Genomic DNA, 144,179 nt, shown 5'->3' with positions numbered 1-144,179 from the left:
CCAAAGAGACTTACAGGATTTGGACCTGGATAGGATTTACAAGTGGAAACAGAAGTCTGAACCACGTAGTAGAAGTGCTTCAGTATCTTCCCTTTTCTCAACAGATAATGAGGGGAATAATTCAGATAGCAATACAAGACCATATGCTACGTGGTATGGGAGGAAACGAAAGGAGGCAGCAAGGAATCGCACTCCAACAAGAATATTCCAGGGCACAGGTGATCCCAATAGCCAACGCCTACAGGCAATTAACTTATCAAATCAGATTTTGAGCGATGAACAATGTGAGGTGTTAAGTCCGGGCATTAATTTTATCCCCAAAACTGGTTTCAATCTCTTCACAGCGGTAAAGGATTTACAGATGTTTGCACAAAGTTACATTTTTAAGAAGTTATATCACAGGGGTGGCACGGAGGACACTATGTTCACAGAGGAAGCTGAAAGGGATTTTCATAATCGTACTTTTGATACATCACAGATTAAACATAGATATTATATAAACCTCATCCCTTGTGGAATACAGTACCTTGCATTAACATAGCTCACACACTATGCCAGTCCTGGACACAATAGCAGCCTGCCTGAACAAAAGGCTATTTAACATCTCACCTCACATACAATGACAGCAACTTATTCAACTTATTAGCATGTAGAGAAAACCTGTTCAATGTAAAATAACCCTTTTCATGTATTGTATATAGCAGATACCAGTATTGTTTAGCAAAGTTTCAACTGTATCTTGACAAAACATGTTTCCCAAGGCCAGCTAGGAACTACCAGGATTGTTCCAATTGGATCTTGAGAGACAATATGCTCCCACCCCCAATAAGCCCTATAAATATGTGCTGGGAAATAAAGATTTCAGATATTTGACAACCTAAGTTGAGTCTGGGCTGTCGTATCTCTCTGATCAGAAGCAAATGGGATATTCGTTGCACAGGGAAATATTCCCGGGTTGGAGGTCTGATGCCTCATCATATAACCATCATAAACCTGCCTGAGAAAAAACGCTAACAGAAGCAGTCCGTACTTTGAATCAACTGCAGGATGAACAAATAGATGATGTACGGTGAGTAGATTACCAAAAGTATTGGTACCGAAATCTAAGGAATTTCTCCTAACATCATTGTTTTCATTGACATTTTTGCTAAGGTTGTGACAGATAAACTGAGGTCAGTCCGGAAATTTACATCAGGGGACAACCTCAACAGACGACGTCTGGCACTGAAACAACTTAACAAAATGGAGACCGTAGTAATCAAATCCTCAGACAAAGGAGGTAATGTGGTCCTCTGGCCAACTCATATGTATGAGCGGGAGGCTTTCAGACAGTTAAGGGATTCAAACTTCTACCGGAAATTGACTTTCAATCCATTAATTGCGTTCCAGGATGATTTGGGTGTAATTTTGCAAAAAGCAGTTGACGTGGGAATAATCAACATGAAGGAACAGAAATGTTTGTTTATCAATGATCCAACTATAGCGACATTCTATATGTTGCCTAAGATACATTAAAATGCAAAAATCCCACAAGGACGTCTCAGGTAACAACAATATGTGTGAAGCCGTCAGTAACCATGTCCTGAGACCACTGGTTGAAAGCCTCCCCTCATATCGCAAAGATACAGGTGATCTGTTACGGAAAAAAGTGGATGAATTACAACTAGATTACAACTAGAAGACGTGTGACGTTGAAGCACTCTACACATCCATTCGTCATGAGGATGGCATCTTAGCTGCAACACATTTTTTTATGACTTCTAACACACGAAGTGAGTATGCCTCGTTTATTCTTGATTTGCTTGAATTCACATTGCGGCATAATTTTTTCATTTTCAAGGGGTCGGTCTACCTACAGCTCCAGGGAACCGCAATGGGGCGCCTTGTGCGCCCTCGTATGCAAATCTTTTCCTGGGGCTGTGGGAGAGGAACATTTTTCTAGCTGACCCGATTGCGCATATTGAAAAGGTCTATCTGTGGTGTCATTATATTTATGGCGTCCTTATGATATGGCAGGGTAGCGCTGAGGATCTGAAGGAGTCCATGTCATCTCTCAATGAGAATAACATAAATATCCATCTTACATATAAGATGGGGAGAACCAAGATGGACTTTCTGGATGTGGCTTTACATGTCGATAATGATGGCTTTATACATACAGATTTGTTTCGGAAGCCCACCGCTGTGAACAATCTCCTCCGTGCCGACTACTATCACCCCAAGAAACTGCTCGATGGTATACCTATCGGACAGTTCTGAAGACTGAGAAGAATATGTTCCAGAGAGGATGATTTTGAGAAGCGGGCTGATTATCTAACCAAGAGATTTAAAGACCGCGGATATAGTGATAGCTCGGTAAGGAAAGCATACATACGTGCTAAACATTCTAAAAGAGAGAAATTGTTGGAAGATCGAGTTAGACACAAGGATGGGGGAAAAATTGTGAGATTCATCACATCATACAACTCTGGTCATGAGGAGGTTGTTTCAATACTTGAGAAACATTGGAATATATTACGGATGGATCATACCCTGCGGAGCTATTTAACTCAGCATCCCTCTCTTTCTTTCAGACGGGAAAGGAACTTGAAAGATATGCTAGTCCATAGCCACTATGAAGGCAAAACTACAGACAATACGTTTGGTTTTAAAGGTCCGAAATGGGGCTGTCGCCCCTGTGGAAAATGTGTGGCATTTCCCAACATTCTACAAACAAACACCTTCACAGATTGTACTGGGCAGAAAATCTATGAAATCACGCACACAATATCGTGCACAACAATGGGGGTGATTTATGTAGCCATCTGCCCTTTTAATCTCTCTTATGTAGGGATGACCTCAAGACAATTGAGACGACGGACAAGAGAACATGTCCTCGGTATCACGGGGGCTATGGAAGAGGACCCTTTGAACCTGAAAACTATTCCCCAGCATTTCAAGATCTATCATAACAGCGACGCCTCACTCCTCAAGGTAAGGGGGATTGATAGGGTCTTGATAGGAGGGAGGGGAGGTAATTGGAAGAAGGTCCTGGCTCAGAAAGAAGTGAAGTGGATCTTTGAACTAAATACTGTTATGTCATCTGGTCTGAATAAGGCCCTAAGTTTTTCACCATACTTGGGGTAGTTCTTCAATCATTACTTATTTCTTGAGTTTACTATGTCCTCTTTAGGTCTAAGTGGTGTTTACCTTTTTTAATGTATGATTTTTATTTTATTTTTTGTGATTTTAACACGATCTTCTGTATTATTAGGTTATTTCGGCTGTCAAATGTGCATGGACACATATTTATTGTACTATCTCCAAACATTTGGATTGACAAAACAGCTTCTATTATCACTAGGGTAATATCGAATATATTTATTGTAATTGTGAGACTATATTTATATAACTGTGTCTGATTTGCATGTATCACTTATCACCTCTCACCCTCTATCACTTTTTATTTTTCACTTTTTTACTTTTTATTTTATTTTTTCACTTTAATCACACACTTTTATTATAATTTTTCACTCTATTGTGATTTTCTTTATTTTTCACATTTATGAAATTTATATTATTATATATGTGTCTTTATTTATTTAGTATTGAATATTGTGATATATGATGTATTCTATAATCATGGGTTTAAATGTAACTGATTATTACATAACTATTTATTTTGTTTTATTTATATTGCATATACACTTTTTAATAGTAACCTTGTATATAATGGGCTGTGATATATGTCCTAATTGACCCTCCCCCCTCCCCCCTTTGATGCTGGTATATGTGTGATGTACAGGTATTCTGTGACGCATCAATAATATATATATAATCATGTATACGGGGTAGGGTAATGAACAAATAGCCACAGAGTTCTTCCTGCGTTCCAATGTGGAACGCATTGAGTGATCATGTTCCGCTAGTCTCGCGGGATTTGTAGCACATAATCCTGGATGTAGGATGTTGTGTGGGGCTGGTCTGGAGGCGATGCGTTCCACGGTGGACCGCATGCTGAATATCCGGTCCGGCGAGTGCGGTCTGCCGTGGAGCTCTTTGCTTCCATCAACCCTTGAGGGTGGCTATACTGGACTCTGCGGTAAATACCTTCCCCATGTGCTTGCTTCACCCTGTCTTCGCCCCACATGTATGTATGAATAATGCAAGTGTTTTGGTGTCCGGACACTGGTGGAATCGGAAGTGATTTGGTGCGTTCCAAGTTGGAACACACCGTACTTCTGGTTCTCGTTTTTGTGTGTTTGGTCTAATGTGTCTCCAATTGACCTAATTCTCAGACTATATATGATCAGTGTACAGTCGTGGCCAAAAGTTTTGAGAATTACATAAATATTGGAAAAGTTGCTTACGTTTTTATAATAGCAATTTGCATATACTCCAGAATGTTAGATGAATTGCATAGTCCTTCTTTGCCATGAAAATTAACTTAATCCCAAAAAAACCTTTCCACTGCATTGCATTGCTGTAATTAAAGGACCTGCTGAGATCATTTCAGTAATCGTCTTGTTAACTCAGGTGAGAATGTTGACGAGCACAAGGCTGGAGATCATTATGTCAGGCTGATTGGGTTAAAATGGCAGACTTGACCTGTTAAAAGGAGGGTGATGCTTGAAATCATTGTTCTTCCATTGTTAACCATGGTGACCTGCAAAGAAAAGCGTGCAGCCATCATTGCGTTGCATAAAAATGGCTTCACAGGCAAGGATATTGTGGCTACTAAGATTGCACCTCAATCAACAATTTATAGGATCATTAAGAACTTCAAGGAAAGAGGTTAAATTCTTGTTAAGAAGGCTTCAGGGCGTCCAAGAAAGTTCAGCAAGCTCCAGGATCGTCTCCTAAAGAGGATTCAGCTGCGGGATCGGAGTGCCACCAGTGCAGAGCTTGCTCAGGAATGGCAGCAGGCAGGTGTGAGCGCATCTGCACGCACAGAGAGGCAAAGACTTTTGGAAGATGGCCTGGTGTCAAGAAGGACAGCTAAGAAGCCACTTCTTTCTAAAAAAAAACATCAGGGACAGATTGATCTTCTGCAGAAAATATGGTGAATGGACTGCTGAGGACTGGGGCAAAGTCATATTCTCCGATGAAGCCTCTTTCCGATTGTTTGGGGCATCAGGAAAAAGGCTTGTCCGGAGAAGAAAAGGTGAGCGCTACCATCAGTGCTGTGTCATGCCAACAGTAAAGCATCCTGAGACCATTCATGTGTGGGGTTGCTTCTCATCCAATGGAGTGGGCTCACTCACAATTTTGCCCAAAAACACAGCCATGAATAAAGAACGGTACCAAAACACCCTCCAACAGCAACTTCTTCCAACAATCCAACAACAGTTTGATGAAGAACAATGCATTTTCCAGCACGATGGAGCACCGTGCCATAAGGCAAAAGTGGTAACTAAGTGGCTTGGGGACCAAAACGTTGAAATTTTGCGTCCATGGCCTGGAAACTCCCCAGATCTTAATCCCATTGAGAACTTGTATTCAATCCTCAAGAGGCGGGTGGACAAACAAAAACCCACTAATTCTGACAAACTCCAAGAAGTGATTATGAAAGAATGGGTTGCTATCAGTCAGGAATTGGCCCAGAAGTTGATTGAGAGCATGCCCAGTCGAATTGCAGAGGTCCTGAAAAAGAAGGGCCTACACTGCAAATACTGACTCTCTGCATAAATGTCATGTAATTGTCGATAAAAGCCTTTGAAGCGTATGAAGTGCGTGTAATTATATTTTACTACATCACAGAAACAACTGAAACAAAGATCTAAAAGCAGTTTAGCAGCAAACTTTGTGAAAACTAATATTTGTGTCATTCTCAAAACTTTTGGCCATGACTATACACACACCACTAGTATCTCTTGACAAAGCGACCGCGAAACACGTGTCGGGATCCAGGACTGTCTTGGTCTGTATATTTTTTTACTGCATTTCTCTCCTGTATGTGATTTGTATTCTGTGGCACTATGCACTTTATATATTGATTGAGGGCTGTGATTTATTTCTACTCATAGCCTGGGAGACGTATTGCCAGTTATATGTATTATAAGTGACAGATCTGTGGATATTTGTCCTGTGTGACTAATGCTGCTAATGTATATGGATTTCTATGTTTTAAACAAGTGTATGTCCAATAAAAATTTGCGATTCTATATTACACACTGTTCTGATCTGTCCGTTTTGGGTATCCCATAGGAATGAATGGGTCCGCAATTCCGTTCCGCAAAATGTGGAACTAAATTGTGGATGTGTGAATGGGGCCTAAGACCAACAAATGTAACACTATATATGGGCCAAATGATACCACCATTTTATGATCACATACAACCACCGCATAGTGGCTGAATACCATCATACTGTAATAAAACACAAAGAGAAATACAAATAGCAATATAACCAATATACTATGACGATACAGCGCTGTGCAGACTGTATAAGTGAGTACAGTACAGTTACATCCTGTGACTTACTCTCTGATCTGGCCAAGACTTCTCCCGACCATGACTTGCCTCTGCAGAATGGGACACACAGACATCTTTGGCTCCTTTCTTTTCCAGCACACCCCCTTCAATTATCCACCCTCTAGACAAACTCCCTATTGATTAGCCTTAGATGGTAATAATGCAAGCTTTGCAGACCCCTTTTGTGCAGTCTATAGGCTCCGCCTTAAACTCCCTGTGAACAGTAACACCCTATTATGCCCCATACCATATTAGCGCTCCTATGTTCCATTTAGTGCCCAAAAACTGTAATTGTACCGCTTTGAGTGTCTTCTTGGGAATAATGACTCCTTTGTGCCCCACTTAATAATAACCCTAATACCCCTTTTATGTCCCAGTTCAGTAATAATTTCCCCTTTCATGCCTCTCATACTGTTGGGGTCCCCTTTTATACCCCCACTTAATAATAATGCCCCCTTTATACTATTTTTTGTAATTAAAATAAAAACAAAAAACTTTATTGCCTTCACTCAGTAATAGGGCCACTGTCACGGTAGGTAAGATAAGGGAAGGAAACAGAACATGACAAGGCAAACAAAACAATGGACTAGGCCCCAAATGCTAAGGAACAAAGGGGTCACTTCCTAGCAATCCCTAAAACACTTTTCCTAAGCTGCTATGTCCATTTGCATATCTCGATGGTAGATATGCACATGCCCACGTACCTAAGACTATAACACACTGAACCAAACCCTCAGCTGTAGGGAAGAGGGAAAGAGACACCAAGCTCCTTCAACAACCAAAGGAGCTAGCATCACCCTAGAGGCCTAGTAAAAACAGACACAGAAGGAAAAAGGGAAAAGGACTTATCTAGAGATGTGTTGGAGCAGACGATCCACCAAACTGCCAGAGCTCACACAATGCAGAACTTTAACCCTCAAAGGCTAAAGAGAGAGGTAGGAATAAATAGCCTCACTAATTACCTAAATAACAACACCTGGGAGGAGGTATGATTCAGTTCAAACCCACAACAAAACAAACTGTCAGATCGAGTCACGTGCAGCAACTCTGACAGATCTCCACAGAACACCCACAGGGCAGGGCGTGACAGCCCCCTTTAAGCCCCTCTCAGTAATAATTCCCACTTTATTGTCTGCACTCGCTAATAATGCCTTTTTAAGGCCTTTTCTCATTAATATGGGCCCCTTTATGTCCCTCTCAGTAATAATTCCCACTTTATTGCCTCCACTAAGTAATACTGCCCCCATTATGCTTCTCTCAGTAATAATTTCCACTTTATTGCCTCTACTAAGTAATAGGGCCCCCTTTATGCCTCTCTCATTAATAATTCCCACTGTAATGCCTCCACTCAGTAATAGTGCCCTCTTTAATGCCTCTGTTAAAATATAAATAAAAAATAAATAAACATTTATTCTCATAACACTGATCCCACAATAGGCTGCTGATTTCATTAGTATATGTCTGGTGTCTCATAGGCTGTAGACTGCTTTAGGCCTATTGCTTATGAGACTCTGGATGCATAGTGATGACATCAGTAGCCTGGCGCATGTGGCAAAATGCAGTGCAATGCCTGCACTGGGCTGTTTACAGATGTTTTAAACACAAGGGGGGTCATTTATCAAACAGAAATACGACTAAATTAGGCGCATTTCTGGAGCAGATTGGAGTGCAATCTGCGACTTCTCTCCGCTCATGGCAGGTCTAAAAAAGGGGCCTGTCTCATTTACCATTTTCTATGTCTGTTTTAGACGTTGAAAATGGTCTAAATGTACGACAGCTAGGAAGCTGTCTTATATTTAGAAGTAACAACTTAAAGTAATATGCCAATAACCTCATGGAATAAGATACTCAATATAATAAAAGTATAAAAGCCCCACAGAAATGCTACAGAAACATATACCCATGATGGAGATGGTCTAATCTACCGTGAATAGCAGACACCCTCAATGCGCATTTCGCGTGAGGCCTCCTGACGAAGCTAACCTTGTGGCAAACCGCGCGTTGAGGTTGTCTGCTATACAGAGTAGATTGGACCATTGTCATCATGGGTATATGCATGTATTTATGATATTTATGTCCTGCCATTTTTTTTTTTCATTGTTTACTCAAGCAGCTGCATTGTATTATGTTCCATGAGCACTACTTTTATATTGTACTGCTATATGGCTCATGGTTATTGGACCTCCAGTCTGGATACATGTAAGGTAATGCAATTGTAATGCAATTGTATAGGTAATGCAATTGTATAGACTGCTGCCTTCTAATAAACATAGAAACATAGAATGTGTCGGCAGATAAGAACCATTTGGCCCATCTAGTCTGCCCAATATACTGAATACTATGAATAACCCCTGGCCCTATGTTATATGAAGGATGGCCTTATGCCTATCCCATGCATTCTTAAACTCCTCCACTGTATTTGCAGCTACCACTTCTGCAGGAAGGCTATTCCATGCATCCACTACTATCTCAGTAAAGTAATACTTCCTGGTATTACTTTTAAACCTTTGCCCCTCTAATTTTAAACTATATCCTCTTGTAGCAGTTTTTCTTCTTTAAAATATTCTGTCCTCTTTTACCTTGTTGATTGCCTTTATGTATTTAAAGGTTTCTATCATATCCCCTCTGTCTCGTCTTTCTTCCAAGCTGAACATGTTAAGGTCCTTTAATCTTTCCTGGTAAGTTTTGTCCTGCAATCCATGTACCAGTTTAGTAGCTCTTCTCTGAACTCTCTTCAAAGTATCAATATCCTTCTGGAGATATGGTCTCCAGTACTGCGCACAATACTCCAAGTGAGGTCTCAATAGTGATCTGTAGAGCGGCATGAGCACCTCCCTCTTTCTACTGGTAATTCCTCTTGCTATACACCCAAGCATTCTGCTAGCATTTCCTGCTGCTCTGTGACATTGTTTGCCTACCTTTAAGTCTTCTGAAATAATGATCCCTAAATCCCTTTCCTCAGATACTGAGGTTAGGACTGTATCACTGATTTTATATTCTGCTCTTGGGTTTTTACGCCCCAGGTGCATTATCTTGCACTTATCAACATTAAATTTTAGTTGCCAGATTTTTGACCATTCCTCTAGTTTTCCTAAATCCTTTTCCATTTGGTATTACAAGGGTATTACACTCTACTGTATATTGATTATATGCTCCCATACGGATTTTCTTTCTGGGTTTGCTTATTTATTATATATGTTTGGTAGCTGCTTGATTTATTATGCTATTTTGGGATATATACCGATATATTTGACCAGATATACCTATGTTGATATATTGACCTAGTATATTTACCTTGTATTGGCTCTGTTTCTGTAGCAGTTCTATGGGGCTTTGCTGGCCTCAATTTTTAGTTGTGATGTATTGTTATATGTCATATTTAATATATCATATACTTTTATTATATTGAATATCTCTTATTCCATGGAGTTATTGGCATTTCTCTACACATTGTTAGTCTAGTCAGGCTAGAACTCTTTTTACAATGTATGGTCACAGGTGTTATTGGTAATCTTGTTATATTTAGAAGTGACAGAGGATGCGCCAAAGTTATGTAGAGGCCTGCATCTCTTCATAACTCCGGGATCCACCGCCAGGTACAGTATAGGGGTTATTAAGACCGGTGTCTAAAAGATGTGCAAATGGTGGGGTGGGGAGCCAATGGCTCTCTTCTCTATCATACAAAGACAGGTCCATGATGCACCTGGCCTGTAGCATGGACCCCGAGACGCACAGGGCCCTGCTACTTTTCTGGGTTTGCATTGTGCTGGTGCCTAGTACATATAATCAATGAGCCTGAAAAATGGGAATGTGGAATACATTTTAACTCGGATATAGGAGATAAGGCATGTCATAGCATGTGCAAAAATATTTGAATGCATTATCTTGTCCATGATGGACAGCCAGGGGAATCACCTAAGGCCTGATCCAGACGACTGTCTTTCCCATCCATCTGCTATCTGGACTGCACCTGCATAGCACACAGACCCATTAAAGTAAGGCCTCTTGCACATGACGTATGTATTTTGCGGAACGGAAAAGCTGGCCCCTAATAGAACAGTACTATCCTTGTCCGTGATTTGGACAATAATAGGACATGTTCTATTTTTTTGCGGAACAGAAATACGGACATACGGAAACGGAATGTACACGGAGTAACTTCCATTTTTTTTGCAGACCCATTGAAATGAATGGTTCCTCATACGGTCCGCAAAAAAACCTAAAAAAAAATATGTTTGTGTGCAAGAGGCCTAAATGGTGCAATTCACACATCCGTTTTTCTTGTAGCATGAATCATTCTTGTTTGTTTTCTATCTAAGACTCATTTCTTCAAGTGAATAGGTCCAGGAAAAAGCAGATGCACCTGACTACCATGTGTGTACATTCACCTATGTTTTGCGGCTGGTAATTGAAATTAATCTTAATCTGGCCTAAGACAAGGAAAATGCCTAAAGATACTCAGGAAAAGAAACAAGAGAGAAGAAAGAGAAGAACATTAGGGATACACTTGACCTCCTCACCACATCTGTCTGTCGTTGCAACTGCCAGCCGTTCACCCATTCACGTGGCTTTATTGAGTGCTTCATCAAAAGTTATTGATGTATTCTTAGGTGAAAAACAGCTAAAGATAACATTAAAAAATCCTTCAGTTCTACCTTATTATGAGATAACTATCAGAGTTTCTCATCATGTGCTAGACAATCAATCTAACACAAAATCCTATAATGATAAGCCAGTTGTATAAAATAACAACTTTATATATTTTTTATTCTGTATAATTTATTAATTTTCCAAAAGTCAAACATAGAAAGTGAACACAAACAGAAAATCCTCTAACATAATCATAACTAAATATGACTATCCAAATGGTATCAACTCCCCAAAATAAAAAAGAATATAAAAAAAATCCTAATGAAATATTTTGATAATCTCTCTCACTCCTCTCGTCAATTACATTGGAACCTAAACCTATCTATTAATCATAAATATGTCTCACATTCTCCATATTTCTTCAAATCTTGCAAATTTATCCTATCTAACTGCATCTAATCATTCCTCACATTTAATAAGTGTATCCTCTCTATCAAATCCTCTAATTTAAGAACAGAACTCTTCCAATTCTGAGCCAGCTATGTTTTACTAGTGGCCAGTATATGCTGAATTAAATTATTAATTTCTTGGGAACCATATCAAAGCCCATTCCCAACTGACAGACTTCAGGGGACAAGGTCACTTGCATTCCTACTAACTTGTCCACCTACCATTCCTACTACCGGTGTTAGTCTACTTTCTCACTTGCGTTGTTAATTCCGGTATTGAGATCCGGCAGAGGATCTCAATATCAGATTTAAAAACAGATCCATTTTGATTTTACAAATCAGGATGCATCCGTTCCGTTAGGATGCTGTTGTGTGAAATCAAAACTGCAAAAAATGGATTCCTAAAAAAAAACGACCTGTCCCTATTGACTTGCATTGTTTTCAGTGCCAAATCAGTTTTTTTCCGTTTTTATGACCGGACACGAAACCGCAGCTTGCAGAATGTTGCCGGAATGGAAGACATACTGATGCATCCTGAATGGCTCTCTTTCCATTCAAAATGCATGAGGACTAAATGGAGAGTTTTATTTCCTGCATTGAGATCCTCTGCCGGATCTTAATACCGGAAAACAACAACGCAAGTGTGAAAGGAGCCTTCCAACAGCCCTGTGCATGAATGTGCTTGAAGTCAATGGATATATATAGTCAATGGATATATATAGTCAATGGATATATAGTATTTTATGACCAAATTACGGTAAGTATGCCATGCCAAGGGTACAGATGTGTCCAGCCTTACGTCAGCTTGAATTTGATTAAGGACTCCAAGTTCTCAGGAATAAAGTAAATACAATACGGCAGATTTACTACATGTATATGACATAAGCTTAGGCTGTCTAGACCTGAACCAGACTTATCACAAAGGCTCGGGCTGCATGATAAATGTGGTGCAGGGATAGACACTTTTCTCTGATTCTATACCAACTGTTGTTTAGCATACTTTGAGACAGAATTTTTTGCCATGAATCGTAGCTCAGTTTTGGCGTGACCCATTTTCTGTAAAGCCACACCCCTTTTCTGTTAATCCATGCCCTTTTAGGACTAGTTACAGAAATTTTTTCAAAATCTAGATGTGCCCAATTGCACTACTTTTTGGTACAGTTTCCGCCAAAATATAGGTGCACTCGCATTAGTAAATGTGGGTCAATGATGTGACATGCTAGAAAAACCCTTGACAGATAATAACTTACAGCACAACCACTAGGTGGTCGCACATAGACTCGCATAAGATAGACCTTTCATAACACCATATCACAAAATCATGTATTTTCTATAAAGCTGGTTATTTCATGTCAAGAGGAAAGGTTATGGACACACCTTCAGCCAGGGGTGTAGCTATAGGGCAAGCAGTGGAAGCAACTGGTTTGGGGTCCGAACTCTGAATGATTTTGTTGCCAGGCCCCCCTCAACAGTATTATAAAATGAGAGCATATACAGCGACATTGTAGGAAATGGACTGAGCGGCCGCTGTGCCTCACCTGAGAGAGCAATCTTGACTAACCAAAGGAGGAAGGGTTGCAAAGAATTTTCTGGGGTGGGGAGCCCTGTTCGAAAATTTGCTGTGGGGCCCAGTCATTTCTAGTTACGCCACTGCCTACAGCAAACATTCTGCTAAAGCATAATCAAATTTGAGTTACTTATTTCAGTAATAATTTAAAGAGGTTGTGTCACCACTCCTGACTAGAGACGAGCAAATTTCATGTTATGGAATTTATTCATGCTTCATTTGGTGGTAAAAGCAGAATTGCGTTATGGAATCCGTTACTACGGACCATAACGCAATTCTATGACGGAATGCATAACAGAATGCCTTTAGATGCATTCCGTTATTCATTTTGTCATAATATAAATTTATGGTCTGCATAATGGATCCGTCCCGTTTCTGTTATGCAGGAGAAGACTCCACTGCATAATGGAAATGGGACAGATCCGTTTTGCAGCCCATAGACTTCTATTATGACTAAATTAATAACGGAATGCTTTTACCACCAAACAAATCGTGAACGAATTTCAAAGTATGAAATTTGCTCATCTCTTCTCCTGACATGCCTGTTTTAGTACATACTGGTATTCCCCATAAAATAACAATTCTGGGGCATCTTTTCTAAAAACTCTACATTAGTAACTCTTCGTTGTGCCATTTCTGTTATTCTTCCTGGGAATGTATGAATAAATTAACAAAATGCTGTTTTCCTAGACAATGTTGGTATGTATTCATATATTTTCAGTAGAAATGATAGAGAAAGGACACAACACAGAATCCAGTGAAAAGATGCACTAGTTTTATTATTTTATGAAGAACACAAGTATTTACTGAAACAGACATGTCAGTAGAGGGGACAACTACCCCTCAATGATCCCCATGTAAATTCTTTTCATCCTCTAAATAAAGTGTTAATCCTCCAGTGTTTCAGCTCTCACGTATGAAACTCTTCCTGTTACAAGATTTCAAGCACCAATTCAGATTTTTCTCTTTCACTTTGCTTCAAACGTTTATGTTGAATTCATGTCGACCATAATTGCTTGTTATAGTGGAAATAAATTGATCATTCTAGACCATGTTGAGCTCTAAGTGATTTAAATAGCTGTGCCCTAGGGAAGCTGTACTTTGCTTTTGGACAAGGTTTCACATTTTTGCTCAATATAATGGTGTTTTTCTGCTGCAATCTCTGTCCTTGCTTGAAAAATTGCCCCTCTTGGCATGGACTGTGCATAACTGTGATATATATTTTTTTTAATTCAGTTTTGTCACTGTTAACAACAAGAACAATTAATAAGAAATAGTCCAGGCATTACTGTTTGGGCTCATGCATGCTGACTCAGAACCTGTATGGCTCCTATAGAACAGAGCACCACAGCCTCAGTGCATTACCATATAGGCTCCACTGGACTCTGTGGCTATATTTTCCCCTAGAAGCAATGTTTCTAGGGAAGAATACCTGCATACATGACACATGTGGCATTTCATAAAGCATGCCACCCCTTTTATCGTCGGTTTTGTATGAAGTCACACAGATAAAATATCTCTATGCCGCCAAATGAGATTAGAGATTTACGGTCCATTAGGGGTCTTATGGTCCTCTGTGAAAGCCCCATTACAGCTCTGTACACGAGGAAGTCATAATAGAGCCATGCGAATAATTTTAGGGGTAGATTGTTGTGTTAAGTTAAAATTGGAATGAAATTCTTATTCTTATTCTACCTATCATTCCCTCTCTAAGGTCTCATGCACACAGCCATATGTATTTTATGGTTTGCAAACTGTAGACATGAAAAATACAGATACCGTCTGTGTCACATCCACATTTTTTCTGGACCCATTAGGGGAGATTTATTAAAACTGGTATAAATAAAAACTGGCTTAGTTGCCCAGAGCAACAAATCAGATTACACCTTTCATTTTCCAAGGCAGCTCTGAAAAAAAAAAAGGTGAAATCTGATTGGTTGCTATGGGCCAATATAAGACGTAACAATCTTGAGCCTGGAGACGGAGGTCACAGTGGAGGAGGGGGCGGATATGGCGGTGCCGACGGAGGAGGCAGACGAGGTAATGCGGGCTGAAGATGCGGACGTGGCGGTGCAGGCGGAGGAGGTCACCAACCTAATATATATATATTTTTTTTTTGTTTGTTTGTGGAAGCCCCAAAACATTGGGAAATAGCAAAGAGAATGCACAAACTGCTCCATAGTACAACAAGGGCTAGGTGCGCACGATATACTTCTCTACTCTGCTAATATAAGACATAACAATCTTGAGACTGGAGGCGGAGGTCCCAGTGGAGGAGGAGGAGGCGGACATAACGGTGCAGAAGAAGGAGGCGGAGGTGGCAGTGCGGGCGGAGGAGGTCACCAACCTTATTTTTACATTTAGTTTTTTATAATTTTTTATTTATTTATTTACTTGTTTTGTTTGTGGAAGCCCCAAAACATTGGGAAATAGCAAAGAGAACGCACAAACTGCGCCGTAGTACAACAATGGCTAGGTGCGCATGGTACACTTCTCTACTCTGCCAATATAAGGGCTGTTTCACATGAGCGGATGCCGTGCGTGACATCCGCTGTGTGAATGACAGCCAAGACCCGATGCGGACAGCAGAAGCACGGAGCATTGACATGATTGATAATGCTCCGTGCCTCTCTGTGACCTCTTTACTATGAAATCACAGTGACAACTTTATCTCACTGTGATTTCGTAGTAAAGAGATCACAGAGAGGCACGGAGCATTGTCAATCATGTTAATGCTCCGTGCTTCTGCTGTCCGCATCGGGTCTTGGCTATCATTCACGCAGCGGATGTCACGCACGGCATCCGCTCATGTGAAACAGCCCTAAGACAACATTGCTACTTCCCAAAACATTGGGAAGTGGCAAAGAGAACGCATAAACTGCGGAGGAGTACAACAATGGCTAGGTGCACCTGGTATACCTCTCTACTCTGGCCAAGGTACAGACAAGTCCTGTGGGATTCATGCCTGGTTCCTTTCCCACCGTGCTAAACATACTGTTCCACCATGTTGCTGAAATGTTGCCTCCTGCTAAGACAGTCCGTATGAGAAGATTGTGCCATATATTGTGGCGTACAGACGAAGCTTTTCCACATTTTGGCCATGCTAACCCTCCCTTCTCAAGTGCTGACAGTGCACCTGCTGCATTGGCGACTTCCTCCTCCTCCGCCCGTCTCTGCCTCGTGCTTGCACTGAGCCCCCACTGTTAGGTGGGGATGCCATCAGCAGAACTTCTAACAGCGTTTGCTTATACTCATGCATCTTCCGTTCACGCATCAGTGACGGAAGTAAGGACTGAACGTTGTCCTTGTAGCGGGGATCCAGCAGGGTGGCTACCCAGTAATCAGCACCGGTTACAATGTGGGCAACTCGGCTGTCATTGCACAGGCACTGATGCATGTAGTCGCTCATGTGTGCCAGGCTGCCCGGAGACAACAACAAACTGTCCTCAGTAGCAGAGGTATCTCCTGTGTCCTCTGTATCCCCCCCAGCCACTCTCCAATGATGCCTATGAGCTGATTTAGGTGCCTTCCTGCTTTGAACATGGATCCTCCTCCTCCTCATCTTCCAAAACTGTGCCCTGGCTGCACAGTTGGGTACCTGGCTGCTGTTGGTGCAGGAACCCACCCTGGGAGCCACCTGTGGACGACTGGCCTGATAACTGTTGGAATGATCCATGTTCCTCCTCCTCTTCCTCTTGTGCAACATCCTCATCCATCAGTGCCTGAAGCGTTTTTTCAAGGAGACATAGAAGTGGGATAGTAAGGCTGATGATAGCGTCATCACCACTGGCCATGATGGTGGAGTAGTCGAAGCAGCGCAGCACGGCACACAAGTCCCTCATGGGGGCCCACTCGATGGTGGTGAAATGTTGCTGTTCTGCAGAGCAACTAACCCGTGCGTGCTGCAGCTGAAATTCCACAATCGCCTCCTGCTGCTCGCACAGTCTCTCCAGCATGTGCAAGGTGGAGTTCATCCTTGTGGGTATGTCACATATGGGGCAGTGAGCAGGAAGGCCTAAGGTACGCTGCATTGCAGACAGGCGAGCAGCAGCAGGGTGACAACGCCGAAAGTGCCCACAGACAGACCTCACTTTCTGCAGCAGCTCTGACTTATCTGGGTAATTCTTGAAGAACCTCTGCACCACCAAGTTCAGCACATACTCCAGGCAAGGGATGTGCGTCAAACCGGCTAGCCTCAGAGCTGCTACGAGATTTCGCCCATTTTCGCATACCACCAGGCCTGGCTTGAGGCTTAGTGGCACCAACCACTCATCGTTCATCGGCACCTGTGCGGAGTGGGTTCTTTCAAACATATGAGTTTCAGAACAGCCTGCTGCCGTTTCCCCCTGGCTGTGCTAAAGTTGGTGGTGCAGGTGTTGCGCTGACGTAATGAGAAGGAGGAACAGGAGGAACAGGAGGAGGAAGCGGAGAAGGAGGAGGCAACAGGAGGCACCAAGAAATGTCCAGCAATCATCTTTGTGCAGGGCAGGGATTGCCCACTTAGAAAAGTAGTGGTGGCTGGGAACTATGTACCGTGGGACAGCTGCCGTCATTACATTTTTAAAACTGTCTGTCTTCACCAGACAGAATGGCAGCATTTCAAAGGCCAGCAGTTTTGAAATGCTGGCATTCAGCATCAGGGCTTGCGGGTGGGTAGGGGGGGTACTTCCTCTTTCTCTCTAGTGTTTGTGGGATGACAACTGAACGCTTCTATGGCACAGTGTGGACATGCTGGGTGACGGTGGTGGTGGCGTGGCTGCCACATCGTCTGTTTGCGGGGTGACAGGTACCCCTGTCACTCCAGAGGGGGAGGAAGAGGCCGAGACTGCAGCAGAAGAGGGAGCAAGAGGAGCCTCTGATCTTTCGTGGTTCTTGAGGTTAGATGCCGAATCATGCAGGTGGTGCTCAGGTTGAGAACATTTATGGCTCGGTTCAGGCTCTGACTACACAGTGTGCAAACCACCCGTGTCCGGTCGTCAGCACATTGCCTAAAATATTGTCCTGCCAGGGAACTCCTTTGCACCAGGTTTGGTGTGTTATGTCTCTAGGCATGTTGGGCAGTAGCAGGCATACTGTCTGGGAGCCGACCGCTCTGCTTTTGCACCCTGCTCTCTCTTTTGCTGTGCGGCTGGAGCTGCATGACCTCCTCCTCTTCCTCCGAACTGCACACGTCACTGGCATGACCTGGATGCCATGTGAGGTCTAAGACTTCATCTTCCTCTGCATTATCTTCCACCTACTCCTCACCTCTGCCCTTCTGGCTGGTCTGCACACTCCAGATATCCCCAGCGGTTGACACCTGTGTTTCGTCATCAGAGACATGCTGCGGTGGTTCTCCCACGTCCTCATCCTCAAACATGCACTCAAACAAGGAACTGGAGGCACTCTCAGCCATCCAATCTACTACCGCCTCTACTTGTTCTTGCCTCACCATTCTTAGAGCAATATTCGGGCCTACAAAATGCTTCAAAATGTCATGTTGCCTGCGTGCACCAGAGGAAGGTGTTTCATTTGAACGCGTAGCTGGCACAGATCAACAACGTCCTCTCCCTGCAGCAAGAGTTCCACCACCACCAAATCCAGCTACACCACGACCATGGCCATGTTCCCTAGTTGATGCTCTCCTCATTTTGTTATAGTCACCCTCAAAATTGCCTGACAGACAAATGATTGTGAATTCGTGTCTCGGATGCAAAAGAGTTTTTTTTTTATAAAAAAATGGTATCATTTTGGTGCATTTTTGCAGTGATTTTTGTATGCATATTTTTTCATCTGCAGAATGTATCATTTTGTGTAAGATGTTCTTGTGGTGCATGCGGTCTGTCCCGTCATCCTCCATTGTATGGGGACCGTATGCAGAGGAATTGCTCCCCCGGTCATAGACACGCCACAGTGTCTGGGTTTGGAGCATTTTCACCCGTTTAGGCCACTTTTTTCAGTGAGTTTTTGTCTTTATGTGTATGGAATGTGCCACTTTATTTTGTTGGTAACGTTCTTTTGCACCTGGTAGCTTCTGTGTCACATGGTCTGTTGTGGGTGCGGCTCACAGCTTTATCCTACCTCACAATGCATTGGTGATACCACTATGGAGGCATGTGAGAGTCTGGCTGTGAGTTGGTTTCTAGCACTGATTCAGACCCTGTTCACACACCACGGGCAGTTGAGTGGTAGGACCCCATGTGTGCTCAGACACCGTGACCTGGTGCATGAGGGGCTTCGATATGTTCCTGACTGGATGATATTGGCAAAGTTCTCAGCTTTTAACATCGGCCTGAGGAATTAGCTAGTATTGTCAGTTGCGTATCATTTTGGTGCATTTTTTGCAGTGATTTGTGTTCCATATTCTCCTTATTCCTGAGACAAGAAACGGACTCTTATCAAGCCATTCGCTAAGTATAAAACCTTTCTTTCTTGTTTTATTTTTATAACTGTTTCTGCAAGGTTATGTCTGTTATTTTTTGTCCTTTTTTGTAAAAAAAAAAGTACTGTGTATTTTATTACATTGAAGCTACATCTTTAATGGTTTACCTTACACTCACCTAAAGAATTATTAGGAACACATGTTCTATTTCTCATTAATGCGATTATCTAGTCAACCAATCACATGGCAGTTGCTTCAATGCATGTAGGGTTGTGGTCCTGGTCAAGACAATCTCCTGAACTCCAAACTGAATGTCAGAATGGGAAAGAAAGGTGGGCCACAACAGCAGAAGACCCCACCGGGTACCACTCATCTCAACTACAAATAGGAAATAGAGGCTACAATTTGCACAAGCTCACCAAAATTGGACTGTTGAAGACTGGAAAAATGTTGCCTGGTCTGATGAGTCTCGATTTCTGTTGAGACATTAAAATGGTAGAGTCCGAATTTGGCGTAAACAGAATGAGAACATGTATCCATCATGCCTTGTTACCAATGTGCAGGGTGGTGGTGGTGGTGTAATGGTGTGGGGGATGTTTTCTGGGCACACTTTAGGCCCCTTAGTGCCAATTGGCTATCGTTTAAATGCCACGGGCTACCTGAGCATTGTTTCTGACCATGTCCATCTCTTTATGACCACCATGTACCCATCCTCTGATGGATACTTCCAGCAGTATAATGCACCATGTCGCAAAGCTTGATTCATTTCAAATTGGTTTCTTGAACATGACAATGAGTTCACTGTACTAAAATGGCCCCCACAGTCACCAGATCTCAACCCAATAGAGCATCTTTGGGATGTGGTGGAACGGGACCTTCGTGCCTTGGATGTGCATCCCTCAAATCTCCATCAACTGCAAGATGCTATCCTATCAATATGGGCCAATATTTCTAAAGAATGCCATCAGCACCTTGTTGAATCAATGCCACGTAGAATTATGGCAGTTCTGAAGGCAAAAGTGGGTCCAACACTGTATTAGTATGGTGTTCCTAATAATTATTTAGGTGAGTGTATGTCCTGAACAAGCCCATTACCTCTATTTTAAGTGTATGGGTGTGGTTTGTGTTGCTGTGTGTGTGTTCTATAAGTGTGGCTAGTGGGATTCTCTATAAGCCCCTAATGAACTTGTATATTAATTTAAATAGCATAGATGGTGGCAGCGTGTTGGGGTGCATGAAACACCATGTTGGGATGTGATTTATGTTCAATCTGTGGCCTGCTTTGTGACAGAGTGGCAATCTTTCTACATGTGCTGTGTAAAAGACAAACTTTGACCACTGAGGAAGGAGTCACTGCCAACTCCAAAACGCGTCTGGTGTACACAAGTCTCGAGTAAAGAAAGAAACCGCAGCTTACAATCTGCGCACCACCTTTGAATTTCTGGAAGCGCTTCTGCACAGCTGGTAGGAAGAAACGTAAGTCTCGCTGTATCTGCATTAAAAAGACACAAAGCAACACCAAACATCTAACAGGGTCTAAACCACCTATTGACCCCGGCGTCTAAACAGACTGTTTCTACCTGCCTTGGCATTCTACTCACCCACATGAAAGAACGGATCGGAGTTCAGACCATCGATGCTGTAACACGTGGGACGCCACGCCAAGCACGAGTGAACGGTCACTCCAACGCTTCAAAACAGTGAGTAGTGTGTTTAAACACAGTACGGTTTAGCAGCAGACCGACCTGATATAGCTGTGAAGATAACCAAACATAAAAGGACTGTATATGTATTTGTAAACTGCTGGCCACAGTTACTACTTTCATATTAAACACCCACAGTTACATTGCGCATCATACTCTGCGCATCATACTCTGCGCATCAGATCTTGTATAATAGACTATACAAGGACAAACAGTTACGATCCAGTCACTACAAAGTAACAACTAATCAGTGATTGGTTACATATTACAGCAATATTTACCCTCTAGATCGGTTACATTCACTGTATTTGTGTGTTATTCTATGTCACGCATTTTTAGTTAAATTTTTCATGTTCAATGTGATTATATTGAGGTACCTCACCTGATTTTATTCTTATTCTTAATATTAATAAATCGTTTGTATAACGTATTGGCTGGTGCTCCATGTGATTTTCAAATGTAGGTGTGCCCCTCTTATCTACCAAATTTATTTATTTTTCCTAAAAGATTGGGGTTATCTTTTTCAGGGGGAGCACCCACTCCTTGTTTTTTGGAGGGTGAGCCATTCCAAATCATCAAAGCTCAAAAGACAAACTTTGTTGCCCATAAAAACCAATGATGCAGCATGCATTTTATAAATTGTCGTAGAAGATCATAAATGCATTTTATAAATTGGTGTAGAAAATCATAAATACGGCAGGGCCTCTGGCACCACCCCTCCCTACACTTGCCATGCCCCTTTTTGCTAAAATTGCAAGGCTGGCGTAGTAACGACACTCACATTTTTGCGCAAGTGCCTATGAAAAAGTGGTAAACATGCAGTTTACGACTTTGTCAAGCCACAAAAACTTTACATAGTTTACAAAAATTTTTGTCCAAACTGTTTGTTGCCCATAATAAACAATCACAGCACAGCTTTAATTTTTCTACAGCACTACTTACTCTACTGCAGATCTATGTTTACCAACCTCTGGCTCTCCAGCTGTTAAAAAACTACAACTTCCTTCTAATGGCTGCTAACAATCTGTCTTTTAGATAGCACATGCAGGGGAATGAAAGGCAGATTGAAATGCAGAGATTTAAGATCCAACAGACTTTATGCAATGGGGTACTACCAATACACATGCAAACATGTTTCCTCCATGTATGGGCACCTGGGGCAGTAGTAGGTTTTGCAATGTTTGCAGGCGGCCATGCACATTCAATAACTTTTGGCAGAACAATCAGCTATCTCTCCCAACTCCGTCTCAGCTCCCCCATTACATACACATTTGCCCTAGCCAAATATGTATATGTACAGTATGTATATGGGGAACTTTAAAGAAAAAAACACATACATTAATAAAAAAATGGTGGATGTTTTCTTTAACCCTGTTGACAAAGACAACAATGAGTATTTCTAAGTAAGCATTTGACAATCTTTATATAGATAGAGGTACACCCAGACAACTCCGAGTCTTTATGCTAGTAAGTAATATATGTACGGTCACGTACACACAAACACACAGGGGGGAGGGAAGTGACCACTGCGCTCTACCCTCACCCCTGGCCCTGCCTACTTGCCTCGCAAGTGCTAATGACAGGGGACAACTGGACGGCAGTCCCTAACTTGCAATAAGTGCAGGGAGGACAGACCAGACATGCAACAGAATCTGAACGGACCGAGTTAAATACCAGGAGAGCAACAAAGTACAAATGGAGCAAGCAAAGAATAGTCAGGAGAAGCCAGGATTAGAAATACCAGGAGAGTCGCGAGGTACCAAAGGAGTCAGGAGAGGAGCATCAGGAGGAAGCCAGGTCAGAATACCAGGAGAGCAGCAAAAGTACACAAGGTGCAGGCAGAGGATTGTCGGATATCTGTGAGCTCTGTGTGCATGTGTCCCTTGTGTGGATGATTTGTGCTCTATGTGTCCACTGTATGAGCTGCATGTGTGCCATGTGTCCCCTATGTGTACTCCATGTATTCACTGTGTGAACTGTGTGTGCATGCTACTGTACATGTTCCATATGTGAGCTGTGTATACTCCATGTGTCCACTGTGTAAGCTACTGTATGTGTTCATGTGCTCCCTGTGTGAGTAGTGTGTTCACTCTGTTAGCTGTATGTGCCCCATGTGTGAGTTGTGTATTCACCATGTATCCTCAGGGTAAGCTGTGTATGTGCAATGTGTCCCCTGTGAGAAGTCTGTGTACATGTGTCACCTGTGTGAGCTGTTTATGGGCAATGTGTTCCTTGTGTGCAGTGTATGTATGTGTTACCTGTGTGACCTGTGTATGCACCATGTGTCCCGTGTGTAAATTTGTGTATATACAGTATGTCTCCTATGTTTGCTGTGTATGCACCATGTGTTTGCCATATATTCCCTGTGTGAGCTGTGTATGCACCATGTGTCCCATGTGTAAATTTGTGTATATATGTCTCCTATGTTTGCTGTGTATGCACCATGTGTTTGCCATATATTCCCTGTGTGAGCTGTGTATATGTCATGTGTTCCCTGTCTGAGATGTATGCGTATGTGTTAAACTACAAAATACGTTAAACATTATAAAACTGGTCGCCACCTTGATGTATTATTTCATTACTGTTTGGCATTATGATTTGTGAAATATATATTGGGTTTAAGTATACTACATTAGCACTTTTAGGTTATTTAGAGTGGGTCCTTTTTGAGTATGCTTATTCATATATCACAATCAAACTGAATGGAACATGTAACACATCCCAACAGTACATAATCCTATTTGCATTTTTATTAAAGGTACAGTTCCTTATAACAGCGCTTGGTAAACCGAGCTGCTGCTGAAAAGTACACTGACATGCGAGTTGGCCTGGTTTTCAAATGGATTTGTAAAAATAGATGGTTTAATGATTGTTGATAGTAACAAAGTATTGCAGGTTTACTCAATGGCTGCTACATGGGACTGTACTTTTATTAACAGATTGCCCACCATATTTTCTCTTCCTGTATTTCCCTAACACTGGATATCCAAGCATGTTGCACCAGAATGCTTATCTTTTTATCATAAAACAAAGTTCAAAATGTCAGGGTGATTCAGGTTAATTAGAAAGTTATTTATTTCATGCACTTATATAGCACTACTATATTCCGCAGCACTTTACAGACATTAGCATCACCCTGTCCCTATTGGGGCTCCCAATCTAAGTTCCCTATCAGTATGTCCTTGGAGTGTGGGAGGAAACCGGTGTATGCTGAGGAAACCCATGCAAACACGGGGAGAACATACAAACTCCATGCAGATGTCCTTGGTCGGATTTGAAAATAGGACCCCAGCACTGGCAAAGGCACCAGTGCTAACCACTGAGCCACCGTATTATTATTATTATTAGCAGTAGTGGTATCTATTATTATTATGCAGTTAAAAATTAATGCCGTTTTTTTGATATTTTGAATTTAACCCTGAACATAATGGTAAAAGAAATATAAAAACTGATCTAGTTTGGATTCTAGAAGGCTGACACCTATACAACAAACTAGGTAGGAGTCTCTGCAGTTATCACTTTAGGAGGCATTTCTGGTATAAATTCTGGTATAAAAATGTTTTCTTTTGCTTTCAAGCTAAACTCTACAAAACAGATATAACAGTAAATCTTATGAGAAAGCTATGGCACTCGTAAAAAAAAAAAAGCTAAAAATAAAAATCACACTTAGTGCTAGTGATAATTATACAGGATTTCAAGCAGCAAAGAGTGAGATTAGACTTAGCAGTGTGAGCTTCTCAAACAATTCAACTAGGTGTTATAAACAGTGTCTCTGCTAGGACGTTACACTTTGTGGTGTGCCTACATGCTTGCCACTTAGTTTTACATTTTATTCATGTGTCAGTTATGTTAATTACAGTTCCATTGATTTCAATGGGAGACCCATCCACACATATAAAGAAGACCTGTCACCTCTCCTGACATGCCTGTTTTAATAGCTACATACATTCCCTATGTAATAACAATTCTGGAGCATCTATTCTTAGGTCTGTATGTAGTGCCATTTCTTTATTATTTGCGCTAGAAGTTATGAATGAATTGCTATTAGCCTTCAGAAAGAGTACAGAGGTGAGGTAACAAGTTGGGGTGTGTGTACCTGCTCAGTCTCCCTCTATCCATTCAGTGCTGCCATTTTCAGACTGGGCAGGTACACCCCCCCCCCCCAACTGGTTACCTCCCCTCTGTACCTTTACAAATTCATAGGGTTCATGTATGAAACAAAACTAAGTGGCTAATATGCAATTGAAACGCTAGGAGTCAGGGCCCTGCTTGCAAGAGCTTACAATCTATGAGGAATTGGGGGTGACACATAAGGTAGTTGATTGTGATAAGTAGGATTTGAGCCATTATTGAACTGACAGGAGTGGTGCCGGACGATCTGCTTCAGGTTTGGGACTACTAGAGGATCGAGTTTAGGCCATAGGATTTGTTTGGAGAAAGGTTTACTTTTATAACACAACCAATTAAAGTAGGTCAGACTACAGTTCCTGCTAGTGGGCTAAACCCTTTAAATCCAATATATATTCACAACTAATGGATAGCTTATTAAAACTTAACATTTATTAATGTCCAAGAGTAAAATAATAGGCCCTTCTATAATAAACACTTAAAGAATGTAACCACTGGCTACACTAATCTCCTGTGAAAGCAATGTTTACTAGGAGATGGGAGAGGACCAAGACAGGGATAGCAAATTAAAACACAGATAGGATAAGAGGTACCAAAGCACCAAGACAGAAAGACACAGTGCTGGGTCGTTACCCTAGGTGTCCCTATCTCTACCTCTCCTCCCCCCCTATCTAGTGTGATAACCCTGTCGTCACCCTCCCTAAACGTGGACTGCCCAGCTTTGCCCGACAGACAGAATATGGTCCTCAGGATCACATAAAAATCCACCGGTTGTAAGGAGAGCACTTGAACTGGAAAAAAATTGTATGTTTGATTAAGGTGTGTCGCAATGTAGCTATTGATAGCCCGCGGCACCTAATCCAATCAACACACGTACATAGATAGTACCTTTATAGATATCAGATAAACACAGAATCCCACAGACTCTGATACACTGAAGAAGCAGCCAGAGAGATAGGAAGAGAACCAAGAGAGAACCTTGTGTGTCCTTAAGGCCAATTGAGTAGAGCATGGTGAGGAGGAGTTTATGTAATGACCGGTGTCACGCACAGGGAGGAAAACAGGGAAAGCCCTGCCCAAGGGAGAGGGAAAGGTGGTGACCCCTAACTCTCCTTGCGGCTGGCACCTGACTGCCCTGACGTCCCTAGACGGGTTCCTCACCCGTGCGGCGATCACGTGCCTTAACCCTGGCTTTCCCTGAAATGAACCCTAGATAATGAACAGGCCGGTGGGATCGCTAGTCCTCACCACTGCACTAAGAGGGAAACACCAGGGAGAGGACAGACAAACACAGACAAACATAAACACCCAGGTGGACAGGTGGACGACAACAACTGTCCACAAAGGTCCAACAGGGATCCGGAGGGTAGCGTTCTAAAGCAACAATCAGAGAACGCAGCAACACAGCTCCAGTGGGTCAGAATAGATGTCCAGGCAGGAAGCTCTATATCTGGCAACCAGAGAAGCGTGAGAGGGGAATATAAGGAGGATGGGAGTGCTGGACAAGGAACAGCTGAGGAGAAGGAGCTACGGATCCCTGAGTGAGCCAAAAGGATTTGCAAAGCAAACCCAGAAAGCTACAATAAGGAAACATCCCTACCTTACATAGAGTGTGCAGCCAACCGCTGCGACCTCCTGACCCCGGGTACAACGGAGTCAGGCTTGGCTCTTGACACCCTCGTGACAGTTTATGGTCTACGGTATCAAACGCTGCAGAGAGATCCAGCAGAATCAGTAGCGAATAGTTACCATTTATTTTTAGCTGTTAGGAGATTGTTAGACACTTTAGTAAGGGCAGTTTCTGTAGAGTGAAGAGGGCGAAAGGCAGATTGTAAGGGGTCAAGAAGAGAGTTTGCAGAGAGATAGCTTATTAAGCGAGGGTAGATAAGACGTTCAAGAAGTTTAGAGATGAAGGGGAGGTTAGAAACAGGTCTGTCGTTAGCAGCACAAGAGATGGTTTCTTTAGTAGTGGGGTGATAATAGAGTGTTTGAAAGAGGAGGGAAAGATACCAGAAGAGAGAGAGAGGTTAAAAATTGTAGTTAGGTGAGTGATGACAGCCGGGGAGAGGGACTGGCGGAGGTGTGATGGAATAGGATCACTGCTACAGGTTGTGGGTTGAGAAGAAGAGAGAAGCCTGGAGACTTCTTCCTCTGTTATAGGGCCAAATGAGGAGAGAGAGCATGTGGAGGAATTGGAGGGAGGAGGATTGAAATTATTTGGGACTGGAAGATTATTACCTGCCGGATATTGCCAATCTTGTCTCTGAAGTAAGTCACCATGCCATCAGCACAGAGGTCAGTGACAGGTTCTGGAACTTTAGGGCTTAGAAGGGAATTAAAAGTGTCAAAGAGTCATTTTGGGTTGAGCGTGAGATGACAGAGGTGAAGTACTTTTGTCTGGCAATGTTGAATTATATGTTTTGAGCATAAATTTATAATGGAGGAAGTTTGCTGATATTTGCGATTTTCTCCATAAGCGTTCTGCACATCTGGAGCAGCGCTGTAGAAAACGTGTTTCAGGTGTGTTCCAGGGTTGCCGTGTTCTGTGTTGAGAGGGTCGGATTGATATTGGAGCAACATCATCTAGGGTGGTTTTGAGGGTCTGGTTGTAATGATTGGCAGCCAAGTCTGGACAGGGGAGGGAAGTGATTGGGTAAGAGCTAATTGTAGGGTGTTAATAAGTTGCTGGCAGTTAATGGTGTATAGGTTTCTGTAAGTGTGAAAAGTAGGATTGCCATGAGAAAAGTGAGAGGTCTTTATGGTAAATGAAAGAAGATTGTGGTCAGAAAGTGGGAAGGATAAGTTACTAAAGTTTGAGACTGAGCAATGACGGAAGAAGACTAGATCAAGTATATTGCCCTGTTTATGCGTGGCAGAGGAAGTAAGTTGTGATAGGTCAAGAGAGGAGGTTAAAGAAATAAATTATTACATGGGGATTGGGACTGCATGGCGTCAGGAGAGATGAAAGGTCCTCTTTAAAGCTTTTAAATAGACCAGATACAATATAAGAGGTCAGGTTTGGTGCCATACATTTAGAGCGTTGAGCTAGGGAAAAGTATGCTTTGCATGCTTTGCATGCTTAGAAGCTATGCCAGACTATTGGCAAGACTGTCAGCAAAAAGGTTGACTAAGAAGAATGTTAGATCTATAGCATATATAGATCAAAATGGTTTGTGGCCAAATAAATCTACAACTGATAATAATCCAACACAGAAGAAAAGAAATGTTTAGCATTGAGAAAAATGTTATAAAAAATTGTCACAAGAACATGACGATGGGGAACGGCAATTGGTGTTTAATGAGGTGAATGATGATGAGACACAGTTGCAAATGAGTCAACCCCAATTATGTCTTAAGAGGATGATGAAGAGGATGAGACACAGTTGGCAATCACTGAGGTTGTGGTTAGCTCAACAAATCAGGAGGATGATCAGAGTGAGGAAGTGGAAGAGGAGGTGGTGGATGATGAGGTCACTGACCCAAACTGGAAAGGTAGAAAGCCGAGCGAGGACAGCAGTACAGAGGGTAAGGGAACTTCAGCACCACAACAGGCTGGAAAAGGCAATGGGGTGGCAAAAGGGTGAAGACATGCCACACCACACAGGCCTGCAACTGTTCAACGAAGCAACCCCTTGTGGAAATATCCCTTGCCGAGGGGTATATGGAGCTTTTTTGAGGAAAGTGCGGATGACAAAAGAATAGCAGTTTTCAACCTGTGCCATAAGAAAATGAGAATGAGCACTAGAAACCATAATCTGCCATGTGGCATCCAAGCACCGTAATAAGTGGGACAAACGCCTGGGTCCACAATCTGTGTCTGCGGGTCACATCACTGCCTCCTCTTCCCCTGTGTTAATTGCTGGCCAATCCCCTGTCGAAGGCGCAGGGCCAGATGCATCCCGCCCTGCACCTGGACCTTCGCAAGCACCATCAGCGACCTCATCTACTTCCGTGTCCCAGCGCAGCATACAAATGTCCTTACTCCAGGCATTTGGGTATATAAGCGCAAATACCCAGCCACCCACCCACAGGTCATAGGACTAAATGCGCAACTTTCCAAACTACTGGCCCTGGAAATGTTGCCATTTAGGCTTGTGGACACTGAGGCCTTCTGCAGCCTGATGTTGGCGGCTATCCCTCGTTATGCAGTCCCCAACCGCCGCTATTTTTCACGGTGTGCCATTCCCGCCTTACACCAACATGTGTCCTGTAGCATCACACGTGCCCTGACCAACACAGGTACTGGGAAGGTCCACTTAACCACGGACACATGGACAAGTGCATTTGGCCAGGGACGCTACATTTCCCTGACGACACACTGGGTGAACATTGTGGAGGACGGAAGCGAGTCATACCCTGGGATGGCACAGGCGCTACCGACGCCAAGGATTGCGGGCCCGACGTCGATCATGGTTTCCGCCAGTACCTACAGGTGACGGATCCCCAGTACTCAGGAAGAGTATGTCCGCATCTGTATTCTTCCTTCCTCAGAAGATATTGCAAACCGCTGATCTGTAACTCCCAGTTTCCCCAGTCACTGGATGAGACTCAGTGTAGGTGAAACAAATTCTGATTTATTGAACAACTGCACAGACTTATATACCGAAAGCAAACAGATGACACTGTAATCTCATCACATCCCCCTTTCCCTCCCCAAACATTCTGTCTGCCCCCACACCATAGGGGTCCACTTGGTAAAAAAACTCAAGACAGCCCTAGCAGGAGCCTGGCCAAAATGCAAAATGTGATTGTCCTGAGCTCTTTCAGAGTACAATGGAAGATATCGAAGTGGGGGGGGGGGGGGGGGTGCTGAGAGTCTTTTGAAACAAGTTACACAATTTGCATGATTACACATTTAACTCAAACTGATGACCATGTCGTCACATAGCTCCCCCAAGTTAAACGATGGCAGACCCGGTGAGACCATCTAGGGGTCCACTTGGGGATGTCCATGAGGTTACAGTCACCCTCTTCAGTTCCGTTTGCAGAGATAGTCCATGGTCATTGGCCGTGGGTTTCCAGAGTCTGTGTTGAATTGGGAAATTGGATGGCTGTAGGGCCAGGCTTCCCTGCAACATTCATCCCTGGGCCCCGGACCCCCGTTTCAACCAAACAAGGGGGGCTCCAAATTCCGAGGCCCGTAGTCGCTAGGAAGGAGGCTGGCCATCAGCTCCCACTAGGAGCCCAGGTCAAGGTGGGTTCCGTGACATTTCTCCCCCCCCCCCCAAAGGTAGACTAACCAGGTATCTGACATCCTGTCAGTCAGTGCCTGAGTTAGTCGAGTAGCCCACCCATTAACAAACACTGGTCCTGTTGAACACTGGGGCCTGGCTCTGTTCTGTATGTCTCAAGCTGTTGAGTGGGCGTCTGCTACTCCTTGCTGTATTGTTTCTCTTTAGCTTGGAGCTGTGGGTACTTGGTGGGCAGAGGCCAATTGCTCTCTGCCCGGATGCCAGCTTTTCCACTAGAATGAGGTCACTGGGTATTGCTGCTGCTGGGGAGAGAGGTTGGCTACCTCTTCTCCCTGAGTCTCCATCTGCCGCTGGGGAGAGAGGTTGGCTACCTCTTCTCCCAAGGTCTCCATCTGCCGCTGGGGAGAGAGGTCGGCTACCTCTTCTCCCTGGAACGCCCTCTGCTGCTGGGGAGAGAGGTCGGCTAGCTCTTCTGCCTGGAACGCCCTCTGCCGCTGGGGAGAGATGTCGGCTACCTCTTCTCCCTGGGTCTCCATCTGCCGCTGGGGGAAGAGGTCAGCTACCTCTTCTCCCTGGGTCTCCATCTGCCGCTGAGGAGAGAGGTCAGCTACCTCTTCTCCCAGGGTCTCCATTTGCAGCTGGGGAGAGAGGTCAGCTACCTCTTCTCCTTGGAACGTCCTCTGTTGCTGGGGAGAGAGGTCAGTTACCTCTTCTCCCTGGGTCTCCATCTGCCGCTGGGGAGAGAGGTTGGCTACCTCTTCTCCCTGGGTCTCCATCTGCAGTTGGGGAGAAAGGTTGGCTACCTCTTCTCCCTGGAACTTACCAGTCTGCTGGGCAGGGAAGCCGTCTGCCTCCTTTTCCTGTAACCCCAGGGCTGTAACAGGTGCTGGAAAGAGTCTTGTGGCACTCTGCCCTGTTGTCAGCGCCTCACCTGGGGACTCAGTGAGCTTTACAACCTCCACAGAAAAGTCATTTCAATTCCCACAGAAAAGTCATTTAAATTCACAGTCTCTGGGTACGTGGCTTACACTGAGTCTGAGACACTCTGCTGGACGTGTCCTAGCAGCTCCTTGTATGCCTTTCCCAGTAGCCATTTTTGTTTTACCACGTACTCCAAATCAGCTCTCAGCTCTGAAATGCTCTCCAAACCAAGCCAGTCTTCCCGGTATGCAAAAAGGTCCTCCAGGGCAGAGTTCCCCTCATCCCCAACCTCAAACATATCCATCAGGGTATCCCACAACAGTCTAGGGTCAACAAAGTTGTAGCCCTCTGGATATTCAACTGTAAATCCCGGCTGTGTTTGTTCTGCATACCAACGCAGGGCACAATACCATTCATCCAGCTTTACCTCTCGCTGAACCAACTTGTGCAAATCAGCCACCCAATGCTCCTGAGACTGCTCTCCCAGGATACCCATTCGCAGGCCCATCTGATCCCGGACCATTTCTTCTGGAAATTAATGAAACCGGCCCCGGTGGGCCTTGGCAATATTCCATAAAGCTGTCCGTGCTGTCTGCCTGAGGGTGAAGTAGTCAGACCCTTTTCTTCCTTTGGACAGATGATCCCCAACAATTCGGAGTACTCCACTGCCAGGGTCATGGCTGCTTAAGTCAGTTCTCCTCAGCCGGCTGAAAAATAAATCCCGGTGGTGGTTTGAATGTCTCCTCAGGCATAGAAGAGCATCCAACTGCTGCCACCAATGTGACGGACCCCCAGTACTCAGGAAGAGTATGTCCGCCTTTGTATTCTTCCTTTCTCAGGAGATATTGCAAACCGCTGATCTATAACTCCCAGTTTCACCAGTCACTGGACTGGACTCAGTGTAGGTGAAATAAATTCTGATTTATTGAACAACTGCACAGACTTATATTCAGAAAGCGAACAGATGACACTGTAATCTCATCACATTCCCCTTCCCCTCCGCAGATAGGGGTCCACCTGCTAAAATAGCTCAAGACAGCCCTAGCAGGAGCCTGGTCAAAATGTGATTGTCCTGAGCTCTTTCAGAGTACAATGGAAGATAACGAAGGGGGTGGGACGTGCTGATAGTCTTTTAAAACAAATTACTCAATTTACATAATTACACATATCCAACACCAGTACACATTTAACTCAAACTGATGACCATGTCGTCACATAGCTACATAGCCAAGTTAAAGGATGGCAGACCCGGTGAGACCATCTATGGGTCCACTTGGGGATGTCCATGAGGTTACAGTCACCCTCTTCAGTTCCGTTTGCCAAGGTAGCCCATGGTCATTGGCCTTGGGTTTCCAGAGCCTGTGTTGAATTGGGAAATTGGATGGCTGTAGGGCCAGGCTCCCCCGCAACATCCATCCCTGGGCCCCGGACACCCGGTTCAACCAAACAAGGGGGGTCTCCAAATTCCTTGGCCCGTAGTCGCTAGAAAGGAGGCTGGCCATCATCTCCCTCTAGGAGCCCAGGTCACGGTGGGTTCCGCGACACTACGTTAGTGGCTCCAACCCCCACTTCTCCTCCTCCACTTCCACCTCCAAATTATCCGCGTGCAGCAACGGTCAGTCATCAGTCGGTAGCTGGAAGCAGTGTAGCACTGTAGAGGGGAAGTGGCAACAGGCCGAGCTGGAGCTGATATGCTTAGGGGACAAACAGCACACCGCCGCAGAGCTGTGGCATGGGATAAGAGACCAGACTGAGCTGTGGCTCTCGCCACTCGACCTAGAACCAGGCATGGTTGTGTCTGATAATTGCCGTAACTTGGTGGCGGCTTTGGAGCTCGGCAAGCTCAGACACATCCTCTGCCTGGCCCACATGTTCAACCTTGTGATTCAGCGGTTTCTCAAAACCTACCCCAATTTTCCCGAGCTACTGATGAAGGTGCGCTGGTCTGTCAATGCTGCAGTGCTTGACATTGCCAGCTCACCGGCTGTTGTGCGACGTGAGCACGCGCTGGAACTCGACGTTTCACATGTTGGCCAGGCTTTGTGAGCTGCAGAGGGCAGTAGTGAAAAACCAGCTGCAATATGGTCGTCCCCTCTTAGTCAGCTTCCACTATTCACAAGCGAGGAGTGAGCATGGATGCATGGATGTCTGACCTCTGTGAGGTTTTAAGAAACTTTAAGGAATCAACACAGATGGTGAGCGGTGATAACGCTATTATCAGCGTAACCATCCCACTTCTGTGTCTACTCAAACGCTCGAAGACACTTTGCATGTGGAAGAGGTGGAAATGGGGGAAGATATTACACAGGGTGATCGCCAGACCACCCTCAGTTCGTCTTCTCAGCGCGACTTGGACGATGAAGAGGAGCAGGAGACGGTTGCCTCTGCTACAGAGGGCGTCATGTACTGGGGACCAGACCGGCCCGCCAACAAGGGTTGCCCAAACTCTTCAGGCCGATTCACTTCACGCTCTCACATGCTGTTACGCCCTGCACCAGGCCGTAACTCGAGCATAAAGCGCCACTTGAAGCCTGTAAGCACACCCACGCAATAACACAAAACTTTTGCCACAAACACCAGCCTGTTATAAGGTCACCCCTGAGTGTTCCACTCGCAAGCAGACACGCACACACACTATAGTAGGCCTTTACGGAAAAAAAAACATACAGCCTCAGACTGTACAAACACTCTTCATGGAGCTAACAGGTTCTTAAGGTTACAAGACAAACCATCAAACTTTTAGGTTTAATGTAAAGAAAATAGACAGTAGTTGGTTACTAAAAATTATTAACAAGAGACATACATAAGTGGCAAACAATTGTAAAATCAAAAGGAGAAAATAAAGAAAGTTCTAATACTTAACATGTGTGTGGTAAAAGTCCTTTCCTTCCAGGAGATTTGGGCAGAGTAATGGTGTACAAACCAATTCGATTGGATCTCCCACTTTGTGACACCCAAATATCCAGGGATTCCATTTTTATGCTTTTCATCCAGGGGCAGGCCTGAGGGGGATTCTCACTCCCACCTCTGGCTCAGCCCTTCTGGGCCAACCTACATTACCCATGCAGCCAGCCCCCTGGCCAACTAGGGAATAGGTATGAAAATATCAAAAAGATAGTTTCCCAGTTGCCCTGGTGAAGATGCAGACCCCAGCCCTTCTTCATAATTCATATCTCATCGTTCTGAGTCCTAGCATATCAAACGCTACACGTTCAGGACGCTCGGAAGATAAGATCCTAATTTTAAGAAGATGAAGACGAGTTGATATGCCATGTCTGGTGTCCATGCGATGCCCCCATCATACCAGAGATGATAAGCTAGATTTTGGGGACATCCGATCCCTCCTGAACAACTCCTGAAGGATTACGGATTATGGTTCATTCTCTGGTTAGGAAGCCACCAGGCTGACATAAGGCGCTGGAGAGTCTGCTGTCCCCTGTCCCGAGTGTGATCAGCAAAGGGGCCCATCCTCGTTAGCATCTCTGTGCAGGCTGCTATTTTCCCAGGTATGAGGCAGACATCTCGGCCTATATGCAGTCTTAAACCAATTAATCAATGGCTGCTGGCCTGGCAACACAAATACATAAATACATACTGTATATACACACTCACCTAAAGAATTATTAGGATCACCATACTAATACAGTGTTAGACCCCCTTTTGCCTTCAGAACTGCCTTAATTCTACGTGGCATTGATTCAACAAGGTGCTGATGGCATTCTTTAGAAATGTTGGTCCATATTGATAGGATAGCATCTTGCAGTTGATGGAGATTTGAGGGATGCACATCCAGGGCACGAAGCTCCCGTTCCACCACAACCCAAAGATGCTCTATTGGGTTGAGATCTGGTGACTGTGGGGGCCATTTTAGTACAGTGAACTCATTGTCATGTTCAAGAAACCAATTTGAAATGATTCGAGCTTTGTGACATGGTGCATTATCCTGCTGGAAGTAGCCATCAGAGGATGGGTACATGGTGGTCATGAAGGGATGGACATGGTCAGAAACAATGCTCAGGTAGCCCGTGGCATTTAAACGATGGCCAATTGGCACTAAGGGGCCTAAAGTGTGCCCAGAAAACATCCCCCACACCATTACACCACCACCACCAGCCTGCACATTGGTAACAAGGCATGATGGATACATGTTCTCATTCTGTTTACGCCAAATTCGGACTCTACCTCAACAGAAATCGAGACTCATCAGACCAAGCAACATTTTTCCAGTCTTCAACAGTCCAATTTTGGTGAGCTCGTGCAAATTGTAGCCTCTTTTTCCTATTTGTAGTGGAGATGAGTGGTACCCGGTAGGGTCTTCTGCTGTTGTAGCCCATCCGCCTCAAGGTTGTGCGTGTTGTGGCTTCACAAATGCTTTGCTGTATAGCTCGGTTGTAACGGTTATTTCAGTCAACGTTGCTCTTCTATCAGCTTGAATCAGTCGGCCCATTCTCCTCTGACCTCTAGCTTCAACAAGGCATTTTCGCCCACAGGACTGCCGCATACTGGATGTTTTTCCCTTTTCACACCATTCTTTGTAAACCCTAGAAATGGTTGTGCGTGAAAATCCCAGTAACTGAGCAGATTGTGAAATACTCTTTCTTTCCCATTCTGACATTCAGTTTGGAGTTCAGGAGATTGTCTTGACCAGGACCACAACCCTACATGCATTGAAGCAACTGCCATGTGATTGGTTGACTAGATAATCGCATTAATGAGAAATAGAACAGGTGTTCCTAATAATTCTTTAGGTGAGTGTATATATGTGAATCACACCAGAACATGTTACACCACAACACATAACCATAAAACATATATTATTACAGCAAACATTATAATAACTAGGAATAAGGCGGTCCTTATTCCTGACAGAGGGTACTACCCATGGAAGTTTAATTCCATATGTTCAGCATGGGTGGGAAGAAGAGGAGGAAGAGGATGAAGAGATTGAGAGTGATCCTCCTGATGACGACAGCGAAGTCTTGCCTGTTGGTACTCTGGCACACATAGCTGACTTCATGTTAGGCTGTCTTTCCTGCGACCCGCGTATTATACGCATTTTAGACAACACGAATTATTGGTTGTTCACCCTTCTCGACGCCCCGCTACAAAGAGAACTTCTCACCTCTCATTCCTCTGGTGGAGAGGATGAGAAAAATGGTGCAATACAAGAAGATCCTTATTGAAAAATTGTTCCAAAAATTTCCATCTGATAACACTGGCGGCAGAGTCCGTAGTTCCTTGGCCAACCGAGGAAAGGAGACAAGGGGAACACACAGCAGTTCCAACAGAGGCAGGGCAACACTCTCCAAAGCCTGGGACAGTTTCATGACACCCCGCCAGCATCTTCACCCTGATGCGCGGCCTAGTGTCACAAGGAGGGAAACATTTTGGAAGATGGTGAAGGAGTACAAAGCAGACTGTGTCAGCATCCTCAATGATCCCTCAGTGCCTTACAACTACTGGGTGTCCAAGCTTGTAGCTGGCCAGCTAAGGCCTGTCCTAATATAGCTTGTGTGTTTATACAGCTAGACCTGCCAATAACCTTAATACAGTTCCTATGTTTGTGTGTTAAAGACAAAAGCAGATTTATTTTCAGTGACTTCATGTTTGGATGTCATATAAATCTTATATATTGTGTTCATAGAAGCAGAAAAAATAATATGCCTTTAAGATTCATTATATAATGTAGGGTAAGCTCAATGACACAGCAAAAACAACAGAAAGCATGTTAAACTGTTGTTACTGGGCAGGAGTCTTGACCAATCACAGCCAGCCTCTTGCACAGCAAGAGTTTTGACCAATCACAGCTAGCCTTACACACAGCCTGTTTGGGAAATTCCCCTAGCAGGAGCTGCTAGAATCATTACACCAGAGGAGAGGAGCTGAACAGACATTAACTCTACTAAGAGCTGTGTTTTATGGAAGCAAGAGGCCAAAATAGGTATTTAGAACAGTTATATAATGTTCCTATTGTTAATATAGTGATTAGAACTGTATACTGAACCAGTTATATATGTGTTTACTTACAGTTCCACAAATTACAAATTGCAACCATACAATCTGCAAATAGTTACTGCCTACTGCATACTGCAAACCAAGTTGAGCAAGTAGAACTATACCTCTCAGATATACCTCTCAAAGAGATCATAAAGTGCTTAAATAACTCAAAGTGAGAGTACAGATACTGAGGAGAGAAATATATCCACCATCTTATGTTGAACAGAAGATTGAACAGCTAAACCAACATCTTATGCATGCCGCCATTTTATGAATCTTTATGCAACACGTGTTTTGTACATGGACTATCTGCTGCGGAGGCGGCAGTGTTATATAGGAAGAAAAGTTGAAGTTAATAAAGAAGTTAATTCAAGCATTTGGTGTGCTCTTTAAACCTACTGTTTCCATAGAACTGCGCTAGAAAAATTACAGAGTCATACACTGTCTGGTTAGACTAAAAAGTCAGAGATATCAGAATTCTTCTAATGCCACAGCGCAAAAGGTACTTCATAGTGCTGTGCCTGCCACAAAGCTGGACACATGACACGAACTGGCGCTCTACGCCTTGGAGGTGCTTGCCTGCCCTGCCACCAGCGTTTTGTCTAAGCGGGTATTTAGAGCTGCTGGTGTCATTATAACAGATAAGTGTATCCGCCTGTCTACTGAAAATGCTGACAGGTTGACTCTAATAAAAATGAACAAGGCTTGGATTGACCATGACTTCTCGACTCCACCAGAGGAAAGTGACTGAACATAAAGGCACTTTAAATGTGTTGTTTATAATGCACTGAATACACTGTATTCCCATCACTACTTCCACCACAAACAAGGGTATATGGTTGAATCTTCATTTTCTCATCTTCCTCCTCCTCTTCCATCATATCAGCATGCTTATTCGTCACATATAGTGCACTCGCATATATGCCCTTTGCATATAATGTTTTACAGGGTCAGCTCACATGCAGGCCCTCGAATATAATTCTTTAGAGGGTCAGCTCAGCTGCAGGCCCTCGCATATACAGTACAGACCAAAAGTTTGGACACACCTTCTCATTCAAAGAGTTTTCTTTATTTTCATGACTATGAAGGCATCAAAACTATGAATTAACACATGTGGAATTATATACCTAACAAAAAAAGTGTGAAACAACTAAAAATATGTCATATTCTAGGTTCTTCAAAGTAGCCACCTTTTGCTTTGATTACTGCTTTGTTCACTCTTGGCATTCTCTTGATAAGCTTCAAGAGATAGTCACCTGAAATGGTTTTCACTTCACAGGTGTGCCCTGTCAGGTTTAATAAGTGGGATTTCTTGCCTTATAAATGGGGTTGGGACCATCAGTTCCGTTGTGGAGAAGTCAGGTGGATACACAGCTGATAGTCCTACTGAATAGACTGTTATAATTTGTATTATGGCAAGAAAAAAGCAGCTAAGTAAAGAAAAACGAGTGGCCATCTTTACTTTAAGAAATAAACGTCAGTCAGTCCCAAAAATTGGGAAAACTTTGAAAGTGTCCCCAAGTACAGTCACAAAAACCATCAAGTGCTACAAAGAAACTGGCTCACATGCGGACCGCCCCAGGAAAGGAAGACCAAGAGTCACCTCTGCTGCGGAGGATAAGTTCATCTGAGTCACCAGCCTCAGAAATCACAGGTTAACAGCAGCTCAGATTAGAGACCAGGTCAATGCCACACAGAGTTCTAGCAACAGACACATCTCTAGAACAACTGTTAAGAGGAGACTGTGTGAATCAGGCCTTCATGATAGAATATCTGCTAGGAAACCACTGCTAAGGACAGGCAACAAGCAGAAGAGACTTGTTTGGGCTAAAGAACACAAGGAATGAACATTAGACCAGTGGAAATCTGTGCTTTGGTCTGATGAGTCCAGATTTGAGATCTTTGGTTCCAACCACCGTGTCTTTGTGCGATGCAGAAAAGGTGAACGGATGGACTCTACATGCCTGGTTCCCACCTTGAAGCATGGAGGAGGAGGTGTGATGGTGTGGGGGTGCTTTGCTGGTGACACTGTTGGGGATTTATTCAAAATTGAAGGCATACCGAACCAACATGGCTACCACAGCATCTTGCAGCGGCATGCTATTCCATCCGGTTTGCGTTTAGTTGGACCATCATTTATTTTTCAACAGGACAATGACCCCAAACACACCTCCAGGCTGTGTAAGGGCTATTTGACCATGAAGGAGAGTGATGGCTTGCTGCGCCAGATGACCTGGCCTCCACAGTCACCGGAACTGAACCCAATTGAGATGGTTTAGGGTGAGCTGGACCGCAGAGTAAAGGCAAAAGGGCCAACAAGTGCTTAGCATCTCTGGGAACTCCTTCAAGACTGTTGGAAGACCATTTCAGGTGACTACCTCTTGAAGCTCATCAAGAGAATGCCAAGAGCGTGCAAAGCAGTAATCAAAGCAAAAGGTGGCTACTTTGAAGAACCTAGAATATGACATACAGTCATGTGAAAAAATTAGGACACCCTTTGAAAGCATGTGGTTTTTTGTAACATTTTTAATAAAAGGTTATTTCATCTCCGTTTCAACAATACAGAGAGATTAAAGTAATCCAACTAAACAAAGAAAACTGAAGAAAAGTCTTTTCAAGATCTTCTGTAAATGTCATTCTACAAAAATGCCTATTCTAACTGAGGAAAAAGATAGGACACCCTCACATGTATTCCCTCTTAAATTGGCTCAGATCTCACACAGGTATATCACACCAGGTGCACATAATTAGTAGATCGTTACTCTGCATGTTGAATGAGGCTTGCCCTATTTAAACCTCAGACATTTAGTTTGGTGTGCTCCTGACTGTTGAAGTGAGAGTGAGCACCATGGTGAGAGCAAAAGAGCTGTCAGAGGACTTCAGAAAAAAGATTGTAGCAGCCTATGAGTCTGGGAAGGGATTTAAAAAGATCTCAAAAGATTTTGAAATCAGCCATTCCACTGTCCGGAAGATAGTCTACAAGTGGAGGGCTTTCAAAACAACTGCCAACATGCCCAGGACTGGTCGCCCCAGCAAGTTCACCCCAAGAGCAGACCGCAAGATGCTAAAAGAGGTCTCCAAAAACCCTAAAGTGTCATCTCGAGAACTACAGCAGGCTCTGGCTACTGTTGATGTAGAAGTACATGCCTCTACAATCAGAAAGAGACTGTACAAGTTTAACTTGCATGGGAGGTGTGCAAGGAGGAAACCTTTGCTTTCCAAGAGAAACATCGAGGCCAGACTGACATTTGCCAGAGATAAAGTTGACAAAGACCAGGACTTCTGGAATAATGTTCTTTGGACAGATGAGTCCAAAATTGAATTATTTGGACACAACAGCAGAGGACATGTTTGGCGTAAACCAAACACAGCATTCCAAGAAAAGAACCTCATACCAACTGTGAAGCATGGAGGTGGAAGTGTCATGGTTTGGGGCTGCTTTGCTGCAGCAGGACCTGGTCAGCTCACCATCATAGAATCCACGATGAATTCTACTGTGTATCAGAAGGTGCTTGAAGAACATGTGAGACCATCAGTTAGAAAATTAAAGCTGAAGCGGAACTGGACCATGCAACATGACAATGACCCAAAACATACTAGTAAATCAACCAAAGATTGGCTGAAAAAGAAGAAATGGAGAGTCCTGGAATGGCCAAGTCAAAGTCCAGATTTGAATCCCATTGAGATGCTGTGGGGTGACTTGAAAAGGGCTGTACGTGCAAGAAACCCCTCAAACATCTCACAGCTGAAAAAGTTCTGCATTGAGGAGTGGGGTAAAATTTCCTCAGACCGATGTCGAAGACTGGTAGATGGCTACAAGAACCGTCTCACTGCAGTTATTTCAGCCAAAGGAGGTAACACTCGCTATTAGGGGCAAGGGTGTCCTATCTTTTTCCTCAGTTAGAATAGGCATTTTTGTAGAATGACATTTACAGAAGATCTTGAAAAGACTTTTCTTCAGTTTTCTTTGTTTAGTCGGATTACTTTAATCTCTCTGTATTGTTGAAACGGAGATGAAATAACCTTTTATTAAAAATGTTACAAAAAACCACATGCTTTCAAAGGGTGTCCTAATTTTTTCACATGACTGTATTTTCAGTTGTTTCACACTTTTTTGTTATGTATATGATTCCACATGTGTTAATTCATAGTTTTGATGCCTTCATTGTGAATCTACAATTTTCATAGTCATGAAAATAAAGAAAACTCTTTGAATGAGAAGGTGTGTCCAAACTTTTGGTCCGTACTGTACATTTTTAGAGGGTCAGCTCACCTGCATGCACTCGCATATAATGTTTTACAGGGTCAGCTCAGCTGCAGGCCCTCGCATATAATTTTTGAGAGGGTCAGCTCACCTGCATGCCCTCGTATATAATCACCAAAAAATGAAACTGACTTTCGTATATATGAAAATCCAAAAGACTTTATTATAAATATATATAAACAATACATACAGGCATGATAAAAGAAGGCAGCACAAGGCAGGACACACAGATGAGGAGCAGGACCCAAGGAGAGGCCGGGAGATCAGTGCACGAAAATAACAACAGGGAAAAAAGAATGCTAGCTAAAAAAGCATACCTCAAAACCTCATGACAGCAACGCCCCAAACAAAGTGCAAAGGAGGCAATTGTAGAGATTGAGGTTAAAGTACAAGGACAAGATTAAACATACCCTGAGTGGTGCAAAGATCTCTCGGCCGACTCCTGACCCAACGCCGTTTCGCCAGTAAACCTGGCTTCTTCCGGGGATGTTTTACAGGGTCAGCTCACCTGAAGGCCCTCGCATATATTGTTTTAGAGGGTCAGCTCCCCAGCAGGCCCGCACCTAAAATCTTTTACAGGGTCAGCTCACCAGCAGGCCTGCACCTAAACTCTTTTACAGGGTCAGCTCACCAGCAGGCCCTTGCATATAATAAGGCCCTTGTAATTTTTGGCAGCCCTTTCACTTAGTGCATAGGCTTTATGAGTGTAGGAGTCCCACTCCCTGAACAATTATACCACAATGTGAATAAAGGCCTCCTTTATGTGATATACAAGTTGTATCGAAGTGCCTCTTCCTTGTAATTTTTGGCAGCACTTGCACTTTATATACTAGTAAATATACAGGAAAGAATGTTTCCTATCTATTTTTCCTCTAAAATCGATTTTCTTTTTCGGTTTTGTGCGTATTATTGTTAGTGGCGTACTATTCGGACAACATTGTTCCCAGCAGCGACTTGCGAGTACAAGATGCATCCAGACATCCTCCCCTTGCGGTTCCAGAACCATTTCGGTGGTGTTTCCATCAATTTCTGACATTTTCCTATGAACCAGGCACCCTCCCTTCTTCAGAGCAGGAGGTATCTGGTTTAATGCTCGGGTTCTCCAATTGACTTCCTGATGTGCTCGGCCTGAGCATTCGAGCACTATGGTGATCGATCAACACTAAAACGGATAATTGAGGCCCGACCCTTAATATAACATTAACACTCACGAGTAAATTGTTGCCCTAGTCTGTGTATTGCTGTACAGATACCTATAATCTATATTAATTATATTGACCCCCCAAAACAAATTAAACTCCAACAGTGTGGATATAAAATAAAATAAAATGATTGAAGGCCAGGCCTGGTGCTCAATTTAAGGTTAGCGCTTATAGGTAAATTGCTGCCCTAGTCTTTGTACCGATCACCTATATACTGGTTTCATTAAATTGAACAATCCCCCCAAAAATAAAATTTCAACCATGTGGATATAAAATAATTGAAAACGGATAATTGAGGGCCAGGCCGGATGTTCAATTTCACAATTACACTCACAGGTAAATTGCTACCCTAGCCTGTGTATTGGTGTACTGATCATCTATATGCTGGTTTCATTAAATTGAACAATCCCCCCCCAAAAAAAAATCCAACCGTGTGGATATCAAATAAACAAAAATAGATGATTGAGTGCCAGGCCTAACGATCAATTTTACGTTATCACTCACAGGTATATTGCTGCCATAGCCGGTATATTGGTGTAATTATCATCTATATGCTGGTTTCATCAAATTGAACAATCCCCCAAAATATTAAATTCAAACCGTGTGGAAATAGAATAAACAGAAAGGAAGATTGATGCCTGCAACTCAATTTCAAATGAACACTCACAAGTAAATTGCTGGCCTATCCTGTGTATTGGTGTACTGATCACCTATATGCTGGATTAATTACATTCAATGACCCACTACCACAAAAAAAATTGGAATTGTGTGTGTGTAGAGACAATAAATGGTTTTAGCCCTAGTATTTTGTTCTCTATCACTGATGTATATGGTTTTCCAAACTAAAAACAAAAACATCCCAAAAAATATGTGAGATAATCTGACACAGAGTTCTAACTAGTATTCTATATGCTATGCTAGATTATGCTATATGCTATGCTATACAGTTTTTACTTAGTCCATCACCCACACCCCCAAAAAAGTTTTCTGTAAAAATGGAAAAAAAATAAAAGGATATCCTTGCAGGTAGCTGGTTTTGAGGTTTGCTATTCTGTTAGGAGGCACAGCCAGCCTCAGCTCCTCTACTCTGAGTCCCTGGCTGACCACTTACCTGCTTGTCCCTATTACAAACAATTCTTATTCTTTGTAATTCTAGCTTTTCCCTTCACTGTTCCTGGCAGTAGAATACAAGCTTGACTTTTTGGCAGACACTGCAAGACCCAACCACACTCATCACAGCCCAACTGGCTCATCCAGGGCAAGCCCGCCCCACACACACTTTCTCTAAGGGTCATTTAAGAACCCTTCTTCTTCCACCCTAGTGTTTTTCCCACCAACATGTCAACATGTGCACTAAAACAGCAAAGTTCGGACCGAACTGGTTCGCTCATCCTTAACGTGGGGCATAGCATTACTAACCCTTGAGTGTCCCTACAGCTCTCACTGTCTGGATCAGAGATCAATGACAGATGTCCCGGTCCAGGTTTCGCCTCGTTTTATGGTCCTTACAATGCCCTTGGTCGGGCATGCCAGGATATCTGGCTTTTATGATATGCGTGATTTTATACATCTTTTGTGAGTAAAATAAATTACCTTGGCTTAATTCATCTGCTGCAGTGCTTCACTATTTTGATCCCCTCTGTTGTGTCTCTGGGAAGGAACACAGGAGGAGATTGGGAGTGAGGAAAACATTAGTCTCCAACTATTAGAGAAAAGCGAAGTTCTCTAAAATTCAGTTTACCTAAGTTTACAAGGTCATGAAGCGCATTTCTTTGTAAATAGCAGGTGTAATCACCCTCCACCACCTCCTTGAACCCCTCAGATGCTGCATTCATCGCTGATCATGGCATTTGAGATCCATATTGTTGTGGAAATTTTATTATGCTGACATTTTTCTTTAGGATGTGTGTGTGTTTTTATAGATTGTCATCTGTCTCCCTGTGTCGGATTTAGCCAAAGAGCGTTCTAGCAGAGGGTACTTTGGCTGAATCAGACCAGTGGTCATCCTTCCTTATACAGGGATGGGGTGTGTGCATTCTAGCCACATTGATTGCCCCTCCCTGTCCTTTGACATGTCATCACTTCCTGTATGTCATATCCTTGTCTTGGGCCAGCCCCTTTTACACCTTTTGTTAGTAAATAAAAGACTCAGACTAAGCAGGGTGGGAGGAGTGCTCAGCAAGAATTCAATGGATCTGTCTCTGACTGCGGCTGAGGGAAAAGGGATTTACCTTTTTCTTTACACAAAATTTGATGCAAGCTGATTACAACTATTAATATTTCTACAACAATATTAAAGCATTTTAGTGTTTGCAAATGTTTAAAAAATCCAACATGACAATGACCCGAAGCACACAGCCAGGAAAACCAAGGAGTGGCTCCGTAAGAAGCATAGCCTAGCCAGTCTCCAGACCTAAATCCAATAGAACATCTTTGGAGGGAGCTGAAACTCCGTGTTGTTCAGCGACAGCCCCGAAACCGGACAGAACTAGAGGAGATCTGTGTGGAGGAGTGGGCCGAAATCCCTCTTGCAGTGTGTGCAAACCCGGTTAAGAACTACAGGAAACGTTTGACCTCTGTAATTGCAAACAAAGGCTTCTGTACCAAATATTAACACAGATTTTCTCATACAATGTGATTTCCAGATTTTTTTTATTTTTATTCTGGCTCTCAGAGTGGGAATGCACCTACAATGTGAATCAGACCCCACTATGATTTCTAAGTTGGATAACTTGCAAAATCGCAGGGTGTTCAAATACTTCTGTTCCTCACTGTATATGGTCACTACAAAGAACTGGCACAAGATCTATTTGTTCTAAGGACTTTGTAAAGGACCAGGGGACCAATGTGTTGTTCCTCTAAAAAAATGGAAGAAAAGTTAATATTAGACTGTTCAAAAAAATAGCAGTGTTTGTATTCTTCTTTACAAACTCAAACATTCACTATATAAAGTGAAATATGTTTGAAGATTTAGCTTTCCTTTGAATCATTTAACTAATATTTAGTTGTATAACCACTGTTTCTGAGAACTGCTGTACATCTGTGTTGCATAGAGTCAACCAACTTCTGGCACCTGTGAACAGGTATTCCAGCCCAGGATGATTGGACTACATTCCACAGTTCTTCTCTATTTCTTAGTTTTGCCTCAGAAACTGCATTTTTGATGTCACCCCACAAGTTTTTTATTGGATTAAGATCCGGGGATTGGGCTGGCCACTCCATAAGGTCAATCTTGTTGGTCTGGAACCAAGATGTTGCACGTTTACTCGTGTGTTTGGGGTCGTTGTCTTGTTGGCATACCCATTTCAAGGGAATTTTCTCTTCAGCATAAGGCAGCATGCCCTCTTCAAGTATTCTGATGTATTCAAACTGATCCATGATCCTTGGTATGAGATAAATAGGCCCAACACCATAGTATGAAAAACATCCCCATATTATGATGCTTGTGCCACCAACTGTGACTTGAATTCAGTGTTTGGGGGGTCGTCTGACAAACTGTTTCCGGCCACTAGACCCAAAATGAACAATCTGACTTTCGTCAGTCCACAAAATGTCTCTTTAGGCCAGTCAATGTGCTCTTTGGCAAATTGTAACCTCTTCAGCACATGTCTCTTTTTCAACAGTAGGACTTTGTGGGAGATTCTTGCAGATAGCGTGGCTTCACATAGGTGTCTTCTAATTGCAACAGTACTCACAGGTAACTTTAGACCTTCTTTGATCTTCCTGGAGCTGATTGTTGGCTGAGTCCTTGCCATTTTGGCTATTCTTCTATCTATTCGGATGGTAGTTTTTCGCTTTCTTCCACGTCCTTCAGGTTTTGGTTGCCATTTTAAAGCATTTGCGATCATTTGAGCTGAGCAGCCTATCATTTTCTGCACTTTATTATATGCTTTCCCCTCTCCAATCAACTTTTTAATCAAGGTACGCTGTTCTTCTGAACAATGTCTGGAACGACCCATTACCTCAGAATTTTAGAGAGAAATGCACTGTAACCAGCATGTACAACATTTGCTGCCTTCTTTTCTTAAATATGGGCAATAATTGCCACTTTTTTTTTTTTCAAAGAATAAATGACCTCCCTCATTGAACTCCACACTGCTATTATTTTGAACATGCATTACACAGAATAAGCAGCATGCATGTCATGACTGTTGGGTCTGTTGGATTTCTATTACGCTACTACACCTGCTAGTCAATTATTTGCCATGTAGAAATATAATTTCTAACAAAAACAGTGATTGATCAGGTTAGTGATGTCAGTCTGCTATTATTTTGAACACAACTGTACACTCATTGAGTACAAAATAATGCACCCAGGTAGAAATATCTGATTGCTGCAACTCAGGATGCAGTTATGTCTCCGGCAGATATGTAAATGATTTACAGGTATGGTCTGGTTAGATCATGGGTCTAGCCACAAAAGTGTGTAAAAGTGTGTAAAAGTGCTTCTTACGCTGTCCTAGAAAAAAGGCTCTCAAGGCTCTCTCTTTGTTGAATAACTTCGGTAGTTGATCTTTAAAGTGGAAAACCACTTTAAAACTTGAAACCGAACTCGACTTGGTCATTGAGGAATTGCTCGCCATTTAGGCCATTCTGACCTAGCTGTTAGTAGGTGTTGGGAGTAGTGGTTACCTGAGGGTATGAAAACTTGGCAAACAGGCTCAGACAGACATCTAGTAGAGAGGATTGTTTGATACGCCAAACTGCAAGGGCAACTCCCACCGTTTTGTTGTTCACCATCCAGACACAGGTGGCATCTTCATTACACACTTTTGTCTTTGCCCAGACCATTTCCGGGCGCTTAGCAGAAGGAAATTTGGTGTCCTAGCACCCATCACATGTCCTGCCATTGACAGCCAGCTACCATTGCCTTTATTTGCAGCCACATGTGTTGTGTCTCATGGCAGGGCTTCCAACTGGCATTTTTCAGAAGGAAAATGCTTGCCCATACATAGCAAGGGTTTCCCAGAAATGTCTCTGCCAAATTTAAACACTTCCTTAGCCTGCCCGATCACTAAATTTATCACCAGTCAAGCATTTATCGGACCAGCTGAAACTCCAGCTTCAGCAAACTACGAGTGTGCAGGATCTATAGGCCCAGCTGCAACATTTATTGGCAAATGCACTACATGATACCATACAAACCCTGTATGCCTCCATGCTCAACGTATTTCATCTTGTATCCAGGGTAAAGGCACTCCAACAGGATACTTAAGTATCCTTATGCTTTCGCTCCAGTATTGTAATTACATATATCATTATTACTTTCACACATATAAAGTTTAATTCAATTTCCTTGATGCATTATTTTTTTCCCAATGAGTATACAAGCAAGTCTTAATTGTGGGCCAATACCTCAATTTCTGTAAACAATGAATCTATTTTATATATGTCAAATGTACTTTAGAAATTTTATTTTTCATGCAAACCTAATCTCTGTCAATGATATACTTGTATTTGTTGATATGATCTAATAATATACAAGATAAAATAAATCCAATAAAACATTAATTGTTATAAATTCTTCTCTATTGCACCTTATAATCTAAATCCCAAATTGAACTCTTGCCAGCAGTAAATGATACAGATGGTGACTCCTGATGGCGGACCAATTGATAAGGCTCTAACTGCTGAGTAGCCTTCTGTGGAAATGTAACTTCACGCAAACATTTCCTGTGCAAAGCAGGATGCCTGACTAGAAGGTGAATGAATCATACCAGTTTGTGAATGTTGATGATGCATTTAGCATCTCAAGTGACATACTGAACACGAGTGTGTATGCTAACAAAAGCGATTCAAATATTTCTTTATAATCATATTTGCCTTGGTATGCTTCATGATATATTAGTATGTACACTCTATAGCCAACAGCATATGGTCACCTGAGCATTCTTTTACTCATTTACAGTGTCTCACAAAAGTGAGTACCACCCCTCACATTTTTGTAAATATATTATTATAACTTTTCATGGGACAACACTGAAGATAGGACACTTTCAAATAGTCAGTGTACAGCTTGTATAAGGCTACTTTCACATTAGTGGCAGCCTTCTCCGGCAGGCTGTTCCTGCGGGTGAATGTTGTAGTTTTATTTAGGTCCCCTCTCGGCACGTTTGCCGTGCTGCGGCCGGACCTCCTGCCCACTCCCATTATAGTGAATGGGGTCAGAGCGGACTTCCAGCGGCACGCGTGCACTATCGGCAGCGCGGATACGGCAGGCTGTTCACCCACCAGAACAGCCTATCAGAGAAGGCTGCTGTTAGTGTGAAAGTAGCTTAACACTGTAAATTTGATGTGCCCTCAAAATAACTCACAAGGCCATTAATGTCTACACTGCTGGCAACAAAATTGAGTACACTCCTAAGTGAAAATGGCCAAATTGTGCCTAAGTGAAAATGGCCAAATTGTGTCCAATTAGCTATTTTCCCTCCGGTGTCATGTGACTCGCTAATGTTACATGGTCTCAGGTGTGAATGGGGAGCAGGTGTTTTAAATTTGGCGTAAATACTCTAACACTCTCTCATACTGGTCACTGGAAGTTCAACATGGCACCTCATGGCAAAGAACTCTCTAAGGATCTTGAAAAAAGAATTGGTGCTCTACATAAAGATGGCCTAGGCCAGTCAACCTCAAACTGCAGCCCGCCAGCTGTAAAACTACAATACCACTATTGCCATGCTGAAGGCTGATACCTGTAGGCTGTTCGGGCATGCTGGGAGTTGTAGTTTTGCAACAGCTGGAGGGCCGCAGTTTGAGGATGCCTGGCCTAGGCTATAAGAAGATTGCCAGCACCCTGAATCTAGGCTGCAGCATGGTGGCCAAAACCATACAGCGATTTAACAAAACAGGTTCCACTCAGTACAAGCCTCACCTTGATCAACCAAAGAAGTTGAGCGCACGTGCCGTTTGCCGGGGGCATGAGTGCAGCTACAGTTCATTGAGAAAACCATAAATGCCAACATGTACTGTGACATACTGAAGCACAGCATGATCCCCTCCTTTTGGAAACTTGGCCGCAGGACAGTATTCCAACATGAAAACAACCCCAAACACACCTCCAAGATGACCACTGCCTTGCTAAAGACACTGAGGTTAAAGGTGCTGGAGTGGCCAAGCATGTCTCCCGACCTAAATCCTATTGAGCATCTGTGGGGCATACTCAAATGGAATGTGGAGGAGCACAAGATCTCTAACATCCACCAGCTCCATGATGTCATCATGGAGGAGTGGAAGAGGGTTCCAATGGCAACCTATGAAGCTCTAGTGAACTCTATGCCCAAGAGAGTAAAGGCAGTGCTGGAAAATAATGGTGGCTGCACAAAATATTGACACTTTGGGTACAATTTGGCCATTTTCCCTTGGGATGTACTCACTTTTGTTGCCAGTGGTTTAGATATTAATGGCTGTATGTTAAATTATTTTGAGGGCACACCAAGTTTACACTGTTATACAAGCTGTACACTGACTACTTTTCATTGTATCAAAGTGTTATATCTTCATTGTTGTCCCATGAAAATATATAATAAAATATCTACAAAAATGTGAGGGGTGTACTCACATATGTGAGATACTGTATATGACACCAACATACAGTAGTTGATAAAACCTACATATAGGAGCTTGCTTGGCATACTGTTCTATGGCGTTAATATGGGGTTAGTGGAACCATGTTTTTATGGACCTTACTTTGTGCACAGGGAACAAGAAATGGCCTTCCCCAAATGATGGCCAGTGTAAAATTGTTTAAAATTACCCTCCACTTGAGATAGTGTCTAGCCCATTGAAGAACAGCCCCATTCCTTAAGCAAATATTACAGTATGTACTATGTATTCTTGGGGGTAGTACTCTGGGCTTCTGTCAAACCAAGATTTATCCATCAGACTGTCAGACAGTGAAACATGATTCACAAATGCAGAGAACAAGATTCTAATGTTCCGGCATTGCCAGCATGCTTTACACCACTTCATGCAATGCTTGGCATTGTGCATGAACCGTTTAGCATAAAAAAAAAATGGAATCAATAACTGGATTTTCTATTACATGGTATATTGCCAAGCATCCACTATAGAAACACGGCTCCTACGTATGTAAGGAAGAAAATGCACATGTAGCTTATATGCAGATTTCTAAGCCAAACATAAAAGTCATGTAATGTATGTATTTCACACTTCTCACACTTCTGAATCCATTTCTGGCTCCAAAATAGGTTATTTGGTGACTACCATGCCCCTACAATGCTATTATTATTTTATTTTATATATATATATATATATATATATATATTCTAAGAAGGTACCTGGCATCATTGTGGATGGAAGGTATGTGTCACCGAGGTTCCTGGCCTCGGTGAAGTAAGAGCCAGTATTTTATGTGTCAGCAGCAGCTATTGCTAATTGACACCTTGAGATTTAGCATGGCTGTCATAGCTGATCCGGGACGGCTCTTACTGGGAGTAGTCAAAGTGCTGGGTGGGTGACTACACAAAGTTTTTTTTTTTTCTGTCTACGTTCCGTTTTTTGCGTTCCGTATAGGGAACCATTCATTTAAATGGGTCCGCAAAAAACAATTGAATGTACTCCGTATGCATTCCATTTCCGTATTTCCGTTCCATTCAAAGATACAGAATGTTATAATATTGTCCACATAATGGACATGGATAGTACTGTTCTATTAGGGGACAGATGTTCCGTAAAAAAACGGAATGCACACGGATGTCATTTGTATTTTTTGCGGACCGCAAAACACTGAAAAAGCCATACGGTCGTTTGCAATAGGCCTTAGTAATGTCTGACCTGAGCCATGCGCTGTAGGTCAGCTCAGTATACAGTGAACAAATTGATCATAAACGGTAATAATGTAATAATGTAACACGGGACCTGTTTTTTTTTCAGTGTATTAGGCTGCCAAAAACATATATTTTTATGATAAATAATATTTTCTTATTTTCTATCCTGCCCCATTATTATGAGAACAGTATTGCTAAATTATTTCTTTTATGGCAAGAGTAGACATTATCCCCTGTGACTCCTGCATTATTAGCTTTGGCTCCATCTTGGAGAATAATTAAATGTGCCTGTGTATTAACTCATGTCCCAGCAGTCACCCAGATCTGACAGTGGCTATGCTCTCAACAACTTCCCTTTTTTTTCTATTAGTAGTTGTGCTCTTCTAAAACTTCTTTCCCAAATGCCTCATAATAGTTGTACTTGCTGTCTCTGAAACCACGCTAAAGTGTCTCAGGCATCTCAGTGACCCTGCAGGTTTAATGGCGGTCATTAAAATAAAGTGCCCATGAATGCTTTATATGTGTGTGAAGAGGTAGAGGCTGGGAGCACATGGACATTGTTATGTGTCTTAGATGTCTACAGGGGCCATAACACAATTATAGAACAGCATAAACTTTATCCGCTTCTTTCACATAATACAGATATGGAAACATCACGTTGCACTTTTATTACACCTTAAAATAATAGGGTACAGGAGTCTATTAGTGGCAACTGTTAAAGGTCATATTTCGGACAATTCTCTCTACATAAATCCTTTACCTACAGCATTCAAAAACACCTGGGGACAATTTATCAAAACTGGTGTAAGGAAAACTTACTTTATGTATATTATTTCTCCAGGTACTTGTCACCAATATTTTCTATTCAATCCTATTAAAATGTATCTAAATGTTCCAAATGACTTATTAAAACCTGTTCTAAATGTGCTGACAATTTTTGTAATACACTTGATTTTTTTCTTTTCCTAGCAAAATAGGCAGGTGCCTATAGTGCTTTAGAATTGGTGCAGAGTTCTGTACACTGCTGTGTATGGGAGTACGGATTCCCCTGCGGCTGCACTGAGCGCTGTACAGGCTTTCTTGCTTGTACTAGTGCTGCTTCGCTACGGCCTGGCATAGATGTTCTATGTCAGGCTTTAGAACAGCGGGCATAAGCAGGAGTGTGATGCCTTATGTGAGCTCCTGCCCCGCTCTAATAGCTTGTCAACTTAATGGGGGAGATTTAGCAGCAGTTTTATAATCAATGGATCTTGGAAATATAATGCATTTCTCACTACAAGCGTTTTGCTCTGCTACCTTCAGTTTATGCCATTTTATTAGAAATTTCTGTTTATTAGGGGCCAGACGCCTAAAGTCAGTTAGACAGCTGGTCTTTAGAAACTCAAGTGATATATGACAAGAAAACAGTCTGTCAGTTTAGACCACAGATTATTTTTCCATGTGAAAAAAAAAAGAAATAAGGAACGTGTTGCCTATGACAGATATGATTTTTATTGTATCCATCAATAGACCACACTACTCAATACTGTGAAAACAAGGTAAAAACACACCAGTCTGAAATAATACTAAAAGGGCACATTTTAGGCAAAGTGGAATAGTTCATCCTATAGTATTCACAGTATATAACTCACCTGTATATTGGTTTTTAAACTATACCAACTTATAAAATGTAACAAAAACCAGGATTAGGTTAGAAAAGTGCCTATACTGAATCTGAACTGTGTAAGCAAGGCCTTAGAGATTCCTTTTAGAGATACAAAAGAATGTGTTTTTTCCTGAGGGTTACATAAAAGACACGTTTTAATGTTCTGTACTTTTTATTTTATTTTATAAAATTATTCTCAGTACAGAGATTTACCAGACATAAGGTATTTTCTAAGCATAAAGAGTGCTTCATTTAAATGGAACAATTAGCATCTTGCAGCAGAGACAGTCATAATATTTTTCATTAGGATTGATTATTTTAATGGACTCTATACAGAAGGGCAAGATTTATGTGATTATCTTGTGCACATATGCCCTCCCTATGTGTCTGGGCATTGTGCTGAGGATGCTCTGCAGGTCAGTCATAAATCCTTCTGCAGTTTTGTTTCTCCAGTCTGCTAGCAGACAGCTTAAAAGTGACAGCGAACCCTGTTATCTGCCGGAAAAGGTGTCAAACTGCATCTCTGCTCAAACTGCTCTGTGCACAATGTCACTCACAGACGTCATCCACAGCTATAGCCTCCTGTGATACTCCTTCAGGGTGAGGAATGCTGTGACAAGGACACACAAGCACAATGACCAATGTCAGTTAGAGGTAAATACAAACACAATGTATATTTTCTTAATACACTTTAATACGTTATTTCCAAATAACATTATAATCATATATACATTAATGATGTGTAAGGACTGCTAGCCAGTGTATAGGACCAGGACATGCCTCAAGCCTTAAAACGGTTGTCCAGGATTTCCTTAGGATAGGCCATGAATACCTGATCGTCGGGGTCCAGCACCCCCACCCCCGCCAGTCAGCTGCTTCAGAATAAGGGCTAATGCACACGACCGTTGTTGGCCGGTGCCCGTATTGGGCCCACAATATATAGGCACCAGCCATTTGTATACCACATCACGGATGCGGACCAATTCACTTCTGTGGGTTTTCTGTCCGTGCCTCCGCACTGCAAACAAATAGAACTATGAACCCATACACATGAACCCTAAATGTTAGAAGTCTGTGCCAGAACTACACAGCTTTATCTACTGTATAGTGAACTAGTCACTGCACTGAAGCTCCCATTCACTTAAAAATGAAAACTTTGTGTGCTCTAATAGAGTAGGATAACCCAGTTACATAACATTCAGACTGACTGCAGTTGCCCCTTAGTGGAGTTTACTGCATACAGTTGAATGAAAAAGAAGTTGACCAGTATAACTGAAACTCCAGGGGCAGGCAGGACTGTGTTACAACATCTTTAAAACACCCTCCGATCTAGTACAATGGTTCCTGGTAATTCAAACAGAGAGTGGTGGGACCCATTTTAGGTCACATGACTGTTGCAGCCACTCACTGGTCTCAGTGGGTATGTGTGTAAGAAGAGCGTGTCACCGCTGAGCCTCAGCACAGTTCTGCCTGTCTCTGGAGTTTAATGCTTAACCAACGCCTTTATGGGGTGAATGTATAAGCAGTATGATAGTGGCAGGTTCAGGCAGTCTGAATGTTATCATTATGCAGGAGATTTGGTGCTATGTTTCAAAAAAAATAGAGCTTTGATTGCTATAAAGATCTAAAGAGATCAGAAAATTAATCAGCAAAAAATTTCACCCAAAAACAGACATGGTGTTCAAAATATGTGTGTACCTCTAGCTATGGTTTAGCATGTCATTGAGACATTTCTAAAGACCGTGGAGCAAGAACATGAAGTTGGAACCTCATAGATTGCAGACATGCTGTGGCTAAGATCTATGTCCCAAACCAATGTTATGCGGCCAGGAGACTTTGGAAGTACCTTATTGTTTATGCCCTTCCAGCCACAGCCAATTATCATTTTCTTCCCTCCCCACCTTCCGCAAACAATTTTTTTTATTATTACTCCATTGACATCAATGGTGGATTATAATAGGGGTGTTTGGGTCGGCAGCCCCAGGCCTGACATTTCTGGGGGGGGGGGGGGGGGAGGGGCGATTGACATTCCATTACAAGGAACGAGATCTGTGATAAGAAAAAGGACATTTGATGACATCATTGCCATGTGACCAATAACATCTCAATGAAAAATCTGCATAAAAATGTTTCCTTTAATTCTTGTGGAACACCTAAAGGGTTAACAAAGTTTATACCATCAGCTTTGACAAAAATGACGGGCGTAGTTTCAAAAATTGGGTCATTTATGGGGGGTTTCCATTATGTAAGCCCCTCAAAATCACTTTATAACTGAACTGGTGCTTAAAAAAATGTTTTGGGAAATTCTGTTGAAAATGTGAAAAATGGCTTGTAAACTAAGCCTTCTAACATCCTAAAAAAATAAAATGACATTTACAAAATGATGCCAACATAAAGCAGACATATGGGGAATGATGACTGATTTTATGAGGCATTACTATCTGTCTTAGAAGTTGAGAAATTGTGAATTTTTCAAAATTTCTGGTAAATTTGTGATTTTTTTTTTATAAATGAAAGAAGCACTGCCGTGAAGTGAGAAAACAGTCTCAGAATGGCCTGGAAAAGTAAAAGTGTTCCAAAGTTATTACCACATAAAGTGACACATATCGGATTTGCAAAAAATGGCCTAGGCAGGAAGGTGAGAACTGGCCCGGGGTAGAAAGGGTTAATATTAACCAGAAAAAAATAAACATGGGACCGCGCGTTAAAGAAGGGATGGGCAAACAGACAGAGGGAGCCCAAAATGGGTAAACAGCCCCAGGCCTATGATACACTTAATCCGCCCCCCACCTAAGGGTTTTATTTTTTGCAGGACTAATTGTACTCTTTTTTTGGTACTATTTAGGCTACTTTCACACTTGCGTTCGGGGCTCCACTTGTGAGTTCCGTTTGAAGGCTCTCACAAGCAGCCCCGAACGGATCCGTCCAGCCCTAATGCATTCTGAGTGGATGCGGATCGGCTCAGAATGCATCAGTCTGGCACCGTTTGTCCTCTGCTCCGCTCAGCAAGCGGACACCCGAGCGCTGCTTGCAGCGTTCGGGTGTCCGCCTGGCCGTGCGGAGGCAAACGGATCCGTCCAGACTTACAATGTAAGTCAATGGGGAGGGATCCGTTTGAAGTTGACACAATATGGCTCAATTTTCAAACGGGTCCGTCCCCCATTGACTTTCAATGTAAAGTCAAAACTGATCCGTTTGCACTATCATGAACAAAAAAAAAAAAATTTTTTTTTTTTTTTGTTCATGGTAATGCAAACGGATCCGTTCTGAATGGATCTAAGCGTTTGCATTATAGGTGCGGATCCGTCTGTGCAGATGCCAGACGGATCCGCACCTGAACGCAGGTGTGAAAGTAGCCTTACTCTTCCATACAATGTAATGGGAATCTGGAAAAAATTATTGATGTCGTGAAATTTGGTTAAAAAAACATGTTTTATGGGTTTCATTTTTACAGCTTTAGGCCTCATGCACATGACCGTATGTGGTTTGCAATCCACAAACCGTGGATTGAAAAAACGTGGATACTGGCCATATACATGCCCCTTTATTCTTTTTCCCTTCTATAGAAATGGACTATCCTTGTCTGCAAAATGGAGTATAGGACATGTTTTATATTTTTTGTGGGACTGCGGCATGGACACAATGATATGGTCAGCACATGGTGTGTTGTCCGCATTTTCTTGTGGTCATTGAAATGAATGGCTTAGCATCCGATCCGCAAAAAATGCGGAACAAAAATTAAGATAGATTTGAAAATGTTTTATTACTTTAAATACACTATGAAATGTTATTCTTTGCATTTGCAGTGTGTATGACTTTTTGGGGATATTGATTATTTTTTTCCGTTACAGCGTTCACAATAGAAGATAAGTACCATACTTTTTTTTACTAATAGCTTTGATATTTTTTGAAATGGCTATACAAATTTTTTATTTTATTTTAGGTGGCAGTTTTAATTTCTTTCTTAATTTGTCTTAAATATATATATATATATATATATATATTTATATTATTTTTTATTTTAGTCACCCTAGGGCAGAGATGGCTAACCTTGGCCTTGGAACTCCAGCTGTGGTAAAACTACAACTCCCAAGATGCCGCACTTGCTTGGCTGCTCTCAGAACTCTATAGAAATAAATGGAGCATGCTGGGAGTCGTAGTTTCACCACAGCTGGAGTGCCAAGGTTAGCCATCACTGCCCTAGGGGGTTTGAACATGCTCCTCTTGCCTATTTCAATCAGCCATGGTCTTCTAGAGCACGTTTACATGGCGGCTTTTTAAGTGGACAGCTGCGAAGAAATTTCGTCAAAAAGAAAATGCTGATGGCCATGTCCTCTCTGCCTCCCATATATTTTAATGGGAGGCAGCGATGAGGATAGCTGAGTGGCGGCTTAAAGCTGTGGTAGTGCCAGTATAGGTTTATTTTTTTTCTAAGGGGTGGGGATTTGTTAATGAAATATATTTAGAAAAATGATCACTGTTAAATCATTATCAGATTTAACAGTGATCATTAAGATGATAATACCCCTTTAAGCTGCTGTTCTGCGTTTCTCAGCACTGCCTCCCATTGAGATGTATGGGAGGCAGAAGACGCAGCCACAGGCTTGTTTCACACTATCAGTACACTTATTTTTACATTCACATTGCCTTAAAAGTTGCACTTTTTAATAGCACCCCTCAATATTCCATATGTTGTAATGGGAAGCTAGGAACAAGAATTCATGGGGTCATATGGGAAAAAAAAGCAATTGTGCAAGCCTCACATTCACAGTTTTGCAAGCTTCATGTTCACAGTGTTCATTTGCACACACATTTATTCAGCAGGCCAGTACGATTATAGTGATGCCAAATATTTTGCTATGTTTTAATCCGTTTACAAAAATAAACAGTGAAAAAACTTCTTGTAAGGCAAACCGGGGATCCGCAAAAAACGGAAGCCGCCCGTGTTGCCTTCCACAATTTGCGGAACGGGCACCGGCAATATAAATGCCCATTAGGACATGTTATATTTTTTGGGCGGGGCCGCGGAATGGAGCCACGGATGCTTACAGCACACGGAGTGCTGTCCGCATCTTTTGCGGCCCCATTGAAGTGAATAGGTCCGCAACGGTCGTATGCATGAGGCCTAAGGGCTCTTTTTTGCAGGGCAATCTGCAGTTTATATTAAAATGTACAACTTTTTGCTCTCTTTTTATTAAATTTTCGATTCACTGTGAAGCCGAATTTCTTTGTGCTTCGTGGTAACAAATCGATTTTCCATCAAATGAGATAAAAAAATCAGGTAGGGGTTACAACAGAGTCGTAGGTAGGTTCTCCTTCACCTGGAGTGAAGATTCAGTTCACTGCCCAAGTCCTTTATCTAAATATCAAGGGAAACTCCACACCAATGGATATACATTAATTTTTAGGCAAAGTAACCACAGCAACCAGATTATCTAAAATGACAGCTGAAGTGGTAGCGGAATGGGGGGACTAACATGAACCCTTATTTAGGTCCACGTTACAGCCATGTATAGAATAGGCCTACATTTACCATCACAGATAGATATTAGTGTTATGTGTTATATTAGAACTATCTGTTTTATTTTCTGGTTTCCTAGTTGTGTGAATTAATCTAATATGAAGTGCACACATAAGGCTACTTTCACACTAGCGTTCGGGCGGATCCGTTCTGAACGGATCCGCTCATAATAATGCAGACGGAGGCTCCGTTCAGAACGGATCCGTCTGCATTATTTTTAGCATAGAACAGCTAAGTGTGAAAATAGCCTAGTACGGATCCGTCCAGACTTTCAATGTAAAGTCAATGGGGGACGGATCCGCTTGAAGATTGAGCCACATTGTGGCATCTTCAAACGGATCCGTCCCCATTGACTTACATTGAAAGTCTGGACGGATCCGCACGGATCCGCACGGCCAGGCGGACACCCGAACGCTGCAAGCAGCGTTCAGCTGTCCGCCTGTAAGTGCGGAAGCGAGCGGAGCGGAGGCTGAACGCCGCCAGACTGATGCAGTCTGAGCGGATCCGCCTCCATTCAGACTGCATCAGGGCTGGACGGCTGCGTTCGGGTCCGCTCGTGAGCCCCTTCAAACGGAGCTCACGAGCGGACACCCGAACGCTAGTGTGAAAGCAGCCTAACAACGACATAAAACAATATATTTATTTCAAATTGGAACTATAAAGACCTAGATTATATTTCATTTGAGGCTAAGTGTATATGTAGCAGTGGTGACCTCTTCTGGTCTAAAAGTGATGATTGCTGTCACGGTCTGGTTTTAAGAAATTAATATAAATATGAGCAAACACAAACTAGGACACTTGAAATCCGTGCTCTGCCATTCAGGAAGAGTTTTTCTTTAGACTCCAATTAGAAAAGCACTAAAACAGCAGCACAGAAGAAGGTAACAGTCAAGGACAAACAGGACGTAGACGACGTGAAGGTGAGTTTTGTGCCTGTTGTACTTGATCAGGTAAAAGCGTCTTCCAAACTGAAGTGGAAATTGGTTTAGTCTTTTTTTCGGACTTTTGATTTTGGTGCTACAAGCGAAAAAAAGAAGAGATATTATTTTTCAATCATCTTTGTTAATATGTACAGTATAAATACCAAAATGTGGGCGATACCGACCATTAGGGTTTTCTTGCTTGTAAAAGGTCTTCAACAGCTCCACGGCTTTCTCAGCTTTGTATCCTGGTATGCACTAGACAATACATAAAGTCACAGGACTAAACACCCGGTTCCACTTTATTTTACTAAGGCTACTTTCATTGTTAATTCCAGTATTGAGATCCGGCAGAGGATCTTAATAGCAGAATTAAACGGATGCGTTTTGATTTTGCATATCAGGATGCCTCTGTTCTGTTAGGACGTGGTGATGTGAAATCAAAACGGATATAAACAGATCAGTCACTAACTATATTGAAAATCAATGGGCGACGGATCTGTTTTTTTAGGCTCCATAAAATACGGATCCATAATGATTGACATTGTTTTCAGTGCCAGAATGCTGACAGAACAGATCTCTTTCCATTCAGAATGCATGAGGACTAAACGGAACAGGTTTTTCTGGTATTGAGATCTGCCGGATCTCAATACCAGAGAACAAACAACGTAAGGGCTTATTCACACGACTGTTGCCCCTCCGTGCCCGTGCTGTGGACCGCAAATTGCGGTCCGCAACGCACGGGCACCAGCCATGGGGTTGCCGCATGCAGATCGCAATCCCATTCACTTGGTGATCCGTACGTTTCGCAAAAAGATAGAACTTGCTCTATCTTTTTGCAGTGCGGATGCACGGAACGGAACCTATGAAAGCAATCTGTAGTGCTTCTGTAGGGTTCTGTTCTGTGGTTCCGTATCTCGGGATTTGCGGACCCATTCAAGTGAATGGGTCCGCATACGTGATGCAGAAAGCACACGGCCGGTGCCCAATGTATTGCGGACTTGCCGTATGCGGGCCGCAATACGGCTACGGAGGGGCAACTGTCGTGTGAACAAGCCCTAAGTGTGAAAGTAGTCTAACAGTGTTTCCAATAAGTAAAGTACCCCAATACGTAATTCATCTTCACTGATGTCCACACTGAACAATAATTACTAGTACGTAGTCCTCTGTAGTCCTACCCACATGACATGAGAAATATTTTGTGGTTAGCAGAAATAGCTCACCTCTCAAGGAGCACGGGCCAGAAGAACGGAAAACTAAATGGTGATGTGAACCAAGCCTCACTCTGACGTCTGTCACTCTATATGCATACAATGGTATACATCGCTCATAGGCTCCCGCTCAGTGGTGTATCTACCAGGGAAGCGGCTGCTTCGGGGCCCCAGCTCAGAAGGGGCCTGGGAGCAGAGGGCTGGGGACAAACAGTAGGCAAATGACAGCAGCACCATTCAGTTTATTTTGCAAGGCTGCCTCCTCTCCCTGGTCCGTGTGGCAATCTCAGCCCCAGCTGTGCTCCTATTCCCCATTGCTGAGAGGAAAATGAGCATCAGGATAAAAAGGGGTGCGCTGATTGGCTGGTGTGATCCAAGGGGAAGAGACCTGTGCACTCTTAAACAGAATCTAGCAGGAGTCCTCCCTCCTCAGGTTAGTGGACCATCCTTCCACTCCCTGCACTAGTTGTTTCCTCATGCCCCTTATACTCCCCTCTGCTTCCAGGTGCCTCACTGCTCCCCTCTGCTCGTCTCACTGCTCTCAGGTGCCTCACTGCTTGCCTCTGCTTCCTCCTGCCCCTAGATGCCTCCCTGCCCATTGGGTCCTAACTTCTTCTCTCCTCCCAGGTTCCTCGATGCTCCCCTCTGCTTGTCTCACTGCTCCCTTCTGCTCACAGGTGCCTCACTGCTCCCCTCTGCTCCCAGGTGCCTCACTGCTCCCCTCTGCCCCCAGGTGCCTCACTGCTCCCCTCTGCTTGTCTCACTGCTCCCCGATGCCTCACTGCTTGCCCCTGCTCTCTCCTGCCCCAGGTTCCTCACTGCCCCTGATGCTCCTTCCTGCCCACAGGTGCCTCGCTGCCCCCCTGATGCGCCTTCCTTCCCCTGATGCTCCTTGCTGCCCCTGATGCTCCGTCCAGCCACCAGGTGCCTCGCTGCCCCTGATGCTCCGTCCAGCCACCAGGTGCCTCGCTGCCCCTGATGCTCCGTCCTGCCCCCAGGTGCCTCGCTGCCCCTGATGCTCTGTCCTGCCCCCAGGTGCCTCGCTGCCCCTGATGCTCCGTCCTGCCCCCAGGTGCCTCGCTGCCCCTGATGCTCCGTCCTGCCCCCAGGTGCCTCGCTGCCCCTGATGCTCCGTCCTGCCCCCAGGTGCCTCGCTGCCCCTGATGCTCCGTCCTGCCCCCAGGTGCCTCGCTGCCCCTGATGCTCTGTCCTGCCCCCAGGTGCCTCGCTGCCCCTGATGCTCCGTCCTGCCCTCAGGTGCCTCGCTGCCCCTGATGCTCCGTCCTGCCCTCAGGTGCCTCGCTGCCCCTGATGCTCCGTCCTGCCCCCAGGTGCCTCGCTGCCCCTGATGCTCCGTCCTGCCCCCAGGTGCCTCGCTGCCCCTGATGCTCCTTCCTGCCCCCAGGTGCCTCGCTGCCCCTGATGCTCCTTACTGTCCCCAGGTGCCTCACTGCCCCTAATGCTTCTTACTGCCCCCAGGTGCCTCGCTGCCCCTAATGCCTTGCTGCTCCTTCCTGCCCCCAGGTGCCTCACTGTACATACTTTTAAATTTTCACATAGGGGCCGGCTCACCATACCCAGCCACTCTGCATCACATTCATTAAAAGGGTGCCCGTGCTGCCCAGCATCTGCCCGCCACCATACATTATGATGAGTTGAGCTGCCTCTTCTGCCTGCCTGCATAGCGCACTGCATGAGGAAGGAGGAGGGCAGAGTCCAAGTGGTTCACCCTTTCCTCCTGAACTTCACAGACTGGGAGTGGAGAGGAGGAAAGGCCAGGTACAGCAGCAGGCAAAGTCCTGAGTGTGCAGCCACAGGCTGCCATCCCAGTCCCACCAGCCTCCTATATAATAAAAGGCATGCATCTGTTATAGTATAGGAGGCTGACAGAGGCTGGGATGGCCACCTGGCAGCTGCATGCTGAGGCCTTTAGCATGCAGCTGCCAGGTAGCCAGATCACAACCTCTGCCCAATCCTTTCTCTGCCAGCCTCCTGTACTATAGCATGCGGTACAAGGCAGCCTCCCCTTTCTGCTCGCTGTTTCGCCATCTACTAGTGCTTATTATGGCACTAGTAGATGCCATGGGTGCCATGTACAGCATGCTATAGTACTGGAGGCTGGCAGAGGAAAGAGTGGGTACAGGTTGGGATGACAATTCCTAACACCCCACTTTCACAATGTTTTAAATAAAGATAAATAAACATAAAAAAAAGTGTCTTCACTATTAAAAAGTAAAAATAATTTTCATGCACGGTGTATCCCGTGACTGAAAACTATCAAAACACGATTCAAAATTTTTGGGGTTACCCCATTAGTCTGGGTTCAGACCTGAGCGTTTTACAGCGCGTTCCTACACACTGTAAAACGCTCAACAAGGAGAAACCAATGCTTCCCTATCGGCATGGTTCTCACCTGGGCGTTTTACAGCGCGTACGATCGCACTGTAAAATGCCCGACGCCCCAAGAAGTTCAGGAGCTTTTTTGGGGCGTCTTGTCGCGCGTTCCCGTACATAGACTTCCGGGAACGCGTGACAATGGGTGTTCGCATACTACCGGAGCCGCGTATGTGAGACGCCGGAGAATCGCACATACACAGCGCTCAGGTCGGGACGCTCAGGTCTGAACCCAGCCTTAGTGATCAAAAATTGGACCAATAAAAACTGCAGTTCATCGACCAAAAAAAAAAAACTTCAGCTCTTTAGGCAGAAAATGGCCATACAAAGACAAAATAGTTTTTTCAAAGGTTTTATTTTAAGTAAGTGAGGGGGGGCCCTGTAAAAATTTTGCTGTGGGGCCCAGTCAGTTCTAGCTACGCCCTTGGTCCCACTACTGGCTCCCGTCAGGTGAATGGAGCCCTATAGATAGATTTTGGATGCAGGTTTTTGACTTGAAGCTAGAAGTGGATCCAGCAGGAAGGAGAAGTCCTTCCTTTATATTTCTCATTCCAGTCCAACATACTTCTGGCTCTGGCTTAAAAAAACTGCATCAAAATCTGCCACAAAAAGCTGTATGTGACATCGCCCTAAATAAACAAACACCGAAGCCACCTTCTCCCCTGAACACCAGGAGGACCATTTTATCACTCCTTATAATGTCCCACTACTCTTAGAGTTATCCTATGTCTTTATGTGGCTGTACAATGCATTCAAATGTATATAATTATATTAGGTTCTAGTTCCTGGTTTTCAGGAGGTACAGAAGGTACTTTACTATGTCATGAAAATGGATCATCATACCTTGAATGGAGCTCCTGTGTTTGGTATACTATTTTCAGCAACATTCAAAATGGATCCACATCCGCCAAATCGTTCATTACAGCAACCATATACCACTAAAGGAATTCCTGAGTCAGTGTTAAGGATACATTCAAGAAAATTTTAGCAAAGGTAAAGGCCTTGAAAAGCTCCTGGGATAAGGTCTCTATCCAGTGAACACTGTGCAGGTTCCAACAGCCCAACAACTGCATCCATATTTTACCAAGTGTACTTGTAGCGATGTTGCCCAACGATTTACTAAATTACACTGGAATGACTGTTGGTATAAAATGTCTTTCTTCATGCATATTATCACACTCCAGTTACAATTCTGTTTGGCAGAAAATGGCTCACCTCTCAAGGAGCACAGGTATATTCACAAGCTCCAGGGTTAAAGCAGAAACTCATATGAATGGGGTTTGGAGAAATCCATGCCCATGCTGCAGAAACCTATGTACAGCTGTGGAGTGGAACTGTTCTTATGTTCATTATGTAGGAACAGTGATTTTAATTATTATTTTTTTTGTAACACAGCAGCAGAACTAGGTACATTTATCCTCTGCTGTGGTGTTACTACTTCTTTGCTACTTTAACACTAAGCACCCTGGAGACTGGGAGATCTGGATTGTTTGGGCCACACAAACTGGGATTGCTGATGTACATCTGCTGCTATTATTTTTTGTAATATACTTTAAGGGAAATGTGTTTATTTTGACTAGAAAACAGCCTGTAAAGTGTCTTCCTATCAACACTCTGAGCGTTACTAAGGAGAGCCTGTCATCGGCATATACTGTATGCTCAAGGCGGCCATGTTTAATTGCAGAGGCAGGCTTCTCAGCCTGCCTTTTATGTCCCTACATGTGCCCTGTGCTATTTGTGACTTGTCCCTGCTCAAGTTGCTGGCAGTTCTGCTAATTGCTATCTTCCCAGCAGTTCTACTCTAACATATTTCTGAACTGTAGCGCTCTACGCTGGCAAAAAGTATACAGGTACATAGCAAACTAACTGTCAGTGGATCGCTGCCTATCTGCCCTTGTACTGTTGGGAGTTTAGTGTTGGTGCAGTATGTTAGAATGGAGAGGGCTGAGTGATTTGCCTGGTCACATGAACCTCCATCAGCAGCCATCTTGTGGACAGGATCCCTATGCGGACAGCAGAGAAAATTTGCCTAACAAGGGGGCAATGCTGGTTTATGAAATATGGCAAATGGCACAGAATAAGAACAAAGGGGGTCATTTATTATACTGAAATATGCCTATGTTAGGCGTATTTCAGGCACAGATGATAATCTGCGACTTTTCCCCACTCACCCCAGGTCTAAAATTGTGGGCGGGAAAGTGAACGGGCCAGTAGGAGTAGAAAATGGTCTAAATGTAAGCCAGCTAGGAAGCTGGCTTACATTTAGACTGGCGCCGGATGCACCAAAGTTATGGAGAGGCCGGCAACTCTTCATAACTTTGCCGAATCTACCGCCAGCTATGGGGCTTTATTACTACCGACGTCTAAAACGCCGGTCTTAATAAATTACCCCCAAAGACTATATTAGTAAGTGTCATATAGTCATCTTACCTTTACATTAGTCACAAGTAGCCTGAAAGTGGCTAACCCCTTTAAGAGTTGCTAGCAATCAGCATTGCTAGCAAGTCAGAAAGGCAGGGGCAAGACACACATATGGCACATGCAGGGAGGCAGGGGCTGTGGTAGGGTGATAAGAGGCAGGCTGAGAAGCCTGCCTATGTATTTACATATAGCTGTCTTCAGCATACAGTAGACGCTGAAGATGGCCTCTCCTAAGCATTACTCAAAGTATTAGTAATAAGACACTTTACAGGCTGTTTTCTAGTAAAAAATATATTTACCTTATAAAGTATATTAAATAATAATTAAAATTATTGTTCCTACACAATATAAAAAAATAAGAATAAACAGTTATGATGTATTTACACAAGGCAATTATCCGGCAGATTATCGGAAACGTACGTTCCTGCGAACGCTCGATCCCATCAATCTGCCCTTCTAAATGTGCCACAAATCACCCGATGAACGAGCAAACCTGTTGTTTGTGCAGGTACCACCAATTATCGTTTCTGGGCAGCAGATCGTGCTGTCTAAACAGTGATCTGCTGCACAGAAGCCATGAATCTATATGAGGACAAGGGATCACAATAGCAATCCCTTATCCTCATACAATGAAAGAGATCATTACATGTAATTCATGTTTTTGTGTTGCCATTTGCTTAGAGCCATAATTTTTCATTTTTCAGGCTATAGTCTTGTGTTGGACGAGGTGATGTTTTTATTGCTACCATTTTGGGGTACATAAGAGTTTTTGATTGATTGATATTATGTTTTTGGGGAGGTTGAGCTCACAAAAAAATCAGTTTTGGCGTAATATATATTTTTTTTTACTGACATAGTAGCCCCAGCTACAGGGGAAACACAATCCCCACAGAGGCTGTACAACATAATACAGCGCTGTACAGCCATAGTGCAGGGCTGATCGAGGTCTATGGAAGACCCGACAGCGCCTGCATTCTCCCGGCCAAGGCGGTCACATGACCACTGGACCGGGACAGGAAGCAGCATAGCGTTGAGCTATGATCTAGAAGGCAGGGACACCCGGGAACGGTCCCTTCCTTCTCTCTGGGGTGTCCTGCTGTCACTGACAGCGGGCCCCCCCGCTCGGCAGCTGCACAATTAGCGTGCAGCTGCCATCTCTGAATGGACGTTCCAGAACGTCCATTCAGAGATAAACCAACCGCCCAAGGATGTTTATAGTCAATGGGCAGTCGGGAAGTGGTTAAAGGTTAACTCATTTCTGAGAGTATACACACAGTTACAAAGGGCAAAATGCTGGTGAGATCTGTGATATGTGAGTGTGAAACTCCCAGTGATGATGAACTCTGATCTGTAGAACTCTCTGACTGACATGCCAAATAAATTCCATTAGGGGAAGATCAATTATTCTGTGAAATCTTCTCCTGACTCTTTTTTTATGAGGAAAAAACATATATTTTTTAAGAAAATCTCCTTCAACTGATAAGAATCAGCAGCTACCTTGTTGTGCATCACAACAAGCTTTCATCTCCACAAGAAGCTGGAAACTTGGATCTGTCTTGGTTAGTAAATCTTTCAAACTTCCAAATCAATAGTTAGAAGTGGAAAACCTGTAAAATAAAGATTCCATTGATGCTACAAATATTGTATGTATGTAATGCAGAAAGGATACGGAGTAGACGTAGAGCACCGGCACACATGATGCATGGTTCCACTGTCACATACAAGATGGTGTCTTCAAAAACTTCTGTGGAGCTCTTGCCATTCTTCTCACACCAGTCCAGTACCTGATCAATTGCCACCATTTCTGCATGACGTGTGGCCTGCAGGATGAAGAATGTGATATGGGGTAAACAAACATATATTACATGGATGATCTAATCTTTTACATTTATAGGGGGAATCCAATGTAAATGATCTTCTGTCACACATCCATGCGAGGAGATCATACTGGTGAAGTGATATGGCTTCACCACTGACTGGCAAAATGTTACTGGAAATCTGACACAATGTTCAAAACAAGCCATGATTGATATGAATGTCCTTTTGCTTGGAATGTAGTCAGGTTTTCAGTAACAGAAATGTATGAGAAGTGTCAAAGAGGGGTGTGTATAGGGAGAGATCTGTGAATCAAGCAGAGCCAGGCAGGTAGAAGACTGAGGGAGCCGCTCCTGTGACTCTTCTCCCCATTCCCCGATCCTCTTCTCTGTAACACAGCAGCAGCACCCCAAAAAATCTCATGGCACTACAATGTATGGTTGTAGAAAAGGTCAGATTGACGCTAAGTGAAGTGAAAATTCGTTGTATTTAATCTGTTATGAGGGTGAAGTTAATCATTGTTACATCTGCACTATGTGCCAGTAACAGACATAATGATCACCTTATACCCATCAGCCATAACATTAAAAGCTAATATAGTGTAAGTCCCCTCCTTGTGTATGTCCTGGCCAAAACGGTTCTGATGCATCGAGGCAGGAACCTCTGAAGGTGCCCTATGATAGCCGACACAAAAACATTAATATCAGATCCTTTAAAGAGCATCTGTCTGCATGATCAACCCTATTAAAGCAGGCATATTGCCTGGTAGGGTTGATCAGAAATTGGAAATCTTGCAGTTTATGGTGCATCTTTTTGAGGTTTTGAGCTGCACACTGATAACTAAACTGAGGTGACTTTTCTTGCTGAAATAGAAAAATCTCTTTAACCTGTTCTCAACCGCCCACTGTAAATATACATTGGGAGCTGGGTACTAAAAGATGGGGCCTGCTCTCAAGTGCAGCGGGTGCCATTGCTGCTGGGAGCTGCTGTTTTAAACAGCAGACACCCGAGGCTAGTGTGTGCAATCAACGATAACATGAATCGCACATATTTAACCCCTTGGTCACATGTAACCACGGCATCTGGCATCTCAAAAACCAGGAGCATGAGCTCCCAGCGATTCAACGTCTCCCCCTAGTGGGGATCATGGGAGCCGGATGGTTTGTGTAGCAGCCTCGGTCCTCGTGAATGTTTCAAGGCTGCGTGTGAAGACCCTTCCTGTGGCAGGGCTCCATAGGAACATAATGAACTTCTCATCTAATGATTGCTTGTTCAAGTTCCCTAAGGGAACTATTAAAAAGTGCAAAGAAAAAGAGAAAAAAATAAAAATAATTACATTTCAAATCACCCCCCTTTCCTCAAAATAAAACATAAACATAATAGGCATCACCACGTGCAAAGACGCCCGACTATTAAAATATGGCAAATGGAATCGAAAAATAAAATAAAATAAAAATAAAAAAATAAAAAAATCGCCGATTAGCCATTTTATAGTCACTTTACCTCCCCCAAAAAATTTAATAAAAAAGTGATCCAAAAGTCTTACTCCAATGAAAACTACAGGTCATCCCTCAAAAAATGCGCCCTCACACAGTTCAGTACACATAAAAATTAAAAAGTTATGGGGGTTTTAATATGTTGAGGAAAATAAAAGTTTTTTTTATATTAAAAAGCAAGAAAAACTGTATAAATATGGTACTGTTCAAATCGTACTGACACTGAGAATTAAAGTAACTGGTTAGTGTTACTGCATAGGAAAAACTGTAAAAACAAAACTCATAAAACTGTGGTGGAATAGTTTTCCCACTACATTGTACAACCGTAAATGGTGCCATTAAAAAAGTACAACTTGTCCCGCAACAAACAATCCCGGCTATGTGAATGGAAAGATACAAGTTTGGCTCTGGGAAAGCTGGTAGTAAAAAACGAAAACACGGAAAATGGCCTGGTCCTAAAAAAGTTAAATGGGGTATTCCAGTTTTGTGGTACTGATCACCTATCCTCGGGATAGGCATATCAGAATTATGGGGGTCCGATTGTTTGTAGGAGTTGTGCCTCTTGTGCAAGTGCTCTGCCCTCTTTAATGTTTGCCTGCGCGCCGTCTACATTGAAGTAGTGGTGAAGGGTAATTACAGCCTTTCAAGTGAATGGGATAAAATGATGGCCCTTCTTGGGTCAACTTGGGATTTCTGCCACAAACTCCTTTGTGTTGCATTCCTCTGGATTTTTGTGATGTATTTTTCGCCATGTAAACATACCCATTTAGCTGCCATTTCTCCCATCAGTCATACAATAAAAAGTCCTACAATTATTAAATAGTGTGGAGGTAGTTATTAAAAAGAACCTGCCACTTCTGTGTCTATTATAGTAAATACTTGCATTCCACATAAAAAACAAACAATGCTGAAGCACCTTTTCTCATAGCTTTCCCTGTGCTGCCCCTCTGCTGTCCCTCCTAGAAATGTATGAATAAATTGAGAACTGGGTGTAATCAGTTGACGGTGTGTCCCTACACAGTCTGACATGGTCCAAACAGTCAGTGCCATATTTGTAGGGACAAACCTCTTTGACAGGGGAAATGGTAACACCCAGTTATCAACTTAGTCATACATTTCTATAAGGACTAACAGAGGAAATGCACCACACAGAGTTCTAAGTAAAGATGCTCCAGACTTGCTATCCATGGGGAATACAAGTTACTAAAACAGACAAGTCAAGAGTGGTGACAAAATCCTCTTTAAAGGGGTTACTATTTAATTAATATTGATGACCTATCCTCAGAACAGGACATTAATATCAGATCGGCAGGGGTCCCGGGTGTCAGACTGATCAGCTGTTAGATAAGGCCGGCGCTCTGTGAGCGTCGCGGCCTCTTCCTAGGCCATGTGATGTCACTGTACATCGGTCACGTAGCCTAGTTGCAGCTCAGCCCATAAAAGTGAATGGGGCTGAGCTGCAATACCAAGCACAGCCACTGTACTTTATCCCTGTAACAGCTGATTGGTGGGGGTGCCTGGACTCGGACCCCCGCCGATGTGATAATGATGACCTATTAGTACTCATGATCAATGCCTGGATAACCCCTTTAAGTGAAATTGGTGAAAGTAATACTATTGTACAGAGTATATATAGTTAGTTTGTAAACAGATTCTGCTACTTTGCTGCAACATACATTTTTTGTTTCATTGACTTCATTTCTTCCTTTCCCCACTATTTGTTTATCATGGACCATGAGACATCCAACAGGAACTTCACCATTATCTAAGGCATCTTGAGCCTGAAATTGATGAGAAAACATCAACTATTACATTATAGTCAATTGAAATACAAAACAAACAAAAAAAGATCAAACCGCAGTGTCATGTGGAAACCATCAGCAAGCTACACATCACTGATCTCTAACATCTCACAACAGCATCTAGGTCGCTTGCTGACACTTTCCAGTTAGGTCAGGTTTCTACAACCATAGTGGCTGCAACCGCCAAATTCCATGTAATGTTACTGAACTGAACCCAATGATGATCCTATCTTGGTTCAGGAAAACTGCAGGTGGTCCAGGTGTTCCCCCCACAATACAGACTATAAAATGCAGGCATATGCCTGCGTGAAACTCATTTTACAATCAGCTGTTTTACTTATGTGTAAATAAAGAACAATGTCAAGGTAGAGCTTCACTTTAAATAACAATCTAAAACCTTACATTTGTGATTCTTAAAGAGGATGCCCAGGCCCTAATAAAATTGTGGGGATAGCGATGCATGGTGTGCAAGTGAAGAAAGATGATAATTACTCTTACCGGTAATTGGATTTTCCGTATAGCCTCCACAACGGACCTTCAGCAGGAGGGTACCCCGCCCCCAGGGACAGGAAACGACGTAGAAAGCAGAAGAATAAATGCCTCCTCCCCATTACCTTCTCCAGTAAATACCAAAGGAACCAGGATGATGCTGAAGAAGCAACCTTTTATTTGTAGGGAGATATAAATCAAGTTATAATAGACAAAGTATGTAAGAAATTAATGGGTGGGAAAAAACCCAGTGCCGTTGTGGAGGCTATACGGAAAATCCAATTACCGGTAAGAGTAATTATCATCTTTTCCGTACGCCTCCCACAACGGCACTTCAGCAGGAGGAATAACAAAGGAATCCATTAGGGGGGACTGCCGCAGACAGGACTTTACGTCCAAACGACAAATCCGAGTTGGACTGAACGTCCAACCTATAATGGTTAAAAAAGGTGGAAGGACTAGCCCACGTAGCGGCCTGGCAGATTTGTGACAAGGAGGCGGAGGCAGATTCTGCCCAGGAGGTGGAGATTGCTCTGGTTGAATGGGCCTTAAGGCCCCCTGGAGGAGTAAGACCCTTAACTGTATAGGCCATTGCAACGGTCATTCTTATCCAACGGGCTATAGTAATTTTTGAAGCTGCCTGCCCCCTATTTTGGCCTGCATACTGGACCAGAAGACGGTCGGATTTTCGTAGTCCTTTGGTGGCTTCCAGGTAGCCCAGAATACATCTACGTACATCTAGATGGTGAAAGCGTCTTTCCCTTGAAGACCTAGCCCCTGCGCAGAAGGAAGGTAAGGAGATCTCTTGCTGGCAGTGGAATTTAGAAAAAACTTTCGGTAAGAAGGAGGGCTCATGTCTCAGTACAATCCTATCATCAAGGATGGTTAGATATGGAGGTCTGCATGATAGAGCGTGGATCTCCCCCACCCTTCTGGCTGAAGTGATAGCTATGAGAAAAGCGGACTTAAAGGATAGCAACCTGAGGGGGATTGACTCAAGAGGTTCAAAAGGGATGGTCCATAAGGACAGAAAAGACCAAATTAAGGTCCCAAGGCGGAACCGTGGATCTAATAACTGGGTGAAGTCTGCTGGCTCCCTTTATGAACCTCTTGACCACATCCAAATCCGCTAGTCTCATATCCAGGAAGGCACTAAAGGCTGAAATTTGGACTTTAATAGTACTGACACGAAGACCTTTTCCCAGCCCTTTCTGAAGGAAGTCCAGGATTACCCTCATATCTGGGGGAAGAGTGGGATTCCAGGATTCCTTGGCAAAAGAAAGGAAGGCTTTCCAAGTTCTCCAGTAGATGTTGGAAGTTACTTGTTTTCTGCTAGAGAGCAATGTGGAAATGACTGCATCCGAGAAGCCCTTGGACTTCAAAATGGAGCGCTCAAATTCCAAGCTGTCAATTTTAGTTGGCTGACTGCCGGATGCCAGGCTGGGCCCTGATGGAGAAGGTCTGGAGACAGAGGAAGGGTCCAGAAGTCCCCCTTGGAGAGGTTCAGAAGGAGGGAGAACCAGGGCCTTTTGGGCCAGTATGGAGCCACTAGGATGACATGGGCTCGTTCCTCTATTATCTTTGCCAGAACCTTTGGTATCAGCTGGAAAGGAGGGAACGCATATAGCAGACCCAAAGGCCATGGACCCGGTAAGGCATCCACTCTCACCGGATGGTCTCTCGCCGAAAGGGAATAGAAAAGGTCCACCTGTTTGTTCTTCTGGGAAGCGAAGAGGTCTACTCTTGGGACTCCCCATCTGCTGCAGATGTTCTGGAACACTGCTCTTTTGAGGCTCCATTCCCCTGGCCAAATTCTCTTCCTGCTCAGGAAGTCCGCTAGCGTGTTCTCGCCCCCCTTTAGATGGACCGCGGTTATGGACTGAATGTTTGCCTCTGCCCAAGAAAAGATCCGAGATGCTATTCGACAAAGGGAACTGCTCCTTGTGCCCCCCTGCTTGTTGAGATATACCACCGTGGTGGAGTTGTCGGAGAGGACTTTTACATTTTGTCCGCGGATGATTGGAGCCAGGGATTTTAGGGCCAGAAATACAGTCAGAAGTTCTTTGGCAGTTTGAAGAAAGGGGAAGGGTCTCTGCGTCCCAGGATCCCTGCAACAACTGACCCTGACAATGGGCTCCCCAGCCTCCCCCACTTGCGTCTGTTGTTACTACAATTTGATTGAAGAGTCTCCAAGGGACCCCCTTGACTAGGTTTCTCTCGTTCAGGCACCACTGCAAGGAGAGTCTGACCCCTGGAGGTAGGGTAACTCTTTCTTCTAGGGAGAAGACGCTTTTGTTCCACTTTTTTAGTAGGAATTCCTGAAGAGGTCTCCCGTGAGCCTGGGCCCATCTCACCGCAGGAATCGTTGATGTCATGAGTCCCAGAATCTTCATAATCCTCCGGAACATGACTTTCGTCTGGCTTGAAAAGACAGAAATTCTTAACCTGATGTCCCGGACTTTTTGTTCTGGAAGAAAAGAGGTCATTTGGGTGGAATCCAGAAGAATACCCAAAAAGATCATCTTTTGGCTGGGTGATAGATTTGATTTTTCTAGATTTAGTTTCCAACCCAGCGACGTTAAGGTCTCTAGGACGAACTTCACCTGTAGCTGCAGTTGAGTCGGGGAGGCTGCTGTAATGAGAAAATCGTCCAAATAGGGTATGAAGCTTATCCCCTTCTGGTGAAAAAAGGCTGAAATTTCTGCAATGATCTTTGTGAACACTCTGGGTGCACAGGCCAGGCCAAAGGGTAACACCTGAAACTGGAGATGGAGAAGACGCTCCCCTTGAAAAATGGTGAAACGTAGATATTTTTGATGTTTCTGATGAATTGGAACATGGTAATATGCGTCCGCCAGGTCGAGCGTTACCATGGAGCAGCCCTGGGTTAAAAGGTTCACTGTAGATTTTACTGTCTCCATCTTGAACCTTTTGTATCTTATGTATTTGTTGAGGCCTTTTAGATTGATAATTGCTCTGAAAGAGCCATTGGGTTTTTTTATGAGAAAAATTGGGGAATAGAATCCCCTTCTTCCCTGGTCTGCTGGAACTGGAACTACTGCTCTTTTTTCTAACAAAAGGACAATCTGAGACTCTAAAAGATTGTGATCTGATTTTAACCTTTTGTTCAAAATAAATCTGTCTGGAGGGAGAGTGCAAAATTCCAGCTAGTATCCCTGATGGATTACATCTAGGACCCAGGCTGAATTTGAGATTTTTTCCCAAGCCGGGACAAACTCCTTCAATCTCCCCCCCACCGGACTGCTGGCGTCATTGGGAGGACTGTTTTGTGGATTTATCCTGATTAAAGAGGAAATTTCTACCTCTCCCCTTTGAGGACTGCCAAGAGCTAGAGGGATCCTTCTTCCTACGGTCCTGTCTACCCTTTCTTTGGGGGCGAAAGGAACGACGCTGTTGGAAGAACCTGGACTCTGGTGGAAACCCCTTTTTTCTATCAGAGGCCTTTTCCAAAATGTCATCTAAGACAGAACCGAAAAGACGATCTCCCTCACAAGGGATACTGCAGAGTTTATTTTTAGAAGCAGTATCACCTGACCAAGAGCGTAACCAAATTGATCTCCTTGCCGTATTAGAAAGAGCCGCTGACCTAGCTGATAACTTTACCAGGTCGGCAGAAGCATCTGCCAGAAAATTAGAGGCCTGTTTCAAAATCGGCAAGGAGGCCAGGAGATCCTCTCTGGGGGTGTCAGAGACCAGGTGCTCCTCCAGCTGGGAGAGCCAGAGAGACAGGGATCTAGCAGTATAGGTAGCAGCTATGCTAGGTCTCAACATGGCGGTATTGGATTCCCAAGCCTTTTTAAGTACGGATTCACATTTTTTATCCATAGTGTCCTTCAATAAGCCGACGTCTTCAAAGGGTAAGGCTGCCTTTTTAGAAATTCGGGCAACAGGGGCGTCAACCCTTGGAGTTTTATCCCAAAGAGCCGAATCTTCCTCGCTAAAGGGATATTTTCTTTTAAAGATTTTTGAAGTACCAGCCCTTTTTTCTGGGTCCTTCCATTCATCCCGTATAAGCTTACGGATCCTGTCATGGATCGGGAATACTCTCCTCTTCCTATCACCCAGCCCTTTGAAGATCTGATCCTGGATCGACTGTGACTGTCTAGTTTCTTCAATATTAAGAGTTAATCTTATTGCTTTTAAGAGGGCGTCAGAGTCCTCTACTGAGCATAACGGACCACTGATTTCTTCATCAGAGGAGGATCCTGAGTCAGACGAATCGATAATATCGTCGTCCTCCATATCCCATTCTATCTGGGGCTCCGAAACCATCTTAGAGGTGGAGGGTTTTTGGGAAAGGGATGCCATTTTTGATTCCACTGCTGAGCTCACTTCCTCTCTTATAATGGATCGTAAATTCTCCACAAGAGAAGGGGAATCCTCGATCATTATTTTGTCCGTACATTTCTGGCAGATAGGTTTTTTACTATGTGCTGCCAGATGCTTTTTGCAAATAGCACATTTTTTCTTCTGTGCAGATTCCCCACTCCTTCCAGATTCTCTATTCTGAAAAAAAAAAAAAAAAAAGGGCAAGGGCTCCCTTTTATTATAGGGGAAGGAGTGGGGCAACCGTCACCAGGATAAACCCTCAGGTGAAGAGTAAAATAAAATCACTCCAGAGGAGGAGGCTTACCGGACTGGGGGCCTTAGGGGCATCAGAAGGCTTCTCCTGCTGCAGAGACATGCTGAGGGATCCCACTGCTGCTCTGCTGGAGACACTGAGCGGCGTTTTCCTCGTTTCCCGCCGCTATTTGAATAATTTCCTGGGTCACATGACCTGCCGGCGCGTCACATGTCCAGCCGGAGTCACGTGACCGGGTCTCGCGAGATCCCGGCCCAGAGATCTTGCGCGCCTTCCGGCCCTGCAAGTGGCTACCTCCTGAGCCTGGTGCACCGTCCGGGGCTGCCTAAAGTAAGGACTTACGCCGAAAGCAAGCGGAGGGAGCCGTATCTCGCCCCCAGCGTCCGCCGCTCTGCCTCAGCCCTCCTGCCAAGCAGGGAATACTTACCGCAGGCTGGGCGCATGAAACTTCGGCAGGAGAGAACCTGCCCGCTTTCCACTCATCCAAAGGGACAGGAAACGACTGGAGAAGGTAATGGGGAGGAGGCATTTATTCTTCTGCTTTCTACGTCGTTTCCTGTCCCTGGGGGCGGGGTACCCTCCTGCTGAAGTGCCGGTGTGGGAGGCGTACGGAAAAAAAAACAAAAAACATATCCACCTGTTCTGGTCATCTGGCACGACTCCATTTCTGTCTCTTCCCCACCTAGCCTGGCCAAAAATGTTACCGCTGCCAAACAATCAGTAGTGACGTGTGCAGACACAGCAAGTGACTGCTGAAGCCATTGTGTATCTATTTATTTTTTACACCACCACTTTTTTTCAGGGCATGGGCAACCCCCTTTAAGGCTAGTTATGCCTCATTAAGGCTACTTTCACACTTGCGTTCAGAGCGGATCCGCTCATATAATGCAGACGGTGGCTCTGTTCAGAACGGATCCGTCTGCATTATATTGTTAAAAAAAATTCTAAGTGTGAAAGTAGCCTGAACGGATCCGTCCAGACTTTACATTGAAAGTCAATTGAGGACGGATCCGTTTGAAGATTGAGCCATATTGTGTCATCTTCAAACTGATCCGTCCCCATTGACTTACATTGTAAGTCTGGACGGATCCGCACGCCTCCGCACGGCCAGGCGGACACCCGAACGCTGCAAGCAACGTTCAGGTGTCCGCCTGCTGAGCGGAGGCTGAACGCTGCCAGACTGATGGATTCTGAGCGGATCCGCATCCACTCAGAATGCATTAGTGCTGGACGGATGCGTTCGGGGACGCTTGTGAGCCCCTTCAAACGGAGCTCACAAGCGGACACCTGAACGCTAGTGTGAAAGTAGCCTAACATGTCAGTGTTTAGGTCAGTAATTTCCATCAGTGATTGTGAGCCAAAATCAGGAGTGGAGCCTCAACAGACAGAAGGTATAAGGGAAAGATCTGCACCTGTTCTGTGTTTAGACCAACTCCTGGTTTTGGCTCACAATCACTGATGGAAATCACTGACGTGTGAATGAGGCATTACAGATGAGCAATAGCAAACTTGTCTATGTTTTGTCTGGTAACAAGATTTCAAATAAACTGCACTTGTATAGTGCCCGTTCACAATCCATTTCTCCTGCATACCTATCCATTTCACTCCAGGTGCACGTACTGACAGAGGTGCACCTAATTTATGACGAGGTGTGCAAATCATCATAAATTAGGAGCTTCCTCTGGCAGCGCAGGAGTAATCAATAAAAAATAATCCTCTTTTTATCAGTTTTCTATGCTAAGGATCAGTAAAAACCAGGTCACACAGGTGCTGTGTATGGTTTTCAAGGACCCATTTAATAAAATGGGCACGTTACTTCCGCAAAACTGCTGAAAGTTGTGCATGATCCCATGTTTTTTTTCCTGTGGACTAATGGTCTGCAGAAAAACAGGCACATCTGAATATGAATCTAGAACAGGGATCAGCAGCCTCCTGCACGCCAGCTGTTCTGAAACTACAACTTTCAGAATCCTCCTTTAACTTCTATGGGAGACTAGCTGAGTAAGTGTGCATGCTGGGAGTTGTAGTTTCACAGCAGCTGGAGTGCCGAAGATTGCTGAGCCCTGATCTAGGATTTTATGGATATGTGTGCTACCCTTGGAAAATGCAGACAGTACTCCGTGGCATTAAATAATAGCATGGGGTAATTCATTTATACTGGACGCCATCTCCTCTCACTCCATACCATTTGAAAGGCCTTGTCCATCCAACTTTTCATCTCTTCGGTCATCTCTGGTGGATCCATTCCTCCATATAATATGCACTAAAATCAGCAAATGATATTCAGTCCAGTTTCAGATCCATAAATCCATTCCTAAGAATACACCGATATTGTTCACATTTGCTCTGCAGTCACAGATTTTATCTCCTAATCTTCAACAGATTAGAACATGTAAAGCCAAGAAGAAATTCACACGGTGGGGCAGATTTACTAATCCTGTAGATGGCGTAAAATTAGAACCCTATCATAGAACGAGGTGCAATAGATCACTTGATGTGACGTCTTGTGAGAAAAATGCACCTAATTTTGGGGCCTATTACACCACATTCTAGGTACTATGGCATTAGTAAATATAAAATATTACCTTTGGCATTTATTAGGGTAAACTACATAGCTTTATGCAGTAAAAGATTTGCGGCACATTTTGATGTTAATCTTATTCCTAACAGTGTACCAGTACATAAAAGATGTAGATGCTCATTCACGCCACAAACTAGTATCAAGCAATCAGGAGAATAACCTACAACCGGCTATTTCTCATCTCAGACAATGGGGGCATTTCACTAGGATATGATCCCATTGTCTTAGAGGTGCGGGTCCCACCGCTGGGACCCGCACCTATATTGAGAATGGAGGGCGCACTACGCATGCACAGCCGCCCCTCATTCATTTTCTATGGGGCCGCCATAAATAGCCGAGCCCTGGCTCAGGTATTTCCGTCGGGCCCATAGAAGTGAATGGGAGTGGTGGCAGTCATGCGCGGTGGGGAGACTACTTGGTGGTGGCCGGACCAGAGTCCTCAGGCCACCACTTTGTGGGGCTCCATTCCCAATGTCCGAGAAGTGGGACCTAGTGATATGACCCCATTGTCTGAGATGACACAACCCCTTTAAAGGTACACCTTCCAGGCAATCATTTTTTAGCAATGCATTTTACTCATTTTGTAAAAAAAAAAAAAAAATCAATTAATCTTTATAAAAATATTGAGTCGTTTTGTTACAAATGGTTAACAGTTTTTCTAGCTCTGTGACTGGTACTTTCACTTGTTTCAGTCATCTAATAACCCTTATCTCTAAACTACTAAGAGGTCATAAACAATTGTTTAAGCCACATTCTTATCAGTAAGATAAGAACTGAGCTATAATGAATGTTTATAATGGTCAGAGATCAGGAGCCCGTCAGGTGGGCTGGCTGACAGAGCAGAGAGGAAATTCAGATCCTGCTATTAGAGAAACTCAACCCTGTACAGAGAAAAGGGCTCTGGACTTTTAATAAAATGATTTTTAGCTCAAAATGAGCACAATGCAATAATTAAAAAAAAAATGCCCCAAAGGTGTACATAGCCGTTAAAGGGGTATTTTAGTTACATTGCGTTATCCCCTATAAACAGGATAGGGGATAACTATTAGATCAGTGGGGGTCCTACTACTGGGACCCCTACCAATCACAAAAACAGGGGAGCCTTACGCCTTGAAATTAACAGAGCGGCCGGTCGGGCATGCCTGCGCCTGCTCCATATGGTTTATATGGGAATTCCGGAGATAGCTAAGTGATATACTTGGCTATCTCGGGAATTCCCATAGAAATGAACAAAGCGGCCATGCACATGCCTGACCAGCCGAACATTAATTTCAGGGGGTGCTTCACAGGGTACATGGCCCCCATTGTGATTAGTGGGGTGCTAGTGCTCGGACTCCGACCAATCTAATAGTTATCCTCTTAAACTGCTGATTGCTGTGAGTCAGACCCCCACTGTTCTCATATGGAAGACCTCTCCTAAGACTAGACCGTCAATATAATAATCCCAGAAAACTCCCATTTTCTTTTTTTCTGATCATTTGATTATTATAATTATTTTTTTAAACATAGCCAGGCCGTTAATAAAAATCTATTAATTGCCCACCTTTACTTTCCGGAATTCGGTAGGACAAAACATAGAATTTCTTCTTGTATCTTTGCTAGAATCTGCAATGAAAGCCCCTAACGGACCCTTTGCTGCAGATGTGAACCTAGCCCAAGGGTTTTATGCACGCAGAACTTTTTTTCCATCTAAAATCAATAACGAATCTCAGATGGTAATGACTAAAACGGATACCAAATGTACATAAATTAGCATAACAGGTGCTTAAAATGCAGGATCCGTTTTTTCTTTATTTTTCTGACATAAGAGAAGAACGAAAAACTAAATGGGATGAGAATTCTGTCATGGCGTAATGGACTTGTTTTCTATTTTCTGATATGACACGTGGTCCCAGGGAGGTTGTGGTGTGTCCTGATTTCAACTGTACCTGCGTCCTGATGATGCAGATGTCAGCTCCTGGCACCACCATTCACCAGTCTGTGTGCTCCCCAGCAGGCGTGATGCGGTGATGGTATTGCACCTGCTGTGGTGAGTGGGACAGAGCCAGTGGCATCGCCAGGAGGGGGGCCAGAGGGGGCCACGGCCCCCCTACATCAAGCTGTGCCCCCCCAACTAAAATGTCCCCCATTCATTTTGGTAATAGTTGGTCTATGCTGCGCTGCTGTGCACTGTGTAGGCACTAGGCAGCCCTACCGGACATCTTCTTCACATCTGATGATCTGAGTCTCGGACTCGGTGCAGTTGCGGTCTCACTCTCTAGTCTCCACCCACCGCCGCCGCGCCGCGTCCCCGGCTCCGTCCCCGGCCCCAGCTCCGCCCCCAGCTCCAGGACCTGACCAGTTGAGTCAGACTCAGTGGCAGTGAGACGAGCTGATTCTGATTCATTCATCTACTGGAAGCAGCTGCTTAAAGTCATATATATTTTTTTTCCAACTTAAATTCCTTATAATGCGATATATTAATATATAGTGCTCTTACTCATTTTGGTTGGGTCGTTTCTTCAAAAAACGGACTATTATAATATGTAAATGAGCTATCTACCAGCAAGTAGGGCGGCTACTTGCTCATAGCAGCCGCATCCTCCTTTTATAAAGACGCCCCCTTCGCATGTTGGTTCACAGGGCCAGCGAACATGCTCGTCTTCTGGCTGGCCCTGCGTTCAAAATCTGGTGCCTGCGTCGTAACGGTCTTCAGTCGGTGCAGGCGCACTGAGAGGAGGACGCTCGCTCGGCTGCTCCATCCTCAATGCGCCTGCGCCGATGACGTTACATCTACCCCCGGCGCAGGCGCACTGAGGAAGGAGCGGCCGAGTGAGCGTCCTCCTCTCAGTGCACCTGCGCCGACTAAAGACTGGTACAGCGCAGACGCCAGATTTTGAACGCAGACAGGGCCAGCCAGAAGACGAGCACGTTCGCTGGCCCTGTCAATCAACATGAGGAGGGGGCGTCTTTATGAAAGGAGGATGCGGCCGCCCTACCTGCTGGTAGAGAGCTCATTTACATATTATAAAAGTCAGTTTTTTTAAGAAACTACCCAACCAAAATGAGTAAGAGCATTATATATTAATATATCGCATTATAAGGAATTTAAGTTGGCAAAAAAAAAATATATGACTTTAGTGGGGTGACAGAAGCCCTTTAAGCCAGCCAGGCCCAGACTAGAGAACAGAAAGTGTGTGGCGTGGCCCTACCCTACCGATACCAAACAGACTGGACTGAGCCTGACCTAGTGGTGACGGTGTGTAGCAGGTTAACTTAATAATAATAAGGTACAACTTACAAGTAGTGACTGAGTGGACTGACCTAGGGCTCTTTCACACTTGCGTTGTCCAGATCCGGCGTGTACTCCACTTGCCGGAATTACACGCCGGATTCGGAAAAACGCAAGTGAACTGAAAGCATTTGAAGACGGATCCGTCTTCAAAATGCGTTCAGTGTTACTATGGCAGCCAGAACGCTATTAAAGTCCTGGTTGCCATAGTAGTAGTGGGGAGCGGGAGAGCAGTATACTTACCGTCCGTGCGGCTCCTGCGGCGCTCCAGAGTGACGTCAGAGCACCCCATGCGCATGAATGACGTGCCATGTGATCACGTCATCCATGCGCGTGGGGCGCCCTGACGTCACTCTGGAGCGCCCCGGGAGCCGCACGGACGGTAAGTATGCTGCTCCCCTGCTCCCCACTACACTTTACCATGGCAACCAGGACTTTAGCGTCCAGGCAGCCATGGTAACCATTCAGAAAAAGCTAAACGTCGGATCCGGCAATGCGCCAAAACGACGTTTAGCTTAAGGCCGGATCAATGCCTTTCAATGGGCATTAATTCCGGATCCGGCCTTGCGGCAAGTCTTCAGGATTTTTGGCTGGAGCAAAAAGCGCAGCATGCTGCGGTATTTTCTCCGGCCAAAAAGCGTTCCGGTCCTGAACTGAAGACGTCCTGATGCATCCTGAACAGGATTTCTCTCCATTCAGAATGCATTAGGATAAAACTGATCAGGATTCTTCTGGCATAGAGCCCCGACGACGGAACTCTATGCCGGAAGAAAAGAACGCAGGTGTGAAAGAGCCCTAAGTCTCTTTCTATTCTAACTAGAGAGATAAGATCTGACTCTGACTGAGTCTGAGAGGAGAGCTGGCTGGCGGCTGCCCCAGAATCTTCCTGATTTAAAAGTTAAAGGGGTTCTGCACTTTAATTTAACTGATGATCTATACTCTGGATAGATCATCAGCTTCTGATCGGCGGGGGTCAGACACCGGGACCCCCGCCGATCAGCTGCTTAAGAAGGCACCGGCGCTCCAGTAGCGCCGCGGCCTTCTCACTGTTTACCGACAGCCCACTGACGTCACGACTAGTATCAACTAGCGTGGACGCAGCTAAGCTCCATTCAAGTGACAGAGCTTAGCCGCGCTCAGGCTAGTTGATACTAGTCGTGATGTCAGTCAGTGGGCCGGCGGTAAACAGTGAGAAGGCCGCGGTGCTGCTCGAGCGCCGCTGCCTTCTCAAACAGCTGATCGGCGGGGGTACCGGGTGTCTGACCGCTGCCGATCAGAAGCTGAAGATCTATCCAGAGTATAGATCATCTCAGTTAAATGAAAGTGCAGAACCCCTTTAAAGTTACTGTCAGTGCAGCCTGGATGATTACAGTGTTTACTTTACCGTTTAGAGAAATCATGTTCAAATGTAAGCGGTGGGAGGGGGATCTGTGGTCTGTGGATGTCATGAGTCATTACACTGTTATAGGGGGGGAGGGATCTATAGATGATACTCTTATAGTGTTATAGGGAGGGGGATCGGGGGTCTTTGGATGTCATGACACTGTTATAGGGGGGAAGGGATCTGTGGATGATACTCTTATAGTGTTATAGGGAGGAGGATCGGGGGTCTTTGGATGTCATGAGTCATTACACTGTTATGGGGGGGAGGGATCTGTGGATGATACTCTTATAGTGTTATAGGGAGGGGGATCGGGGGTCTTTGGATGTCATGAGTCATTACACTGTTATGGGGGGGAGGGATCTGTGGATGATACTCTTATAGTGTTATAGGGAGGGGGATAGGGGGTCTTTGGATGTCATGACACTGTTACGGGGGGGGGGGGGATCTGTAGATGACACTGTTATAGGGAGGGGGATCTGTAAATGACACAGTTATGGGGGGGATCTGTGCCACTCTGTGGATGACACTGTTAGGCTCCCTTCAGACGTCCATAACAGCGGCAATGTGCGGGTCCGCATTTTTTTTCGGGAACGGAATTGCGGACCCGGAAGTGCGGGACCGCCTTTCCGTATCCGGCAGCACATCGTGCTGCCCTAAAGAAATGAATGGGTCCACAATTCCGTTACGCAAATTTCGGATGTGAGAGGGATCCCGATATGACACTGATATGGGGTGGATCTGTGGATGACACATAGCATGCGATGCTATAAACGGTATGTGTCATCCACAGATCCCCCTCCATAAGTGTCATCCACAGATCCCCAGGCAGCTAGGACATGTTGAAATCTGAGTGATTGGGGTTTTTCTTCCCTATTGCGGTTTTAGGTATTGGGTAAAGTATCGCAGCATTTCTAAGCATACTTGTGTAAATGTATCGTTGTTATAGCTGCCCCCCTACTTTTGTCCTGGCCCCCAGTGTGCCCCCCCCCCCCCCCCCCCAAAATTTTAAAGCTAGAGACGCCACTGGACAGAGCACAGGCCAGGGATCATTGCACCTTCGGTGGGCATCGTGGCTACTGGCGGGGAGAGTTTGATATGTGCTGTTCTTTGGGGGAATGAGGCTAGGTGAGTATTATTTTATTAACACTAAAAGTACTTCACTACTATGTGGGGGCAACACTACTGTAAGGGGCACACTAAGGGGATTGGGCACAGGGCCGGCCTTAGGTGTTCAGGCGCCCTGTGCGAGCTAACCTTGTGGCGCCCCCCCCCAAAAAAAAAAAAAAAAAATGCTTGTTGCTGGCATCATGGCATAGGCTGGCTGACTATCCAACCAAGTAGTTACCAGCCCTTACACCCCAAAGGCCGGTGTAATGTTATACTTCCCTAGTTCGTGAGATTTCCCTACCCTCGTCACTTCCGGTCGCACCGGACATGACGTGAGGAGGTGTGCAGCATCGCGCAGGCGCACAACGACAGGTTAGGGAAATTTCACAGCAGCGCATGCGCCAGGAGCCTCGCCGGCGGTTAGGGTAGGGAAAAACTATGGGCCAATTCGCAGTGATCGGATGGATGTTTTCAGCTGAACACCGGCCGACACTGCGCATGCACCGGGAGCCTCACCAGCGGTTAGGGAAGGGAAAAATGTACGTACGGGCCAGTGCTTTTTCCCTACCCTAACCGCTGGTGAGGCCCCCAGCGCATGTCGGCCGGTGTCCAGCTGAGAAAATTAGTTTCCAATGTAGTATTAATAACTAAACAATTAAATAATAAACATATTGCATTGTCTACTTACCACCAGGACAATAAGATGATCTGGACTCTGGCTGCAGTCTGGCTCTGGAGAATCCATTGTCACTCTCATTTTTCCCCCCCCCCAATCACTCTCATTATTTCCCCCCCCCCCGCCATCACTCTCATTATTCCCCCCCCAATCACTCTCATTATTTCCCCCCCCCCCGCCATCACTCTCATTATTTCTCCCCCCCCATCACTCTCATTATTTCTCCCCCCCCCATCACTCTCATTATTTCTCCCCCCCCCCATCACTCTCATTATTTCTCCCCGACACTCTCATTATTTCCTCTCCCCCCCCCCCATCACTCTCATTATTTCTCCCCCCCCCCCATCACTCTCATTATTTCTCCCCCCCCCCATCACTCTCATTATTTCCTCTCCCCCCCCCCATCACTCTCATTATTTCCCCCCCCCATCACTCTCATTATTTCTCCCCCCCCCCATCACTCTCATTATTTCTCCCCCCCCCCCCATCACTCTCATTATTTCTCCCCCCCCATCACTCTCATTATTTCTCCCCCCCCCCGATCACTCTCATTATTTCTCCCCCCCCCCCCATCACTCTCATTATTTCTCCCCCCCCCATCACTCTCATTATTTCTCCCCCCCCCCCATCACTCTCATTATTTCTCCCCCCCCCCATCACTCTCATTATTTCTCCCCCCCCCCCATCACTCTCATTATTTCTCCCCCCCCCCCCCATCACTCTCATTATTTCTCCCCGACACTCTCATTATTTCCTCTCCCCCCCCCCATCACTCTCATTATTTCTCCCCCCCCCCCATCACTCTCATTATTTCTCCCCCCCCCCCCATCACTCTCATTATTTCTCCCCGACACTCTCATTATTTCCTCTCCCCCCCCATCACTCTCATTATTTCTCCCCCCCATCACTCTCATTATTTCTCCCCCCCCCCCCATCACTCTCATTATTTCTCCCCCCCCCCCCCATCACTCTCATTATTTCTCCCCCCCCCCCCATCACTCTCATTATTTCTCCCCCCCCCCCATCACTCTCATTATTTCTCCCCCCCCCCCCCATCACTCTCATTATTTCTCCCCCCCCCCCCCCATCACTCTCATTATTTCTCCCCCCCCCCCCCATCACTCTCATTATTTCTCCCCCCCCCCCCCATCACTCTCATTATTTCTCCCCCCCCCCCATCACTCTCATTATTTCCTCCCCCCTCCCACTCTCTTTTCCACCTCTAGTGTAGCGTGGCCGAGCTCTGTTTGATCCGCGGTACAGGAGCATTTGTTTCCTGTACCCGGCCGGACTGACAGGAAGTGCACACTAAGTGAGCACTTCCTGTCAGTCCGGCCGGGTACAGGAAACAAAAGCTCCTGTACCGCGGATCGAACAGAGCTCGGCCACGCTACACTAACAGCACACAGCAGGCGCAGGCAGAGCCTCAGCCACTCAGGCAGCGCAGAATGAGGGGCGCCGCCCGCCGCCCGAAGTTTTTTTTTTTTAAAACCGCAACGTGCGCCCCCTGCTGAATACAGGGGAGGGGGAGGGGGCGGGGGCCCGCCCGCCCCGTGGGAAAACATAAGTGCCGCCTCGCCTGCCCATATTACATTGCGGGCTGTCGGCCGCCCGGCGCCCCTGTTGCTATGGCGCCCTGTGCGGCCGCACAGCCCGCACACCCCAAAGGCCGGCCCTGATTTGGGCATGTATAGATAGGAATTGGGAGAAGTCAGTGGCGTGTGTTAGTGTCAACAAAATTGCCATGGTGCCCCTGCTGTTGGGAGGTATGCTGGAGATATCACAATGCTGGTGGTAACATGGCTTCCAATTTGGCTGTCACCTGCAGAAACTATATTTTTTTTAAAAACTTTCCCCCATGTGCAGGTTCCCACCATGCTAACGATGGAGAGCAAAGCAACGTGTGCAGACGGGGTCAGTAGCAGAGCCCCGGAGGCTGGGCACTGGGGCACATGTGGTAGCAGCAGCTCAGGTAAAGCCCGGACCACGTGACATAAACATATATCATACCCTCCATTACCACATCAGCTCTCCGCTCACCTGCCTGGAAAGGCGCCGGTCACATGTTACCCCGGAACCAGGAAGCACGCACTCTGTATCCGGGGAACAGCTGGTCGGAGGCGCTGCGCTGTGTCCGCTTGATTCTGTACCGGGGAGGCGGAACTCTGCGGCTGAGAGCTGAGTATGAACTCTTGTCTATACATGACAGTATGCAGGGGCATTTATGTAGTGGCCGCCTGTGGTAGAAGGTGCCCTGTAGCAGTGGTGACTCCTGTCTCCATTATTTCCCTGTATACTATAAGTGTAGCTGATGGCACCAGCCGCTGATTCATCATGTGTATAGTGCTAGATTAGAGGGGTAATGTCCTGGTGCTGATCCTTCAGGTGTATAGTCATAGATTAGAGGGGTAATGTCCTGGTGCTGATCCACTATCATGTGTATAGTCCTAGATTAGAGGGAGTAATAGATGTCCTGGTGCTGATCCATCATGTGTGTAGCCCTAGATTAGAGGGGGTAATAGATGTCCTGGTGCTGATCCATCATGTGTGTAGCCCTAGATTAGAGGGGGTAATAGATGTCCTGGTGCTGATCCATCATGTGTGTAGCCCTAGATTAGAGGGGGTAATAGATGTCCTGGTGCTGATCCATCATGTGTGTAGCCCTAGATTAGAGGGGGTAATAGATGTCCTGGTGCTGATCCATCATATGTGTAGCCCTAGATTAGAGGGGGTAATAGATGTGCTGATCCATCATGTGTGTAGTCCTAGATTAGAGGGGGTAATAGATGTCCTGGTGCTGATCCATCATGTGTGTAGCCCTAGATTAGAGGGGGTAATAGATGTCCTGGTGCTGATCCATCATGTGTGTAGCCCTAGATTAGAGGGGGTAATAGATGTCCTGGTGCTGATCCATCATGCGTGTAGCCCTAGATTAGAGGGGGTAATAGATGTCCTGGTGCTGATCCATCATGCGTGTAGCCCTAGATTAGAGGGGGTAATAGATGTCCCGGTGCTGATCCATCATGCGTGAAGCCCTAGATTAGAGGGGGTAATAGATGTCCCGGTGATGATCCATCATGCGTGTAGCCCTAGATTAGAGGGGGTAATAGATGTCCCGGTGATGATCCATCATGCGTGTAGCCCTAGATTAGAGGGGGTAATAGATGTCCCGGTGATGTTCCATCATGCGTGTAGCCCTAGATTAGAGGGGGTAATAGATGTCCCGGTGATGATCCATCATGCGTGTAGCCCTAGATTAGAGGGGGTAATAGATGTCCCGGTGATGTTCCATCATGCGTGTAGCCCTAGATTAGAGGGGGTAATAGATGTCCCGGTGATGTTCCATCATGCGTGTAGCCCTAGATTAGAGGGGGTAATAGATGTCCCGGTGATGATCCATCATGCGTGTAGCCCTAGATTAGAGGGGGTAATAGATGTCCCGGTGATGATCCATCATGCGTGTAGCCCTAGATTAGAGGGGGTAATAGATGTCCCGGTGATGATCCATCATGCGTGTAGCCCTAGATTAGAGGGGGTAATAGATGTCCCGGTGATGATCCATCATGCGTGTAGCCCTAGATTAGAGGGGGTAATAGATGTCCCGGTGATGATCCATCATGCGTGTAGCCCTAGATTAGAGGGGGTAATAGATGTCCCGGTGATGATCCATCATGCGTGTAGCCCTAGATTAGAGGGGGTAATAGATGTCCCGGTGATGATCCATCATGCGTGTAGCCCTAGATTAGAGGGGGTAATAGATGTCCCGGTGATGATCCATCATGCGTGTAGCCCTAGATTAGAGGGGGTAATAGATGTCCCGGTGATGATCCATCATGCGTGTAGCCCTAGATTAGAGGGGGTAATAGATGTCCCGGTGATGATCCATCATGCGTGTAGCCCTAGATTAGAGGGGGTAATAGATGTCCCGGTGATGATCCATCATGCGTGTAGTCCTAGATTAGAGGGGGTAATAGATGTCCCGGTGATGATGCTTCATGGGTTTGCAGTAGGGATCGACCGATATTGATTTTTTAGGGCCGATACCGATAATTTGTGACCTTTCAGGCCGATAGCCGATAATTTATACCGATATTCTGGGAATTTTCATTTTTGGAAAAAAAAATTAAAATTCCCACAAATCTGCTGAAAATTAATGTTTATTGTTAATGTGTATATATTTTTTTTTTAAATCTTTCTTTTTCATTTATATTTAATATTTTGGTGTTTTTTTTTAACTAACTTTTAGCCCCCTTAGGGACTAGAACCCTTGTCCTATTCACCCTGATAGAGATCTATCAGGGTGAATAGGAGCTCACACTGTCCCTGCTGCTGTGTGCTTTGTGCACACAGCAGCATGGAGCTTATCATGGCAGCCAGGGCTTCAATAGCGTCCTGGCTGCCATGGTAACCGATCGGAGCCCCAGCATTACACTGCTGGGGCTCCGATCAGAGGAGCAGGGGAGAGGGGATCCTGTGGGGATCATATACAGGAGGCGGGAGCTGCAGGATCACATAGCCGGCTCCCGACCTCTATGAGCAGTAGCTGCGATCCGCGGCACCTGAAGGGTTAACTACCGCAGATTGCAGCTACAGCTCATAGAGGCCGGGAGCCGACTATGTGATCCTGCAGCTCCCGCCTCCTGTATATGAATGAATGTGAGATTAAGCTTCATTGGTGGCGCAGTGGCCATAGCTCCTCCCCTCCTCTTGTCCCCCTGTCCTTTCATTGGCGGCAGCAGCAGCACAGGGGGAGGAGACACTGCTCCTTCTCCCCTGTGCTGCTGCTGAGGGAACACGGAGAGCGCTGAGAGCAGCGCGATCTGTGTTCCCAATACGCTATCGGAATATCGGCAAAATAAATGCCGATAGCGTTCAAAATCCTGAATATCGGCCGATAATATCGGTAAATCCGATAATCGGTCGATCCCTAGTTTGCAGTGTATTTACCAGTAGATATAGTGTCCCAGGAATGAGCCTGACATTCTGCTTGCTGTCATTACAGAAAGGAGATTTTTATTTTAGTTTTTTACATTATTAGCGATACTCTCTATATGATTGTACCCAGTGGAACATCTATATGACCTGTGGAAAGGTTTTGATAATATTATATTCATATACACTACTCACAAAAAGTTATGGATATTTGGTTTGTGGGTGAAATTTTAGGGTGAACCTAAAATGCACTCTACAGGTGAACTTAATGTGACCTCTAAACTTCTGAATGCACATGTCCAACTGTTCAAAGTTTCAGTACTTTTTGCACAACTTGCTGTTCTCTAACAAGGAGCTTAATGGCAAAGATTTGCCCCATACATTTCCTGGTTCACTTAGAATTTGTATTTAAACAGTCCTCCTCCTCACGCTCTTCACATTTTGACATCATGAGACCAAGATAACCCCTAACAATTGATCAACAGTAACCCGCCATTGTGAGGCTTCAAGCAGGATGTTCTCAGATGGAAGTGGCCACTGAGCTTAGACTGTCACAGAGTGTCATCAGCAGGTTGCAACAGAGAGATTGGAAGGGTCACAGAAAAGGCATAGAAGTGGACGTCCTTTGGCCACATCCCACACTGATGACCGCTTCATTGTGAACAGTGCCATGCAGAATCGGATGATAACTGCCACACAACTCCAGGCACATTTAAGGAAAGCAAGAGGCACCCAAATGTCACGTCAGACCATTCAAAACCATTTACATCAGGTGGTCTCTGTGCTAGTACCCTTGCAGGTCGTCTAAGCACAGCCACCAGGCACAGGCGTCATCGTCTTTGCAGGGCCAGGGAGCATCTATACTGGACAAGGGACCAGTGGGCCTCAGTGCTGTTCATGATGAAAGCCGATTCACGCTGAGCATATATGATGGCTGCCAATGATGTTGGAGATGTCAAGGAGAGCGCTATGCATCAGCCACTGTTGTCACCAGACCAGCCTTTGGTAATGGTGTTAGTGTGGGCAGGGGTCTACTAAATACAGAGCTGTGAATGGTACAGTGACAAGCCAATACTCCCTGAATAACATCATTAATCCAGTCATTGTGCCTCTGCATGAACAACACAGGCCTAATTTCATCTTCATGGATGACAATGCGCCAGCTCATCGAGGTCGCGTCATTAGGGAATGGCTTCTGGAGACTGGGGTACCTCAAATGGGGTGGCCTGCACTTTCCCCAGACCTGAATCCATGGTGGATAAAAATCAATGATATAAAAAAAATATATATTTATTTACCATCCAAAGGTTATTCCATCATGAAATTTTTTAATTATGTAGAATAAGGCTGTATATGTTAATTTTTTTTCGTAAATAAATTCCATTAATCCATTCACAATGGGGGGGGGGGGGGGGGAATGCAAATGAGCTCTTAACAAGCTTTGCCTCTAATGCCACCAGATGTAGGGCAGCTATCCTATAGGTCAATATTCAGCTCTTAAAATAAGCCTTGAGACATGACTTGGATATTAAATAAGCCAGCACCTCATCTGCAGACAGCTGTTTCGGGGTGATTGCCCCTCATCAGTGCAGTGCAGAGCAGAGAGTACTGGCTTAACTGGGTAGGAGGCCTGTGTCCGAAACAGCTGTCTGCAGATCAGGTGCTGGCTTATTTAATATCCAAGTCATGTCTTAAGGCTTATTTTAAGAGCTGAATATTGACTTATAGGATAGCTGCCTTACATCTGGTGGCATTAGAGGCAAAGCTTGTTAAGAGCTCATTTGCATTTCTTCCCTCCCAGAATTCCAGAGGAGCATGTATGGCCTAAAAGTCTCATCACACTGATTAAGGTGCTTTCTCCCTAAGGAGAGTTAGTTTCCCCCTTTGTCCATTCACAATGTCATGCTATTCCAGAGGTTTTTGTAAGATTATTGGGCAGTTTCTCTGCCTACAAGATATTATCACAGATGCTTTTGTAGTTCTCAAAACTGAATTTGACTCAGCAGAGATCACATGCCTCTTCTTCACAGCAAAAATGTTATAACAGTTGTTATTCTAAAAATCTTCATCTACTTGCATATTATAAGTTATACCAGCAAGAATTAGTCTTTATGTAGAAAACGATGATTTATTTTACATCAAGCCTTACTGACTAGTGATTTAAATCAAATCGACCCTGCCTGAATCCCATTGAAAACCTAGGGGATCAGCTGAGTCACAGTGTAGAGGCTCGTAACTCTGTACCCCAGAACCTCAATGACCTGAGGTGCCCTTCAAAAAGAGTGTGATGCTATGCCTCAGTAGACAATAAGTCGACTTGTGAACAGTATGAGACGTCGTTGTCAAGTTGTAATTGATGCTCAAGGCCACATGACAAGTTATTGAGACACTGACATTTTTGTGGGGGTATACCCACCACTGTTGTTGGTTTTTGTTTCAATAAATTGAGATGAGGAAATAACCATTGCCTGCTTCTACTTTAATGGCCTACTTTCATGACATAATATCACTCTAGTGTGAACTTTTTAAATTTTCCATAAATTTTACCCGAAAGCCAAATATTACAAACTTTTTGTGAGTAGCTTATATATATGCAGGGTTCACATCCATTGCAGAATCAGAAATCCAGGAATAGCAGCACAGCATGCAGCTCTGTTTTGGCTTCACATGTACCCCATTTCCATTTTTCTGTTCCATTATAAGCACAGAAGAATGTAAATTATGGCATTGCCGGATCTATCACCTGACTGATTCCAGCAGCACTTCATAAACTCCACTGACTATAATGGTTCTAGTCGGGATTCCGTGATGTTGGCTGTCATTTCACCAGAAAAATATTAGACCATGAAGTGCTATTTTTTTTCTGGTAAATTTGATGGAATCTGCAGTGAAGGCTCCTAACATAACTCCCGACACATATGTGAGCATAGCGGTTTTCTGGGAAAATGATAGATACCATCCCAGAAACACTGTAGACTGCACTATAAGGGCAGTTTCGGACAAGAATGTTCAGTGTGAATTCCCATAGTGAACTCTGCTCCTCTGACCGGACCTCACTGCATTACAATAATTTATAATGCTGCGTGCCTCTGCCCTACCACAACAGGGCTGCTTAGCAGCAATGGAAGAAATCCCATTCTAAGGATCACTTCACCACATACAAGCATTCCCTCCTAATTTTCAAATCCTCACTCGCTGATGCAAAACAGGCCTTCTTCTCATCTCTCATATCTTTCCTGTCCCACAGCCCTAAACACATTTTTAATACTTAACTCCCTTCTCCGTCCCCCAGAGCCCCCACCCTCTCATCTCAGCTGAGGACTTTGCCCCATACTTCAAACAAAAGATAATCAACATCAGAGGAAGCTTCAGTACACAGTCCCCACAGACCCTCTACACAACTGCTCAGTCCTCTTCTCCTAAAACCCGCTTCTCCACCATTACAGAAAAAAAACTCTCCACTATCTATCCATCTATCACATCTCGCCACCTGTGCACTTGACCCAATCCTATCCCACCTCATCCCTAACCTCACCACAGTGTTTATCCCAGCCCTAACTCATCTCTTCAACCTATCACTAACCTCTGGTGTCTTACCCTCTGGTTTTAAACATGCTACCATTACACCCATCCTCAAAAAGCCTTCACTTGACCCAGCTTCTTTGTGCAGTTATCGCCCCATATCACTTCTTCCATATGCCTCAAAGCTAATTGAACAACATATCCACTCTGAACTGTCCTCTCATCTCTCCTCCTGCTCCCTCTTTGACCGGCTACAATCTGGCTTTACGACCCCATCACTCAACTGAGACTGCCCTCACCAAAGTCACCAATGACTTACTAACAGCCAAAACCAAAAAATATTACTCCTTCTCATTGACCTGTCCTCTGCCTTTCACACTGTCGACCACTCCCTTCGGTTACAAACTCTCTCATCTCTTAGCATCACTGACCTGGCCCTCTCCTGGTTCACATCATATCTCACAGATCGGGCATTAGGCGTCTCCCACTCTCACACCACCTCCTCGTCTTCTTCCCTCTCTGTTGGTGTCCTGCAAGGCTCTGTCCTCTTCTCTATCTACACTTTCGGCCTGGGACAGCTTATAGAGTCCCATGGCTTTCAGTATCACTTTTATGCTGATGACACACAAATCTACCTCTCTGGTCCAGACATCACCATCTTACTATCCAGAATCCCACAATGCCTATCTTCCATATCCTCCTCCTCTCGCTTTCTAAAACTTAACACGTATAAACCAGAATTCATCATCTTTCCCTCATCTTGCTCAATCCCCCCAACAGACCTATCTATCACGATCAATGGCTGCACACTCTCCCCAGTCACCCAAGTCCGCTGCCTTGGAGTGACCTTGGATTCTGCTCTCTCCTTCCGACCACACATCCAAGCCCTTTTCACCACCTGCTGCCTCCAACTCAAAAACATCTCCCTCATTCGCTCTTTCCTCAAGTTTGAGTTTGCGAAAATGCTTGCATGCTCTCATCATCTCCCGTCTAGACTACTGCAACATCCTCCTCTGTGGCCTTCCATCTAGCACTCTCGCACCCCTCAAATCTATCCTCAACTAATCCACCTCTCGCCCTGTTACTGCTCTGCCTCTCTCTTCTGCCAATCCCTTCACTGGCTCCCCATTACCCAGCGAATTTAGTTCAAAATATTAAGGCCCCTTTCACACGAGCGAGTTTTCCGCGCGGGTGCAATGAGTAACGTGAACGCATAGCACCCGCACTGAATCCTGACCCGTTCATTTCAATGGGTCTGTGTACATGAGCGTTGTTTTTCACGCATCAGTTCTGCGTTGCTTGAAAATCGCAGCATGTTCTGTATTCTGTGTTTTTCACGCAGCCCTGGCCCAATAAAAGTGAATGGGGCTGCGTGAAAAACGCATTGCATCCGCAAGCAAGTGGGGGTGCGATGCGTTTTTCACTGATGGTTGCTAAGAGATGTTTGTAAACCTTCAGTTTTTTTAACACGCACGTGAAAAACGCATCAAAACGCATTGCACCCTCGCGGAAAAAACTGAACAACTTAATGCAATCGCAGACAAAACTGATTGAACTTGCTTGCAAAATAGTGCGAGTTTCACTGAACGCATCCGGACCTAATCCGTCACGCTCGTGTAAAAGGGGCCTAACAAATACATACAAGGCTGTCCACAACCTGTCCCCTCCCTACATCTGAGCTACTTTCCAGATACATCCCCACACGCAATCTCCGATCCTCACAAGACCTCCTTCTCTCCTCTTGTTACCTCTTCCCACAATCGCCTCCAAGATTTCCACCGTGCATCCCCCACATGCTGGATCTCTCTTCCCCAACATATTAGACTCTCACCTACAGTGGAATCCTTCAAAAGAAACCTAAAAACCCACCTCTTCAGACAAGCCTACCACCAGTGACCCTGCTGCCTCTATACCGCCATGACCAACTTTATCCTCTCTCTCCTTCTGTACCAGTTTGTAACTCATCTTGTTTATGATTAGTGCAATTGTCTGTATTATGTATGTGCACCCCTTATCATATGTACAGCGCTATGGAATGAATGGCGCTTTAATAAAAGTAATAATAATAACAGTAATGCTTTGTACTCACAAAATGCTATCAGTACAAATCATTACAGTTTAGGTCAGGCAGAGACACACAGTATTATAAATCATCATGATGCCGTGAGGTCTGGTCAGAGGAGCAGAGTTCACTATGGGGATTCACACTCCCACACGGAGAATGTTTCAGTGAACACGCTCTTCTGTGGAACAGACTCGCTTATTTCTGGTTTTCTATTTCTATCATTGAACAGAAAACCAGAAATGACTATTGATATGTGACCATTGCCTTATGCCTTTTAACAAATGGAATAACCCCGGGAAGCCATGTTGTCCTTTTTTACTACTATAGCCCATCAATCCCTCTCATTGCACATAGTGATAGTTGGAAATCCTTTCTCTAGCAGTGCTCCATAGACAAAAAAATAAATAAAATTTACCTCAGCGCCTTTGACTCTTAGGGCCCATGCACACAAATGTATTTTTTTTCCGCATTTTTTTGTGGGTCGGATGTGGACCCATTCACTTCAGTGGGGCCGCAAAAGATGCGGACAGCATACGGTGTATCTGTTCCGTGGCGTCCACAAAAATATAAAACATGTCCTATTCTTGTCCTTATTACGGACACTGATAAGAATATTCCAAAAAACGCGGGATGCAAGCAGTCAGTATCTCTGTTTTTAGTCACCAGATTTACTCTGCTGGTGTTTATAGAGGTACTATTTTGAATGGTTTATGAGCACTTTGTGAATACGACCACGTGGATTTGTCACAGAATTTGTTGCGGATTTAGCATGGATTTCACACCGCAGTTCCGTTTACTCTGCAGATTTTTCGCAGTGTGGATGACCTCTTTTAAAATCCACTTTGCTGGTACTGGACAATGTTGTGAATTTGCTCTCAGTTCTATGTGTACGGCCACAACGGATGGAAACCTGCCTCAAAATGTACATGCGGGTCATAATTTGAAAGTTCTGCAACCAGAAGCATTTGTGTGACTTGTCTGTAACTTGCTGTCTCGTGACTTTTAGAGCTGTGAATTGGCTGTAAAAAATAATAGCCAGGTCGCATGTCACACTACATTGGGCTCTATAGTAGCAAAATCTCGTGATTCGGCACATAACTGACCCGAACAGATCCCAAACTTCTCTGTTCAGTTTCTAGCAGAGATAAATGTCCTTTTATCTCCTCTGTTTTTGACTGAATCTACTGTGAAGTGGGAGCCTCTGAGACAGATGTGAACAAGACGTTATACTGTAATTTCTTGCCAGCTACAGCTTCCTCTTGGCTGAATCAGTTGTTTTTTGGGTGGTGCCAGAAATTTAGCCCATGGCAATCTGCTGAGATGGCTCCAATCTGACCCAGTTGTCTCTGAGGAGCAACTTCTTTAAAGGGGTTGTCAGGTCCCAAAATCAAACTTCTTTTTATGTGCTCCTAACACCCCTCACCTTCCATACATATGCCCCCAATACCTGTTTTGTCTGAGCTTCCCCTCCCCCGGAAGACATCACATTATCCTGACAGATCTGTTTACTTTCTCCCCTTCTTGTTTTGTTGAATACACAATGTGACAAATACCACACTTCGTGCTCGCTTGACGTCAGCTACGTTGAGGTCACGAAACGCGGTATGGTCACGGGTTACCAAAACCGTGATGTTACGCCCTCCTGAGGAGCGGGTAAGGTCAGCTTGGTACAGTTTACACACACACCTCCTGTTTACACACACACACCTCCGAAAACAACGCTGTCTCAGCCCGGGTATCTGCCACCAGCTTCTTGTTTGCTATAAGCCCGGTCCGCTAACTGGATTATATAGGGTGAGAAACCAATCCGCAGTAGCTTCTAACTAGGCCAAAACACGGACGTGGGGATTCGTGATCAAGATACAAGATAGCACAAGATTAAATTGTATATTTAATTGCCGTAAGGGCACACTAGATATAACTCCCCCTCCCCCGCTAGACTGGCTGCAAATGACCCACAAAACCCTTTATAGCTCCAGTCCCGAAGGTCACAGTGAGATGGTTCTGGGACCAACGGATCCTCCTGGGTTCCGGCTACAACTAGAGTCTAAACATGGTACCGTTATTGGGTTTCTGTGGGGAGATATGGATATTTACCTTCCCTGTCATGCCACCATCAAACAAAGCCTATGGGCATGTTCACTGTGGCCACTGGGACACAAATCTGTATCCGGTTTGTGCCTGCGATGGCCGGGCGATTCATAATTCTCTATGAAATGTAGGTGCTAACATGTCTGGGAGGTATCATTGATCTTGGGCAAGAGCTGAAACCCCCTTCTGGGGGTTTTCCTGCAGATTTGGTTGCCTCCAAACTGGCTGGTTGAGGTGTGACAATATCCACCTGGGGCATCCTTGAAGCCTGGACCCCTGGGGCGTTCTCCCTTGCTAGCTGACAATCAGATGGCTGAGGGGTGGGAGCATATTTTGCATGTACACTGACTGTGTACAAGCCAAAAGGCTTGCAGGAGACAGTGACCTCCACAGCGCCCCCGTGACAGTGACCTCCACAGCGCCCCCATGTGCCATCCTCATTGCCTGTCAGTGCAACCAGTGGGATCCACAGCATAGCAATCAGCCACTGTGGCTGATCGCTATGCTGTCACTCCTGCACAGCTCTTACATCGCGCTGTGCAGGAGTCAGTACAGGCTTCACATAGAAACCTGTACACTGCAGAGAGCGGCCGGCAATCCGCGGTGAGTGAAGACGGCCGGCCGGAGCTTTTCCTTTGCAGGAGGCAGTGACGTCATTCATGACGGTCCGTCTCCTGCTCAAGAAAGAAAGAAAGAAGACTGAGACTTACCGGAAGACCGGAGAGCCCGACAGAAGCGGTCACGTGACCGGGAAGTGAATTTTGGAAAGGGGTGGGCTGTGGAAGGCAAGTACCAGACCAACATTTTTCTCTCCACAGGTTAGAATTATGTCCCAAATTTAGGGTTAGCCCGGAGAACCCCTTTAACCCCTTCACTTCTTTAGATTTTACCATTCGGGTTCTGCCGCATGGTCAGGTTTCCTGATGCAGTTTTGGAAGCCAAAGTCAGGAGTGGATCATAAGAGGAGAGAAAATATAAAGGACAGATAGAACTTCTACTTTTCTGAATTCACTCCTGGTTTGTGCTCCCCAAACTGCATGCAGAAACTTGACCGTGTAGTCATACCCTTATGGTAGTGTTATTTCAACCCTTAGTAGCATTTTGAGTATGGGAAATATCTGAGGCTGTAATGTGTGCACAATGGTAGTATTATATCTGGATACTCTGTGAAGCTGGCATTGTATAGTGGTATTATTTGGGAAGTGTTGTGTGGACATTAGTATGGCTGTGTGTCAACATTCAGGTAATAAGTACTGTGGGAGAAATTTATCAAACTGGTGTAAAGTAGAACTGGTTTAGTTTCCCATAGCAATCAATCAGATTCCACCTTTCATTTTCCAAAGGAGCTCTGAAAAAATAAAGGGTGGAATCTGATTGGTTGCCATGGGCAACTAAACCAGTTCTGCTTTACAACAGTTTGATAAATCTCCCCCTGTATCTGTACAAGTGGTCCAAAATGGACTAAATCTCCCCCTGTATCTGTACAAGTGGTCCAAAATGGACCAGTTTTGCCCTAATGCATTCTGAATGGAAAAGGCTCCGCTCAGAATGTATCAGTTTGGCTCCGTTCCGTCTCCATTCCAGTCTGGAGGCGGACACCAAAACTCTGCTTGCAGCGTTTTGGTGTCCGTCTGACAAACTGAGCCAAACAGATCCGTCCTGACACACAATGTAAGTCAATGGGGACGGATCAGTTTTCTATGACACAATCTGGCACAATAGAAAATGGATCCGTCCTCCATTGACTTTCGATGGTGTTCAAGACGGATCTGTCTTGGGTATGTTAAAGATAATACAAACGGATCCGTTCTGAACGGATGCAGACGGTTGTGTTATCTGAACGGATCCGTCTGTGCAGATCCATGATGGATCAGCACTAAACGCAAGTGTGAAAGTAGCCTAAAAAGGTAAATAAAATCTCAAAAATTCTGCCTAAATGGTACCATGCACATATGTACATGTATGTGAAATATCTTCATTCTGGTAAGATATACTACTCTACTTTTCATGCCTATAGGCTGAATAGATTTTTTTTTTTTTTCCTTACATTTCCAGGTCTGCCTTACCTTAGCCATGCTCTCTGTTTGGAATTTCTTGAAGCGTCACAAGAGAAAATTCATCTACTTTGGTGCATTTGTTGGAGGTAATTTTTTATTTTATTTTTTATGTGAAATTTGCTTGTTAAAACACTTAGGCCCCTTGCAGACGAGCATGTTCGGATTAGGTCCGGATGCGTTGCAAATGCGTTCAGTGAAAAATGCGCAATTTCGCAAACATTCATTCAGTTTTTTGTCTGCGATCGCGTTCAGTTGTTCAGATTTTATCGCGTGGGTGCAATGCGATTTAATGTGTTTTGCACACGCGTGATAAAAAACTGAACATATACAAACAACATATCTTCGCAACCATCTGTGAAAAACACATCGCATCCACACTTGCTTGCGGATGCGATTTTTCACGCAGCTCCTTTCACTTTCACAGTGAAAATCGCTGAATATAGAACATGCTGCAATTTTCACGCAAAGCACAAGTGATGCGTGAAAACCAACGCACATGTACACAGCCCCATTGAAATGAATGATCGCCTTGACGTGCGGCAGACGGGCTCAGATAATTTTGTACAAAGTGATTTACCAAGCATCTCTAATTTATAAGTATAGCACTAGCAAGTATTATGTATTTTTGTACTTTATTTGGTTTGCAGACAGCTGTTGCATTGCATGTTTTGTTTCACAGTGTTGTTTTCAGTCATAGCAACGTACCCCTGCGCATTGGGATGTGCTGACTGACCCCCTTTTTCATTTAAATAAATGGGTCCGAATTCCGTGCAGGTGCAATGCGTTCACATCATGCATTGCACCCACGCGGAATACTCGCTCGTCTGCAAGGGGCCTTACTCTGGTCACTTGCCTGGAAGCTGCAGTAGCAGATCCTCTTTACAGTGGGTTCACTCAGCATTTTTAGGGAAAACACACAGTTTTTTTGTGGCTTTTTCCCCCAGCATTTTTTTTTTAACCACTACATGACCGCCGTACGCAGGATTGTGTCCTGGCGGCGGCCCTGTTATTCCGGGTGGACGTGCCGGTGCGTCATCTTGCGAGACGCGAGATTTCGGGCAAAGCCGGTTAGGAGTATTTCGTCATCCGCCTGCCAGCCAATGATCGTGGCTGGCAGGCTGCTGATTTTTTAAAAATCAAATCAGAAGCCATATAACGCCTTTATATTTATAAATATAAGGCGTTATATGGCTGCTGTGCTCCTCTGCTGGTCCTTTTCGTCGGTTGGTCTCAGCAGAGGAGCAGGCATCACAGTGAGTAGCCACCAAACACTACACTTACTTACATTGAATGGAGTTAAACCACAAGCAGGCTCCCATTGAAGTTTTTTGAGGGGCCAAGCAGTAACCTATGCACTCTTGGCTTGGTCTGGAAAATCCTTGGCTTCATTAACTGCGGTGCGGCGGTTTTTGGTACAGAATTTGAGCTGAAACCCACTGCCAAGAAACTGTCTGAACATGCTTTGTCCAGCTTTGGGGACTTTTATTTTTAAACAAAACTCATACTCTCCTATTGCCCACTGTTCCGTTTTGGCTACTTTTAGTGGTCCTCTGGTCCCCGTCTATTAAACATTTGCACGGAAAGGGTCGCATGCACTACTTCAGCCAATGACTGGTCTACACAGGGAGGCACGTGACATGTCGCTTGAGGACCCGTCGCCACAGAGGCCTGACATTTGCTGCAATGGCACATATGACCCTGTCCATCCAAAATCTTACAGGACGGGAACCGGAAGACCGCTGAAGGAAGCCAGAGCGGCAACGAGCAAGTGATTGAGGTTTTCAACGTGGCTGATGGATTCAGTACTTGGCATAGGGCAATAAAGTGACTGTCCCCCAAGGCTTCAAATCATTTGGAGACATTGAACAGGATCCATTCATCCAGTTCAATAGCGGACTGTTCTCCATTTTACTATGGCCTGTTTGTATAGTCAGAACCGAGCAAATGTGTCACCTGATGGCTTTTAATTGCATTTGCCCGTGTGCCAGATGATAATAGCGAATATCCTTATTAACAGGCATTGTGATCACTGTGATGACCTATGGTATCATTAGGCCCATGATACTACATTGTGTAACCGGTATAGAGGCTCTTCTATTAATAATGCATTTGAGGAATGATGATGCAATTAGGCACATTTATGAAAGATATGAAGTGCTCCTGTCATGGGACGTCTCGGCACTCTAAATAGGTTAATCTGTCTGGTGCAAAGCCATGTTTCAGCAGCTCTCCTCAATGTGCCCCCATTTTAAGTGTGCTCAGATTTGAAGGTTCATTGGAGAACTGGTTTTATAGATTTTCCTATCAAAGCATAAAAGAAACCGCAAATGTTCTAAAATAAAAAAAAAAATGGAATCGTCCCTTCAGTCTCGAGCTGATCCAGTGTAAAGGCTTCACTAGTCAGCCACATTATATTGTTTATACAGGCTGCCAGCGATGACGTGTCCTATCGGCATGTGACGGCTGCAGCCAATCGCTGACCTCAGCAGGCACTTGTTATGCTTACTGACATAATCACTTAGTACTCAATGCCAATAAGGACAGCATTTGACTGAGGCCAGTGGTTGGCTGTAGTGATGTCTTGCTGACCCAAAATGTCATCACTCGCAGCCTGTATAGTTGGACAGGTGACCCCCGAGGACAAGGGGTCCCCACCCCTCCATTAACTTCTATAGGTCTGATAGTGCTCTGAGTGGACTAACCTGCACAGTACCGCTTGAGTCATAGAGGGGGCTTGGGAACCTCTTGCTCCTGGGATCGCAAGGGGTCCAATCTAATAAAAAGGATTTTGCCATAATTGATGTAAAAAAATGAAAATTAGACATAAAGTACATGAGAACACCAGCTCTGTACCTCACATTCACTGTTCCAAATGCTCTGCTGGATTATCTTCAGCCTGGCAGCTCAAGGAGCGTGGCCTTTCTGCTGCAGCTCTCTCTGTAACTGCCACAGCTTCTAACATAAGATGTAAACGGAGCACGTTCGACCAGCTCAGTGAGACGGACAAAAATATAAGGGTACATTTACACAACTGTATGTATTTTGCGATCCGCAAAAAATACACATGACACCCTTGTCGCATCCATTTTTATTTTATTTTTTGGGGCGGATCCATTGTAACAATGCCTATCCTCGTCCGCAAAACAGACAAGGATAGGACATTTTTAATCTTTTGTTCAGGGCTGCGTAACGGAGATACGGAAGCGGACAGCACACAGTATGCTGTCCGAATTTTTTGCAGACCAATTGAAATGAAAGGGTCTGCATCCCAAAAAATGCAGATTGGATACGTACCAATAATACGTTGTGTGAATGGCGCCTGAGAAAAAGAACAAATAGCAGGTGGCACGACACAGATACATCTTATTGAATAGCTCAGTGGCTATACTATATGTTTAATTACAAGCAATTACAAAAATATTCAGATCCAGGTATGTAGGCTACATTTCTTACCAAAACCACTTTAAATGTCACCTACCCTGTGGATAGGTAATAAATAATTTTCATTGGATAATAATTTCCATGTGGATGACATTTAAAATGTTATTCACTTACCTGCTACTGTATGTGGTTTTTGTTGCAGACTTTGTTTGTCAACAACACCATTGAAGTCTATGGGGAAAGCCAGTGTGCATAATGTGCGGAATCACACAAACAATTCGCATACTGCGAATTTGAAAATGCGTCTGGAAGAAAAGAGCCAAGCGTATTTGAGCATTGTATTATGCTGCGGTCTTTCCACGCGAAAATCTGCTCGAAAAAACCCCAAAACGCATGTAATGCTAGGCGTTTGCAGGTAGCCTTATGCTGGCCAAGTACACGGCAATGCAGTGTCCAGACTCCCATGTATAATCTAGTGCAGGATCAGCTAGTGGCAGTCCCGCGGGTCTAATGATGCCCTTAGTTCAAGTCATTAGATCATCAATCAGGCTGCAGGGTAGGAAATGTGTTGGGATTACATATGTACTGATTGTGTCACAACATGCTGCATTTATTGTTTTATATATATATTTTTTTATTACTGTCTTTATTTCTAGGTGTGTACATCCTTGGAAAGTATGCTCAAAGGAAAATCCGTGAAATTCAAGAGAGAGAAGCTGCTGATTATATTGCACAAGCGCGGAGACAGTATCATTTTGAGAGCAATCAGAGGACATGTAACATGACAGGTTGTTATTGTTGGGGGATTTTGTCTTATACTTTTTACTTTCTTTTTTCTTGGAGAGGGTGATTAAAGAATAGCTCCTACAGTTTGCTGAATCCTCAGTCTTTGAAGTTAGATGGCTGGTATCAGTAGAATACTTCCCCTTGACAGCAGTACAGTATAATAAGGGTAGAACAGACAGCTTATGCATAAGCCGTACTAAAACGCTTAAGATGCTATGTAAAGCTTGTCTGTTGCTGCCAATCTTTTGAAATGGGTATCTAAAGCGTATAAGGATTCAGGGTAGAAGCAGATGTGCCACTGAAAGAAAGAGATCTGATGCATAAAGGTTGCATTAAGCTTTAGACCCATTTCTGAAGCAACTGCGCCAGAAAAAATGTTCCACTGCGTCCCGTTTGACTTGAGGGAGAGTGGTTTAGCAGAAAGGAGGCAGGGCTTGAAAGGGTTGTTGACCCCCAGGGACTAGACCTGCATTGGGAATCGTACGTACCCGATCCCCGTCGCTGGGTTCCAGCTCCTTTACTTCCCCGCCTCCTCTGCTGAGCACGGTCTCTACCACGGACCATAACGGAATTTAGAATCCATAATGCGATTCTTCGATAACCCGAACTTTAAATGCCGAACGTAACTACCCACTAGAAGACAGTGTGCAAGACATTTCACCATACATTACTGTTCAAATGTGCGTGGGTTGTCCTACTTCAGACCCCCACTTCTAATCCCGGCAGCTCCTAAACCAACAGGGCCAGAAATAGGATGATCCATGCAATACCGAACAGTAATAATTTGTTATGGTACATTTCATAAAGAATAAACCTGTTCTGCTGCTGGACAGCCCCTAATAGTCTCTGCATTTCTATTTCCTTGCAGTATTATCAATGCTCCCGACTCTGAGAGAGGCTTTAATGCACCAGCTGAATTCAGAAAGCCTAACAAGTCTGCTGAAAAACAGGTATTCTTCATAGCCAGAATGTAATACAAGATTATCAATTCTCAATGGCTGTGTGAACTAGTGTGTATGTGCTGGTAAGCAGTACTCCTAATGCTTTCCCACTCTGTGTCATAGTTGTACGTCGTTCCTGCTGTGCCTGCACCATCACTTACAGTTTCTGGCTGTAGTATGCCGACACCCTACTCTAGTGACTGGGATTGGGAACAACTCTGATCCTAGCTCTTTAACCTTTCAGATGCTGTGGTCAATAGCAGCTATGGCTCCTATTTGGTTTTACAAAATGGGGGCCAGGCCATTAGTGCCCCCAACCTCACGATTGTTGGTTTTCCCAAAAAATCACAGCATCTGGGGTGTAACAATGGCCCCAAAGTCTACCATGTACGTAAAGGGATTTTCTCAGATTAGATACGCATGGCCACTTTCTTCCAGAAACAACGCTAGATGTGGTGTGTAGTTTTGCAGCTCCATTGAAATGAACCTTTGGAAATCCTCCTCCCATGTATGTGGCATGTGCCCTGAAATCAGCTGGTATAGCTGTGGGTACGCATTCACTTTGTACATATTTCCCTTGCAGTGACACATGGGTGGATGTCTTTGTAATGCTCACGTATGATGAGACCCGCAAAGCATCACTCTGCTCTGCCATGTATCCTAGTTTGCATATTCATCTTGGTGTGGCAGATGGCTAATCCCATTTCTTCAGTGTATATAAGTGTATATGTTACTTTTTCCTTGGGCTTTAGTGATCTTTAGAGACATTTTATGTATGTGTTGTTATTCATAAATTCCATTTTGTCTTCTGCAGACCGACAAACAAGATAGAAATATGGGAAGATCTGAAGATTATTAGTAAGTGAAATCTTAGTTTTCAGAATAAAATGTGCCATACTTGATGCAGAAGGCTTTTTTCAAATGCATTCTTTTGGTAAGATCCTACCTGAATGTGTTTGTATTAGTAGATTTATTTTCTGGCAGTATAAAATGTCCTCTTTTTCAACAGTTTCTTTAAGTTTAGTTCACTTAAAGGGGCTGTGCAATGTCAAGATATTGATGACATGTCCTCAGAAAATTTTGCGGGGGATCTGACTCCTGGCATCCCCGCCAATTAGCTAGTTGAAGAGGCTGATGCACTCATGCAAGCGATGCATTGCCTTCATTGTTCACCATCTCATCATCTAGATTGTAGCGGCGGTGCAGTGTAGTTATAACTTCCTTTCCCATTCCAGTGAACAGGAGAGAAAGGTGTAATTACACTGCACTACAATCTAGATGACGTGCAGCTAATAGGCCCCTTACATCGGCCGAGAATTGCACAGAATATCGCTAATGAGCGGTCATAGTAACGCTCGTTGGGGGGGATCGGGCAGTGTAAATGTACCGCCGATTGCCGGATGAACAAGCGAAAGGCTTGTTCATCGGGTAATCTAATCGTTTGTGCGCATGCAAAAGTGATCGTTTACCGGCAGCAGATCGTGCTGTGCAAACGAGTCCTTATGGGGAAGAGCGATGGCATTAGTGAGCGCTCCTCCCCATACTCCCGGAGGAGTTTGCAGCATGTAAAAACATCGGTCTCCTCCGCTAGTGATCAGCAGATTGTCGTGAAGGAAGCGTTCCTTCCTGACAATCTGCTGTAATGTCGTCCCCTCGGCGGGGGTACTGGGAGTTGGACCTCTAACAACCCCTTTAACCTCTATAAATCTGGAAAGTACAACTGAATGACTTGCCATAGAGAATATGTGATTTATAAAGATCTCAAATGCAAACTGCGGATAAGAGCCAAGCACTTACCTTATTAGTGGTGATTTTCTGGTCTTACTCGCATCCCATAAACGTCAGTAGGGAGAAGGAAAAAAAATAAAGTTTACAAACTGCCCATATTATTATTTAAAAAAATAAATAAAAATCTTCCACTTAGTGTTGAGGGAACGACATCTGTTCAGCATAAGTTTCCTTTTTCTGTACTGTAGTGACAAAAGTATTTCACGCTGTATTCATGGTGTTTTGTTTTTTTCTTGTTATTCCCAGGTTTTGCTAGAAGTATAGTAGCAGTGTACAGTACGTGCATGTTGGTTGTGCTCCTGAGAGTTCAGCTAAATATTATTGGCGGATATATCTACCTAGATAATTCTTCCGCAGCAAAGACTGACAATGTAGGTAAAACATACACATCAGAAACTTTATTTTTTTTTTTCTTCCAACTGTGTAGCTGTGTTATTTTGCCATTTGTTGCGCGCGCACACACAAAGCGGAAACAATAGTAAAAGCCTTCAGTGGTTATACCACAAAATGAATTATTCCACTGAATGTCTGTACCTACGACCAGAATTGCCTAGTTACCTTCTTTTCTGTCAGGTTTCTTCTTGTAGAATAGTCACCAACTACGCTCTAGTGCAAGGATGGTCCATTCCTGGTCTGATGTCAGGACCAGCTCTAGGCATGACGTGTTGTAATGGTATTCTTTTAAGTTAGGGTCTTTTCACACCTCCGTAAGTGTGCGGATCCGCAAAACACTGACACCGACCATGTGCACATGGCAGGCATTATAATAGAAAATGCCTATTCTTGTACGCTATTGGGGACAAGAATAGGACATGTTCTATCCCTTTGCGGAGCCACGGACCGTTAGTGTGCTGTCTGCATCTTTTCCGGCCCCATTGAAAATGACCGGACATTTGAATGGAGCCTTACTTAGAATAGCGACACCCAGAATGCTTTCAGAGCAGTGACCTCTACAGTGACCCTCATAGCAAGGACAGCCATACTGCCTGCATACTAGTCAGAGGGCCTCCATTAGTGTCAGCTACCATGCTCCAATTAATGCCAGCCACAGGACACGCCAGTAGTACCATTGTTCACCGTGACTCCATTAGTGCAAACAAAGCTGCCATCAAATGATGGGACTCTGTTCTCTGCATCAGAAAGAGATACTTGTTGTGTGACTTTCTGTACCATCAGAACACGGACAAGCACATCTGTATCCCCACGGTTGCAAGACAATACAGCATTTAGGGTACAGTAAGGGCTTTAGGGTACATCCAAACAAAAACTGAAATGCGTATATTCCATTCAGATTTGTGAGCAGAAAATCAGTGACCTATTAAAGTAGCGGCAACGTGGATGAGATTTGTGCAAACACACTGCTAAACAATATCCATGTGTAAATTGACACGCTATGTGCATTTTGTGACTTTTGCTGCATATGTAAAGCATAGGGTTAAATTTGCAGCGAATCTTTAACCAAATCTGCATGTTTTACCATTTGCAATACAGTATTTGCTACAAATAATTTTTCCCTCCTATGTGGACCTAGACATTATGCATGTCCTAAAAGGACATTTAAGGAGTTTCAGAATGACTAACTAGTAGAGTGTTTCCTACACAGTGCTCACACTTTAAAGGGATTCTGTCACCAAGTTTTGTGCTATAGAGATACGGACATGCATGGCTAGATCGCCGCTAGCATGTCCGCAATATACAGTGGGATGCGAAAGTTTGGGCAACCTTGTCAATCGTCATGATTTTCCTGTATAAATCGTTGATTGTTACGATAAAAAATGTCAGTTAAATATATCATATAGGAGACGCACACAGTGATATTTGAGAAGAGAAATGAAGTTTATTGGATTTACAGAAAGTGTGTTATAATTGTTTAAACAAAATCAGGCAGGTGCATAAATTTGGGCACTGTTGTCATTTTATTGATTCCAAAACCTTTAGAACTAATTATTGGAACTCAAATTGGCTTGGTAAGCTCAGTGACCCCTGACCTACATACACAGGTGAATCCAATTATGAGAAAGAGTATTTAAGGGGGTCAATTGTAAGTTTCCCTCCTCTTTTAATTTTCTCTGAAGAGTAGCAACATGGGGGTCTCAAAACAACTCTCAAATGACCTGAAGACAAAGATTGTTCACCATCATGGTTTAGGGGAAGGATACAGAAAGCTGTCTCAGAGATTTCAGCCGTCTGTTTCCACAGTAAGGAACATATTGAGGAAAACCACCTGCTTAGTTCAAGTTAAGGCTCGAAGTGGCAGACCAAGAAAAATCTCGGATAGACAGAAGCGACGAATGGTGAGAACAGTCAGAGTCAACCCCCAGACCAGCACCAAAGACCTACAAAATCATCTTGCTGCAGATGGAGTCACTGTGCATCATTCAAGCATTCGGCGCACTTTACACAAGGAGATGCTGTATGCGAGAGTGATACAGAGGAAGCCTTTTCTCCGCCCACAGCACAAAAAGTGCCGCTTGAGGTGGGCTAAAGCACATTGGGACAAGCCAGCTTCATTTTGGAATAAGGTGCTGTGGACTGATGAAACTAATATTGAGTTATTTGGCCATAACAAGGGGCGTTATGCATGGAGGAAAAAGAACACAGCATTCCAAGAAAAACACCTGCTACCTACAGTAAAATATGGTGGTGGTTCCATCATGCTGTGGGGCTGTGTGGCCAGTGCAGGGACTGGGAATCTTGTCAAAGTTGAGGGACTCATGGATTCCACTCAGTATCAGCAGATTCTGGAGACCAATGTTCAGGAATCGGTGACAAAGCTGAAGCTGCGCCGGGGCTGGAACTTTCAACAAGACAACGACCCTAAACACTGCTCAAAATCCATTAAGGCATTTATGCAGAGGAACAAGTACAACGTTCTGGATTGGCCATCTCAGTCCCCAGACCTGAATATAATAGAAAATCTGTGGTGTGACTTAAAGAGAGCTGTCCATGCTCGGAAGCCATCAAACCTGAATGAACTAAAGATGTTTTGTAAAGAGGAATGGTCCAAAATACCTTCAACCAGAATCCAGACTCTCATTGGAACCTACAGGAAGCGTTTAGAGGCTGTAATTTCTGCAAAAGGAGGATCTACTAAATATTGATTTCATTTCTTTTTTGTGGTGCCCAAATTTATGCACCTGCCTAATTTTGTTTAAACAATTATAGCACACTTTCTGTAAATCCAATAAACTTCATTTCACTTCTCAAATATAACTGCGTGTTTCCTATATTATATATTTAACTGACATTTTTTTATCGTAACAACCAATGATTTATACAGGAAAATCATGACGATTAACAAGGTTGCCCAAACTTTCGCATTAGACTGTATCTGTCCTATAGGGCTGTGTGGTTTTAATTTCACAGGCGGGCACGGCTGGGCTCCAGGAAGGTTGGTACAGCCCCTTGGACACATACAAGACTCATTTACATATCTATAAAATCATTTTTTAAAGAAATTAAAAGCACACAGCCCTATAGGACAGATATATTGCGGCAATCTAGCCGTGCATGTCCGCAGCTCTATAGCCCAAAACTTGGTGACAGAATCCCTTTTAAAGTATACTGTTATAAAGGTGAATTCCCCATCTCAGCCTTTCCTAGCCAAGATGGAAATAACATGAATAACTGCTGGCCGAGGGTGGCCAGAGCTACAGAAACATTTGAGCTGGCTGCACTCTACTATTTCAGATGTACTGCAGGAGATACGGAAATGGTGGAGTTCAGCCTGCTTGGCCCATTTTTGTCTGTCCCCGACTGCCGTGTACTCGGGTTATTCCATCTCGCCCATGAAATGCTGAAATGGTAATAACCCTTTAGATCCCCACATGCAGAAAATCCCCCAGACTAAGGCTACATGCACATGACCGTATGTGTTTTGCGGTCCACAAATTGCGGATCCGCAAAAAAAAAAAAGACATCCGTATGCCTTCCGTTTTTATTTTTTGCAGATCCATTTTAACAATGCCTAAAACGGACAAGAATAGGACAAGTTATATTTTTTGGGCGGGGCTACGGAACAAACATACAGATGCGGATAGCACACGGAGTGCTGTCCGCATTTTTTGCGGACCCATTGATATAAATGGGTCTGCATCCTATCCGCAAAAAAAAAACTGAACGGACACATAAACAAAATACGTTCATGTGCATGAGGCCTAACAATCTTGTAGAAATTCTTCACAGAGCCCAGGGGTTGGTCACTTTATTGGTAATGTAAACCAGTGATTATGATGTCCTACTTACTAATACAGTATCCTAATTTTCAACCTTTGTGCGGTTTTCCATATTAGGAAAGTCACACCTCTGCTTGGCACTTAGCTTCCTCAACTGTGCCTGCGCTAGTTTCCTGTGTGCAGTGTGTTACTGTGCCATCCCATCTGCAGCCTTAGGCCTCATGCACACGGCCGTTGTTCTGGTCCGCATCCGAGCTGCAGTTTTGGCAGCTCGGATGCAGACCCATTCACTTTAGTGGGGCCGCAAAAGATGTGGACAGCACTCCGTGTGCTGTCCGCATCCGTTGCTCCGTTCCGTGGTATATATACAATATAAAAAATAACCTGTCCTATTCTTGAGAATAGGCAGTTATATTAAAGGCTGTCGGTACCGTTCCGCAAATTGCGGAACGTACACGGACGCCATCCGTGTTTTGCGGACTGCAAAACACACCGGTTGTGTGCATGTAGCTTTATTATGGACAAGCGTGATGTCTGAGACAGAAGATAAGTATATAATCTCATATAATCATCATGAAAGGGGTTGTTTGACCTATTTCATCCTGCTCCACTTACAGCTATGCGGCTTCCCTGCCTCTGCAACTATGATGTCCTCTTCTTGGCTGCAGCAGTAATGTGCCATTTTTCCCCAGAAACTGCTGCAGCCAATCACTGACCTCTGCAGTATTTAAACACATGACCTCTAAGGCCAGTGATTGGCTGCCGCAGTCACATGGAGTATACGGGGACATTATCGCTGGAAACATCAGACAACCTCTTTAATGATGAATATATGCCACTTACTGATATATTAGTGGGGTGTGTAGATGGACTGATGATCTGCCAAATAAAGGTTCCTAAAAAAAGAAGGCCCTTTAGTGTATGTGAACACCCCCCCTACCAACGTGTAACACTCAATTGTCAGATGAGTCTTGCGTTTGTAGGAGAAATAACAGGAACTGCACAACATTGTGACATAAAAGACAGTGGTATAATATTGGTGATCTGTCCTCAGTATCAGATCGGCTGGAGTCTGACTCTCAGAGCCTCCGCCGATCAGTGGTTTGAAGGGGTTGCACAGCTTCCATCTCCCTTGTAGCGGTGATGCAATGTAATTCCAGCTGTTTGTTCCAGTCACTCGGGTGATTCTAGCAGCTGTAATTACACTGCATCGTCGCTACAAGGAAATGGCATGCAGGTAAACTTTGAAGAGGACGCTGCACTACCCCTTCAAACAACTGATCGGCAGGGGTGCTGGCAGTCAGGCCCTTGCTGATCTGATATTTACGACCTATCCTGACGACAGATCATCAATATTATACCACTGTACAACCCCTTTAAAGTTAGTTGCTTTACAGTAGAAGGTGCATTTTCCCTTGATACATGGCTCCACTGCAGTAAAACTTTATTTTATTTTTTTTAAAGAAATTTTTATTTTATTTTTAAAGAAATAGAAGATGTCCATTGTTGATTGAATAACATGAATTGCCTTCTTTCTCCTGAGGAAGCAGCTGCAGTCACTGTGCCCCCAAAAAGTGCTAGCTGCAATAAGTGACCCTGAATAACTTTACACTAAAGCAGAAAGCCAGAAGAGATGTAAAGTAAAGAGCATGCCACAAAAGTATTTATTTCATCTAATGAATGTTATTCCATTTTCAGGGACTTCAGGCGTCTCCTGAGGTACAACAACAATATCTTTCTAGCATTCAGCACCTCCTAGGAGATGGTAGGATTTTATTATATTTCTTACTACACTTCAGCTGGCTGATCCTAAAGGGAATGTGTCACTGACTTTTTTTTGGCCAGTTAAAACCAGATAGTGACACATACACTTCTTCCTAATCTGTTTTTATTTTCTGAATACAGATTTTTTTTAATTCTACTTAATGAACGTGATTATAGGGGCGGCCATATTGCCTGAGCTGTTGTTGACACTATTTAGAGACCTGCGTTATGGCAGCCACATTGGACGGGAGCTTCCTCAGAGTTTTCTAGGCATGCTGTGTGACCTATGCAGAAGTCGGGAGGGAGTAGATAAGCTTTGACCATCACCTATTGTGCATGGTGGATCCTGTGTTATCTATATATTGGTGATATCTGTTATTTTAATCCTGTCTGTGATAACTGCACAGTAAAGTGATCTGAACAGGCCAAGAAGTGTCGCCTATTATTAGACTTAGTGGCAAGTGTGAAAACTGTAGGATTTTATGTTTTTTTAAATTGACTTAAATATAACATCAACATCAAAATGTTGCAAAATATGTTTAACATGAAAACATGATCTAAACAATAGGTCATTTTCTCAGTGTCAGAATATTGGAGACTGCAGGATTCAGCAAACATGAGCTGTCATCTCTTTTCCCTCAGGTCTTACTGAGCTGATAACACTTGTGAAACAGGCAGTCCGGAAAGTGCTGGGCAGGTAAATGCAGGTTTAATGGAAGTGTCTAGAATTCATTCTCTTTTTATAAATATTTAATTTCAGAGCCCCCGCTGCTTATTCCTTCATATTTCAACAATCTATACCAATTCTATTAAATGTATATACTAATCGCGTGAATTAATTGAAAGCTTATAATTCTTAAAGGGATATTACCTATATACGTTTTAAATAGAAAATAATGACACTTTATATTATGCACCCTGTTTTTTTTTCTCTACTTCTGATCGTCTAACAACTTGCAGCAATGTAAAATCGTTGTATTCTATGGGCAGGCTATGATAACCTTAACATATAAACATGGAGGGTTTTTATTAGTACAGTACTTTTTTTAAAAGGGTTGTCCGTGATAATTGAAGATTATGCTAGCTTTAGTGTACTAATAATATTAATTTTAATAAGGACAGGAGGCGAGTATTTTGCATAAACTCTCTTTACTAACTCCACAGCAGTAAAGAAAAATGTAAAGAGTAACAAGTGAATCACTGCGCAGCATAGTATATAAGGGTCTTGCTGCCTTTACACTTCCTCTTTCTAAAAGCGACATCAAAGTCCAGGTTGAGCTCGAACATCCAGAAATTCAACGAAAACTGTAACAGCGGATTCTGGCGAGCAGAACTTGAGGAGACTCCTGGTAAACGAGGTTGGAGGAAAGACAGAACTAAGCTCTCATCTCTCATCTCATCCTATGGAGTCGTAAGATTAACAAACCAGCGACCAGTGGAGGATCTGAAGAGGGTTACACTGAAAGGAGAGTATAAAAATAGGTTAGGTATAGAATCGTAATTATTCACGCCTATGGGCCTTAACGGAATAGTGTAAAGTTGAATCAATACAAATAGAGTGCAAATTATCTAGTGGTTAAACGTATGGTAGGTGTAAGTATGTAATACAACTAAGGAATGTCCGTCAGAAAGGCAATACTTAGGGTGAGAAATTCAGAATATGTCCCAAACAGAGAGATTACTAAAATCAAGCCTCATATCCGACACCTTGAGATTCACTCCCCCGAAGAGTCAGAGTAGGGAATAGAAGGGAGGGAAAATACTCGCCTCCTGTCCTTATTAAAATTAAGATTATTAGTACACTAAAGCTAGCATAATCTTCAATTTTAAAACATGACAGGAGGCTTCCTATTTTGCAATTTTAACGCTGAAGAAGAGATGTTCCAGCAGAAGGGGGAGTGTGAAAATAAAAGGTACGGAAAGTAGATTCCCTAGACCAGTCCGCCACTCGGAGAATATCCGAAAGGGACGCCCCTGCGAACGGAGTGGGCGCCGAAAGCGGGGTCTATACCTGCGAGGGAAAGGATCCAACGGGCCAGCGTGTTGACCGAGACTGGGGCGTAAGGGCGCACATAGGAAACTAGGAGTTGACCCGACGTAGAGGAACGGAGTGAGGAGGTAACCGAAACATAACTGCGGAGGGTGGACACAACACAAAGCTGCGGGTCGTCTGGAAAAAAGGGATAAGAGACCGACGTCGAACCCGATTTTGTGCGACGAGAGATATGGAATGTGACTCCTTCAGCGGTCACCTCAAAGGCATTGACATCAAAGGCCTGAACGTCCGACACCCGTCTGAAAGACACAAGACAAAGGAGAAAAGCGCGCTTAGCGGATAGTTGGCGGAGGGAAAGGCGGTCATTCGGAGGCCAATCCCTGAAAAAACTGAGAACCAGTCCCACGTCCCATAAGTGATGGTATTTGGGGGCTGGGGGGGCGGCGGAGCCGCATGTCGCGGAGTAGGCGACAGACCAGAGGATCTTTGCCGACCGGGAGTATGGGCTGCCGAAATCGCGGAGCGAACGACACTGTTAGAGCGATAAGAGCGGCCAGAAGAAAACAAGGAGGAAAGAAAATTGAGAATCATGGGGACAGGTGCCGTAAATGGATCGGAGTCCCGTTCCATGCACCAAGTAGACCAGGAAGCCCAAGCTGAAAGGTAGCAGCGTCTAGTTCCCGGGGCCCATGAGTCCCATAAGAGGTCCCTAGCAGTCTGCGATAGTCCGCTGACTCGCCAGGAACCCCGGAAAGAGACCAAGTTCTCCCGAGCCAGGCTGCGGATCGCGAAGGATCCTGCTAGGAGTTCGAGGCAATTGATGTGCATGGAGAGCTCCTGCGTCGTCCATGCTCCTCCCGTGGAGATGGTTCTGTTGGTGGCACCCCATCCCCACAAGCTGGCGTCTGATTCTAAAACAAAATCTGGAGTGTCTCCGAATATGGCCTTGCCGTTCCAGGCTTGCATGCTGTCCAGCCACCATGACAGCTCTTCGCGAACTTCTGTCGTCACCGGGACGGGTTGATCGTAGGTAGGTCTGTGGCGAAGGTATTTTGCCTTGAGTCGTTGCATGGCCCTGTAGTGGAGAGGACCCGGAAATATGGCTTGAATGGAAGCTGAGAGGAGTCCCACAATCCTGGCCAGGTTGCGTAGAGGGATGGAATCGAGTCGGAGAACTCTGTCAATCTCCTTGCGAATGGTTGTGATCTTTGAGGTTGGTAGCCTCAGAGTACACGTCGTTGAGTCGATCTCGAAGCCGAGGAATTGTATCGTCTGGGTAGGGGTCAGCTCCGATTTCTGTTGGTTCACCACGAAGCCCAGAGATTCCAGTAGGGATACTGCCAGGGGAGTGTGTTGGCGTAGTCTGCGTTCGTCGGAGCAGAACAGGAGGAGGTCGTCCAAGTAGATGATGCATCGAATGCCCCTGGACCTCAGGTGGGCCACCACCGGTTTTAGGAGTTTGGTGAAACACCATGGGGCTGAGCTGAGCCCGAAAGGGAGGCAAGTGAATTGCCAAGGGCGTCCATGCCAGAGGAAACGTAGGAGTGCTCGACAGTCCGGGTGCACCGGGACTGACAGGTATGCATCTTTTAGATCGAGCCTGGCGAACCAGTCGTTGCTCCGAAGAAGGTCCCGCAGGAGGTGGATGCCCTCCATCTTGAAGTGGCGGTAGACCACGTACACGTTGAGGGCGCGTAGATTGATAACTGGGCGGTATTCTCCTCGACTTCTTCCGAACGAGGAAGATGTTGCTGAAGTAACCTCCCTGTTCGTGAACTGGTTGAATAGCCCCTTTGTCCCGAAGCTCGCGTAGCTCCGCGTCGACTAGGTTGTGGTCGAAAGATGACATGTGGATGGGGTGAGGGCGCTGAACCTGAAGGGGGGTTCCCACTAGGTCTATGATATATCCCTGCACTGTTTGTAGAATCCATGCGTCTGAGCAAAGGGCGGCCCAATTGTGGAAAGAAAGGGAAATAAGGCCCGCAGTGCGGGTACATGGTAACAACGGAGGAATATGGGTCCTTACCTGCAGTAAAGCGGGAACGTCAGCGGATTCTACGGCCTCTATCCAAGCCTCTGGAAAACGGTCGTTGCTGATTAGTCGCTTGTCGGATAAAATGGTGTTGGTTGCGTACGGGGGCCTGAAGGCCAAAATCGGCTCACGGCACGGCCCCGTTGCCGGCCAGCCCTTCCAAAAACCCCTCTGGTAGGGTTGCTCCTGAAGACACTGCGCATTGAGGATTGCGCCTTATTAAGGGAGGTGAACACGTTGACATGTTTGTTTAATTCCTTGAGGAATGGTTCACCAAAAAGTTTCCCTTGTGCCTGGGGCCCAATCTCTTTTGTGCCAAGGTCTGCCAATTTACCGTTACGGAATAACGCTGCTTTTCGTCTCTCCGAAGAGAGCGTAACATTGGCGTTTCCGATGAAACAAAAACAACGTTGTGCCCACTCACGAATGTCATGTGCCCATTCCCTGAAGTCCTCGGTGGAGAAGGAATCGGCTTTGGCGTAGGCATCATCCGCCAGATACATAATGCGAGCCAGGGGGCCTACGGAATCCAGTAGGTTATCTTGGGCGCCCCATAGACCTTTCTCTACCCCCCGTCGAGGGTCTCTGCCACAGCGCATCATAAAGGTCGTCATAACATTGTCAAATTCTGGGGTATGAGCGACCTTATCCGGCAGGGAAGGGCGTGGGCATTCAGACCTGAGTCGGTTGCGGACCTCTTTCTCCAGAGGTTTGCGGAGCCACAGGTGCATGAACCTGGAAAGGTGTTCTGGAGGCGACCAGTCACCCGATCTGGGGTGTCGTATGTTGCGAGGGTCGAACATCGCCTGACCTGAGGGGTCCATAATGGAGTCAAGAGGAGGTTCTGCGTCAGCAGTGTCTTCGATACCTCTTGCCTGGACCGCACCCAGGAGGGTCTCCTGCATGAAAGCAGAAACGGACTTCTCGTCCGAGCCCCATGCGTCGTAATCTGAGTCTGAAGCGTCAGCTTGCCACTCATCTAGCACTGACATGGAGTGTGTAGGGCCCTGTTCTTCTTCTGAAGAGTACTCCTGACGCGGGGCCGGAGTGTGAAGTTTGGCAGGTGCCTTACCCTTGGGTGGTTTGGGTGTATAGTCCTCGCCTTTGTCATGGCGTTTCGTAGGGCGGGATTCATCCCCTGTCTGATAGTCGGACCGGTCGGAGTCCGACTCGTGCCGTGGACGTCTGCGGGTTTTAGGTACGTCAGGAGCCGAAGCTTGGGCCTTGGAGAGTGCCTTCTCCACAGAGGCAGCGACAGCTACGTTAATCATGGCCTGGAAGTCTGCAGGGATATTCTGGGAATTCTCCATGATAAGGCACAGTAATAAACGGCACGCAGGTCTTGAACAGGCGTAGGGTCAGTTTTAGTAGTGTGGGAACAAAGCCCAGTATAAACCCCAGCAGGGTAAAGTAGTGACCTTATAAACTGGGGCTCACCCAGTTAAAGAGAACTGCAACAGCTAGTCTCCCAGAAGCAGCGTATTAATAGTGGGGGCTCACCCCGGTTGCACAGGGTTGAAACCCTTAAATGCAGGTCACAGTAATAAACAGGCAGCAGCACTGACCTGACTGACCCAGCCACATGAGGCACAGAGAGAACTGAATAGTAGTCTGAGATAGGTACAGGGTTGCCAGACACCAAGGGGTGAAAACCAGTAATGTGGGGATAACAGCTAATTAGCACAGCCACACTGAATCCCCAATGAGATGTTATGAGGTAAAATTAAGATGGCCGCGAACTCACGCGATGTCCGTAATCCAAAATGGCGGGCGCAAGTGTAGGCCGCAAGCCGGGGACTAAATGTTGAGGCCGGCCGCGATTTGGAAGCGGGCCGGTACGAAAACGGCCGCAAAAAACTGCACGAAAAGGAGGAAGCCAGGAGTCCCTCCAGGCTAGGGGGGGGGGGACCTGAGGAATCCGAGGTAAATGATAATAATAAGATATTATAAGAAATAAATGTACAAGAAGTAATATAGCTCCAGGGGAGCAAAAAAAGTCTGACCTGTCTGCGATGGAGCAGTAAAGAAAGAGGAAGTGTACAGGCAGCATGACCCTTATATACTATGCTGCGCGGTGATTCACTTGTTACTCTTTACTAACTCCACAGCAGTAAAGAAAAATGTAAAGAGAGTTTATGCAAAATAAGAAGCCTCCTGTCATGTTTTAAAATTACAAATCTTGGATAAAACCCTACAAAAGCATAAAATAAAAAATCCCTTTCTCCAGCTTTGTTCTCTGTACTGCTGGTCCCGTCCTGCTGACGCTGCTTGCCCCGTCCTGCTGACACTGCTTGCCTTCGGTCTGCAGTGGCTACGAAGGTCTAAAGGTAAAGACAGTGCTTGGCTGCAGCAGTCGTGCCATATAACGGCATTCCCCCACTGCAGTTAGTAAGCAAGCAAGCAAGCAAGACCAAACCAGTGCCGCATAGAATGGCAATGGAAACGGGTTTTTTTTGTTTTTTGTTTTTTTTGATGCTATGGTAGAGCTTGTCCTAGATTTTTAATTGTCTTGTTTATAACCCCTAGAAGGATTTCTTTTTTTTTTGTCCTTTGACAAGATTCAAACGTGTTCTTGGTTCATCTAAAATAATATGCAAATTACATACTCTCCACAAAGGATAACACTTCTAATCCTGTATACTGTGATCAGTTTATCCCTAAAGAAGTCTCTTTCACTTACTGAGTTGGAGCAACATATTAAAGAAATCCGCAGATTGGTGGAAGAGTATAAGACGTCAGAGGAGTCACAGAGCAAGTCACAGTTATGCTATTTTATGATGCCAGACGAAGAGAACCCACTGACCTCTCAGGTATTTACTCCACAGCACCAAGTTCATAGATTATAGTATGTTAAACGGCTGATAACAAAAGGTAAGTGCTGGGAAGAGCAGGGCAAACATACCTTTTGTGGAGCTTTTATCATCAGGAGTAGTAAGAATATGAATTTTTATTCTGCCAGATTCTGATCCTTAAAGTAGAACTCCTGGCAAAATGTTTCTCTGACTTGCTAGAAAGTGATGTTATGTGACCAACTCTCTGATCTCTAACTGACACAGGACCAGAAGTCAGTTATTTCTCTATTCATTCCTATGAGACGGAGAGTGAGGCTCCCATTGACTTCCTGTCCACACATAAGATGCTGTGTCAGTTGAGCCTGATCACATGACACATCTGAGAAGTATAGGGAGGTGTAAGGGAGGTGTAACTCACAGATGCTGGTAAGAACATTACATTCACTACAGATTACATCATGTACCTTCCTAACAGGTCAGAGAATAAACATTTTGGTGGGAGTTGTTCTTTAAGTGTCCAGGGTAGGCTTCATTAAGAGGTTCTCTCTGCTGTCTGCACTTAGCTGCTTCACAGCCCCTAACTCTGCTCTGAGCCACTTCTGTTGCATCCAACCCGGAGACCACTACAGCTGTCACTCAGAGCAGAGAAGGGCTATGAAGCAGCTCAGTGTGGATAGCATGCCACAGTCCAGCTCCACCTCCAGGGCACTTAAGGAGCAGAACCTGGCAGAATAAAAGTTCATATTCACACTATTCCCGATTACAAAAGCTCCACAAAATGTGTTTGAGCGGCTTTCCTCTTTCCTAGTGCTGATACAAACTGCTGACAGACTGCCCGTAAGCTGCAGTAATATCTTATACAAACATGCTTATTCAGTTATTAATCCCTTCTGACGCTGAATAAATGAACAAGCTGTACAGTCTCTTCAGCCTGTTATACATGTACACTTATGTTTTTAGTTCACCTAACAGACAGCCTCGCTGAGCTGCAGCTATTTAAAGGGGTTGTCCAAGTTATATTTATTGATGACCTATCCTCAGGATAGGTCATCAATATTAGATCAGCTCGGGTCCGATACCCGGACCCCCCGCTGATGAGCTGTTTGAAGAGAAGGCGCGCGCCGTGCCAGTGTCGCCTCCTCTTCACTGTTTACCTTCTTGCTGTTGCATCTGCAGTGGTGAGCAGGTGTAATTACACCCAAGTTGTCCCATTCATTTCAATGGTACGGATCGCTTCTATCCAAGTGTATTGAAATGAATGGGACGGCTTGGGTGTAATTACACCTGCTGCTTACTGCTGCAGATGCAACGGCGAGAAGGTAAACAATGAAGAGGAGGCGGTGCTGATATTGATGACCTATCCTGAGGCTAGGTCATCAATAAATATAACTTGGACAACCCCTTTAAAGGACCAAGACACCTGACTAGTACTGTCTGGATGGAGTAGAAGGCCTTCCCACTCCTGTAAGCAGAAATGACATGGTTGCCCATTTTCCACTGCTGGACAAATTTGGATGCTCTATCCGCTTCCTGTTGTGGCAGCAGACCTCCGGCAATCTACTTATTTCTCAGATCTCTTGAATTCATTATAGACTCTTGCCTTTATTCGATATTTACAGTCAGCCCTGATGTTTTATGTGGGCAGTAATTGTGCAAACAACTAATGGCTACGTGTTTAAATATGTCTGTTACAACACAAACAGACAGAAATTATGGTCTCCATGATCCTGACATGAACAGGACAGAGCATGGCAAGAAGGCTCCTGCTTCATCCGGCTGTCTTACAGCCAGGAGTGTGAGGAGTTTGATAAGAAACATGGCTGACCTCCTGGGACATACAGAAGATTTATTTATATATTTCTCAATTTTAATTGAAGTATAAGACTATATATGCTCACAGGAAAGGAGGCGCTTAAGGGATTAAGATCTGGGATCTCTTTTTTTTTTTTTTTTTTTTTTTTTTTTTTTTGTGTGTGCATTTTAAGGTCTTTGAAATGTCAGCAGAGTCTAGTGCAGGTGAATGAGTGGCAGACTCATTATGTCACTTACATGAGTGCTTGGCATCAGCACTGGGTCAATGAGAGATCTTATTTTTCTTTTAAATAATAGCAGATCCCCAGCATACAAGATTAGATATCCATTTTAATGCAACATCGCTTGTTCTACAGTTCTAGTATCAGTTATTTACATCTTAGTATTATTCAGGGAAAAACGTCTGTGGTCTTTATAAATGCCAAATATTTTTTGGAAGAAGAGAAAGAAATGTGAGAACAATTGAACAGGTTGCTGAGCTTTATGACATCTTGTCTAGACGTGAATACCTTCTTCAACAGTCGTGATTTTCAATGTGACTTTTCTGGAATACACAGACAGGGGCGTCTAAGGTTTTCTAATAATTTGTCATAATGGAGGGGTACACCGCCCAGTAACAAGACAGCATGACCTTGTCTGGAGCTACAGCTTCTCTGCTTCCAATTTTTTTTTTTTTTTTGTATTACCATGTCAAGTAAATTTTATTGTATTTTGTAGTTCTTTGCCAGACCTTTTCTTTCTTCGCTTGGTTCTGCTGTAAAATTCTTATTTTAGTAATTAGCCATAAGGTACAGCTCACAGAATATGGATATTCCCATAAGTCCTCCATGTGCTTTTTGTTCCTGCCTTGAGTTATCTGTTGCAGTAACTACAGAGCTTCTGTTCTTCTATATTGACAGGAGAATACTTATTATCCCCAACCGAGAATGACTGGTTCAGCTGACAGTTTGATGTGTGACAGATTATGTCTGGGGAGGGAAAGATCAGGCAAAATTAATATTTTTGCCTGATCCTTTTGTTCTCCCGGGAAATAAACCACCACCAGAAGTGTCTGGCAGCAGCTTTCTTCCTTCTTCCTAAAAAAAATACACCTTCATTTTTGGCCAAGCTGAACTTGTATGAGGGAGTTGGTAGAGATAGCTGTTAACCGTTTGTTTGTGTATGGCTGCCATACTTTATAGACATTAGGATTCTTGGTATACAGTCTGGCCTTTATTACGTGCACTAAGAAAATAAAGTCAAGATTGTCCCAGGCAGGTTAGATTATCAGGATATTAATATTTCTATAGTGTGATGATATCCATCCAAGTCTCATATACATCTCTACAGATGTAGTAGAGTTAACACACATGCTTTGAGATCTGTTATCTAAACTAAATGTGTTAAGCAAACGCCTTCAATTGCTTTTCAATGGCTTTTGTTTCAAGAGAACGCAATGAGTTAAGAAATTCAAGTTAAGAGTTTGTGTGTTAACCCTGCTACATCTGTAGGGAATGTTAAATAGACCTTTAACACATTACATACCAATAGCAACATCAAGGATCTTGGCCTTTGGTCTGACCAGTATGCATTGGTATACCCTTGTGTGTGGTATGGAATAGCATAAGGCATGCTATTTCTTTTACAGTGGAAGTCTATGGGTGACATATTCCACTGCACGGTGGGATACGTCACAGTCTGCCCTTAAAGGTATAGTTCTGATCCTCCAGATGAAGGCTTCATGAATATCACCTTTAATTTGGCATTGGTTGACTTGTTACCATTAATTCCTGTGTTTAGTAGGTTTGAATCCTAGCAGACAAGCAAGGTCTACTTTTGGGAAGTACTATAACAGATGGGCAAGATTAGCAACTGTCACTCAGAGGCTATGACAACTATGGAAATCTTATGTACCAAATTATTGTAAATCGGCATCCATCCTTCAGCCAACAGTGAGGTCAACAATAATGTATTGGCCCAAAACGAAAGACACAGATGCAGATTTATACAGCAGAAATGTTCTCCAGTTGCTGAGAATGCTTCCAGCTGCGGTAAAAATAAATATTTGCTTTTACCAGGCATGTGGGCTAACAGAGAAGGACGTCACCACCATCCGTCTCCTGAATGAAACCAGAGATATGTTGGAGAGGTAAAGTACAAGGATGAACTCTCAACCGGTTTGTGCACCATTTTCTAGCAGTTGTAGCTGGTACTGATTTTGTTTTAGTGCAGTAGTCTCCAACCTGTGGCTCTCCAGCTATTGCAAAACTACAACTTCTAGCATGCGTTTTGCAACATCTGAAGAGCCAAAGGTTGGAGATCAGTGCTCTAGAGTGATGTGGACAATACTTATTACCGTATTTCTTTTCGGCCCATACGACGCACTTTTCCCCCCCCTGCGTCTTATGGGGCGAATGCTGACATTTTTACATCGCAGTCTGTGATGTATGAGCGAGCGGGTAGGGGCTGGGAGGAGGAGCTGGGGGCCAGCAATTGCAGCGGGGTCGGTGCAGTCACTGTACTCCGGCCCCGCCACTCCAGTACTGCACTATACAAATATAAAATGTCTCATTCAATTAAAAGTGATTAAACATGCCCCCCACTTTTATTACCGTACACCCTAACAGCTTCTGTAGAATGCAGGCAGGACGGGCGGGCGGCAGCATAACTCCTTGATGTCACGTGCCTGCGCCGCCTACCTAATGAATGAAGCAGGTGGCGCAGGCACGTGACGACAGTGAGTGACGCGCGTGCCTGCGTTGTACAGAAACTGTTAGGGTGTATGGTAATATTAGGAGTGAGGGGGCATGTTTAATCACTTTTGATTGAATGAGCCATTTTATATTTGTATACTGCAGCACTGGAGCGGGGGGGGGGGGGGGGAGGAAGAATCTGTGGATGACAGTTTTATGGGGGGACATCTGTGGATGGCACTGTTATCGGCTGGGGGGTCTGTGGATGGCACATATATAACAGTGCCATCCACAGATTCCCCCCCCCCCCCCCCCCATGACAGTGCCATCCACAGATCCCCCCCACCATTAGTTCCAAACCCACCAAAAGCACACCTTTTGGTTAAAAATATTTTTTTTCTTATTTTCCTCTCCAAAAACCTGGGTGGGTCTTTTGGGCCGGTGCGTCTTATAGGGCAAAAAATACGGTATATAGTATTCCCAGGTGATTCAGCAGCTTAGCTTCTGTCATGGACACAATGGGAATGATAGACATTTTGACGTCCTACTCTTTGGCATTACTCTATAGTGGGCATCACTGAATTTTCTTTGGATTTGATTCAGCCAAAAATTACAGTTATCCAGTCGTGTCGTTTGGAGGTTATAAATGGAGTGTTTCAAATTTTAGCGGTTGTCTCATCTGAAAATACCCCTTTCACCCCTGAACAAACAGCCATGGATAGCCATTGCAAAGATGGCTTGAATTTGCCAGAACGAAAGCAGTTTGAACAGAACTGCTTTCTGTTCTGGTTCATAGAGGGGGTCCTGAGCACACAGGCTCTGTGCACCTAGTGTTAGTGTCTTCCATCTGAGGTATACACTGACAACGTAAAGGTCCGGTGGCTGACTGCGTGGATAGAGAGATGGGAGGGATAGATAGTACTCATGGCCAGTTTTAGAGAATATCTGAGGGAAGCTGTGAGGCAGCGAAGTGAGTGATGCACGTCTTTGCTATTCAGTACTGTGCTGAACAGTGAAGATGGGCAGCTCACGTCCAAAAGACAACTTCAGGGTCAGTGTTTACATTAAAAAATAAGAAATTTTATAAAGTATATTGAAAAAAATGTTTATCATCAATTGCCCTATACATTAAGAAAAAAAATTGTTACATTTTAAAGAATTCACCCCACAAAGGAAAGGACTGTCTGTTTATTGGCTTGATGGAGACAGACAAGTGCTCAGCTGTTTCCTTTGGCCGCGTGAACACCTAATGAATCGGCAGTTTACATGTAGGACCACTGCGCCATTCAAACTCCTCCTCACTATGGGTGTGCAGTGAAGAGAATGGGGCTTGCAGCCCTAATTTTATAGATTTTTCAGTAAATATTCTATTATTTGTTTATGTGTTTATTTTCTATCATTTATATTTTCAGTAAAGACTTCGGCACAGTGTTGAATTCATGTCTGAATCGAGGTTTCGGAAGGCTTCTCGACAGCATTGCAGAGTTCTTTCGACCAGATGAACAAGGATTAAATCAGACCAGCTCATTGAACAGGTAAATTTTATCTTTTTTTTTTTTCTTGACCCTTGCATTACTTCAAAAATCTAAAGTACTTTGTGTACCTACGTTCTTCATAAACGATATGAAGCACTTTCATCATGCCCCTTCATGTAAAACTGTTGTACAATTGTACAAAAGTATACTAGTTCACAAACTGCAATAAATAATGGAAATCTAATTCGAACACTAAAATGAACAAAGAATCTGAAGCTGGTATCTGTGAAACCAAATGTTGCAGACTGTTGAACATACTGAATTTCAAAAATCATTGATCATTAAGGATTCAGATTGACTCTCGTTCCAATATTTTGCATTTATTATTAATGTTTAAAATTATATTCGTTCAGGCTTGCACTAATTCTCTACTTAAGGCCTCGTTCACACTTCAGTGTTTAGTCAGTGATTTCCATCAGTGATTTGTGAGCCAAAACCAGGTGCAACTCTAAACACAGAACAGGAGCAGATCTTTCCCTTCTACCTCATGTCTGTGGAGGCTCCACTTCTGGTTTTGGCTCACAAATCACTGATGGAAATCACTGACCAAACACTGAAGTGTGAACGAGGCCTAACACTGGTAAAACATATTACACAGAATATTATTTCAATATATACTATAAAAATGTAATTTATTTATTTTATTTATTTATACAGCCTTTCCAGCATTAGTCTTCCACTGGCCAAAATTATCCCTATAGTTAATGGACAGATCCACTCCATATGTAGTGAAATGCCCAGCCATTTTGTCCAGGTAAGTAATATAATTTCGTAGTACTGTTTATAGTATGAAGGCAGTCCTGCTTTAGCAGCAAAAAGTTATTTAAAGCGGTTCTCCGGGAATTAAGAAATGTAAAATACTTAAATATTACTTTTATAATAAATATATTCCCAAATACCTTTCATTAGTTAGAATGGCTCGTTTTGTCTAGGGAGCAATCATTAGGATAAATAAAATGGTAGCTGTACTTTTAGTCCCAGATCCCACGGCATCTGAGTAGTTAAATATATGCGATCAACGTTCTCGTCGATCACATACATTAGTCCCAGGTGCATGCTGTTTAAAACGGCATACACCCAGCAGCTATGAGCGGGCGCCATTTTTTAACCCCTTAGGGGACTCATCCCTATTTCACCTTAAGGACTTGGCCATTTTTTTGCAAATCTGACCACTGTCACTTTAAGTGGTAATAACTTTAAAACGCTTTGACTTTTCCAGGCCATTCTGAGATTATTTTTTCGTCACATATTGTACTTCATGACACTGGTAAGATGAAGTAAAAAAAAAAAAACATTTTTATTTATAAAAAAATACCAAATTTACCCAAAATTTGTAAAAAAAAAAATGCTAATTTCCAAGTTTCAATTTCTCTACTTCTATAATACACAGTAATACCTCCAAAAATAGTTATAACTTTACATTCCCCATATGTCTACTTCATGTTTAGATCATTTTGGGAATTATATTTTATTTTTTGGGGATGTTACAAGGCTTAGAAGCAGGGCTGTGGAGTCGGAGTCGAGGAGTCGGAGTCAATTTTGGGTACCTGGAGTCGGAGTCGGCAAAAAATGAACCGACTCCGACTCCTACTCCTACTAAATTTAAATTGGAATAAAAAATAAAAAAAAGCAAGTTTAAATGTCCGAATTCATAAACAGTTATAATTAATGACTTCTCTACTGTAAGAATGAAGGCCAATGCATTTGTATTTTTTAACTTGTAAAGTTCCTGATGTTTATGCCTGCTGCTACTATCCAGCCACTTGATTAAAAAAAATGAATAAAACTGTTGTTTTCATTGTGTTTGTCTTTTGCTTAAACTGTTCAATACAGTAGACTGTTGGCTTCCCAGCCAGTAGTCATTTGGTAATGACATGTATGTTGCCTTTCTTTCCTTCAAGGAATGTATAAAATACATTCGCATATTAAATACAGAGGAGTCGGAGTCGGAAGTACAAAAAACTGAGGAGTCGGAGTCGGAGCATTTATCTACCAACTCCACAGCCCTGCTTAGAAGTTTAGAAGCAAATCGGTTTGCGGCGATCGCCGATACGGGGTCACACGACCCCCCTCGGAGTTGTGATAGGATGCCCTCTGAATGATTTGAGCGGGCATCCTGTTCCTATTAACCCCCGCAGCGCCGCAATGTACTTTTAAAGTTAGGATGTACCGGTACGTCCTGAGTCCTTAAGGACTCGGCAAACATGGCGTACCGGTACGTCCTTAAGGGGTTAAATGCCCAACCGTCGATGTAAATTTACATTGGGTAGGTCGGGAAGGGGTTATCGAATTCTCAGCTGTTAGGTCAACCCTTTAAATAATGCTGAATTTCCTTTTAATCCCTTAGAGACTGATCTGTCTTCATAATCAACTTTTTTTTTTTTCCCCCTCATATTCGAAGAGCCATAACTGTTTAACCCCTTAAGGACCTCCGCCATATATGTACGGCTGAAGTCCGGTCCCTAAACATGGCGCCCGCTCACACGTGCAGCAGGCGCCGTAGCCGCTGGGTTTCTGCTATTTTAAATAGCAGAGACCCACGGCACATGTATGCAATCAGCCATAAGACTGATCACATACATTTTACCCTTCAGATACCGTGGTGAGATGTGACCACGGCATTTTCGCAGTCCGGAAGCGGAAGTCACACGCTTCCGCTCCGGTAACAGCGTTCCCAGACTGGGAGAAGCCTGGGTGTAGGCTGACGTCATCGGCACAGGCGCACTGAGGAAGGAGCGGGCAAGCGAGCGTCCTTCTCTGAGCGCCTGCGCCGAATGAGGACCTGTACGGCGGAGGCACTGGATTTTATGGCCAGAGAGAGGAGGAGAGCGCTCGCTGGCCCTGTCGATCAAGTGGAGGAGGGGGCTTGTTTATAGTCCTAGGATGCAGCGGCTACCAGCAAGTAACCGCCCAACTTGCTGGTAGTGAAGTAATTTTCATATTATAAATGTACGATTTTTACTGAAATTACAGCACAGAGATGGGTAACAGTGATATATTTATGGACTCATCTGACATTAGCAAATAGCTAATGTCCGATAGTGAAAATTGCTAAATGGGGGGGTGACAGAAGCCCTTTAAATTTAAGGCCTCTTTACATGGGCCGATGCACAGGCAATTATCAGGAATAAACTCTATGTTCTGAATGTCACGGAGGTGAGAGCTGCATTTACATGTAGCAATCATCTCTGTATGGGGATGAGTATTCACTACTGCACTCACTCGTCCCCATACAGTTTAATTGTTTCTGGGCAGAGGATTTCTGTTATCTGCTGCCCAGAAGCGATGATTTTTGTTGCTGCATCAACAATGCTTTTACCTAACGAACAAACGAGTTCATCAGGTGATCAGCGTTATAATTACATGGGTTTTTGTTCCTTTTACAAGTTCAACGTTTTGATCACATCGTACATCTGTTTTTCCAAGGCAGAATGAATAAAACACAGCGATAAATGTAATTATAACTTTATTCTCTACTATAAAAACAGTTTGTTTGTTTTTTTTGGTTTTTATTTCACCCTAGACGGTTTCCTGTTTTTTGTGTGAAACAAGACATTTTGCAAGACAAGACTGTTTGTTTGTTTTTATTGGTACCATTTTTTGGGTACATACACCTTTTTGATTGCATGTGTAATAAATACTGTGCTAATTTTATAGATTGGGTAGTTACGAATGCAGCAATATCAATTTTATGTGTTGGGGAAATTCAAGGATTTATTTTTTATTTTTTTGCTTGTGATTTAATTAACACTTATTTGTACCACAAGTGAAGGTGGATATGCCGTTATTCACAGCCCACTCTAAGCCGAGTATGCCTATTGGGTGGGGGTGAGGGGGGTTCTTAGCTGAACAAGTATTAGCCAGCCTTAGTCCACTTAGAGGAGATATATTAAAGAGGACCACCGGTCCTGACATTACCATATAGGTACCTGGCAGTGTAGGGCATATTGATGACATGTGATATCGCTGCTCTGTTCTCCCCGTTCTGGTTTCTCGTCTGGTATGTAAATTCATACCATCGGTACAGGGAGGAGGAGTCTGCTATGTTTCTCAGGGGGCGTCTCATTCTAAAAAGTTCACCACCTCCCTGGTTGCGACGCTCTCCGCTGCGATTGGCTAGCTCCACAGCCAGGGAGAAGGAGACGCCCCGAGAGACACTGCCTTCTCCTCCTCTTTGTATCAATAGTATAGATTTACATTAAGAGGGGGGAACGGAGCAGCCCACAGGAGAAAAAAAAAAAGCAATATCGCATCTCGTCAATATGCCCTAGACTGCCAGATATTTAGATAGTAAATGTCAGGACCATTAAATTATGATAAATTCTTATGGCATGTTGATAAGGTCTACAATATCATAACCCATAAATTTATCATCAGTGTTGCAAGATTATTTATTATTATAATTTTTTTTTTAAGCTGAGATTTGTTTTAAAGTCTCTTTTGTCTGTATAATCATTATTCCATAGGATCTCCTACTCATGGAACAAGTTAAGGACTTTGCTGCCAATGTGTATGAAGCTTTTAGCACGCCCCAGCAGCTTGAGAAGTAATGGCCCATCGCACCCCTCAGAACCCAGCAGCACATCAATGTTTACAGGCTATGTATGACATTCCTTTTTAATTAAAGAAAAGTATGCGTCTCCTTGCCGACCTGAGGAATGGATGTCTGTGAAGACGTGACTAGGAAACGGTTCATATTCAGTGACTACGATATCTTCACCAGGATCTCATCCACTGCAAATAGGAGACCTTCAAATCTATCTTCAATAGTATATGAATTCTATTTATTGATTTTCATTTTTTTTTTGTTCAAAAGTTGCATTAACTTTATACCCCACACCAAATGAATGTGGCATGAATCGCTTATGTGCAGTCATAAAAGGCCTTATTAACCCTTTGTCATAACTAACATATTGCTCTATTGCAACCAATTTTAAAGGGATTGTTCAGTGTCCAATACTGATGACCTATCCTAGGGATGGGCAAACTGCAGCTCTCCCTCTGTTGCAAAACTACAAATCCAAGAATGCTCAGTCTGCCTGGTCCTATCCCTTCAACATGGGAAACCAAACAAACGCTTAAAGATTTTAGGGAAAACCAATAATAGGACAAAATACAATTTTGTGAATGACTAATAAGCTGTGGCCAGCATAGTTGTCAAAAATGTTTTTTTTTTTTTTTTTAAATCATATCCCTTTCACTAGTAGAGAGAGAACAGAACTACTGACCTTAAGTGGCAATTACTGTACTGATGCTGCTTCTGTACCATTTAATAGTGAGCCTGGGACTAGGATACACAAACAGAAACCTGTAAATCTGGGCAGGAAAAAGAACGACTGGGAGCCACCCAGATGGCTATTTTGCCTATTCCCAGCTCAGTTTAAAAGTGGGGGCCATTTTTTAAGACCATTAATTCATACAATAGACTAAACCAAAAATACACTGGAGTAAAATGATCCAAAGGTATTAAGAGATGCACACCTTAATTACGTAGCCATAGATTTTGGTTTCTAATTTCTGATGTAAACACAGACCACGCCAACTTATCACCTATACACAGGAAAGAAGATAAGTTGACCACTGGGGCTCCCACTGATCATGAGAAAGGGGCACATTCTACATCCCCCTCATCATGATCAGTGGGGACCCCTGCAGTTGGACCCCTGCCGATCCACAGTGGGGGGGGGGGGATTAGTAGTTGTCTTAATGGCACAACTAATTGTATGCCTTAAACCTGGCATACGGTCATTAATTCCCCCCTATAGTCTCTCTGAAACACTGCAGCATTTCAGAGTGAAACTTAGCTACTTGTAAGCAGGGAGCACATTCTTCAGGCAGCATGAATCCCCCAACGGGTTCCCTTTAAAGCACTGAACAGTTGTATTTTTTTCTTTATTTAGCTGTAGCTTCAACTTTTTTTCCATTGAAACCCCGCAATCAAGTAGAGGGAAATTCTTACATCTGAATCTAACAATCCCATCTGCACTTGGTAGGTTTGCAGTAATCACAGGAGAATGCTTATGCAAGGAGTGTGCAAATGTAGCAGAGATGACTTTGTTTTGGAATAGCATATGGTTAATGGAAAACCCCTGTTTACAGTGGCAAACATCAGTCATCACACTCTCAGCCCATAAACCTACAGGAAAGAAATAAATTCTAAAGTAGAGCGTGCTACCTGTGAAGAGTCATATGGGCTGCCTGGGTCTCCCAAGGAGTTATACAATCCCACGTCCACAGGTTTGGTGTATGTCATTACAAGGCTGTTGTGGCGCATGCGCAGTGTGCAGATAAAGCCAGGCCAGTACACCTCTCTCCACCAGAGCTTATTAGTAATGATGAATCCTAGCCTGTGGGTCATCAGAGCCAGGAGGTTTGTGGGGACTGTGCAGCTTTCATTTTTCAGGGTGCTCATACACAATGTGGCCTGGCCTCACCATGCAGATCGCCACTTATTGCTGCCGGCACTTGTACTTGTAACTTAAACCATGGCATGTACAGGGTCAGTCTGGTAATTACCGGTTACAGAGGCCAGGCCACACAGTGTGTGAGCACCCTTATGAGCAATTTTTTCAAAATAAAGCCCTATTTTGTATCTGGTCGACAGTTTCAGTAAATGGGGCCCAATGAGTGTATTGGTTCTACTTGTCTCTTATAATCGGACACAAAACTGTATGCTGTAGGGGAGCCTAATTTTTCTTATATGTGCAACACTTATTCAACAAAATGTTCATCATTGACATAACATTAATGTTATTCATTTCAGTACAGTTATTGATATTCTAATTTATGTTCTGCGTTTATTGGTTTATTATGAGCTTTGCATACTGTAACAGCCACTGTAGATATTTTTTAATGGAAATTGGTAATTTAGACAATGAATTCTCTAATTCAATAAACTTTTTTTTTTTTTTATGAAATACATTAGACTACATTTTTGAAGTAGTCAAACTTTGAATTATTTTGTCTTCTAAAACCTAGTTTGTTATTGAAGCTAGAGAGGAGTGAATTTCCGCTTATGAAATTCATTCACGCTTCATTTGTTGGTTAAAGGTGAATTGGGTTATGGATTTAGTTACCATGGACTATATAACTATAACGGAATGCCTTTTAGAGGCATTCTGTTATTCATTCCGTCATAATAGAAGTCTATGGGCTGCAAAATGGATCGTTTCCGTTATGCAGGAGAGAACTCCCCTGATAACGGAAACTGGACGGATCTGTTTTGCAGCCCATAGACTTTTATTATGACAGAATGAATAACTGAATACCTCTAAAGGCATTTCATTATGCATTCCATCATAGAATTGCGTTATGGTCCATGGTAACCGAATCCATAACGCAATTCACCTTTAACCAACAAACAAAGCGTGAATGAATTTGAAAATATGAAATTCCCTCCTCTCGAATTGAAGCCTATAGAGGTAACACCTTGGTGTAGAAGTGACGATTATTACAAACAGTTAAGTTATAAAAAAAAAATGCCAGTTAAAATTGTACACTAATTCTCCACAGTAGGTCCCTTGCTTTGACTACACATTTCACCAATCATCTATAGCATTAAAAACACTGATACTGCAGGTGAATTGAAGAACACTGGTTATCTTGTGGCAATGGCACCTGTCAAAGGGTGGGATATAGACAGCAACGGTAATGTGTTGGAGGCAGGAAAAATGGGCAAGCGTAAGGATCTGAGGAACTTTGACAAGGGACAAAATGCAATGGCTACATGACCTGTAGTAGATCATCTCCAAGACAATGGGTTTTGTGAAGTTATCCCAGTATGTCGCGAGTTTACCTTTCAAGACCTCGTTCACAAGATAGTATTTTTGTTCTGCATCCAATCAGCATTTTTTGCAGATCAGCTGCAGACCCATTCATTTCAATAGGGCCGAAAAAGATGTGGACAGCGCACACTGTGTGCTGTCTGCATTAGGGATGAGCGAATCAACTTCAGATGAAACATCTGAAGTCTATTCATATAAAAGTTTGTTAGAATACTGTTCAAACTGAAACAGTTTGGTAAAAGGTTTTTCACGGTACAAATTAATTTCTGAAGTTATTACCCGAAGTCTCCCGAGACTTCGCAAAGTAATAACTTTGGCCAAAACATTCTAATACTGTACGAAGCACTCGCTCTATACAGAATTCTAACGAATATGAGTATTTGCTCATCCATAGTCTGCATCCGTATGTCCATTCTACATCCCCGTAAAAAAACTATATAAACTTATCCCATTCTGGGTCCATTTTGCAGACAAAAATAGTCTTTCGTAACATGGTGCGGGACCTGCGGTAGGGTAAAATGCAGGATGCACACGGCCAGTGTCTGTGTTTTGCAGATCTGCGGTTTTGATATGTCATAGTGATATATCAAAGGTCTTAATCATTGGGGGTCCGAGTGCCGACACCTGGTGATGGCAAAAACGAAGAGACTAGTGCAGTCCGTGCGCCTAAACAGAAATCTACGCTGTTGTAGATTTGCAGTAGAAAACTGACAAAAATTAAGATAAATTTGTTTCAGCCGCTGTTTGCAGCTAACAGGTGTGACGCAGAAACGGCACTTCCAAAAAATTTTCACAATGGGGTCTAAAAAGTTGCAAACCTTGTTTTTTTATGTCAGAAATCAGGCATGGTGAGGTGATAAACTTCCCCCAAATATTGTAGGGCTAGCTCAGGTAAATGTAAAACACTGAGCGGAATGCGTTAGTTGATCAAGGAGAGGAAGGGGCTCGTCAGAGTGACTTGGGCCTGCCCTTGGTGCATTTAACTGCTCATTTACATATGGATTAGAATCACTTTCTCTCCAGAATGAAGTGACAGATATCCTTAAATTCAACTGAGTTGCCATTACAATCATGCCGGGTTTAACAGGATATTCATAGGTGACAGACTCCTTTTAAAGTTCATCAATATTCACTGAACAAGGTTATCATATATTATCAGGCTAGTTTCATGCAAGCATTGGTTTTTGTCTGGCCAAATTATAGTCAATGGGCTCCAGTGGGGAAAGGCAGTGTCCAGCTATTCCGGATGAGATGAACTCCGGCAAACTGTTCCTCTGATAGATTATTTTATGATAACTTAATTTTGGCAATTCCTCCACTCTAGAATCGAAGGTGCAAAAATAAATAAATATATATATCAAAATTAGAGATGAATTTGGTTTTTCAGAAATAATGTAATCTACATTGATCATCATTTGAAGGATTTTTTTGTAAAGGGGTTCACCATGCCATTGGAACAGTGTTTTCCTAAATAACCAAAGTATATCAACATAAAACCTTTTATTTTTCAAAAAAACTTGATCATAATTAGAGAACAGCAATGACTGTAGTACAGAGAAAGATTCTAACTACATTTTCTGAAGGTTACACCAGTCACCAATCAGTAGGAAGTGTACAAGCCCCTTGCTTTGAATGACTTCAGCACATCTGCGGCCACAGGACATCAGTAGTCTCTCGCACTGCTCTGGTGGGATTTTGGTCCACTCTTTTTCTAGTCTCTTCAAAAGTTCTGTGACTGTAGTGGGTTACTTGGCTATAACTTTGTCACCAAGGATTTTCCAGAGGTTTTCTAATGGGTTTAGATCAGGACTCTGGGCTGGCCATTTCATTGTTTCAAGGAACTGCTTTACCCATTTTGCTGTGTGACAGGGGGCATTGTCCTGCATGAAAATTGCTGGCTGAGTGATGAATGCAAGGAAGGAACCATGTGTTGTTGAAGAAGGTACACACTTGCATTCACTCTGCCATGTAGCTGTATGAGAGGTCCAACTCCTGCTGCAGAAAACATTCCACAAACCGTGACACTTCCTCCTCCACCTTTCACTGACTTCTTTACACAATTTGGGTTCAGTCTTCCCCCAGTTTGTCGACGAACATAATGTTTCCCATCGGACCCAAATAAATTAAACTTGCTTTCATCACTAAAATGAACTCTGGACCACTTCTCCTCTGTCCACACACCTTTGCTGAGGAGCATGTTAAGTCTAGCCTTTTGATTCTTTCTGCTAATGAGAGGTTTGGTCACTGCAGTGTGGGCTTTCAGTCCAAATGCTCTTAAACGTCGAGACATTCTATGATGAGACAGATCATTACCCTGTTCAGTGCTGAACTGGCGAGCAATTCCAGCTGCAGTGTTGAAATGATTACCCATGGAGCTTCTCCGCATTATCCTGTCCTCTCTTGCAATTGTATTTCGAGGGCGACCAGCCTTATTGGGGGACTTGAATGAGTTTGTGATGTTGTAAAGATGCAATATTCTAGAAATCACAGACTTGGAACGACAAACTTCTCTTGGTATGGCTGATAGGGTCACCTCTTTGGCCTTCAGCTGGACAACCTGCTGCCGGAGGGTTTCAGTCAATTTGGAACGGTACACCATTTTGGCAAAGTCAGTGAAAACTGGAAAGTTTGGCTGTCAGTTAAGGCTAAGTTCACATCAGAGTTCAGCCTTTCCGTTCTCCTACTCAGTTATAGGAACAGGAGAACGGGAAAGGACTGTTGTTTGGGGAGTCCCAAACAACATCTGTCTCTGCTTTGACAACCAAGCTGGAGCTATTTCCACATCTTTAGCATTCTCTGCAGCGATACCGGGGGAGAGATGTGCAAGACTGGCGCAAAGAAAACTGGAGCAGTTGTCCATAGCCATAAGATTCCATCTCTCATTTTCATTTGAGAAGAGAAAGCAGTTACTTGATTTGTTGCAGTGGCCAACTACTTCACTTGTCCTTCACATGGCTCTTCATACAGCATCCCCATTGTGTTGCTTGAGTGCTGAAGGCCCACGATTTCTGAGTAGGCCACCACTTTAAGTTTAAGCCCTACAAGGACCACTGTTGCACCTTATGAGTGTCCAGAAGAGGGGAATCTGTTATTTGCATAATAAGTGGTCTGGAATGATAAGGTGTCACCACTATAGTGAAATCCTATAATGAGGGCGATACTTTTTGGAAAAAAATAATAACCTATTGTAACTCTTTATTCTATATATCATTCTACGTCCACACATTTTACCATCTGGTGTAGGATGTCTATGTGGCACTTGTGGTCTGCTGCGGTTATCCTCCACTGTATGCATTTTTTGCTGAGGATCGCCCTTAGCAACAGACCACAAGCGCAGTATCTGCTCCCCTGACCATAAATGCACAACTGCGTTTGGAGTTGAGAATTTTCTGCCTTTCGAGACCACAAATTTTTGTCATTTAAATCGTATATTTATATGTGGAGGTGTATAAACTCCAATCTAAATGCGCCTTGATTACCATCCATAAGCACAATTTAGGTGCACCTGTGAGGCCTGCAACATATCAGCCAGCCATGGGTGGGACTCTAAGCCTCCTCCCATTAAATATGTGTGGTTAGTCACACTGGAGGGAACTGGGAGCTGTTTGCTGTGAGTCAGACCTTACGCTGCTGTAATTTGCCCACTGACTCCTGGTACTACCTATACGGTACAGGTAGGTTTAGCGTTAGGTCCCGTGCCACTTGAGAAACCTTGGCGTGGTGTGCGGGCTCAGGTATGTCCTTAATATAAGGATATACTGGCTAAAGTCTCATTTTTAACATCAATGTAAGGGTTTAGTCAGATGTTACTTTTTGCATCCACCACAGTACTGCACCTATTCTTGTAACCTTTTGGTTTTCCCTTAAAATATTTACAATGGAGTTTATACTTCTTGCTCACCTCAAGGTTTAGGCGCAGAATACATCTAGGTCCTAGCTTCCATATTACAAATCCAACAGGGACAAGGATCATTAGACCAGGGTTCAACTTGCCAAACAGAATTTATTGGATATATGTACTCAGGGGGTCATTTACTAAACTGAAATACACATAAATTTGGTGTATTTCAGACACAGATGGCTGCACAACAGTTAGTTGCGCCACTATCTGTGACTTCCGCCTGCTTAAGGCCCGTCTCATTCACCATTTTCTATGCCTGTTGTAGGCATAGAAAATGGTCTAAATGGGGGCATGGCCTAACCTGCATGGCGTGAGGAAACAAAGTCTCAGTGCTCCTCCAAAATCCTGAGAAAAACCCTACAAACACCTGGCAAAATAGGGGTTGTTCAAGCTCCCACAGACAACATCAAGATCCTTAAGTTTTGGGGACACACCATACTGACCGGAACGCTGGAAAAGTTGAGTTTTAGAGAGAGATTTCTCTCACCCAGCATGGGTATATGTAAAAATACACCCCAAAACACATTGCCCTACTTCTTCTGAGTACGGCGATACCACATGTGTGACACTTTTTTGCAGCCAAGATGCGCAAAGGGGCCCAATTTCCAATGAGTACTTTCAGGATTTCACAGGGCATTTTTACGAATTTGGATTCCGAACTACTTCTCACGCTTTAGGGCCCCTAAAATGCCAGGGCAGTATAAATACCCCACATGTGACCGCATTTTGGAAATAAGACACTCCAAGGTATTCCGTGAGGGGTATGGTTAGTTCATGTAAAATTGTATTTTTTGTCACAAGTTAGTGGAATATGAGACTTTGTAAAATAAATAATTTTCCTGCTAACTTGTGACAAAAAATAAAAACTTCCATGAACTCACTATGCCCATCAGCGAATACCTTAGGGTGTCTACTTTCTGAAATGGGGTCATTTGTGGGGTGTTTCTACTGTGTTGGCATTGTAGAACCTCAGGAAACATGACAGGTGCTCAGAAAGTCAGAGCTGCTTAAAAATGCGGAAATTCACATTTTTGCACCATAGTTTGTAAACGCTATAACTTTTACCCAAACCAATAAATATACACTTATTGCATTTTTTTTTAATCAAAGACATGTAGAACAATAAATTTAGAGAGAAATTATATAGAAATGTAGTTTTAATTGAAAAATTTTGCAACCGAAAGTGAAAAATTTCGTTTTTAATATAAAAAAAAATTTAAATGTCAGCAGCAATGAAATACCACCAAATAAAAGCTCTATTAGTGAGAGGGAAAAGGAGGTAAAATTCATTTGGGTGGTAAGTTGTATGACCGAGCAATAAACTGTGAAAGTAGTGTAGTGCAGAAAATTGTAAAAAGTGGTCTGGTCATTAAGGGGGTTTAAGCTAGGGGAGCTGAGCTGGTTAAGGGATACAGGCTCAACCATGTTAGGAAGGATTGGGCAGGGTGGGATGGGAAGGTTTGGGCGGCGTGGGTTGGCGAGGGTGTCTGTATTGAAATTATCTTTGAGAGGGTGTGTATGCGTGTGAGATTGTTCCTTCATTGGTCTGAGATATTGTATTATTATTTTTTTTGGTGGGAAAAATGGCGTTAATTAAACTACTTTCCTGGAACATTAGGGGTCTTAACAATAAGATCAAAAGGTCTTTAGTTTTTAACTATCTATAGAAGTATAATCCAGATATTGTGCTACTACAGGAAACGCACCTTCAAGGGAGGAAAGTACTCGCTTTGCAACATCCTTGGGTAGGCCCCACGTATCATGCAGTGTACTCAAATCACGCTAGAGGGGTTTCAGTTTTAATTGCTAAGAGCCTCCCATTTCAAATCATTTCTGTACAATTAGATCCTCAGGGCAGATCTGTGATTTTTACATGCAAGTATTAGAGGGTTGCAATATTTAATTGTGGGACTTTATATCCCACCGCCATTTTGCAGATAAGTCCTAGACCTGATTATAGCTAAGATAGGAATGTTTCCAGTGATGCCCTGCATTATTATGGGTGACTACAATGCCACTTTAGATCCAATACGAGACAGATTGAATCCCCAGTCCTCTCACAACAATGCACTTTCATGTTGGGCTGATACCTATAGTCTGATAGAGACGTGGCGCTATTAACATCTCACAGATACACAATTCTCGTGCTCCTCGGCTTCCACGGGCTCATTATCCCGTATAGACTTGGCCTTTGTCAGTAAAGACCTGTCTCCCTGTATCAGGTCTAGTGATTATCTACCGAGAGGCGTTTCACATCATGCCCCCATCCTTCTGATTTTGTCCCAGCCGTTTGCTTCAGCCGATAAACAATGGCGGTTGAATCCCATGTTATGGGAAACTACTGGATAGAGAATGAAGGTTCTATAAATCCCCTAGTGGAATGGGATGCTTTTAAGTCGGTGATGAGGGGAGCATTGATTTCTGCAATAGCAACTCACAGGAAGGAACTGAGTATCAAGCGAACAAAACTGGAGGGAACTGGTAGCTAGCAAGAGGTTGTTCATACTAGATCCGTGTAGTGAGAACCAGAATGTGTGGCTAGATGCACAGCGTACTGTAGGTTTAATCTACATTTAACTGAGTATACTCAGAAAAAACTCTTGAACCAGAGAAAAACAATTTTTTCAGATGGCGATAAGTGTGGTAGAGCTTTGGCATATCTGGGTAGATCTGAGACCAATCAAACAATAGTGGCGGGAGTCCTGAATGACCAGGGAGTGTTGTTGAGAGAGCCTAAAGATGTTTGTATTCAGTTTGCCTCCTACTATACAAACTTGTATGCCCCCAAAACCACGAACTCTCCGGGACACATTGCCAAATTTCTGGCAGGCATTAACATCCTCTCACTTGATAGGGAGGCCCTAGCGATGGACATATCAGATTCAGAGATTGAAGTTGCCATTAACTCTTTAGCAACCAAAGAGACCCCGGGTCCTGATGGATTCCCAGCTGAATGGTATAAGCGTTTTTCGAAAGACCTTGTTACTAGAATGTGGAAGCTGTTGAGATAAGCACTGGAACAAGATTCACTGCCTCCCTCCTTTTCGGAGACAACAATAGTAGTAATACATAAGCAGGGGAAGCTGTCTGATCAATGTAGCTCTTATCGGCCTATCTCACTTCTAAATCTTGACGTCAAAATCTTTGCGAATGTACTGGCATTGAGATTGAGGGAGGCAATTCTTTCCATGGTGGGGGTAGATCAGTCGGGTTTAATGCCTGGAAAGACTACCGATATTAATCTCAGACGTTTCTTCACTAATCTTCAGGTTAAACATGATAATTGTGGTATGAGGGTCCTTGCCTCCTTGGATAATGAAAAAGCTTTTGATTCAGTAGAGTGGAACTTTATGTGGACAGTGTTAGATCGTATGGGGTTCCCTGCAAAATTTCTGCGCTGACTAGAGATGCTTTATAGATCCCCTTTGGCAAGAGTCAGAGCGGTATACAGCGGATCCCTTCTCCTTACGTAGAGGCACAAGACAAGGCTGCCCTCTATCCCCCTTGTTATTCACATCAATAATGGAGCCTCTGTCAATTCTTACTTCCTCTGACTCTAATATAGAGGGCTGGTAAATAGCAGGAATAACAGAGAAACTTTCGTTATATGATGATGACATGTTGATATACCTAGCTGATCCAGGGAAGTCCTTAGTTACCCTTTTAAAGGTTGTGGACCATTTTGGGAGCTTCTCGGTTCTTCGTGTGAACTGGGCCAAGTCAAGTCTCTGCCCAATTGATGGATTTAATCCAACTCGCATCTCATTGAATACTGGGCTTCAGAGCAATTTACATATTTGGGGATTATTATTCACAGAGAGGTGGCAAAGTTTTATGACCTAAATGTGCAATATATTACTAAAAAATTAGAGGCTTGGGAAAACCTACCTCTGAACTTCATTGGGTGTATCAATATTATAAAAATGATTCTTCTCCCAAAATTGCTATCCCTATATAGGGCTGCCCCGATACTACTCCACAGGAAACATTTTACTAGTGGATAAGGCGATCACTCCATTTCTGTGGAACAAATCCTCTCCCAAAATAGCGAGACACACCCTTCAGGCAACCTACCTACAGGGAGGCCTTGCTTTACCCAATATGTACATGTACTATGTAGCAGTGCAGCTGAGCTATGTGGCGTGGTGGGTACGGGCTGACTCGGGCAATCTGGCGGTAGTGCTGGAGGCAGCATTGATGGGGTCCTATGAAGCGCTTACGAATTTGGCATACAGAAGGGGGGCTGGCTCTGCAGAATACTATACCCAATCTATGGCTGCGACAGTGAAGATCTGGGTTAGATTAAGTCAGATGAGCAACTCGGGAGAGAATAATGCTACCTGGTCACCATATTTGCCTTTGTGGAAAAATGGAGGGTTACCGGAATTGTTCTCATTAGAATTAGAATTTTGGCACCAAAAAGGGGTGCGTTATCTTACCCAATTATATGATAGGGTTTTTTTTTCCAGATCTTTTAGCAGTCTGAAGCAAGAGTTTAATCTGCCCCAACATAGTCTGTACAGGTACTTTCAGCTTAGACATGCCTGTCATGCGCAGTTTGGTAGAGAACCTATAAAGCTGGAGTGTGGCTTGGTAGAAGCAGTGGTTAAAAGGGTTCCTTTCGTCAAGCCAGTGTCAGCTCTCTATGCATCGCTAATGAAGTTACAGGATTCTCTCATTGATAACTCATTTGTCAAGTGGAGAAGGGATGTAGAAAATCTAGAAGATACACATATTAAAGAAATTGGCCATACATGGAGATCAACAGTGGTGAGCGCTAGAGATCAATTGATTCAAACTAAGTGGCTTCATAGGATATACTATACCCTTGAGAGACTATTTTAAATGGGTAAATTGCCAGACCCGCAATGTACGCGGTGTGAATATGAAAAGGGCTGCCTAATTCATATGATTTGGCAGTGTCCAGTCATCTATAGCTTCTGGGAAGAGGTCCATGCCTACATTAATGATAAACTGGGTTTTCCTAATGTCTGTACTGCACTGACGAGTCTGCTGGGGATAGCTAATGAGGTTCTTCCCACCAGATTCGGCAGGAAACTATACAGAATACTGTTGTTCTACATTAGGAAAACCATCCTCCTTAACTGGAAACCCCCTAGGAGTCCTACGGTGCAACAATGGATACAAATAGTCAATACTGACCTTGAGTTATATAAGTTTATATATGAGCGACGAGGGACCCCAGATCGATTTATGAAGATTTAGGATCCCTGGATTGGAGCCCAAACGCTGATGTCTTAAGGGGTAGTGATGTTTTGTCTCTGGCCGATGAAGGAGTGTATGAATGTGTGTGTGTGCATGCAGTACTCTTTATTATTCCAAGACACATTCTATTGGGTGCTATTCATACTATCCAGTTACTATCCGCTTCTGACCCGAGTAAGGGCTAAAGGAAGCTGTTGTGATTAATCCCATGTTGATCATTGTACTGGGCTTATGTGTGATTTGCCTGTCAATGGAGTGTTAGTAATGCTTTTTGTTAACCTTTAATAAAAAGATACTATTAAAAAAAATAAAAAATAAAGAAAATGGTCTAAATGCAAGACAGCAAGGAATCTGTCTTACGTTTAGAACTGGTGCTGGATGAACCTCTTCATACCTGTAGTGGATCCGCCGCGAGCTATGGGGCTTTATCAAGACCAGCATCTAAAACACTGGTCTTAATACATTACATGTACCAAGCGCACGTCATGATTTTTCCTGGTAACTGCCTGTTACCTGTAGTGTGCAATGCTCTATAATGTAGATAGTAAAAAAAAATGTTATATTTACCATCTTGCAGTTGCATGGGTCGGCGTCTCTGGAACCTGGTCACCCGATGATCCTCCTACGACGTCAGGTTTCTGGTCAGGTCTATGAATAGGACATCACTTTCACAGACCAGGATAAGACCAGAACTATTCACCTCCCCGGTACATGCACAGAATGCTCTGGAATACATCCTGCCTTCATTATTTTTATTGTGAATTCTTTGGGGGGAGAGCCTCCCTCTACCTCCAAATAAAAAGGTATAGTATAGATGCCATATAAAGGATCCATAATATAAACACAGTATTACTGCTCCTTACAATTTAAGAATTGTACAGAGCAATACCTTTACTCTTACCATTACATATGTCCATAACGCACTGAGCAGTGTCAACGCTCGCAAGGCTGCTGGCATTCCTGGATGTGTGCTTCAAGCATGTGCTGAGCAGCTTGCAGGGGTCTTTACTGACGTCTTCAACCGGTCGCTTTCCCAGGCAGTAGTACCAGAGTGCTTCAAGACCACCTCTATTGTGCTAGTGCCGAAACCCTCATCACCAATGTGCATGAACGACTATCGCTCAGCATTTAATACAGTCATTCCCTCCACGTTGATAACTAAACTTGTGGATCTTGGAATCAGCAACCCCATCTGTAACTGGATCATGGACTTTTTGACCAACAGACCCCAGCATGTTAGGTCAGGAAATAACTGTTCCACCACCATCACACTCAACACTGAAAGTCGACAGGGCTGTGTGCTTAGCCCGTTCCTCCACTGCCTTTTCATCTATGACTGCAGGACTAGGTATGGATTCAATTCCATCATTAAGTTTGCAGATGACACCACTGTGATTGGTCTCATCAGTGACAATGATGAGCCTGACTACAGGGAGGAAGTAAAGCACCTAGCTGTGTGATGCACTGACAACCTGCTCCTGAATACCAGCAAAACATAAGAGCTCATTGTGGACTTCAGGAAGGAGAAGAGAGACATCCGCAAATTGCGGATCCACAACACACCCGCCCGTCACCCCTATAGGAATGCCTATTCTTAGGACATGTTCTATCTTTTGCGGAGCTGCGGACCCGAAGATCAAGGCCGCGCTGCGGAATTGCGGACGCAGACCGCACACTGTGTGCTGTCCGCATCCATTCCGTCCCCATAGAGAATGAACGGGTCCGCACCCGTTCCGCAAAATTGCGGAACGGATGCGGACCCATTTTGCGGACGAGTGAATGGAGCCTTACACTGTTCACTACTATAGCCTGTTCATAGCACTAGTGTCCCACTTCTGGAGCTATAGTCATAGCATTCTGCAGATCTGTTTACTATACATCTGGAAATTTGTATATATGTAGCACATCTGTATATTTGCCATCTGTATCGCAATATAGAACCAGTTCATCTGTATATACCAGCACATCTGCATACCTGT

General features: G+C 43.9%; 2 protein-coding genes across 8 annotated transcripts; one reads left to right on the top strand and one right to left on the bottom strand.

Moving 5' to 3' along the window:
• Positions 1-59,404: 59,404 nt before the first annotated feature.
• Positions 59,405-87,095, bottom strand: ADAT2 (adenosine deaminase tRNA specific 2). Of its 4 annotated transcripts, none has more exons than XM_044288656.1 (7): positions 86,989-87,095; positions 78,115-78,243; positions 70,712-70,816; positions 67,394-67,544; positions 64,147-64,253; positions 59,884-59,956; positions 59,405-59,795 (listed from the first exon to the last, which is right to left on the bottom strand). In XM_044288656.1, exons 2-7 carry the CDS (start codon positions 78,172-78,174, stop codon positions 59,764-59,766), a joined length of 528 nt encoding a protein of 175 aa, XP_044144591.1. In that variant the 5' UTR covers positions 78,175-78,243; positions 86,989-87,095; the 3' UTR covers positions 59,405-59,763. The 4 variants fall into 4 exon arrangements, with proteins under 4 accessions (XP_044144591.1, XP_044144590.1, XP_044144593.1 ...); XM_044288655.1 differs by having other exon boundaries at positions 78,115-78,192; positions 86,989-87,057; XM_044288658.1 differs by lacking the exon at positions 86,989-87,095 and adding an exon at positions 86,959-86,977 and having other exon boundaries at positions 78,115-78,192.
• PEX3 (peroxisomal biogenesis factor 3) lies at positions 86,613-132,208 on the top strand. Of its 4 annotated transcripts, XM_044288654.1 has the most exons (14): positions 86,673-86,714; positions 86,815-86,920; positions 99,614-99,701; positions 103,653-103,784; positions 104,651-104,732; positions 105,538-105,581; positions 106,758-106,882; positions 112,385-112,451; positions 113,093-113,147; positions 119,129-119,288; positions 123,140-123,210; positions 125,167-125,289; positions 125,947-126,043; positions 129,756-132,208. In XM_044288654.1, the coding sequence occupies exons 3-14, from the start codon at positions 99,632-99,634 to the stop codon at positions 129,837-129,839; spliced, it is 1,110 nt and encodes a 369-aa protein (XP_044144589.1). In that variant the 5' UTR covers positions 86,673-86,714; positions 86,815-86,920; positions 99,614-99,631; the 3' UTR covers positions 129,840-132,208. The 4 variants fall into 4 exon arrangements, with proteins under 4 accessions (XP_044144586.1, XP_044144589.1, XP_044144585.1 ...); XM_044288651.1 differs by having other exon boundaries at positions 86,613-86,920; XM_044288650.1 differs by lacking the exons at positions 86,673-86,714; positions 86,815-86,920 and adding an exon at positions 87,019-87,130.
• The last annotated feature ends 11,971 nt before the right edge of the window (positions 132,209-144,179 follow it).

The sequence above is a fragment of the Bufo gargarizans genome, chromosome 4 (assembly GCF_014858855.1).
Source record: "Bufo gargarizans isolate SCDJY-AF-19 chromosome 4, ASM1485885v1, whole genome shotgun sequence".
NCBI lineage: Eukaryota > Metazoa > Chordata > Amphibia > Anura > Bufonidae > Bufo > Bufo gargarizans.
The sequence above is the reverse complement of the archived record's forward strand: the minus strand, read 5'-3'. Positions and strand labels throughout refer to the sequence as shown.

Bases quoted from the DNA above. Each gene is read 5' to 3' on its own strand.
- ADAT2 (XM_044288656.1), bottom strand. From the start codon at position 78,174: ATGGATCCACCAGAGATGACCGAAGAGATGAAAAGTTGGATGGACAAG. The intron at 59,957-64,146 runs GTATGATGATCC...TGTATTGTCTAG, and splicing joins ACACAGGAGCTCCATTCAAG to TGCATACCAGGATACAAAGC. The intron at 59,796-59,883 runs GTCGGTATCGCC...TTTCGCTTGTAG, and splicing joins CAAGCAAGAAAACCCTAATG to CACCAAAATCAAAAGTCCGA.
- PEX3 (XM_044288651.1), top strand. From the start codon at position 99,632: ATGCTCTCTGTTTGGAATTTCTTGAAGCGTCACAAGAGAAAATTCATC. The intron at 105,582-106,757 runs GTAAGTGAAATC...TGTTATTCCCAG, and splicing joins GGAAGATCTGAAGATTATTA to GTTTTGCTAGAAGTATAGTA. The intron at 125,290-125,946 runs GTAAATTTTATC...TTATTTATACAG, and splicing joins CAGACCAGCTCATTGAACAG to CCTTTCCAGCATTAGTCTTC.